The following is a 134,904-nucleotide window of genomic DNA, read 5'->3' as shown; positions in this document are numbered from 1 at the left end:
CAACCATCAACTTGGTGACAGTATTGCTTAATTAGCTGTTAAAAGTAACAATTACCATTAAGACCACCAGATGGCAGCTGTCTTTCACATAACCACCAACCCAACATGTCAATATTAACGTAATGTAAAGTATGAGTTATGGCTAACACACCCAGACAACAATATATCTACAAGATTGATCATAAATATGACATGTTTATAATGTATTTTCATGTTCATTCATCATGTTAATATAAATAGAATGGTTACTTTGACTCATAAAACAATACCTTCTAAGGTTGTACAAGTGAACACTATATCATAGGTTAGGTACAATATATACCTGTCCAGAATGTGACTCGGACCCAGGTCTGCAGCCAAATCCTCCATCAAAGTTCATACATGATACAACATAGTCCACAGCTTTGTCAACATTTATTGCTTCAAGTCTATCCTGACAAATACAGGTTTTAGTAATCAACAGCGTTATTTACATCAACTTTGGCTTAGATAAAATTGCACATACCACAAGACAAAGAGCAGCCGTAGCACAAAATGAAAATCTTGTATCAATTTCACCTATGTAAAACATTTTTAGCATTTTGACATGGTGTTGTTTACAGGTGGTTTGACACTAAGTAATTGACACAATAATTTTCTCTCAATACGTCCCTTACAACCACATAAATGCTAGTTTATGCTTACCCCATATGTCACCCGCAAATGACCCATCATCCATTTGAAGACTTGAAATATATTTCACCACTTTCTCAACATCAATGGCATCCAGGAAATCATAGGTAACTAGAATCTAATATGAAATAATCGTAGCAACAGACATACTTTATAAGTAACTCATTTATGAAGGTGTCAGAAAAGGGTTTCCTTAAACTAGTTGAAATTAACAAAAAGTATAAAAATCCAGAATACGGGCTCACAAAAAGCATCATTATGTATTATGTTTTGACGAGGTTTTCTACCTACAAATTGACTGCTGTCAATTTAAATTCATCTAAATTCAAGTATGTGAGACAACCTGTATGGCACTGAGGGTATACAGCAGGTTTGAATCATGGTTTTCACTTGCACCAAAACCTCCATCTTCATGCTGACATGACTTAACAAAGTCAATTATTTCCTCTTTGCTCATTAAATCCATTTTGCCCATGAGATCCATGGCAGTTACACCCCAGTAGATGCCACTCATGCGAAGATATTCTGTCATACAATATTCCTTACAAGAGAGAATTATTTGACAGTCAAGGCAATAAAATCATCATAAATTATTCATTTAAATGCATCGTTCTTACATAATCATCTTTCTTATTTCCATATGCAGAAATATATTCAGTATGTTTCTCCGAAAGTAAAGATTTTATTGCATCAGCTGATATTTTTACATCTTTTATCTGGGTACCCTAGAAATGTATAACCTCACATGTTAGCAAAGGTATAACATAACCCTTACCCAAACTGCCTTGCAAGTAAGTCTGTCAGGGTGAGAAATTTGAGATAGGAGTGGGGAATAACTATTCTCCTATAGCAAGCAGGTGAGATCATTACTCCAGTTTTATTAGAGTGCAGTGTGTAATAAACAAAGTCACAAAAAATACCCAACAGAATCGTCAAATTAGTAGCAAAGCATTCACAGGATATCCAGTAATCTTTGAATAAAATACCAGAACTTACCATGTCAAAGTTTCAAAAAAAATTCATTATTTACGTGTGGTTATTATTAGATTTACAGCATGCAAGTTGACCTTAGCGCTAGACCTTTGCGCTAAACCATCATCTGTTCTCTACGGTGAATAACCGCTGGATGCGTTTGTATATTGAGCCCACACAAGGCAAACAAGCAACATGGCGCCTGTTGTTTTTAATTCATCGCAAGTTTTTCAGTTAGTAATGCTGTCTATATATAAATTTCTTGTTTTTCCTCGGGAATAATTTTTGATAAAATTAATCGTAAGTGTTTTCATTTGATTTCTTCTCCTTTTTTTACAGGGAAGCCGAAGTGTTGAAATCTACTATCACAGGTATACAGAGTACTAAAAAAAATTTTTGCGAATTAAACAAAGCTTCCGTTTGAATTTCCTGTCATTAACGGGATGTATGAAAAATGGAGATTTTCTCAGCCGTATACCTTACTACATTATCTCTCTTAAATGCATGCTTTTAAAGTAATTCTTAAATACGAATTTTAAAGGAAAGCTTTGGAGTTTAATTTTATATACTTTGTAAACAGTGATTTTAATCTGTGCAAACGTCATCCAGACAACGACGAGCTTAAATGATTTGTACTTAAATGCGTTCTTTATATTTTTTGATTTTGGTGTGTATTCAAGGTTTGTACAGTCTAGGACACCTTTCAATTTTCATCGCTGTAATCGTAACGAAAACGCTTTAAATAAACGGATCAAAGGGAAAAATGTTTTCATTAAATGAACAACTGACTGACATATCTTAGGATTGTTATTGCGTTCTGCAGTGGCATTAAATATTTCATCAATTTATTTAATCATCAAGTTTTCTGTTAAATTCTGCAGCGAAGAAGAAAGATGATTTTTCTGTTGGTGGTGACTTGTGGGCATCCTGCCAAAGGTTGTGAATACACAATACCTACTTTCAAATTGAAATATACGCTCAAAAGACAAATTTTAATTTTTTCACTTTATGATTTCAGTTTGCAAGATCTTTATAAGTCAATCCTGCTGAGTGACTTAAGTTATGCTCTGGAAAGAAAAGTTGAACAGGAGTTGTAAGTAAAGTCTATACTAGTATCTGTTCATTTGAGGTTGAAAAGAAATTTCTGGTTGTTGATTTGAGGTTTAAAAAAAACTGTCAGCTATCTCAAATCCTTGTATAATGTTGTTTAAGTACTTTATAATTTTAGCTAAGGATTTATGATTTCTGTCTCCGAGGGACAAACTTTGTATCACATTTATGCTGTCAATAGTTGATACATGAAAATGAGTTTAGAATTGAATGTGGTTAAAGTTAATTTTACCGAAAATGAAAATGCATACATACTTAAATTGCAGCATGGTATGTTGTTTTACGTTGCTTGAAAAATCCTTTTTTCCTTATTAACAGAAACAATTTATCCTAATGATCATTCATTTTCATAGCTTTAATACTTTTACCCGCATGTTTTCTCCTTATTATCTTAACATAGATGGAACTGTGCTTTTAAAAGTCATATTGACAATATGAGACTGCAAATAAAAGAGAGAAAGGTATTTGTTGTGACTTTAATGTCACTTTGAAATATGTAGTTGATTTTGTACTGATATAGTACTGAGAATGAGAAAAGAAAGTTGAATGGGTAACAGCTATTTTTTTGTACCGCTTTTCATGGTTCATTATCATTGAATTTAGGAGGTTAAATAACTTTGTATTTGAAAGCGTAACAGTTATTTCTTCCTGATGCATTTGTTTTTGAAGTGTTAAAATATGATACATCTGACTCTAAAATGTAATTGAAATGTAGAATAACAAGAAGAGTGAGCTGCAAGCATTGCTTACATTGTTTCTGGAGACCGCCAGTGGATTTTATATTCAGGTAAATTTTTATTTTCTGTTGATTTATGTTCTTGATGAGTTCTTGTGGAAAACATTTTTTGTATTACAATAAATGTGTTTTTTTTAATTTAGCTTCTCAATGAATTATGTTTGAAATATGCTTTGGACGTGCCTGGTTATCTTCACCCTGCATCTCTGGGTATTTTATATGGTAACTATATGTATCTCTGGGTATTTTATATGGTAACTATATGTATCTCTGGGTATTTTATATGGTAACTATATGTATCTCTGGGTATTTTATATGGTAACTATATATATCTCTGGGTATTTTATATGGTAACTATATGTATCTCTGGGTATTTTATATGGTAACTATATGTATCTCTGGGTATTTTATATGGTAACTATATGTATCTCTGGGTATTTTATATGGTAACTATATGTATCTCTGGGTATTTTATATGGTAACTATATGTATCTCTGGATATTTTATATGGTAACTATATGTATCTCTGGGTATTTTATATGGTAACTATATATATCTCTGGGTATTTTATATGGTAACTATATGTATCTCTGGGTATTTTATATGGTAACTATATGTATCTCTGGGTATTTTATATGGTAACTATATGTATCTCTGGGTATTTTATATGGTAACTATATGTATCTCTGGGTATTTTATATGGTAACTATATGTATATATATATAAAAATGAAAGTTTCTCCGGATTGTTGTAAAAATTATTTTATTAAGCTTTCAACTTGGTACTTCAAGCCTTCATCAGAGAGATATAGGAAGTTATATACAGTTGTTTTTCATTTGTACACGCTTAGAGCGTCCAATTGGATTAGCGGGTAGATTAATGTGATTGGATGGGGTGGAATGTGTTGTCATGGGTTTTGGTGTATAGTGAATATGATTAGTGTTAATATTATTAGAGTGTAGTGTTGTAGTTTTGGTGTTGTTTGTAGTTTTTTTGTTCTTTTTCTTTAGTTGTGAGTATATGATGGGTATGTCAATTTGTCTGTTTATTGTATATATACGGGACGGGGCGGGTGGCTGAATGGTTAATTGCGTGAGCTGTAAGCCAGACGGCATGGGTTCAATCCCTGCTCGTGGCGCATCTGGCAATGTGTCTGTAAACCATTGCATGGAAACTATGTCCTCGGATGGACTGTATCTGCATCTGCAATGTTGCAGCCTTGTCACACTGTGTCACGCTGTTATCAGCGTTGTAGTTGCGTGAAGGGTGCGAGTGATTGTAGTCTGGTCAGCTGTCTTCACTATAAGTGACCAGGATGTTCCACTTTGTGGAACCCTCATACGTCGAAATCGACGGAGTCCATTATTTATATATATATATATAACTTGGTATTTTGTATTTTGTATAGTCACTGGGTATTTTATATGATAACTCTATATATCACTGGGTATTTTATATGGTAACTGTATACATGTCACTGGGTATTTTGTATAGTAACTGTATATATATCAATGGGTATTTTATATGGTAACTGTATATATCACTGGGTATATAATTCTATGATTATGTAAACAATTGTAAAGAGTAGAGGTTGTCATTGTACATCAATGTGTACAGTACTATTGATTTGTGTTCATTTTCCTCTCCATTTGTTACCTGCGAAAATCATTGATGATAATTTTGATATTTGATGACCATGTGAAATATTTATCGCATTGCCTTGCTGTATGTGGAATAATCTCGATAAACTTATTATGTTATTTATTTTTTCCTACGTATATTTTACGGTCAGAAACATTGAGACGACGTTGAAAACACGTCGCTTTTTCACCTAACATTAATGTTCATTGATTTATGGTAGATGTAAACAGTAACAGGAGAATGCGACACGACAAGAAACCGCCTGCCAGTGCGTCATATTATATTTGTCAAGACTGCTTGGTTCATCTGGGTGATCTTGGTAAATAATATTTTACTGTAACCATGATAACAATTCTTGCTCACGTACAGTAGTTCATTAACAAGGGAAGAAATGTGTTTTTATAACAGCGCGTTACCGTTATGACACCATCGAAGCTGAAGTCTACTACAGACAAGCCTTGCAGTTGGTTCCTACAAATGGTACGGAAAATTTATTTGATTTTGTACCCCGTGACGATATTTTGACATTTCGGTTTTTTTAAGGTCAACCTTACAATCAACTTGCGATTCTTGCCAGTTCACGTGGGGACACATTAGGAACTGTCTATTTTTATTGCAGAAGGTTTGTGTTGTGTGTAATATATATAAATATGACCAGCATTTTAGAAGGACGAATAGGACATTTGATATTGGGTATTCTTATCGTGCAGGATCTTATATAAACCCTGTAGGGTATCGTTTTATACTATATGTACCCCTAGGGTATCGTTGTGTCCTACATGTTGTACTTTAAGCCAGGCTCTCATTAGGCCGCCTGAGTCATCCGAGTAGTTCCGAGTTGTTCCGAGTCGTTCTGAGTTGTTTTGTTGTTTTTCAAAACGACAGGGACAACTCAAGCTATGGAATTCTCATATATTTCGTACTAGCGCTGCCGAGAGACTGCGTAATTAATTTTCGCGCGAAACATTTAAAAATGGCGGCTGCTGTTTATCAAAGACAAAGTCTTTTGGCTTGTTAATTTCTCCTTCAAATCGTTTTGCGCCATAAAAAGGTCGCTTGCATTTCTCAACGGTCGTTTTGATCGTCCGGATAGAGCAAAGTTCTAACCAAGCGACCCTGCTAGTTTCAGTCGTGTGAGTCATTTGAGGTCATCCTGGTCGCCTTTGAAATGTTCTCACACAGTCGCACGGGTCGTCTGTGAAATTTTGACACGACTGAAACGACTATGACGGCTATATGCGAACCAGGCTTTAAGGTATCGTTGTTTCTTGTATGTACCCAGGAGCGCAAAGTTATGTACTCTTTAAAATATCATTGTCCGAGCAGATTCCCATTTCTTCTGCTGAATAAACGACATACTTGATTTGTTGCTTATTTTCTTCAGTATCGCGGCTAAAAATCCATTCCCTGCTGCCAGTACCAATCTTAAGAAGACATTCAGTAAAACTTTAAATCAATCAGGAAAAAAAATCTTGACTTGGTAAGTTCTGTCATCACATCACACACATATATATGATGAAAAGAAAGCATTGTCATAACGACGTCAATTTGGATTAATTTGTTTGACTACTGCTTATTTTATTTTTTCCTTTCAGCGAGAATATCGATAAGGCAGAATTCGTCGAAGCATTCATTGAATGCCATGGATTGGTTTGTCTAGGACAAGGTAGGATTTGAAATTTGCTTCTACATAATTTCATCATAAAGCGTATATTTTTGTATTGTATTTATTAGACTTGAACAATGCTAAAACTTTGTGTGAAAAGTCATTGTCGAAATGAAGGTATGGCCTTTTAAATTGAAGTATTTAAAGATTAGAGTAAAGAAAATACAGAAAAGTTGAATACAAAGCGAAAAGTATTATATTGAAAATAATTCTAATATAAAACAAATTCCGAAGAAACAAGACATCTTGAGATTGCAAAATATGAATCAAAACAAGACGAGAAGTAAACTGTAAATTTTCGACTTTATTTCAAAGTCATCCTCAGACAGAAAGCATTGTCCGAGGATGACTTTGAAATAAAGTCGAAAATTTACAGTTTACTTCTCGTCTTGTTTTGATTCATATTTTGCAATCTCAAGATGTCTTGTTTCTTCGGAATTTGTTTTATATTATACTTTTTTAAATTGTCGGCTGGTCATGGTTTTTGAAAAGTAATTCATTCGTTGTGTTGAAATCTTTCTTGTTGCTCTTTGAACGTGATCCATATGTTATTGATCTCTATAGAATCAACTGGAACGTGATGAACTGACCGCAAGCGATCTACTCAAAATGACTTCTGTCAACATATTTCTGCTGTATCATGTCAGCACTTTTGACGATGCAGATGATCTTAGTGGTTTCGCCAAGGATCGTAACCATGTATGTTCCTTATTGTACCCTGGTGAACTTCATTATACAAAACAGCATTGTAGATCTAACGTGCTTTTCTTTTCACGTGATTTCATGCAGGAATCTTGGGCTATCATGTTGGATTTCATAAGTAAGTTAACCTTTGTAGAACTTACATAAAATGTAGATTAGCGATTATCCAGTACAATTAACAGCATGGGTTTTCTATCACATCAGGATTTGTGATAACTGACAAAATCTCAATATTCTCTACGTCAAAAAAATATATATTAACCATGGGAAATTTGCAATTGAAAAAAAAACAAACTTTTTTAATGTTTGAATGAAGAAGTAATGTACGTACTATGTTTTTTCAATTAGTGAATATGTTTCACTGCTTTCTGGAGTCCATTATTGGGAATCTTGGAGCGGATAAGAAGGATATGGACGAATCGTTTCTTGATGTTGTCTTGCCTGCCGTTAGCACTATTGTACTGTGGTTCAGGGCGAATTCTCCTCGAATTTTCAAAGATGAGACGTTCAATAAATTTCCGTAAGTATTTTTAAAGTACTATCTTTAATATAGTAGCGCTGAGTTTGCTCATGTAAAGATAGTGGGAAAATTCATTTCAATCAAACTATTGGTTAAGTGGACTGCGCTTGCGCAAATGATTTCATTCACGATTATTTCATAAGCAAACTATTTACTCTGAGGTCAGTTCAAGTAGACCTAGTTAGTGGTTGCCTTGATCATGAACCTGGAAAGTTGATCAAGTATATAGTAGCAATTTGCAACAAAGTGAGCCCAATTAGTTTCAAAGCAGAGCGAGTTGATTCGAACTGTCGTGATTATTAACGTAACTAATTAGTCAACTACGAATATTTAAACAGTAGGCAACAAGTTGCTATTTCGGTGTATCGCTTGTATTCATTACTGCTTTCGACTAATGAAAAGTAGATGATATTTTTATGGAAATTTTCGTATTTGCCGTAAAGTCATTACTGCATGTTCTTCTTGTGGTACGTGAGTCAAAATTAAATTTTTACCAAATTTTTCTTTAGAATTTAAGTACTTACATGTAGGTCTATTAAATCGTTTTTAGAATTTGGAATTCTTTCGTGCATATCGTAAATCAATTCTCCGTAGACATTTGCATGAAAAAGATTGGTAAGATTTGTTGGATATTTTTATCCATTTGGAAGACGAAACTTGTGCATCGTTTCGTTTCTTACCAGATTCAACTCTTCCCGAAGATCAAGAGTTGCAAGGATTTCTTCCACTCGTGAATGTTTTAAGGTACATTTTTTGTATCATGTTAGAGATTTTATTCGATGTGCCGTGCAAGTAAAATCATAGTTTACTCTGCATCATTTTCGTCATATTTTTTTCTTCATATTCTTGCTTCAGGAAATCGGATGTAAATATGAAACAAACGTCTAAAACGGCTGAATTAATGGAGAGGAAGAAAAGGCTTGTGGACTTTGGCGTTTACCTTTCTCGCCATTCGAGTGGGTATGTGTTGTTGATTTTACAATAGAATGAGCGTATTTGTCATTTAGAGGTTTAAATGGATATGTTCGTTGCTAATTATGTGTTTAATGAGTACGCTCGTTGCTAATTATGTGTTTAATGAGTACGCTCGTTGCTAATTATGTGTTTAATGCTTACATTTATCGCTAATTATAAATTAGATTGCCGTGTGTCTTACTATAGACCCATTCGAATAGGTATATGTGTTTCTAATGTTGTAAGAAAAAATAAATAACCACGCATGTTTGAACGTCGGGTGACAAAATTTGTGTGACTCCTCGATTTGTAGAATTATCGTTTGTGAAAAGAAAGAGGATGGCGGTTATCGATTCGAATGCGTAAGTAAAAAAACAGAACTTTTAACAGAAAAAAGAAACACAAAGAACATTGTGTTGATAGACGTATAAAAAGTCGTTATCTCTTATCTATAGATAAATGTTTCTGACAAAAGACTGGGCTCAAGCACACCATTCTCTGAGACCAGTTCATTATTTGGTCAAACAATAATCTCACCCTCTCAAGGTGTTCAAAATGAAACTCCTTCCTCGGTACACGATCAAGTTGGACAGTATTCTTTGTTTCAATCCAACTGGAACGTTCCTTTGACTTTGGGTAGTACAGGTAATGAGGGCCGTGAAGAAATGTTTCAGTCGAACTGGAACGTTCCTTTGACTTTGGGTAGTACAGGTAATGAGGGCCGTGAAGAAATGTTTCAGTCGAACTAGAACTTTCCTTTGACTTTGGGTAGTACAGGTAATGAGGGCCGTGAGGAAATGTTTCAGTCGAACTGGAACGTTCCTTTGACTTTGGGTAGTACAGGTAATGAGGGCCGTGAGGAAATGTTTCAGTCGAACTGGAACGTTCCTTTGACTTTGGGTAGTACAGGTAATGAGGGCCGTGAGGAAATGTTTCAGTCGAACTGGAACGTTCCTTTGATTTTGGGTAGTACAGGTAATGAGGGCCGTGAGGAAATGTTTCAGTCGAACTGGAACGTTCCTTTGACTTTGGGTTGTACAGGTAATGAGGGCCGTGAGGAAATGTTTCAGTCGAACTGGAACGTTCCTTTGATTTTGGGTAGTACAGGTAATGAGGGCCATGAGGAAAACGGAGCTTCGAAGTTGTGGAAAAGTGGATATCTATTTTGTTACGACATTTTTTTTTGTTTCGTACTACCCTATTTTATGTATGGGACATCTTCTACTACACCAATTTTATGCATTTATTTGTATGTTTAGTCGTTCCCAATTTTATGTATGTGTCCTCTTACACCCCACCAAATTTATTTATTTGTATGTTTAGTAGTACCCAATCTTATATCTTTGTCATCTTCTACAGCATCAACTTTATACATTTTTATGTTTAGTTGCGCCCAATCTTATATCTGCAACACCAACTTCATCAAACCACCCTATAAAGCCATCCACCGTTTCATCCGAAATTGAAGATTCGGCACCTCGTGTAACATCACGTGTCGTCGGAAGTCACCGCAGTCCCACAATCCCAAATGTGTCCCTTCCCATTCCCCCTACCTCTCTGGCAGTTGGAAGTAATCGACCCTTATCACCTGGCCATCGGGCCTCTCCATCACCCAGTGTTGAAAAATTTCAGCCACCTTCCAGTTTTGGCTTGAATTTCACTCTAGGTAGCTGGTCCCCCCTGGGAAATATGACTAGTAATGGTCATCATGATAATGGAGGTAACGGCACAGGGGGAGGGAAGTCTCTCTCTAATGGTAATGGAAATGTAAGTGTAGAAAATTATCTTTTACTATAAAGTAGCAAGTATTTATACATTTGGGAATTCACTAAATGTTTCGTACGTTTTTACTTAGTCCTTTTGGGGAAGTAGTTTCCATTCTGCTCAAAGTAGCATGTCCCCCCTGGAACAGCTTCTAAAAGAACAGAAAAGCCAGCAGACATCGTAGGTGTTCGGCGATACACGTCAAATCTTCGTTAGCTAATCGGCACACACAGTGATTCGACATCCAGTGTTATAATACATCCATCGTCGTTGAAGGCGTCACCGTAGTTACAACTTGGTTATCTTGCATTGCACCTTGTTATACCCGTATTATCCCCTTAGATACCAATTTAGCCCCCTGATCATTCTCGTCTGGCGATGGTTAATTTTAAAGCTTTAACAAGATCACAGGAGGATATTTTAATCATTTCAGTGGCATTTATGTATGACAAAACGCGAGTCAATCATTTGGCGTGTAGCTTAGTCTCTTAAAATAAGCTAAAGAATTTTGTTCTTTCTCTTTGCGAGTATTATTATCGTTTAGGCTCTATAATTGAAACAACTAGGAAAAATGATAAAAAGAGATAGCTTTGAGTTTTTTGCGACGTACCAAACTTCATGACCTCTAGTAATTTATGAGGAAGTTGGTGAGTAATTTCTTTTATCCTAATGATGGAGATGGAATGTTTAGTAGCATAAATTGTCTAGGTATGGTGTTTGTGCACTTAGTATTGTAACTGTCTACTTCATACTGTAAGTGTGCACTTTATTTGGTAACTGTGTACATCATATGATAACTATGTACTTTATATGGTAACTTTGTACATCATATGGTAACTGTGTACATCATATGGTAACTGCGTACATCATGGTAAATGTGTAAGTCATTTAGTAATTGTGTACATCATATGGCAACTGTGTACACCATATAGTAACTGTGTACATCATATTGTAACTGTGTACATCATATGGTAACTTTGTACATCATGTGGTAACTACCTATTGTAGTATTCTACAGTCTACACAATCATACATTAGACATTAAGAAAGAATAAACTTTATCTCGTACGTGTTGTGGTTTTTATTCTTCATACATTGCTCTAAAGTACTCTTAAATAAATTCAGTCAAATTTTGAATTAACGTATGCGCATCACTGTATCCATCCAAATAAATGAAAGTTTGACAACGCAAAAAATTTCTTCCAGAAGAAAAATCTTATGCGAATTGACGATAAATATATTTTCAACTATTCGTCGTAGAAACATCGTCTAACTCATAAAAGATTGCTCGAACATCCACCAAAGATGCCAACGTTAAGATACGCAACCGCAGTTCATCGTTTTCCATTAGTGTGGAGGGCAAATATGGCGAACAACTAGGATAATATTCCTCTCCCTATTTAGAAAAAGAAAACAAACAAGAAAACGTGACGTTTTTGAACATTTTCTTCCAACAGAGCACTTACTTTAAAAGCTTTGTGCTGTCTCATAACATAGTATGAAAAAGCAAATCTCCTAATCATCAGAGATAAAAATTCATCTTCAATAAGTTGATTGAAAGAGATATCTAAAATCAGCAGAATCGTGCATCAGTATAATATAAAAAAATTACAACTATAGCTGTTAGTTATAGAAACAAGTTTATTCTGAGCATGCAACCAATCAGCTCGTACCAATAGCTTTAGATAGTTTTTTGAACAGTTTCATCCACTCTCCTTCAAATACTTTGAATTTAAGACAACATTGATCCCATAAGTCGCCTTGAACAATGTTGATATTACACACATACAAGAACGCAACCATCGGGTTGTGTAAAAACAGTGTGAAAAGATTGCCATTACGACTTGTATCTGCAAAAAATGAAAATGCGTTATTTCATAGTATTACAAATGTCCTTCGTGATTTTATTTCGATTTATATATTGCTTCCGTATCTTAACGAAAAGTAACTGTTCGTTTAAATTTACGAAAAAAACTTCATTTCCTTACTGACAGAATACTTTTGTATGTGTGCTGACATGCGCGTTAGTGCCATAAGAATGGCATGGAAATAGACTGTTCTGCTTATCTCTTGTTTTCAGAAGTAACATACGTACCGTTTAATGTTACAGGTATTTTGCATGGTGACATAAGGGTTACAAATGGCTGACCAAACATACTCGATAATCTCTACATTGATAAAGAATGCATGTAGAGACAAAACCGCCACAAAGAAACGTTATCATACAGTCAGTAAGTTTCACATATTACCTTAAATGACGTGCTCGTTTCACTATCAACAATCAGTAGCATTGCTTTTCTTGTAAACGGCATCAAATCGTCTGGATACACACTATAAAATCAACCAGCATACATAATGAAAGATTGTTATATGCAGTGCGGTGTTTTGAAATTAAATGAAGATATGATCTTAAGACAGCATACTTTGTTAAGAACGCCCCTCTCGCTCACAAAGATGTTGAAGCACTTACGCATTGATCTCGTTTAAATTGTTTTTCTTGTTTAATACAGTATCATCATGTGCTGGTTTGTGTGTCGACATTTTAACACCACCATCCCTATACGGACCTAGAATGAAACAGGTATCTTAAAGAGAAATCGTCCACCATTATACAATACCCTTGTATCATATAAAGAATCCATAAAGATCTCTAACCATCATCTTTTTTCATCTTCTCTGGTCGACAACCGTCTGCAGATATGTAGATCAACATGACTGCATTATGAGGTAACTCCTGAAGATTTAAGAAGAAAATGTCTCTAATAGACTTTTTTGTTTTTATCTTAAAATACACATACTTATGTCAAATTTTAGGTTTTTCATACTACGCATAATCTTTTGAGTTCGTCAAAACAATCAAGTTCACTACAACAACTAGCTATGTCATGTCTAAAGAGGTAAAAAATTCCCAGCTATTTTGAACCCAACTTTCTCTATTTCTTTGTAAATCAACCATTGAAACGATAGTGAAGATGATACAGAATTGATTCAGCAACACTGGACGTTACCTTAAATCCTGAGGCTAAAAATGTATACAGTTGAGTAAATGTTGGTTTGTAAAACAAATATTTGTGAGGATTTGCTCTCTTCGAAGCTGCTGGCTCACTTTTCATCTGCGCAGAGAATTCAAAACAATTATAAAATCATCTCTCTAACAGACAGCAAAGCTCCTCTCTCTTTACCCGTTTATTAAAATCCGAGGAGTTTTCCAACGATGATCCTTGGATTTCTTCCGGTTCTCGTTCCAGTACTTGCAACATGCGAAACATATCGAGGGTCAATTCGTTAAATTTTATTTGTTTTTCTTTATTACTAACAATGATGATTTCTTGTAATGCATGTAAGCGCCACTCATTAAAGCAATACGTTTGATTTTCCTAGAGGTGAAAAAAAGCGAGGTTCTTATTGGTCAAGTGGCTCGTTTAGTTTCAAAGAAGCACGCAGTTGGCTAGAATCCACGAGATTCATCATGATACACTGTATGATAAAGAAAGGCCATACTTAAAGCAAACATTCAATGGCCTATCTAGTTTTTACCTACCTCAGAATGTAAACGATGACATAAAGTTCGTGCTGTCATATCTCCATTCATTACAGTCACGATAGATGCTGACTAAAAATCAAACAAACAGAAAAAGCGTTCAACAAATCTTCTAAAGAATACAACCCACGCAAAGTGCTCACATCAATGAATGACGTCACTTCACTCACTACCAGTCTCCAATCCTCTTCGTCCGTTGGATCGTAGATCGTGGTATACTCGTCTATATATTGCTTTAACTCCTGGTATAAAACATTCGAAACATTAACATCGAATGGCAATGATGACAAACTTCGGCGTTCACCTCTACTAATTCCTTGACAAAATTCATCTTGTTTAAAAGGAGGGAAACGACTACGAATCTTGCGTAATAACGCAGTTTTTTCACCATCAAATCCGACCTGAAAAGACACTACAAATATCACAATGAACTGTGGGTTACAGTTTTCATTCCATTACGCCCTGTAGAAATTCATGAAATCTCTTTAAAAGCAACAAAAAATGGATATCTTACGTTCCAAATTTACTTGCGTTAGTGTAATAAGCACGAGATCTTATGGCCATGTAGAACGAGAATGCTTCTTGCAAATAGCTTGATTCACTTGTTCGCAAACTACATGAAGAAGAAAAAAATCAGATGTCTTCACCTTGAATAGTTTACGCTCCATCGGCAATTGAACTCATGGCTTTTCACCCAGCGTGGGAAAATTTTTATCCGTAACGAGGTCGTGTACAGATTGAGAAAAGAAAAGAAAACAAAATGGGAGATCTGTAATGGTGAAAATTTACAAATGTTTGTATACAGCTTACTAGTAGTGATAATATAGTTGTCCTATTTTCGATGCAATTTCACCAATTTGCCATCTTTTCAAGTTGTATCTTTTATCCAAAACCGATCGATTTTCTTGCTGGAACTTCCAAAGCTATTCGAGAAAGATCAATGAAAAGAAAGTTTTCTACTTGGAAACAAGCAAAGTGAAAAAGTACCTTGGAGTAAGTGGCGAAAGTCTTTCCGAACTGTGCTTGCCAATTTTTGTGTCCAAATTGTGGAATATCCCTATTTAAGGTTTAATTGATTAATTAATTCTCAGTTCTAATTATTTAATTAAAGAATTAGTTAAGTGAGCGGTTCTTGGAAATGAAGATTTCTCCTAAACTACGACGTCGTGAAAAATATGACATGCTCATTGTCCAATCATAAAATAAAATTCTCGTTGGTTTCGCTCCTTTCCTCAAACAAGGTTCACCAGTCAATGAGTGGGCTTCAGCGGGCTCACATTGCTATGGAGATGATTATGTAAGAGTAAAGGTCAGCGGTTAGAAAAGATAAAACCGAATATCCGAAAGTAGCAAATTTTTTATATGCTGCATGCGAGTGCGACGGATATTTAAATTTTTTAATCGATAAATGAACTACAAATAATCAGATCTATTCGATTTACTCTAAAAAAGTGAATACGTTCGGGATACAAACTGCATTTTTGTTCAAAGGGTAATATGTTAAATAATCAAAATTTGTTTACCATTGCATCGCGTTTATCAGTGGAGATATTCCCAGACAGAGAAAGGTGCAATAAAAATAAGCTGTACTTCACATTTCGCACAACAAAGAGACGAATACAAGGGAAGTTTTGTTTAAATGTTAATTGTACGTAATTCAAAGTAAAACAAAATTGCAGCTCAATTAACAGTTGACCATTTATCATAAATATCTTAGTAATGTCTGTAACCTGTCTACTTTGAAATGTCACCTTAAACTCTGAAACAACTGTCTTGATTCTTCGAGAAGATTACAAAATTCCGTAACTACGTTCGATTCGTTCGTTGTCGAATCGCTTTCCATAAGTTTGCAGTCCCTAATTTCGTCATGTTTTTTAGTAGACTCGCTGAGTTTCGCTTGTATTTCGGTAGTAGCCATTAATCATGCGATTTTCAAATTGTTAATATGTAGGCGGGGCTTGAAGTATTCATGATGTAGATATTGTATTTCATGAATGTCTGGCATGACAGATCACATTTTTCTTGCTCATCATTTATGCGCAAGAAGACAACGTGCAAAAGTAATGTTAATTACTCTAGATTTTGTTCTAGAATGCTTAAAATTGTTGTATTGTTATTTAGCGAATTCTTTCGAATATTTAGAATAAAATTTCTCGTTACAATATCACAAATGATAAATTATGTTCCTCTAACCGCACAAAAAAAACCGACTAAAAAGGTTTTTTGTCCAAAATCCGCTACTTAAATTCTCAATCACCGAAGTAACTAATTGTTTCATGGTGTTAGCTAGCATGGCACCTACCTCAGTGCAAATGTACCCTATGGATTTAGCCAACTGGGTCGTGTGCCAGATGTACATAAAATTATTCATTTCGTGCTGAGTCATAATACTAAGTATGGAACTTTTAGAGCAAATGTATCGGCTACTTTGGTCAAATGCGATCAACTTCGACCGTATTTCTTCCATTATGACGTCATTAATGTTGGTTGTATATCATGTGATAGAGGGAATCGGGCATTTTCAAGCAATCAATGGAATTTTTCATGTTAAATGTTTTCATTTTTACCTCCACCTTAATTTGCTTTTCCGTTCTTTGTTTTGTGAAAATGCTATAAACATGACGTGCCAAGGATGTTTGGTACGAGATTAATGGCGTGCTGTTGAGCATAATCAAATAAAGATATCATATTTTCCCGAAGATTGTATGTTCTTTACGTTTCAATAATTTTCTTAAGTTTGTTTCCTTTTCACAAGCTATCAAACGCTCTTGTGGGATACTTTGATATGCAAAAATTTTACAACTATGGTGGCCTTCGACACAAGCGAACGACTTTGCACCTTCTTTTCCGTTTTTTACAAGTTGAGTAAAGAATGTGCAATTAGTGGGTTGGACCCGTAATGTTTGTTTGTTTAACCTTAATGAATGCAATTGCTGTGAATCCTTGTGATGAAACTGGCTTCAGCAAGAGCAATCATTTTTGGCAACCGTTACTTTATGTTGCAATTTATGTTAGTTATAATCCTCTTCAAGTCGATGGGAAAGTTCAATGATAATAAAAGTTCAATTCTATTTTTAGATGTTTGCGTTGGTGTTTTCCAAACAAGGAACATTGCATTTTGAAAAAACCTCTCTTTTTCTTTAAACTCTTAAAGTCAACTGTAATACGTTGTGCTGTGAGCTGATCAATCTTCTTTTATCGTAAACTTTCTCCATTGTTTGAAAAACAATGAAAAGTCGATGACAGTGAAACGGAAAACGAAGATTAATTGTGAACTTCGTTATTTCATTATATTAACAAAAGAGCTTGCTGAGGTCATAAATGTTTAGAATAGTCTTCTTGTAAATAAACATTATATTGCATTCATCCTAAGCGGAAATATACACGTCATTTTACAGCATTTATAAACAGCGGTTTAGCTAGCCTAGATAATTCGAAAACACATATTCATATGTGCAAGTTAAAATGTATAGCAAAGCAGCTCGAAAGAGCATCATGTATTGACACTGCGGTCGTCACTGTTTACAAATAATATTTCTCAATGTTTAGTTTCTTAAAGTCTTTATTATCATCCAAGCGTTCCTTTTCACTGTGAAGCACGAAAAAAATTCCCACTATGTCCACTCCAGGACTACAGATGACACACTCCGGGCTAAGCCATTTCACATATCAACTTCGCCCCTATAATTGACTTTAATCTGTTATCACCGGAAATTGGCGTTGAATCTACCTCCATGTTTCTGCTGCGCACGTAATGCAAATTGGTTATAAAGCACCCTACAATCTCCGGCTGAGCCATTAGTTCACTGCTCTGCCTTGCAGCAACGGTATCTTCTTAGCTCGAATAAATGACTTGTACGTTTGATAAACGTTTTGTCCTCTTCATCACATTTGTGCTGCTACCAAGCTATGTTTCAGCAAAATGCGAAAAAGTGCAGATTCCATTTTGTGAAGGGATTGGCTACAACATGACCATCATGCCAAATCATCTGGGCGACGAAACTCAAGCTGAAGCAAAGTCGAATTCTGCTTTGTTCAACAGTTTGGTTGGGACAAAGTGTTCGTCAGATTTAACTTTATTTCTTTGCACAATGTACGCACCAGTGTGTACTGAAACACGTTTACCGCCATGTCGATCTCTGTGTGAGAACTCTCGTAAAGGTTGCGAAGAGATTATGAACATGTTTGGCTATAAATGGCCGGATCGTTTTCAGTGCAACAAGTTCCCAGTAGCCGGCATGTGTGTGGCACGAAACACGCGCAACTCGAACAAAGCTGCCAGCAAGAAGAAGAAAGGTATTAAATAGAATGAAGTAGTTATAGATGACTAGTAAGACCCAAAGGTCATACGTGTTTGCTCATTCTAATCACACATCCTATAGAGAGTTTTCTTTATACAATACCCTTCGCGTTGCTATATTTCATCATGACTGTGCATTTCTTTCATCAAAAGCTTCCTCGGTCTCTCAATTTAGATTAAGTTTATCCAATTGTAGGAAAGTGCGTAATCCAGCTAATGATCGCTTTCCTCTTATGTCGGTCTGTGCTCAATCACACGCACAAAAGTTATTTCTACATTGGAACTTGTGGTTTTAAATAGACCAGCATTATTGACAAAGAACACAAACGATGAAACATTTAAATTTAGTTATCGTTTCATTGGAAAAAAAGGATAGCTGAAGATGAAACATATGTGATGAAATTCATAAACAACATGTTGACTTGATATTTGGACAATTATTTCAAGAAGATTATAATCACAAAATCAAACCAAATGTAGGCTTATTAATTATTATCCACTAATTTCTTGTAACGTTAAGAACTTCAATGAAGGGAAGCGATGAGATACTATTTCCAGAAATGCTTTTTTGTGGAGAGCGAGTTCGACTCATCCATCTTCACAAAATTCCACGTAATATCAATGCTGTTACATTTTATGTCAAACTCTTTCTCTTTAGCAACGGAGAAACTTTGTAAGTGAAATTGCTGTGTAACCTTAGGCTTTAGTATAAAACCAATACATACACTTAGTTTAAGCCGCTCAAGTTGACAAATAAATATACTAGGTATATACTAGCTTTAATGCATTAACATATATATTATTTGTGTCTTCAGAAATCTTTGCAACAAAGCAATGCTTTGGGACAATTTTTCATTGACGTAATTACCACAGAAGTGTATGTAATGAAATTATACGATTTACAGCTTCTTCGCGTTACGCCCTAAATATTTTTCAAATGACCAAGGTCATTGTTTAATTAGTGAAATGGAACATGAACAACGAAATGGGATTATCAACAAAAAATGACTAACGCTCGCTTCATAAAGTTTTGTTTTAAAACATCTTCATGCATACATTGCTCAGATTCTTGACCGTATTGCATCCTCGAATTTATAAAAAGTAGTTTATATTTTTGCCATCCCTTAGACAGCATATCGTAACATTTACATCAGATACTCACAAAAACATTCATAGTGATGTGTTGTCAGTTATGATAAGCCTGTTGAAGATGATTATAACGAAAATCTTGTTAAAACTATTGGTTTAAAATGTCGATCTAGTTGAATGGCTATTATTCTGTATTGTACTTTAGTAATTTCATAGAGAGGTTGCTATTAAATTGCTAAATGCTTCGCTGTTTGATTGAGGTAATATATATAGGAAATGTGGAATTCTACGAAGATAAACGCACTTTATTCCAAAGCAATTATAACAGAATCAGAGTATGAATTAAATTATTGTTCTACGTAAGACATACCACAAATCTTCAACAAAGACAAAAAATGCTTACCCGCCAAAACCCCATGAATATTTTGGGTGTTGTCAAATTGTTTATTTAGCTCTACCAAAGCATTCACATTCAAACTTGAATTGTTGTCGGCTTGTCTGTTTGTGGTTTTCCTTCAAATTTTTTTTTCACCATAATTATTTAATGCGATAAAAATATTCAAGCTTTTCCTTTTTCGGCTGCAAAACATAAGCCGTGTGGTAGGACTCAGCCAATAAACGCGTTAAATCTTTGTGAAGATTAAACAACTATTTCGAGAGACATTGACTGTTATTCGTTATATTCATCACGCCATTGTTACACCTATCTTTATGCTAGGTAAACTAATACATAGTCTTAAACACTTCTTATATTGCACCAAAAATTATCAGTTTGGTTCGTTTAGTGGGAAAAAAAGGTTCAAGACGCAAGTCTCGACGCAGACGTTGTGCTAAACAAAATGCAGGAGAAAAAGTTTGTTGTAGGCTTGGAAGAAGAGCTGCCAAGAAAGGATACTATTGCAACTGGCTGAAAAAGAACACTGAAAACAAATCAGAAAAGGCCATTCGATTTCGAAAGAACGTCATCAAAAAATGCTCCTTGTATACGTCATGTTTCCGATCGTGCTGCGACACCTACCGACGAAAACGACGAAATAGCAAACGAAAGGCAAAACGTCTAAACAGGAAAAATTAAAAGAACGCAATAAAATCACTTGTATACTAATATACTATGATTAAATTCATTATATTACGATTTTTGGGGAATAAATGTACAGCTTAAAACTTAATACTGACGTAATTATGATGGACTGAGATGAAAATAAATATATTTGTAAACTTGACTGCATTTTGATGAGAATTCCACAATTCATTTTCATTTTCATTTGTGAGTATGTTCTCCAGGGTATATTGTCCCCGGTATATTCTCTAGGGTATTATCTCCACGGTATATTTTCCAGGGTATATTCTCCTCCAGATATATTCTAAAGGGCATATTCTCCAGGGTACTAATTTAAGAGCATGCTGCTTGAATACGCAGAGAGTGCACGCGAGAACAAAGATGGTATGTATGAGTACATGAAAGTATGAATAAGAACATAGGTAATACACTGCATATGAGTAAATGGAATTTTGAATGAGAATAGATATCTTTCTTGCTTAGAAAGAGCACGTCCAAAGAAACAATTGAAACCTTTGTCTCTAACTTGATGTCTTTCTTTGTGTCTACCTTTGTGTCTACCTTAATATGTTATATGTTATTCAGAATTGCAGCATAAAGCAGACAGCGATCAGTAATCAACATGATTTATTTTCGCAGTCAATGCTGCTTTGAAACTGACGAATTTATAGAAATGTTATTTTTGTATCATGTTGTACTTCTATCATCCCTTCATAATCATATAGAAATGTTATTTTTGTATCATGTTGTACTTCTATCATCCTTCATAATCATAAAAATCTCATGCTGTACTTCTATCATCCTTCATAATCATAAAAATCTCATGCTGTACTTCTATCATCCCTTCATAATCATAAAAATCTTTATCTTGCCTTCATATCATAAACGATTTTCCCTTAATGAAAAATCAATCATCATTCCACGCCTAGCACCCAAATGACAATTTATCATGACGAAACACTTGTTGATGTTGTTTTATCTATGACATTAGTTTACGAAATGAGAAACTTGTACAAATAAGAGATGAGAGGAATTTGTTGTTTCAATTTAAGATGTATCTTGTGTCATATAAATATATTTGGGGGGAAATATATAAAATATGATGTTAAATATTATTTCTTTTACATAACTGAAGATTTCTCCCCATTGGTCGCGTGTATTTCTGCTTGGTCACAAACAAAAGAGAAACAGAGACTGGCAAAATATAAAGAAATACCAAAGTACAGGAATTTATATTTAACTTTTTCAAAGCATTTAAATGACTACATGAACAGAATTAAGTGAAATGCCATGTTGACTTATGACCATTATAAATGGCCATAAAACGACTTGCACCCATTAACCCCTCATTTCTCAAAGGGTCGAGAGTGAAGAATTTTTAAAAGTTACCACACAACAAACGTTTATGTTATTAATAATTATTGACAGAAAGTAAATCTGAATGACAAACACCAAATCTGCGAACATCTGTAAAGCAGGTTTTTACGTAATTGACTGGTTTCAATTTCTTATCTCTCTGTACGCACGTCTAATTATATGTCTGTTTAAAAGCCTCGAACGGAGAAATGTCTAAGTATCGTGTGGTGACCATAAAAATGATATACATCACACTATAATTTCTCCATACATTAATTGAATTTTTAAAGTCGTCCCAAAAAATTACACTGTAGGATTTAAGTTTCCACGATTCTATTTATTGTATGGCTATTTTTTAAATGCTTTTCTTTGTAAAATATTCCAGAAGATTGCCTTAAAATTTGAGTGATCATTATCTGGCCAAGATTATGAGGTAAAAGCATTATAGTGATCTGCTGTCCTTCCTTATCTTTTGCTTTTAAATTAGTTTAAGCCTTGTATTTTTCGTCTGGAAAAAATGAAGATTAGATAAATACCTTTTTCACGTGTCTTTAATTTGCAGCTGCAGAAAAATAAAAAATATTTTAACAAAGTCCGCTATGCTATTACAGTGAAAAATAGTATGTGTGTTTTATATAAAAATAAAAACCTTTAACCTCATACAATCATGAGGGAAACAAAACGTCATTTATATAAATTCCTGTACTCAGTGTGTGCCGAGGTTGTCTAAAACCATCAATCGTCAACCAAGTAAAATGAACACACGCCGCAAATAAGCAAAAATTAATTCTGATTAATCTCAAGTAATTTACACATTGTCGGAATTGTATTTTGCCTTATCAAATTATCCAATTTGGCAAAATGCGTCATGAAAGTCTTTCAAGTTGATTGAAAATGCGAGTTCTAGCAAACATGCTCAAGAGTCATGTTGTAGTGTTTGTGTATTCAGTTATTAACACGACCTACATGGAATGCTATTAAAGAGCCGGCCACCCGTCGACCTGTATTTTTGCAATCGCTGTAGCGTATTTACAGAAAGCACCATGAGCAAAGGTAAACATATTTTGGACATTTGATGAAACATCGGAAAATCGCAAACTCGGCGTTCTCAATGCATATAGAAACTTTTCCCTTGAATAAATAAACTCAAAACGTAAAATCTTTAATGCTATAGGATCGACCATGTTTCAATATTATTGTACTCTGTCCTCTGCATGTCTTATTTAAAACTCTGCGCGGTTTACTTTATCATCTATAGTAAGTGATACATGAAAGGGAATAAATTTCTTTTTTGTATGTTTTGTTTAAAAACAAATGCGTGCAGTTTAAACGATAGCTTGTGATAAAATTTTGTAACATCTTTTTGATTTCTTTACAATAAGAGCGAAGTTTTATCATTTAACTCTCCTCATATTTACTAACTTCCCGACGTAAAGACATAATTATAGAACTAGACAGACATCATATTCTTCAAATTATGAACATATGGTAAAAAAATCAGCAGAGATGCTGTTTTAGAATCTCCATAACAAAACGGAAACTGAATCTGTTAACGTTAGCTACCTTAGAAAGATATTTTCTAAGATAATCATGATGACATTTACAGGGATTTAACAGACTACGTAAACACAAATAACAGAAAGGAGAAATTATTCGGCAAAAGGAATTAGCGAACGCTTCGTTATACGCAATCTTTTTTAGCTTTCCTCTCAATATTTTATACAGTTCTTAAAGTGCAGTCGGGTTTACAAACAGTTATGATTGACCCACTACAATAATCGGACTAATCTTTACCAAATTGTGAAATTTAAGAAATCATTTTATTGTCAAGAGGAAAAGATATACAAAGTTGGAAATAGTCCATGACTTAACAAGCAGGAAATTCAACTTATTCAAATGGATATACAAGTTATGCTATAATTGGCGGTTAAACAACACGCATGCAACTGATAGAAAACACATTATCGTTTTGATGGAGCGGTATTTATTTCAGCGTGCCGCCATCGCGACTGATAAACACTGTGTCATTATAAATACCAGTCTGAGCACCATCTGGCCTTGATTAGTTTGTGATCGTCGTCGTCAAGATAGTTTGAGGCAGATACACTAAAGGCAAAAAAAATGGTGATGGAACAAGCATTACTGAAATCTTTCTTTGTACTATTCACTTTGCAATCGTGCGTCAGTGCTTATAACCATTTCTCGGAGAAAAAGGATAAATGTGAACCACTGAAATACAAACCTTGTCTTCGAATGAACTATAATCGAACCTTATTTCCTAACTACATGGGAAATCGAAAGCAATCCGAAGCAGAAATGGACGCAAACGCTTTACTACCGCTTACCGAAATGGGATGTTCATCCGATGTTTTGTATTTTATGTGCTCCATCTATTATCCTGTGTGTAACTCTCTAGGACGAATAATCCCACCCTGTCGGCAATTGTGTGAGAACGTTCACTCTGGTTGTTCAAAAATCATAAAACGGCTTGGTTTCCAATGGCCAGATAAATTGAAATGTGATCAATTTCCCAGAATAAAAACTGACATTTGCGTTTTTCCTAACGAAACTGCCATTTTAGAACCAACGACGTCCATTTTATCAACTACGTCATTGGTTGTGCCTTCGATCAAAAGCAGGTCGAAACCACTCAAGAAAGGTATGTTGCTGAAATTCCACATCATAGCTGGAGATTAATGGCTACACATGCTCAATGCAGTTTCCTTCCTTTCATACATGGCTTTTTAATTGGCAATATTATCGTAAATAACGCGAGTAAAGAAGTTCTTAATTAATGAAATTTCCACAGGGATTTTCGGGTATTACAATCATTCTGTCTGTTAATTTACACTACACCCAAAAAGTCGTTAAAACTTTATTTAAAGCTGAGATTTGAACTTGGCTACATAACTTGTTCGTTTAAAGTGTTTACATCTTCACACCAAAATTCGCAATTAATTTTACGATGCGATGAAGACAAAATTCATAAATGTATGATGATGTAATCATCGATACTTACAGAAATGCTTATATCCCTTAAAGAGTATTTTTTCCCTTGTAGCTATCAAAAGATTTTGCCCAAAAAAGGCAAACGCGAAAAAATCAAAATCAAAAACAATAAAAGATTGTTGCAAATGTTGTCGACGTGGACTTCGGGCATTGAAGAATGGCGTTGAAAAATGTACCCTTCGTCGATTGTATGGCAAAGGCAAAAGTTTCTTTCGAAAACACTGAGAGAATGCACGTCGAGAAGGAGCAAACGCTGTTACTTGAGCTGCTGCAATGTGAAAAGAAAACACGTATCGAAAAAAGGAAAGAAGAAAAACAGAAAAAGCCAGAGTAGAAGAGAAAAGAAGAAAAATGGCAAAAAGAGACTCGTTGGTTAGATGAAATTAAACATTTTTTTTATTCACTTTTACTCCATCTGTTATGAACTGCACGGAAAACATATCCAAGAAATTTAAAGAGATCTCTGAATACTGCATGAATAAAGTTTCTTTCGTTGCTGTTTTATATATGTGTAGAATGCTTCAAAGAAGGTAGCTACTACAAGTGTTTTTCCATATTTTAGAGATTGACAACTATTATCATTCAAATTACATGTAGACAAACCTTTAATCTTTTAGTTTTCAGAGATATTTGACCTTGTACAGTTGGTTTCACTAGACACTAGGCTCTAATATTACAATCTTTCCCTTGCCGTAAATTTATCTAACTGTCTCGTTCATTACTCTACCTAGAAGAAATGGCTAGAATCTTAGATCATCTGAACTTCATAAAACTAACAATCTTCACAGTTTGCTATATGAAAGAAAACGAAGAAGTTTCTTTCAATTATATTCGCTTTCCAACTCTGTGAATTGATTTCATTTCACTGACTTCAGTTTTATTGTATAACTGACAGATATTCTAAATTCTTGTCTGTGTTTGCATTTTGCAGTGCTTGAAAAGTTCTTGTTTAACTCGATACATTTAATTATTAATTTATGCACATACATGCGAAGCAACAGCGATTATTCACATCTTATTTATAGTGTTGTTTATTTCATTAACTGACATGGTTGGTTGCTGAGCATCATAATCAACTTTCTACAAGTGTTGACTGTGTTGCTTAAACTGGTAGAGTTCTAAGATTATCCTCTAGGTCGTGTGTACAGTATATTTAATGAATTGTGTAGTTAAACACAAACTTAAAACGGTTTTTTGATTGTTGGAAATAGCCAAAGTATCTTGGCCTTGATCTCTTTGATGTTTTACGAACAGCCGTGATAAAGGCGGTCACAAGTCATTTGCTTTGAACAAAACTCAGGCAACGAACTGTTTATATGCTTATTAAAAATAGAAACGCATCAGTCACAAGTCGTTGAAATCCTGCTCTTAGGGTGTCAAGTGTCTAATTGTACATACACTGAGTATTGCTGGTTTTTCAAAAGAAACTGCGTTTCTGGAGACTTACGTTGCGAAGATCGAGAATTTGAATAATGGCTAAGCGTCTGGGAATTATCGTATTAGCTGTAATTGTTGTCGCTCTTTCTGTCCATGCAAAGTCGACCATGAAAGGTTAGAATTCGTAAAAGTTATTATAATCTTGTTTATCTTCGAATAATAAGCTAACTGTTCATTATTATTTCCATACATTGCGATTTGTCCATTAAGGATTTGTTCATATGATGATAAGTTATGGTTGTGCTTTATATGTAAGCATACAATTGTTCTTTGATTCACTTGTAGTTATTGATGCTGACTGTAACGACAGTGTTTACATCTACAGAAACAATATCGAAGTTATAATTTTGAATCAGAATCTGTGTTTGTTGTACGTTTGCTAAATGGCCTACTTTTTTCATTTTCATTCATTGCAACGTGCTTAAAATTTACGCGAGATCTTTGAAGCAAGCGTCACAGCTGTTACAAAAACTTTGATTTAATTATTGTCGTGTGTAAAAAGAGTAGCTGGTCGTCAACTTATCAATCTCGAAAAATTGTCTTGCGTTGTTCAGCTATTCATTGCTCTTTATGGTGATGATCAATTCAAATCCCGACAATTCTCGTATACCATTTGCAAATATGTTTGATTTTGATGAATGTCTGGAACTTAATCGTGGTTTTAGTGTTAACATGTTTTGTCTAAGAGATGTCTCATTATGATTTAGTTATCAACAGAAAATTCGTTATGATGATTTCAATTCATTCAATAAGGGTTACGCATTAGTAAAGATGAATAGTTGCATCAGCTGAAAGATACTTGTTTTATACCATTTCTACGATTGAGATGTTGAGCTTATCTGAAAACATCAAAACGTTAAATAATTCAAGACAATTTGAACAGAATCCTTAAAATGGAAAGGTTGCAGTATTATTTTTTGAAATTCAATTTGACTTGCTAAATGATCAGAACGCAGTTGTGTTTCATCGCATTAATGAATTTAAGCGATGAAAATATTTTTCAAGAGATATGATCAGTTACAATTATATGTTTCAGAAAGAAATATTTTCCAATCACATGAACAACAAAATTATCTTTCGGCCAATAATAACCGCTTGTCGTCAGATCGGGAGACAGAAGAGTCTTAATGCAAATTCAAATAACATCAACTTATTTGACTTTGTCTCATGGATACGCTAATTATTTCAGTCTTGCGGTTTGTCAAGCAGACATGCGTGACTGAAAAAAACAGCTTTGAACTCTAGCTAATATCCTCGTCATCCTTGGTTATTCGGTGGAAGACATGAAGAAATGTGATACGACATCAAATTTACAATAAAAGCGATTTAAAGCAAAATGGAGTTTTTTTCATGTTTATTGACCAAACCACCACAAGCTGTACACGTCTATGCTCTCTTTAAAATGAAATTCGGTGAAGAAAATGTTTCGTATCACAGAAAGCAACGGAAAAGGCTTTTGTCTTCTGACATCGTCCTTTACATAAATACCAAGTGGCTTTCGGAAATATTCTACGAAAGTACACACAGACACAGGAAAGATACACACGCTGTCTTTATTACAAAGAACAAGATGTTTTTATAAGTTAAGATACTTGTGCGTAAGAGCGAATGACTAAATATATCAACATAATCATCCGGTCGGTAATATTGCTTTTCATTGCTCAAACACTCTTTCTCTCTTTGTTATTTTGCTTCCTGAGCTGCTGTGTTGTTGCTTTAAAATTAGAAAGAATTTGAGAGTAACTTCATCTCTCACAACTTAAAAGGCCTTATATGTTTCGGTTTTACAAAACGTTTTATATGCCAATTGCGCTTACGACAAAAGATGATAAAAATAATCTTCTTGTGAATATAGCTATAAAACGTTCAGGATATGAAAACTTTGACGTTTGAAACGAGCCTTAGTTACATTCGTTCAATACAAACACAATGAGAAACAACAATATTCTTTGCCCTTTTCAAATATCACCATATTAATATACTGTTAACTTTTTTTTCTAGCAAACAAGAAATGCTTCCGATCCAAATGCCAAGCAAATGTTGAAAATCGCAAATGTTGTCATATTGGTGAAAAACTGGCAAAACGAAATTATTTATGCTCTGTCGATGGTGTTTTGGCAGCGCAAAAATATCTTCTGAAATTGAAACACAAGATTTACTCCAAAACCAGTTTGCCGAAGAATCGTTTGTTTCGGAAGACCAAGGCCTGTAAGCGTTATGAAGACTGTTTACAGTGCTGTTGTCTTGAACGTAAACTGCGCCAGGCGAGAAAAACTAAGTTTAATGGTTACTTAGGTTAGTTTTCGAAATCATTGTTATACTTGGCAAAGATGTATTCTCGGAAGCTTTTAACTGTGTTTTATTTGTATACCTAACTATCCTCGATTAGACGCAAGTGGAAAATAAGTAACAGTTTTGAATGCCAACAAACTCTGACGGCATATAGCGAACAGCAAACCAGATTCTAATCACATAGTATAAAAATTCCTTTTATCATTCATTTGTGTTTGTTATTCAGTAGTTTCAAAATACATCAGATGTATTCATTGTGTTCAACATCACTGTATTCAATGTGCTCATTCAATTACGGAAACAATTCACTTTTCTTTTCCCATGTTTATATTTTGATCATAATACATATGTAGTTTCAGATTGAGTTTTTATGCACATAATGAAATGAAACTTTAGTCGTTCATCAGTTATTACAATTTAGAATAAATAGAAGTAGGTATAAAGTTGTTTTGGTGGCTAACATGAAGATTTTTGAAGGCTTTCCTCCACAAAGTCGTTCTTGAGTACTGAAGACATCCACAATTCCGGAAAATCTCCAATTGCCCAACTTTGCTTAGATTCAAGATCGGTATGCTAACTAGAGAAACTTCCATCGTTTCTTCCGTCACCACTGGAACGACCAAAATATGGTGACATCGGATCAAGACAGTCACAGTTTTCCTCACAAGTACTTATATCCCTGTGTGGTCCACAGCAGTCACCCTTGTCATAATTACAATCTTCATTATTATTGCCACCATCACAAATATTATCACCAAGGCTATCCTGGTTGCATGTGCATCTTATCTCGCTTATATTTGGATGCCATCTTAACAAAGGCGAACATTCCATCGACTCGATTACATCATTTGAAAGCTAACCATAAGACAAGAGAAAAGAAAAAAATGTATGATTTCTTGTATGGTATTATTGGTTTTCCAGTGGAATACAGTATACTAACCCCCACCACTGGTGTTTTTCCATTTTTACACCTAACGCTACATTTGTCTCCAGGCCTCGCTTTGTCGCAAATTTTCCTTGGTACGACATTTACGACATTAGCAGTCTTCACTAAAGGTGGGCAAAATCCTTTTGTTGCGCATGTCTGAAATGTATCATTCCATCGACCATCTCTTCCACATTTCACAACATAAACCTTTGTTTGTCAATGAAAAAGCAATTAAATGGCAAATCGTTCAAATAGTTATCGTTCATTGTACATAAAATAATAAATTAAGAAATAATCGCTCTTTTTTACCTTTTCGTGACACGGAAGTCTGCAAGTACTACCGTCTACGTTACCATGGGTACATTGGTACCATCGGAACAATTTTTTGTTCGGGACATTACACGTGATTTTCTCGCAACGCCAGCGCGACCATTTTCCATCTTTTAAACAGCGTTGAACAAAATCGCCCTTGGCATTCTTTTCATTGTGGTAAAGGGTTGACGGCCTGTAGCCTGGCTTACAACGGTATTTACACGATTCTCCAGCCATAAACCGCTTTCCTTTGGTACATGTCTTCGCTTGAGGTAGAAGTTTTGAATGCAATGGTGGTTTTTTAAGCAGGCACGTCTTTCGGCAAAATGATGTTACTGGTGACCAACTGCCGTCAGCTTCACAAGTAACGGAGAGCTCAGTTGCACTTCCACTTGGTTTTGAATCCTTTTCACAAGTGTACGTGCATTTTTTTGTAAATGTTTGGCCACTAGGACAATCTGAAAGCAACAAATGAATTTGTGATGTCAATTATAAACAGTGCAAACAAAGAATACAAAGACCACAGCTGCAAAGCTCATCATACATTTTTTTAAAGGAGGAGAAGCAGAACCTGAAATGAAATGAAAGTGTGTGTCCAATATACTTACTTATCTGTGCATTTTCTATTTTTGGCAGACCACAATCTACCGGCATGCATTTCGGTGTTTTGCCATTGACAAGCCACTTCCCACCAAGGCAAATGATCTCAAATGGTATATCTGGATTGAAACCTTCATTACACTCTACCGTGCACTTGTCCCCGTCCACGCCGCCCTTTTTGCATTTGCCTTTGATTTGTATTACGTTTTTCATCATCAGTTTTGGACACCTGGGCAATTTGCAGTCATATTCATGGCATTGTTGCGTGCTAGGATTAAAGAGTTGTGAACCTGAATGGAAAACATTGTGTAAGAATAATGAAATTTCTTTCAAGGTGTAAGATTTGCTCGTATACTGCTAATTGATATTTACTTTTGCAAAGCTGCAATTCCACAGGATCAAAATATTTCGGCGATCGAAGTGCAACCCCTGCAATCTTCAATGAGTCTTTAAATTTCATTTGCATAAAATGCGTCTTGAAAAAGGGTTTCGTCATATCGTGATGAATTGGAACAATAACTGGATTCTCTTTGCAGTATTTAGTAATTGGATGTTCAAGAGAAATCTTTTCACCAGGATTCTCACCGTATAGATGGAAATTGATCAATGGGAAATCACCGAGATAATAGTTCTGAATGCTTTCGATGTAGACAACGACAGCTGAGGCAACGGCTGGTGTTTTGAAATAAACCGTGAGAAACGACTTTTCATTAGACTCCGACTTTGTCAACTGGGCCCAATCTTTGCTACAGGGCACGTTGAGATGATATGTGTCATCAGGTGATTCACATTTCTGAAAATATTTGCATTGTAACTTTGATCAGATTGAGAAACAATGTGAGGTATTAGGATTTCAGACACCTGATCATTGATCTTACCAGGTCGGATTTAGGTGAACCAGAAATATCGCAGTTGTGTTTGTATTCCAAAGTTCCTTGAGCACGATGAGCCCACTGATCTTCAAACCCTTCTGGTACAAAAAACCCGCAGTCCTTAAAGCTTGTTCTTTTCTCAAAATCTTCACAAACGCCATCACCATCGTGTCGATAGCAAAGACTGGGGCGACCATCACACATAAACACGTCTTCCATTTGACATTTTATGTTACAGCCATCTCCGTCACGAATATTTCCATCGTCACAATTTTCACCTACAACACCATGGGCATTTGTGAAGGTTAGGTTAGGCTAAGGTCTGTTAACAAGTTTATTGCCAGTAAATCTTTTCCTTACCGTCGTCAATTTTTCCATCCCCGCAAAATCCACGTTTTGATTCGTAGATGAGGGGTGGAGAAAAAGGTCCCGACTCATTTTCGTGGGAAACCGCTTTCACTCTGTATTCGTAGCGTACCATGGGGTTAATCGTTCTATAACGTAGTTGAGAGATAAACCATCCAGATATTTATATCAGTCATAAGTTACTAAACAGGTTAGCACTATTTTCCACCCAGCAAACCGCCCTTTACTTTGAAATATAATATTTTACATAATATAATATTTTACACAATCTAATATTTTACACAATATAATATTTTATATAATATTTTACACAATCGTCGAAAAACGACATATTTTCCAGCCTGGATTATAAGTTTATAACTTAAGGTGGTTGCATGAAAATTTATACTGCAGCATTTATGTGTAAATATTTTCATATGTTGATATTAAAAACTGTATTATAAAAATATAAATTACTCGCCATCTCAAAACGACCTAGCACCAGTGCATGCATGGTTTCCTTTTAGCTTTTGGTTCTTTCCCATTAGCCGCCATCTTTAATTTATTTCCGATTGTGTAAAGTAAAGGGCGGTTTGCTGGGTGGAAAATAGTGCTAACCTACTAAACACAAATTTGATTTAAAATGGCTGACAAACACTAGGATGTAAAGTGCTGAAAAGAGACAGAACCATCGCAGTTAAGGTAAGTTGAAAGTATCCAACATAGGAATGTGTGTTTTGAATATCGTAGCCAGGTGTTATACACAAAAATTGGGCGGGAAATTTGGAATTTGAAGGTTTATACTTTTGCATATTTTATTGTACATAAACAAACATGTTTAAAAGGAAGGAATGTGGAAGGGTTTTTCCATCAATTTACTTCAGAAATGCGTACTAAAACTATATCAATGGTTAATATAAACAACCTAGCTTCTCACTACCACTTACTTATCTTCAAAATGTGCTGTTGGGACAACTATTTCGCTATCAAACGGTGGATTTCTTTCTACAACATATCGCAGTGGTAAACATTTTGAGCAATTTGGATGACCGATTCCAGACGTCAGTTTTACTGCATCAATACAAACTGACATATCTGAAACATAAATACGAACGCTTGCGACTTTCTTCTCGACATAAATTGGTTTAGTATATGGTGAATCACACTGTGCAGTACCGCCACCAATGGACTTTTCAGTACCATCAACATGAAGAAGGACAATGTTCTTAAAAGTCTCACGATCGTTAGACGAACAGGGCGTCCATATTGTAATAAGTTGTGGCACTACAGCTTGTTTGAATCCAACTTCCAGATAAATTTCACAATCCATACATTCATACGCTGTAACCTCATCAGCTAGCCACGCTAATGGCGATGGACTACATTGCTCGGCGTCAGGTGGACCGATTGCTTCGTGTGGTTCTCTGTAGCTTTTGAGAGAGCTTAAAGCTGTTACTGCATACTGCTGTAAAACCTTATCATCATCGCATTCGTTACAGAGATTCTTTGCATTTTCACCTGCGTTTCAAGACATAAATTAAAGTAAATGGTTTAAACCCGGGAATATCGTTACATGTTTGTGGATGTAGATCTTCCAGGTTGGTAAAGTCATGAGAAGGACTGTTTTTGTTGTTGTTGACTAACGTTTTGACAACCTTAGCGGTAGTCATCTTCAGAGTCAAAAAAAGACTACCGCTAAGGTTGTCGAAACGTCAGTTAACATCAACAAAAACAGTCCTTCTCAGGACTATACTAACTTGGACGATCTACATTTACAAACATGTAAAGACATAAATTACTTGTTAAAAACTTACCCAAAATATTTTTTTTGGCTACGGCAGTGTTATTAAAACTCTGATTTTAATATAACAAAAGCATTATGGTTATGGCATAGATACAGCAATATTTTTATTGCTTTTTGAAAAATCGTAAAATCTTACAAAAATACACAGCCGACATCAACTGCGCGCTCATGTTTAAATTATGACTCATAAGCGGATGAAACATGATGGTGTTGCTTTGAATTGAATTTTACCAAGAAGTGTGTTTTCTATAGAAACGCTTTGAAAAACATAAATTGTTAAAAAAACCGTTAAAAACTTTTCCGGGATGATTTTAAAATTTTCCCGCATCAAAACCGATAAAATCAATATCAACAAACTATGTTTAAAATCCTCGACAGTTCGACATGCACAACTGTCCGGTTTTCGTTGTATTTTCTTAAACTCTTTGAACTTTTTTGGTTGATTTGCGTCTCTCTCCTCAAACACATTATATTACATTACCTCCTGCTCCGAGAGGAGGTAACCATGACAACTTGACTATGTTGTTCTCCGCCTGAATGATCCAAGGTGGCAGGGAGATAAAGGAGGGTTTTGGTTCGGCTTGCCAAGACTGGAAATCCAAATCAATATAGCAATGCATCCTCGCGACCTGCTGGGGCGTGAAATGATTTGTACACGAATCATCTGCATAGCTCATGTAGTTTGTGTAGGACGTATTTGTATATATGGAAAATCCACAGGAGTTCTCTTTGGTGACCACAGGATCACTACATGAAGTATGCTGAATGGTAGGTTTCGTATCCGAACACAGGTCTCCTAATTCTAGAGATGGAAACGTCTCGAAGCAATCATTTGAACAAGCCATCTCAGACACACTTCCATGATGTATATGCCATAAGCCAAGAACGTGACCTATTTCATGAATCAAAACCTGCAAAATTAAAGAATGGATGAAATTATTAAATTCATTAAAAAAAAACACCGCAGAAATGATAAAATTGAGTGTTGCTCTTTTTTATACAGCTATGTTTTTATGAGCGCAACTAATGTTAATCTACAATGGCTGACCCGTTTTTTTTACAGTAAATGATTTGAACCCGGGAGTATCGTTACATTGTAGATGTAGATCGTCCAGGTTAATAGAGTCCTGTGAAGGACTGTTGTTGTTGATGTTGACTGACGTTTCGTAGTCATCTTCAGACTACCCAACTTGACTCTGAAGATGACTACCGCTAAGGTTGTCGAAACGTCAGTCAACATCAACACCAACAGTCCTTCTCAGTACTCTACTATCGCTAAGGTTGTCGAAACGTCAGTCACCATCAACACCAACAGTCCTTCTCAGTACTCTACTATCGCTAAGGTTGTCGAAACGTCAGTCACCATCAACACCAACAGTCCTTCTCAGTACTCTACTACCGCTAAGGTTGTCGAAACGTCAGTCACCATCAACACCAACAGTCCTTCTCAGTACTCTACTATCGCTAAGGTTGTCGAAACGTCAGTCACCATCAACACCAACAGTCCTTCTCAGTACTCTACTATCGCTAAGGTTGTCGAAACGTCAGTCACCATCAACACCAACAGTCCTTCTCAGTACTCTACTATCGCTAAGGTTGTCGAAACGTCAGTCAACATCAACACCAACAGTCCTTCTCAGTACTCTACTATCGCTAAGGTTGTCGAAACGTCAGTCAACATCAACACCAACAGTCCTTCTCAGTACTCTACTATCGCTAAGGTTGTCGAAACGTCAGTCAACATCAACACCAACAGTCCTTCTCAGTACTCTACTATCGCTAAGGTTGTCGAAACGTCAGTCAACATCAACACCAACAGTCCTTCTCAGTACTCTACTATCGCTAAGGTTGTCGAAACGTCAGTCACCATCAACACCAACAGTCCTTCTCAGTACTCTACTATCGCTAAGGTTATCGAAACGTCAGTCACCATCAACACCAACAGTCCTTCTCAGTACTCTACTATCGCTAAGGTTGTCGAAACGTCAGTCACCATCAACACCAACAGTCCTTCTCAGTACTCTACTATCGCTAAGGTTGTCGAAACGTCAGTCACCATCAACACCAACAGTCCTTCTCAGTACTCTACTATCGCTAAGGTTATCGAAACGTCAGTCAACATCAACACCAACAGTCCTTCTCAGTACTCTACTATCGCTAAGGTTGTCGAAACGTCAGTCAACATCAACACCAACAGTCCTTCTCAGTACTCTACTATCGCTAAGGTTGTCGAAACGTCAGTCAACATCAACACCAACAGTCCTTCTCAGTACTCTACTATCGCTAAGGTTGTCGAAACGTCAGTCAACATCAACAGCAACAGTCCTTCTCAGTACTCTACTATCGCTAAGGTTATCGAAACGTCAGTCAACATCAACACCAACAGTCCTTCTCAGTACTCTACTATCGCTAAGGTTGTCGAAACGTCAGTCAACATCAACACCAACAGTCCTTCTCAGTACTCTACTATCGCTAAGGTTGTCGAAACGTCAGTCAACATCAACACCAACAGTCCTTCTCAGTACTCTACTATCGCTAAGGTTATCGAAACGTCAGTCAACATCAACACCAACAGTCCTTCTCAGTACTCTACTATCGCTAAGGTTATCGAAACGTCAGTCAACATCAACACCAACAGTCCTTCTCAGTACTCTACTATCGCTAAGGTTATCGAAACGTCAGTCAACATCAACACCAACAGTCCTTCTCAGTACTCTACTATCGCTAAGGTTGTCGAAACGTCAGTCAACATCAACACCAACAGTCCTTCTCAGTACTCTACTACCGCTAAGGTTATCGAAACGTCAGTCAACATCAACACCAACAGTCCTTCTCAGTACTCTACTATCGCTAAGGTTGTCGAAACGTCAGTCAACATCAACACCAACAGTCCTTCTCAGTACTCTACTATCGCTAAGGTTGTCGAAACGTCAGTCAACATCAACACCAACAGTCCTTCTCAGTACTCTACTATCGCTAAGGTTATCGAAACGTCAGTCAACATCAACACCAACAGTCCTTCTCAGTACTCTACTATCGCTAAGGTTATCGAAACGTCAGTCAACATCAACACCAACAGTCCTTCTCAGTACTCTACTATCGCTAAGGTTATCAAAACGTCAGTCAACATCAACACCAACAGTCCTTCTCAGTACTCTACTATCGCTAAGGTTGTCGAAACGTCAGTCAACATCAACACCAACAGTCCTTCTCAGGACTCTACTACCGCTAAGGTTATCGAAACGTCAGTCAACATCAACACCAACAGTCCTTCTCAGTACTCTACTATCGCTAAGGTTATCGAAACGTCAGTCAACATCAACACCAACAGTCCTTCTCAGTACTCTACTATCGCTAAGGTTGTCGAAACGTCAGTCAACATCAACACCAACAGTCCTTCTCAGTACTCTACTATCGCTAAGGTTATCGAAACGTCAGTCACCATCAACACCAACAGTCCTTCTCAGTACTATACTATCGCTAAGGTTGTCGAAACGTCAGTCAACATCAACACCAACAGTCCTTCTCAGTACTCTACTATCGCTAAGGTTGTCGAAACGTCAGTCACCATCAACACCAACAGTCCTTCTCAGTACTCTACTATCGCTAAGGTTGTCGAAACGTCAGTCAACATCAACACCAACAGTCCTTCTCAGTACTCTACTACCGCTAAGGTTGTCGAAACGTCAGTCACCATCAACACCAACAGTCCTTCTCAGTACTCTACTATCGCTAAGTTTGTCGAAACGTCAGTCACCATCAACACCAACAGTCCTTCTCAGTACTCTACTATCGCTAAGGTTGTCGAAACGTCAGTCAACATCAACACCAACAGTCCTTCTCAGTACTCTACTACCGCTAAGGTTGTCGAAACGTCAGTCAACATCAACACCAACAGTCCTTCTCAGTACTATACTACCGCTAAGGTTGTCGAAACGTCAGTCAACATCAACACCAACAGTCCTTCTCAGTACTCTACTACCGCTAAGGTTGTCGAAACGTCAGTCACCATCAACACCAACAGTCCTTCTCAGTACTCTACTATCGCTAAGGTTGTCGAAACGTCAGTCACCATCAACACCAACAGTCCTTCTCAGTACTCTACTATCGCTAAGGTTGTCGAAACGTCAGTCAACATCAACACCAACAGTCCTTCTCAGTACTCTAATCACCTGAACGACCATTGTGGTACTTCTCTTACCTCAGTTTTTCCAAAGTTCTTAAGTGGAAGTGTTATTCCTCCCAATTCTGTGTGAATTGATTTATCCCATGGCATGGTTGCAACACCTTCTAACTTCTCGTCGATAAAGCGAACCACGTAAACATTGAGCGCATCCTTGTTAGTGATGCCAATTTTACGTTTATATTCTTCTACTGTCAGATATCGTCTGTGCTCTGAAGTTGGGTCTGCACAGTGATGGTTAGAGGTAGGTGTACAACAATCACCGCCATCGTAACGGTATTTTCTGCCGTTACATTCGGGATGGCATACCCCATCACCTATTTTTGTACGCCTTGAACATTCCAAAGGTATACAATCACCACCATCCCATGCAGTTGACTTGTGACGGCACTTCCGATCGCAAAATTTATTTCCAATATCTGTCAATTCGCAATTGTGGAGGACAAATGTATTTAGCAACCGTGTGCTTCGCACTTCCTTTATCTCCATACTCCAAGAAATGTTGTAAATCTCGAAAGCCTCCCGCGTTAGATTGAACTGAGATGCAATTTTCGACGTTTGTAGCATCGCTTTTTTTCCATGATCGTCCATGACATTAATGAACCTCATGCGAAGATGCTTAATGGTTTTACCCTCAACTTGACGATCGTAGCTTTTTATCACCTCTGGATTATCGCATATTGTCTTACCACAAGGCGGTTTCTTGATCGATAAATCATTTTCACTATCTGGTACCGTAGAACGAACGAAATGCAGCAATTTCTTTGTCGCTCTTTTTCGAATTGGGTCATTTTCATCATCGAAATCGTCATTAATTGTAATTATTTGGTTGATACTATTAACTGAACTCTCAGGCAATCTTTCCGTTACTTTTCTATGCGAGATTGCCTCGTTCCACACACGTAAATTATCAATCTGCCCACGATAATACCAGCCACGCCGTACGTCACCTCCAACCTCCAGGAGATCGCATTCATGACCTTGTGAGCTTGTATCAAATATCATTCCTTTTTGACCGTGTCCAACAGCAATCTTGGCCTGGTTTACATACAGCTTCATACGTGTGCCATCGTATGTAGCTGCAATATGGTACCAACGTAGTGCTTGCACTTTTGAATGCGATATGATCGTTGTCTTGCTATGGGAACTTGCTACGTGCAAGCTAAAAGCCACTCGTAAATCGCTCTTGACCGCTGCCTCGCGTAGATCTATTGACCATCCTCGAGATTCGTGTTCCGCGGAGCACTTATCGTACGCATGTATAATTATAGCGCGATTGCTCTGTCCACCTTCGGGTTTCATCCAAAAATCTACAGAGAATTGTCGTAATGGGTTTCTAAATCTAGGATAAACTATTGCAGCACCGTTCTCAAACTCTATAGCCCTTCCATGCTTGCTTCCAACGTTCACTCGTCTAGGAAATATTTCATGATCATATCTTCGTGTTCTTTGACCACGAATCGTGTCGCATTTATGCCGTTCATTCGGTTCAATTGTCGTAAATATTTTCGCGATGAAGGAAAAACACATTGTCACAAACAGCGCTCCTTTCATGATGTATCCCTAACAAAATAACTAAAATTCGTAAGACTTATCTTTCGACTTAAAGATATTTACATGCTAGAAGAGCGGTACTCCAGGATTCTCATATCAACTTGAAAGGTGTTTGTAATAATAGACGATCCATACGCAACACGATATCCATGTAATTGTATATATGGATGGCTCAGTTTTTGACGTGGTTAGATGAGAACTACGTATGATCTACGGAGTACGTCTGTAGCAATATCTCTACTTGAGCTTATTAAGTAGACTATTATTATACAAAGCAAACGCTTACAAGTCTTACGAAAATTGCTGTTATCTGAAACGGATACCTAAATGTGTTAGTTCTTAGCGGCTAATGCAATTTCCTGTATTAATTTTAGTCACTTTAATGTTTTGTTCGATTTTCGTCACGAGTACGCTGTACTTTGATGAGCGAGCAATGATTGCTACGATCTTCTGAAAATGCGGGAAATACAAACGTTTTCCTAGCCGTTGTAATGGTTATTGCTTGTTGCAGAAAAAAATGCTCAAACGCTGAGAGGAAGAATCTTATAAATTTTCAAAAAATCTTTGTCTTGTTTTGAGAATGTTTCTCATTGCCAAAATAAAGTATCAAAATGTCTTATTGTAGACACTTACACGTTGTAATTGTTCGCCATTTTTCTAGAGTATTTTTACCCACCAATATGACTGTTTATAGCTCTTACTCACAAGTCTTTTGTAAACAAATTAGCGTGTGCTTTTATTTGAGAATTAGTGTTATTGCATGACCGACTTATAACTGATCCAATTTAAGATATTTTTGTTGACAGAGTTCAAGAAAAAAAGCTGAAAAAATTGCACACATTTTATTTGTTTGTGGACGATAATCGATGATAATCTGTACCCAACACTCTTGCGAAGACATAAAACCCAATGAAGTTTTTGACACGATACTTAAGCTTTTGTAGTTATAAACATTATCTTCATCCAAGACTTTTTTATTATTTTTATTGAAGAAATCAGAGTACTGAATAATTCTTAGCAATTTGCGGGTGATGAAATTGCGGTTAGCGTTTTGCAGTTGTAGAAAATTGTTTCAGTCGACAAAGTTTAATCCAATTTGATCACGCAAGTCTGAATGAACTTAACGCGGCATATAACATTTATTTGAGCAATTTCTTTTGTTTATTGCAGACCAATGATATTTGATACCGCCAGAAAATGCTGTAAAATCTGTCAATAACAAGGCAAAGAGAAAGTGTTTCATGAATTTAGCGCCTTTGGCTATGTACATAATTTATCATAAGTATCTAATTATCATAAACTGCGCTCCAACAAATGTGGCGCCGCGTTCGTAATATTGGTTAAAAAACGGTTTATCATTTCGACGTTGCATATGATAATACATTCCGTCATAAAAATATATCCTTCTATACCTGATTTTGGTTTCTTGTCTGTAGCGCTCGAAACGACAACTGTGCAACTGACGATCGTTTCTCAAATTTTATTACGATGACACACTTGAACGTGTTGTGTATTATGCACAATATCCTACTTATTGCGGAAGGGTTGGTGCTTTATTTTAAGAGCCAATCATTTGACTTTTGACTTCTTAACTCCTAAGTTGAACAGTGACATCGTAAATGCGCACGTAGAGGAATAGTCTTATGGATGTAAGTGTGTATGTTGTACAATATATGTAAACCGACATTACTACTTCACGGATAAAAGCATCTAGGTCGTAAAGAAATTTGTCGAATCCATGTGCATATGTACATTTTATATCGTTGTAAAGTTCTGCTATGGTCGATGAAGTGTTAAAATCGTGACGGGAGATTTTATCGCAGAGTTTTTTTATTGCATTGGAAAGATTTCTTTTAAATAACTTCTTCATTTTAATTGTCTTAATTTGCTTCTTTCTAGATATTTTTTAGTTTGTTCATTTTAACAACATCATCATTATGATATAACAATTTGTAGTACCATTTTATAAAGCATCGTTTTTTCAGGGTGCTTAAAACATTTTATGCGACAAGCACAACAGTTGAATGAATGCTTATGTCGACAAATATATGTATAAGGGTGAAAAAGTAAAATATTTTACTATCACCTATCGACGAGTTCCTTTATAACAAATGAACAAGGTATATATGTCTAAAAAGAAGCCAACTTTTACTTGCACAATTCAACTGAAAGAGACATAAAATTATCTCAAATGGTCTTTGTAAAATAATTAGAAAAATGTGTGACAAAATTTCCCAAGAAAAAGCTTCTCTAGTTTTCAAATAAGTCATCCCTAAATTATGCTCAACATATAGCTTTTATGATAAATGTCCATTTTACTTTCCCACCTAGCTAAATATTCCTTCTTTGCATGTATGCTTCCTGTTTTCACCCGAAGAAACGTGATGTCTTGCATATTCACGTTCGTTCTTGTGAGCTGTTATGTGGGAAGAAGTGATTTATGGTTTTTGACCCTTAAGCGATTATTGCACAGACGTATCCGGTAATACCAGGGTATTTGATATTACCTATCCTTTGAGCGTGGGTAAAGCTGTCGAAATCTTGATTATTTATAATGTTTGAAATCAAATGATAAGTTTGTTGGCAAATTGTTGTTGCAACAACGAAAAAGAAAGCTGAATTTTGACGACTGTGTTGTATAAATATATTTTTTGTGCACAAGTTGATTTTCAGTTACGAAATAAAAAAATAAAGCGAAAAAGTGTACAAACATACGGGCAGATATGATTTTTTCTTAAAACGACATTGACATTTCAACTAGTTTAAATTTATGCATTGCATAAGGAATAATTGTTTGATTCTGAAAATACCTATAATTAAAATGAGTTTGAACAGATTAGGGAAGAGGAAGATTAAATTTGTCATACCAAAGCACTGGTGAACAATTTGAAGAGGTTAACTTATATTAACGTATTTTCATTTTGATTGAGATGCACTTTTTCTGCCATCTTATATTTGTGTTCCCACATCGGGAAATTTGTTTAGTTTTTTCCCATATTTGGTACATTCAAACACTGTACAATTAATCATACTCTCGAGGTAATTGTCACATGTTGAGATTCGTCCCAACTATTTTTATAAAACGAAAAATCTAGTTAAACCTAAAAATCCCAGAGCATGGCATTGTCGAAGAAGAAATTGGATATAGCATGATTGTAACATGCGAAAACCGAACGAAGCCGTAAAATATACGCTTAGAGAAAATATCTGTCTAGCAGAACGAGTATTTATGATTTTCTATGTTTGATGTTTCATATATGACGCAGAGCGCACATTTAAAACGGTCGACTTATGATAAAGTAAAACAGTATTGTATTTAGACAATTTTACGATGCTAAATCATCTCGAGGTCAGTTTTAAAGCAGCGCAGATTTTATGGGTTTATCTTTAGCGGTTATCTTCTCACGTTATTGCGTCATAAGCAAATTTACAATATCTCAATAGTGGAATAGGAAGTTTTTTTTTGAGAAGCAATAACTTGATTTCTCTAAGATATAGTTTACTTTGGAAAATGACAAAGTTTAAGAAACATTTCCTGTACACCCCGTGCTTCTAAGTTTAAAGTCGTTTGATTTGAGAAAGACTACAAACCTGGTGGAAATACTATCACAATCCTTGAAGCACCTAGAAGACCTTGATGAATTTAACCTGTGTTGATTCGTGTGCGCTGAAGTTGAATGTTTGCAATCTTGACTGCTAATGACGACTTGCCTCCCGGGTGGCCATAACGAAAGGAAATGGGATCGCAAAAACAAGATAACTTATCTAAATCCATCAAGTCGCGCGCGGACAGAGGCAGTAAAATTAGCATAATCTGCGCGCATCCCAACCGTATATCAGACAAATATCTTAAAATAATTTCCAGAGTCGGCGGCGTCTGTGTAATCTGGAGCATTGTACAACAAAATTGGAACGAAGGTCTATAGTTTGAAATAGACATTGTCCTTTTTTTCTGCGTACATTATGGAAAACACAGATGGAAGATGTACGTACTATCGCCTTTCTGTTTATAATATGCGAGATGTTATGTAAACTAAGGAACATGAATGTAGATTTAAATCAATTATACAACGGAAGAGATGATTTTTACACAGTATGTTATTATTTCAGAGTGCCAAGGTCTTGCCAAACGAGACAAGCTGTTGACGTGCATGCTGTGCGCATGGTCGAGATTTCCTGCAATTTGATTGGCTCATGGAGTGGCCCTTGAGATAGAGTCTGGTTTTATCGGTAAAAAACGTGATTTCAAGTTGAATTTTTAAAATTCCCTACCGACACCAACCACGTGATCAACATACCGAATTTTCAATCTAATCTAGACAAAGGGTAACGTTTCTTTCGCAATTTTTCCCTGTTTTTTTTCAACTTCAAATTGGTTTCCTTTTCAAATGTCAATTGTGATAGTCCAGTGATAATTGCGTAGTTTGGCCTTTAACCTTCTTTTAATGTTTGGTATTTAACGGGAACATGTATGAAGCATAATACAGGAAGACAATAAAGTTCCAATAATAATAAAATTCGTAATTAAGATGTGCTAACATCAATGCTGTGACTGCGAATGGCACAAAGCAAAACTTTCTTCAAGTTTTTATAAACAATGCCAATTTTGTTTTAAATCGTCAAAGAACTTTTTGAGATATTAAGCTCTATACTTGAAACATAAGAATTTAGCAATTAATATAAGTTCTAGCAGACGTGAGAACGCACTTTTCATCTGCCACTCATTTTTATCACCAGTAGCATTAATACTGGTCGTTCATTTATTTCATGTTTGATCGATTTGTCCACTCCGTGTTGTCCTTCACTTTGGTTTTGTTTCTGTGTCGGAAACGCTACGAATGTAGATGGCGTCTTCTGGAGGGCTATTGCAAAACAATTGTTAATAAGTTAGGCGATGTCGAGCTTAATACAGTTATGCGATATAAACTATACAACTTACTTTGCATTTTCTTCCTCGTGCAGAAAGGATGAAGCTATAGCAAGCGAGCTACCATCATGACTAAACGATAAAGAGCTGATACTTGATGGATAACGATGGAACTAAAAGGATAGAAAAGCAAAAGCTTGATGGATGAATCGAGAGCTCTACTGTACTATATACATTCTTTCCTTAGCAAGAGCTAACCATTTACTCTACAAGTATAGCATGTTGCAGGTAGGATTTATTTCATGTGAAGATACTCCCAACAAAGAACTCAATGAAAAAACTAAACGACTTCAGGTTTAATTTAAAACACGCAAATGACGAGTGTTAATGACTGTAGATCATTAGACCTTGTTAAACGGCAAAAAGGTGAAACACATTCTAACCATCTTAAATGTCCGTTTTATAATGAACTGCACATTTTCTGTTGTTTTTTTTTCATCAATTACCTGGCAAAGACGTTTCTTATTGAAACCATCCCATACGTTCACGAAACCATCTGAACCACCAGTTGCAAATGTATTATGGCTGAAAAGAAATACGCTGTATTTGAACCAAAGTGACTTGAAAGTTGCAATTGCAATGAAAGTTGACAGTATAGCAAAAATTAAAGCATGGGTTTTGAGCTCATTTGAAAACAATATTTTCAAATAAATAGACACATACACACTATGAAAAGAAATGGCGTTCACAGGATATATATTCTCCATTCCAGACTCTTTAATACGATGACATTTGAAGGCATATTTTGTTTTTTGAACTTCAGGACTAGGGTCAAAATATTCAACAGCAACACGACCTTCGATGGAGCTTAAAACATAACCTGTAACAACGACAAAATACTGAGAAATTTCCAAAATCATAGAATGTTTTAAAAACACAATTTACCTTGTTTATTTGGGAAGGCTTTTATACAACGTGTCTGGTATTTGAGACTTGACTCTCTCTTTTGTTGAACATAGCTCTGAATGTTAAAATTTTAAAATGTAATTTTGAAGAATAATCAACGAAGATGTGGAAAAAGCAAGTGTCTTAGGAGCAAAAGAAGAATGGTGTGAGGATGCCTGGAAATCATGCAAAATGGAGAGTTAGGATTAGAGTGGGGATGAAACCAAGTCAAAATTGGATTTATTGAAGAAGACAACTTTCATAGTAAGTAGTCGACAAAAAAAAACATAACATAAAATGTTTACCATATTTCGAAGATCCCAAACCATAACTCTCGACCTGCCTACATGGGAAAAGAACCACATTCATTAAAGTTTTAAGAAAATGTAAGCGTGCAATGTTTAATTGAAATGAAACATACCGTCCCAACAACAAGTCTTTCATCTGCTAAAGCCATTGTGTAGACCTCAAAATCAAAAACAGATAAAATAAGCCAATTTTAAATAAATTGCATTGGTTGAATATAATTGAAATAATTTGAGACACGAGAGACACTGGATTTGTAGCATGGCTTATAAAATTTGCAAATACCTTGTCCGGTTGTGAGTAAGTTCCTGTTGGTTGAGGTTGACGTGGATCCCATAATTTCACAGTTTTATCCCAACTACCCGTGACCACAACACCTGAAAATAAAACTTGTTACATAGAGAATGTTTAAGGATACATAAATGACAACTTCCATACCCATTTGATTACAAAATTCAACACATTTTATCGCAGCTTCGTGTCGGCCTAGTTCTTGCTCGGCTGACGCATTGAAATCATAACTATTTAAAATATATAACATTTAGGTAAATTTTGTTTATCTTGGGAAGCGAACGTTAAACCGTCTATAAACCGTACGTTTTCAATGCGCAATCTAGTCCTCCACTAAAACAATGTACACCGTCAGAGAAACAGCAATCCAATACTGGTCCTTTATGATTGTAGGTTAATCTTTGCTTGTTACCAACAACATCATAAAGACGCACAGACTATAAACACAAAATGAAAACAAAGTTTGTGAGCACACACGCTGAGCTACCAACTCATAATCGATTGAAATGAAAAATCAAAATATTTCAAAGAATACTCACATCATCCCATGACGAAACTAACAAAAAGTTAGCAGATTTCGGACTAAAATTTACTGAAGATATCGTGTCAAGTGGAGGCGAATCGATAGTAAATTCGTTAGCTGTTTGTCCAATTTCAGGTTCGGGTGCCATTTTGTATTTGTTTAGGCGGGAAATGCTTTGTGGAGTACTTCATGTAATATATCTACACACGAAACTACCGTCATTTTTCACTCCTTTTTTTTTACAGAGTTTTATTCCGTAAAAATCTTTTCAAATGTTACTCTACCAACGAAATAATTAATAAAAACGATTCCTTTACCACTCCACTGTAAAATAAAATTGATATATTTCACGCCTTTCTTCTAATAAGACTAATTTAAACAAATTAAAAGGGACTTTAAGGTCGCGCGTTCGGAAGTGTTTGCACTGGCATGTTTACATTTGAATTTGCAAATTTTACATAAACAAACGCTGACTTCTCTGGCTATAATTAGCCTTAGCTTAGAAAATATTTGATTCTTCGCCTTGAGATTCATTGTCTTCATAGAAGTAGACAAGAATTTAATAAAATAATAACGTATTTTAAAAGTTTGTCGTGTGAGCGTGAATATGCCGTTGTTCTTTGCTACGTGCGGTCCAAATCAAATAATGGCCATATCTGGTAGGTTCATAAAATGATTGGAGAACGATAACATGCACACAATCATAAAAACTGCATAAAGGGACTGATTGCGAAATGCTTTCTGTTCGATGGACGTTCTACAATCCATCTTGGTCAGTCACATTCACGACATTTCATTTTAAAATAAATGGTTTGAACCCGGGCTATATAATGTATATAATTATATATAATGATATATAATGATATATAATGTTGTTGCTCTTTAATTTTTTAAAGTCTCAATTGACATGAAGTTAATCATATGATAACGCTTTCAAATTATTTGCATTCACGTAGCTTATTCGTTTTAACAAATCAATCCAAAAAAATTTGCAGTAAAAACTGAACTCTTCCTAGCATAGTTTCTTCAACTTTATCAGGAATATTTCAATCTTGAAATATATATTCATATATAGTTTAGTCTAACATCCTTACTTCAATACTTTAAAGTGATTGGGCAATTGTTGCACATCAACCTTGATGTATATGCCAGTGATCTGATGTTCCAATACATTTTACTTGTTACTTTTTTGATTATTGAGAACTAACTCTATGCAAGATTTTATGTATTTAACAATTCATTTCAGGGTGTGGTATAAATCCCTACAGATTGATTCGAGGTGGAAGAGCCATTATCATTCCATGTTTTCAGAAAGTTCAGAAGTAATTTAATTACTCATCCACATTAATGAATTTATGTGTGACCTATATGACATAAGTTGTGTTTGTAATGTATTTTTAACTAAAGATAATGTCATATTGTTTTCATGTAGAATGCCACTTAATGTTTTAACATTAAACATTCAATCTCCTAAAGCCTATACTCACCATGGTGTTCCTATTGTAGTGAGTGGAGTGGCACAAGTATGAACTTTAACTCAGTCTTTAAGATGAAAGCTACAATCACTTATTGTGGGTTGTATTTTATCACAGGTGAAAATCAATTCTCAAAATGAGGACATGTTACGTCAAGCATGTGAGCTCTTCATGGGGAAGAAAGTCGACGAGATTAAAAACATTGCTTTGGAGACGATGGTATTATTGTTATTTTGAGTTACCTATTTTTATGTGTTGTTTCTGTGAATGGATATTGTAAAAAAACACCAACATGAAAATCATTTATTTGCCATTTGTTTTATTCATCTTTATATGAGATTTTCAGATTTTTGGAGACATCCAGGACACTGGTTGCATGCTGACAAGGAGTTTCGGGGAGGCATGCCCCCTTTCAGTTGTTGATATTTTTTGGGTGCAAAAATATGGGATGTTGAATTTTGAATTTCTCATGTAAAAGTGCATTTAAGATAATATTTTAGTACAATATTATTTTAATCCCAAAGACCAAGAAATGGCATTTTGGAGCTTCTTAATTTAAAGGTACCCCTTGTTGAAAAATTGTGCTCAGCACAATACTGTTGGACACGTGACATGCAAAACGATGTCAAATTGTAAAGTCCTGGATTTTAAGGTCAAATTTGTGCGTAATTTCCATTGAGCATAAAAACAAGTATAATTACTAGATCAGATTTTCTGAAACTCATGATTTTGCTGTAGTAGGTATTTTTATGAATAAATTGAATATATTAGATGTGAAAAAAAAGTAGTTTAGACGACCCTGAGTTCTCAAAAAACTATTGTTTGTCAACGAGAGAGAACTCGTAAAAATTTGCATAGCGGGACTCAATATGATTAGATTTAGTATTTGGGCGATTACGTTACTGGCTAAAAAATATGTTTATTGTGAATTCCACAAATTTAACCACCATACCTATATATGATATCATTTATTAAAAAGTTATTATTCAAATACTCCTTTTGGCCCGTGGCATACTTTGAAGCTATATCGAAAAAATCTCTGGCAATTATTTATTTGTTTTTCAGGAAGCTCATCAACGATCGATTTTGGCAACGATGACGGTCGAGGTAATCCTTCCCACACTTTGGCAGCCATGATGTTTTAAACATGGATGTCATCAAGTCATTGAAAACGTCTATCGTTCTTATTTTCAGGAAATTTATCAAGATCGAAAAAAATTTGCTAAAAGTTTGTTTGAGGTGATAATTGACGAAGACTTTGCCAAATGAATCGTTTTACTCGTTTTTTTTGTATTATTTTATGCTTTTACATGATTTCATTAAATTGATTTACGTAGGTTGCGTCTGCTGATCTTATAACAATGGGAATATCAGTGATTAGTTACACTTTGACTGATATCAGGGATGATTTGGTACCATATACAATTATAATCCTTTATCTTTTTACTCGTATTGTATGTCATGTATATATATATATATAAACTTTGATGCATTATCTCAGGATTATTTAAAGTCGTTGGGCAAACGTCGAACGGCCGAGGTGAAGAAGGATGCCCGTATTGGTGAAGCAGAGGCAAGCAGAGATTCTGGAATTAAGGTAGTTGTTTAAACATCTATCGCATAATGCTGTATAGAACATGTTTAGAAATTGTCTACCATAGAGCAGACAAAAAAGGTTGGTATGCACGTAGAGGTAACTCGTTGGTGACGCATTTGTAACTTCTTGGTAACTCATTTGTAACTTATTTGTAACTCGTTGGTAACTCATTTGTAACTCGTTGGTAACTCATTTGTAACTCCTTGCAAACTCATTTGTAACTCATTTGCAACTCCTTGGTAACTCATTTTTAATTCGTTGACGAATTCTTGATTAAAGAATCTGTTGTATTCAACATGCAAAACTTTGTTATGCGATTACTAATATAAGGTTGGACACAAGAATAGACACAAAGTTTATACAATAGTTGGTAGTTAAAGATAACTTGTTGATCACGTCGAAAACATGTTCATCTGATACTCTACTGTCTACTGTCGTACAATTACTAGCATAGAGTTGACACGAAAATAGACGTAAAAGAAAACACAATAAAAAGGAAGGTTGCAAATGTAACTCATTGATAACACGTCGTTAACATATTGATCTGACATTCTGTTGCATTGAAAATGCAAGAACTTGTTGGGAAAATACTGACACGAAGGTAAACACATAGAACACTTAAAATTAGACACATTACTAATGTAGAGTTGACACTAACCCCCTCAGAAAAGTAAGCAATTTACCAACAGAAAGTTGACAAAAATTTGATACATTACTAAATACGTTATGTAAAACATGCAACCACAGTTATCACCCTTTTTTATCCCTAGTTCCATTGTAGCCCTTTATTTGAGAATGTAAATGAGTAGGAGAAGCTCATCATGAATGGGCCTGAGTACTATTATGATTATTCTTTACCTACCAGACCGCGCTTGCAGATCTTGCAAGACTGGAGGCGAAATACGAAAACGACATAGAAATATCACGTCAAGAACGCGACTTTAAGATTAAAGATGAGACTTATAATCGTGAGATCAAAACGAAGGTTGCCACGTCCGAGCTCGCTTACGATCTTCAAGTTGCCGTAACGAAGCAGTCTATTAAAGAGGAAGAAATGGCGATTAAGATTAAGGAACGTTCTCAAGAGATCAAATTGGAACAAGAGGTGAAAACGTGTTCTTGTAACTGTGTGACCAGATGTTTGTGAGTTGTTAATACCAAACCTTTCCTTAAATTTACTAAATGGCTCAAAATTTTACTGCATTTTGATTTCCATTGCTTCCCTCCCAATTTCTTGAAGCACCTAATGACGTTTCAGCTCTATAAGAATCACGTGAGTGGCTTTAGAGCTGAGGAAGGCAACGATGCAACCCACAAACAAGCTTCAATTCACAGGAGACGTACCTTATCCATTGGGAGTCTTGTCCCCGTCTATTGCCTACGTTGGTTGTAACATTTTTGAATGCTTTCATAAACTTTAACACAGATTTTACCAATAATTACCAAACTTTTATATTTGAATTGTCGAAATTTTACTGAAAGTAAAAAATATGTGATCACACCGTTTGGTAATTTCTGATTGGCTGACAGTCCATAGACGATATTTATGATAAAACTTTAACGTTTTCTAACGTCATAGTTAGTGATTGTGTTCGCAGGGAGTGGATAATCAAACACTTTTCCTCGCCTCGTTTGCATTTGTGGAAGGTTTTTGAACGGGAGAAAGTGGTTAAATTTTCGTGGAGAGTAACAATTTCTGCTTGCATTATGTCGATTTTAGGAAATTCTCAGACAGGAAAAGGAATTGGAATCTAAAGTAAAGCTTCCTGCTGAAGCAACTAAATATGAGATGGAAAAACTCGCTGAAGCAAATCAACAGAAAGTTATTTTACAGGCAGAGGCAGCGGCAGAAGCAATTAAGGTTGGTAGTTAGCTTTGGGTTGATGGGCCAACTTTCCATCCAATGGCGTCGCCAGCTCCATAAGTGAGGGGGACAATACTCATAGATGCATGTTTTGATTCCTAAGAAACAGTTCATTTCAAAGGAATTAAAGTCAAAAAAGCGTGCATATATGAATAAAATCACCCTCACTTATCGAGGCTGCAACGCCACTGTATCAATCGAATTTTTCAATATTTTTTTTAATTTGATATACGTAATGACTCGTAACAGCTAAAAGGCGAGGCCGAAGCGTTTGCCATTGAAGCAAAAGCGAAAGCAGAGGCGGAACAGATGGTAAAGAAAGCTGATGCTTGGAAGGAATACCAAGATGCTGCTGTCGTCGACATGTTTCTGGAAACTTTACCCAAGGTTTGAAACTCTTAAAGTAAATGGTTTGAACCCGGGAGTATCGTTACATGTTTGTAGATGTAGATCGTCCAGGTTGGTATAGTCCTGAGAAGGACTGTTTTTGTTGTTGTTGACTACAACAACAACAAAAACAAGTCAAAACAAGTCAACAACAACAAAAAGAGTCTTTCTTAGGACTGTACCAACCTGGACGATCTACATTTACAAATATTTTTGAAACTCTTCTTCTTTTGAATGTAATCGACAACTATAACGTGAAATTTCATTCTTCTTCTGGAAATTTGTTGTCGGGATAAAGTTTGCAAAATAGAAGTTTTCCTTTGAAGAATATATCATCTATATTTATTAAAATGTAATTGCCACAAAAAATTGTTCTTTACTTTGGGTCTTTCCTCCTTGGACTTTGCCCAAGAATATTATCCCGGGAGTCTTTCGTCAAGGCTCTTTTTAATGAAACTTAGCATTGTAATATCCACGTTTAATAAACGTCAGCTGTCATGATATTTTCATCAGGTTGTTGCCGAGGTGACTCGACCTGTGGCATCATCTGCTAAGATCACCATGGTTTCGACGGGAGATGGTCCAATCGGCATTCAGAAAATGACGCAAGAGATTTTAGGGGTTGTGAAAGATTTGCCTGAAACTATGACTGATTTGACAGGCGTCGATATTACCAAGGTAGATCTTTTTATTGTTGCATTAATGAAACTATGGTGCTAATGAAGTGGCAGTTATTTTAAGTAGAGATGTCGTGATTAATTGTCACTTAATTGAAGTAGAATACACCGTTATAATGCACCATTCACAAATCAAACTAGATTTGAAATTACACCAATTCATCTTATGGCCAGATGAAAATATAGAAGTGTAAATGCAAAGTTGCAAATGTTCTTTGCATTTTTGTTATGACTAGTGTTGGTGAGCATAGACTCGTATCACTAAGATGTTGTTACCTTTGAACAAAGTTATTTTGATAAAGGATTAGATTTTGTATTTAGACGGTGAAAAATCAAAGACAATGAACGATTGGAATGTTTAATGGGAAGTACAAATGAATCAACATGTGTTTGTATCATCGCTGGAAGGTGATTGCATTTATAATCTATAAAATATATTTACAGTACGCGAGAGATTTCAAAAGAAATGTTTAACTCAGTAGCCAATATACGGGTTTTCATGTGATATAACTAAAATGTAAAGGACACTGTTGATAGGTAGCGTACAGTGTGATGAATGTAATAATTGTATAAGTTTTTCTGCTTGGAAATAACAAAATTGAATGATTTTTGAACAGCCAGATCACCGAAGCCTTTTGAGCTGGGAAGTAGTGTTGTGAAGTCATCTGTCCTGAAAATGAAAAATTCGAAAAAAATCCAAACTTTTCTTATAATTTATAAAAGCAAAACACGAAATTTGCCATTTCATTTGTTAATTACTTCTCAGTTCTACATAGTCGTAGGGTAGCTAAGGTGGTCTAGTATAGCTAAGGTTGTCTTAAGAGGACTACTGATAAGGCAACACGCCGAGTATGAGTTGTTCCACGAAAGGAAAGTTTTGGTCCACGACAATAGGCAGGAGAAATAAGGTGAACTTTCTTCACCACAAGTAGATCTCTAACAAGGAATCCCTTATCAGCCATGACACCATCACCTTTTTCTAGCAAGTTTATGAGACCAGAGTTGGTGACTTATAGCTGCTCCATGATAATTTCAGGCTACCAGGTATCTTAGGTATCTGGCAAATAGTTTGTTCAATAAATAAGTTTCTTTTCAATGTTTTAACATCGCCCTGGCAATAACAGTCAATGAGGTCATGTTTATCACTTTCAAAGCTGTTGCTATCATCAGAATCATAACTTGTAACATCCAAGTCTGTTGTACAATTTATCTGTGGACTGTCTTGGTGCACAGACTCTGGCTCAGTACACTGCTCAGGAGCAGTGATTTCAGCAGCAAAAAATGCCTTATCCTCATGCTCAAAGCGTTTTTCAGTACTGCCTTCACACAGAATTTTTCGTCTCTTTCTTTTCGGAATATTTGATCTGCTTCTATCTTTTGGCGGTAATCGTTTACTGGTTTCTTTTGATTGGTATCCTTTTAGATAAAAAGTTGGATTGGGATAGCCTTCGGATCGATAACCAGCAAGAAAATGATTAGAACAAACCTTCGTATTAGTAGTGACTTTGAAGATTTTCCTGTTGATCAGCTTTTGCCAAGCACTCTTGTCTTTCGTTTTTCGGAGAAAAAAAGCGAAGAATATCAACGTGATCGGAAACGATATATTTTTCAGGACATCTCCTATCGTTATCACAGCCATAAACAGCACAGTGACCCCTTTTCCATTATAATTTGAATATAAACGTTGTACGAAAAAATATCTATACAAAGATGCACAATGTTTTCCCCCTGGCGATCCCAGAATGCATTGAAAAAAGCGCGCAAATTTAATACCTAATTCCTCCGCGAGGGAAATTTGAAACACTTGCCACTTCAAAAACAGTGTCTTTGATCAAGATATTGCGAGTGTCTTAATTTCTTTCACCATGGGTGGTTTTTTTTCGCATTGGCTTAATGAAGCAAATGTTGCTTCAGGTAAGTGCCTTGTTAAAGTTAAAGTACAGATTTTATACTACGACAATTTGTGTGGCTTGAGCTTTCTCGCTGAGCTGGACGATCTGTGAAAAATATCTCAAGTATTTTTGTCAGTTTTCGATTGCAATAATTCACGAGATTACTTTCTTCGAAACGACTCGGTCTTTTAATCTGCTGTAATTTTTGCCGAAATCATGGACAAAGTACTACCGTAAAAGTCAAGAAATTGAAGAAAACACTAAGCTTTAGCTTACAGTGTACATTTCATTTCTCTTAATTAGCGTATAATTTAAAAACTACACGGTAGAATTTTTTTAAACTTGGCCAGAATATAGATAATTATATTGTCTAAATTATATCCAAAATCTGGAGAGTGCACAAACAACACAATCAATTTGTTCTTCAACGCTTTCTTCTGTTTTATTTAAGGAAATACGTCTGATGGACAAGAGTTTAATCGAGTGGCGATATCCAACAGTGGAAACATAATAAATATGGTGGACCGCCCAAAGTGTCAAAGCTCTCGCTGTAAATAAAAATATCCTTTGAAGTCAATCTAATGAGCTTTATAAAATAGTTATATTTTATAATTTTACAGTATTTGAAGAAAATATGCGTAAAAATGGAGAGGTTCCGCCGACCGAACAACAAGTTCAACGTACCCAAGGTGCAGTTTTATATTGAAAATAAATGTTCAAAAAACCTCATTTTTCTTAGACGATAAAAAATTCTCTTCCATTTTAATTCTAGCTCCATCTATTGAGCATCAGGAGCCAACAGATAAACCCATGGAGCAGGCCTCGACGCAGCCCCAATGTTTAAAAGGTAATTCATCTTTTATAGAAAGTAACGCTAGAACTATTCAAATAAAATGAGTGCGAACACTTTTTACAGGTGTGAGATGCTTTAGTTGTGGGCAGCTTGGGCACAAAAAGTGGAGATGCCCACAAAATAACAAAAGAAAGCCACGGGGAAGAAGAGGGGGGCGAAAAAAAGTCTTTGATATAAATGTACTTGTATCAATTCAAAATGAATAAAAACTAACAATGCTGTTGTCATTAAAATACGCATGTCGTTTGATTTACAAGTTAGACGCCTTTGTTTGCAATAGAACCGGAACCGCTACTTATTTACATATTACGGACATCTGTAACCATATATCAACGATGATTTTCGATAATGCTATACACAGATTTTGGATATGTTATAGAAATAAGAATATCTACAAAATGGCCAAGTTTAAAACAATTCTACAGTGTAGTTTTTTATTTACAGGACTTTGTTTAGTAATGATTTGGAATTCTCAACTTAATTATATAAGATCATATTACGCGTATTCGTGTCACCTAACTTTGTCGATGATTTTCTACAACTTATTTTTTTGTTCACTCTCAAGGTTTTGGATATGTTATTGACAATAAAAATATCTACGACATTCAAAAGTTTAAAAAAATTCTACCATGTAGTTTTTTATTTATAGGCCTTTGTTTGCAAAATTACCTGGATATAGGAAGTTAATAATATAAGATTATATTACGCGCATTCCTGTCATCTAACTTTGTCGATGATTTTCTACAACTTATTTTTTTGTGCACTCTCCAGATTTTGGATATATTTTAGACAATATAATTATCTATATTCTGGCCAAGTTTAAAAAATTCTACTGTGTAGTTTTTAAATTATACGCTAATTAAGAGAAATGAAAAGTACACTGTAAGCTAAAGCTTAGCGTTTTCTTCAATTTCTTGACTTTTATACTTTGTTTGTGATGTTTAAGGACAGTAAAATATTAATAAGTAGTTAAGAGTTGTTTTTTACTGTTGTATTTGATAGAAAAAGTGTTTTAATGACGATTTTTCAATTTATCATTTTGAATGATAAATTTTAGTTGAATGTGGTGATGAGTGTTGTGATGAATGTTGTGTTGATTGTGGTGCCTAATGTGGTGCCAATTTCACGGTAGTCTATAGGGCCTTTTGAAATTCCAAGTTAAGATTTGGTAAGATTCTATAAGATCCTATCAGGATTCTATAAAAATCTGGATGAGATAAACGTCTAAGACATTACAGAATCGTAGATGAGATTATGTTAGGATACTAAGCCGGATCCTGTATAGGATTTACACCCAGGATTGTGTAAACTATCTAGTATTTGACTAGCCTTTATGATTCACTCAAAACTTGGTGGAACATTGTTCTTTGTACCTAGTCAATTTACAATGTTCTTTATGACATTTTAGGGCTATCTCCTTGCTCTCGGTATGTCACAAACTGCTTAGGTGAAAAAAGATGCCAGAATTGGTGAAGCAAAGGCTGGCAGAGATTCTGGGATTAAGGTAGTATCCATATTCAATAATTACAAATAAGATTCACTCTTGTAATATTTTGTATGTGCAATAACACTTAAATCATATTTATGTGTCTAATTTAGATAAAGGATTGGATTTTGTATTTAGACGGTGAAAAATCAAAGACAATAAACGATGGGAATGTTTAATGGGAAGTACAAATGAATCAACATGTGTTTGTATCATCGCTGGAAGGTGATTGCATTTATAATCTATAAAATATAGTCACAGTACGCGAGAAATTTTAAAAGAAATGTTTAACTCAGTAACCAATATACAGGCTTTCATGTGGAATGACTAAAATGTAAAGGACTCTGTTGATAGGTAGGTAGCGTACAGTGTGATGAATGTAATAATTGTATAAGTTTTTCTGCTTGGAAATAACAAATTTGAATGATTTTTGACCAGCCAGATCACCGAAGCCTTTTGAGCTGGAAAGTAATGTTGTGAAGTCATCTGTCCTGAAAATGAAAAATTCAAAAAAAATCCAAACTTTTCTTATAATTTATAAAAGCAAAACACGAAGTTTGCCATTTCATTTGTTAATTACTTCTCAGTTCTACATAGCCGTAGTGTAGCTAAGGTGGTCTAATTATAGCTAGGGTTGTTTAAAGAGGACTACGTATGGCTAAGTATGGTTAGGATTGCGTGGGTGAAGGTATACGTGTGTGTTTCTTTTTCACAACATATTAATACACTTCAGGAAGGATCACATAAAGTACATCCCCTGGTGTTTGTAGTTTGCAGGCTCAAGGGTGTATATGCAAATTTATGGACATTTATATATTTGAAATACTTTGCCAATTGTCATAATTATTATTACGCAAGGGATTTTTCAAACACTTGCCGCTTCTAAAACAGTGTACTTGATCAAGATATTGCGAGTGTCTTAATTTCTCTTTCACCATGGTTGGCTTCGAAACGTGTGGACCTAATGAAGCAATTGTTGTTTCTGGTAAGTGCCTTGTTAAGTTAAAGTGCAGAATTTATACTACGACAATTTGTGTGGCTTGAGCTTTCTCGCTTAACCGGACGATCTGTGGAAAATATCTCAAGTATTTTTGTCAGCTTTTGATTGCAATAATTCACGAGATTACTTTCTTCGAAACGACTCGCTCTTTTAATCTGCTGTAATTTTGGACTTTTATAAATAAAAAACATCTTCATTGCACACGACAATATAATATTTATCAAAACATGATCGATTTCAACAGCTGTTTGTCAGGCTTCGTATTGAATTAACGGGAGGACGAAAAAGTGCTTTGAGAATAACAATGATTAAGTAAAGTTTCAGCTGTTGGTAAATAGTAAATTACAGCGAAGAGGGATGAAAAAATATTCGAGAGCCTCTCAAGAAATTTTTTCCGTTAGAAAAGTCTGATTAGATACCAAAACAAATGAAATAAATTGTGTCTGTCTCTATACAATTGAACTTGCTGCTTTAGCGTTTTAATGGACTTTTAATTCCGCAAAAATTTATTATGACAAAGAACCTTTTCATTCATTTTGATTTTAATATATGCTAAGGCTGAAGAGCTTCAGCGTAATTACTGGAGTTACAGGAATGTTGACTTATTCACTATATCCGATTTAATTCACTCTCAGGAATGTGTACTGGATCTGCACCAAAATACGTCAGTGGCGGAAGGCTGTTTGTACTTCCTTTTGTGCAAAAAGCTCAGAGGTACAATAAACCATTTTGAGTCTATTTTATTATGTTGTAGATTTTGATTTGGTATGTGATGTCTACTGTTCTTCTTACAGGTTGAATCTGAACACAATGACCCTAAATGTAGAATCTGCAAGGGTTTATACTGTGGAAGGGGTCCCTATTTCAGTGTCTGGTATTGCACAGGTGACAAAATGGCTGAAGCCATGTCAATATTTGTTACGCAAACCTTTTTTTCAAAATCTTACATTTCCAGGCTTGGTAAAATTTAAAAATGATTTTTTACTGTCATGATTTTTCCATATAGGTTAAGATCCATGGAGAAAGTATGGACATGTTGAAGTCTGCAGCAGAACAATTTCTTGGCAAATCAATTGCTCAAGTACAAAAAATTGCATTGGAAACTCTGGTGAGTATGATGTAGTTGTTGATTTTTGTCAAGGACAGATTAGGATTTCATTCATATGGGAGTGCACCCCTTTGATCCACCCCAATTAAATAAGTTGCTTTATTGGTTTCTTATTTGAATATTTCATCCTAGGAAGGACACCAACGTGCCATGATGGGTACAATGAGTGTTGAGGTAGAAAATTACATTTGCCTTGAACTATTTTGTTATCCTAGATGTAGAATTGTTTATGATAATAAATTTTACTTTTTTCAATTCAAGGAAATCTATAAGGATCGTAAGAAGTTTTCCAAAAGTGTGTTTGAGGTGCATTTTTTAAGATTTATCTAATCATTAATGTATTTTTACACATATAAATATTGAACATGCATACTTTGTGCTTACTGTCCAATGTATTCTTTAAATAAATTATATGGCTACAGACACTAGCATAGCCGGCACACTTATTTAGTCCTGTTATGTTCATTTTTCTCTGTTCACTGAATATGAAAACAATGGATTTCTAAAGAAACAAATAATGATAATGATTTCAAATTTACATAGCACGACCAAAACTTGTGGGCTCTTTTAACCTGGCTACATGGTCTAAAATGTAAAAGCAATGCAAGCTTTAGCTATTGCCAATTATAGAAAGTCAGAAAGCCTAATATGGCTGCTGACTTGCTTCTTTATTTGTGGAAACCAATACTCTCTTTAGGTTGCATCAACAGACCTTTATAAAATGGGTATTGCAGTTGTCAGTTACACACTGAAGGACATCCGTGATGATGAGGTAAACTATTTTATTATGGATTAATTGTAATCAAAAAAGTTAAACATTTGAAGATTTATCTATAGGGCCTTTTTGAAATTGCTAATTAAGATTTGGTAAGATTCTATAAGATCCTATCAGGATTCTATAAGAACCTGGATGAGATAAACGTAAGACATTAGAGAATTGTAGATGAGATTATGTTAGGATACTAAGCCGGATCTTATATAGGATTTGCACCCAAGATTGTGTAAACTGTGTAGTATTTGACTAGCCTTTATAATTCACTCAAAACTTGGTGGAACATTAATTGCTCTTTGTACCTAGTCAATTTACAATGTTCTTTATAACATTTTAGGGCTATCTCCTTGCTCTCGGTATGTCACGAACTGCTCAGGTGAAAAAAGATGCCAGAATTGGTGAAGCAGAGGCTGGCAGAGATTCTGGGATTAAGGTAGTATCCATATTCAATAATTACAAATACAATTAACTCTAGTAATATTTTGTATTTGCAATAACACTTAAATCATATTTATGTGTTTAAGATAAACTAGTTAAACAGTCTCTCAATTTTGTTAAATTGTGTAACATTATTTTAGGAAGCACTTGCTGAAGAGGCAAGGATGAAAGCAAAGTATGAGAATGACACTGAGGTGGCCAAGTCTCAACGTGATTTTGAGATCAGGCAAGCTGGATATGATCTAGAAGTGCAAACAAAAAATGCCCAGTCAAAACTTGCTTATGATCTACAAGCAGCCATTACAAAACAAAAGATTAAGGAAGAAGAAATGCAGATTCTTGTTGTAGAGAGAACACAGCAGATCAAAGTTCAAGAACAGGTCTTTCATCTCATATTTTATGTTATGAAGTAGTGCAATATTAATGATATGATGATGATATAATTTAATGCATTTGTAAACATTAGTGTAATGTTTGTGCTTAGGTCTTGGTGTTGTGTCATCATCCATTGGTTCACTTCTAACTTATGTTTAGGAAATGGCAAGAATTGAGAAAGAGTTAGAAGCAACCATACGGCAACCTGCAGATGCTGAGAAATACCGTATTGAACAACTTGCAGAAGCAAGGAGAAGGAAAGTGATTCTTGAAGCGGAAGCACAGGCTGAAGCAATACGTGTGAAAGGAGAAGCTGAAGCTTTTGCTATAGAAGCTAAAGCAAAAGCTGAAGCTGAACAGATGGCAAAAAAAGCAGATGCTTGGAAAGATTATCAAGAAGCTGCCATGGTTGATATGGTCTTAGAGACATTGCCAAAGGTTTGTATTTTTACTTATGTATATATTTACCTTAAGTATGGTATATAGAGTAGAATACATCCAACCAGTGGACAGTGTTTATTTTAAAACCTGTCAAACAAGGTGAAGATCACATGCAAGAAATTACGTCTACATCCAATCAGTGGACAGTGTTGATTTTAAAATCTGTCTAATAAGTTGAGGATCACATGCAAGAAATTTCATCTCATTGTAATTTATTTACTGGCATTTTGCAGATTGCTGCTGAGGTTGCAGCACCATTGAGCAGTTGTGATAAAATTGTGATGGTGTCCAATGGCGATGGTGATGTGGGTGCCGGTAAAATAACCAATGAAATCTTAGATATTGTTGCTAAGTTACCAAAGGCTGTGGAGTCATTGACTGGTGTAGATATTAGCAAGGTACATTTGGGATCTTTCATTTTCCCTGTCATGTAATGATTTTGCTACATCAACTCTTGCAAAGAAAGTTGAAATACCAAAAAAATTAAACAAAACCTTATTGCCGCAACTAATAAATCATTTTTTAATGTTCAGGCTCTTCAAAGAACTGTTGGTACTGCTCGTTAATACTCCACTGGAACGGTAAATTGTATCATTGATGGTTTTAGCTTATAATCTTCTCAAACCATACAATAAGGATAATGCATATGAATTATACATATATAGATCATTACCAAAGGATTGCATAATTAAGTTAACAAATTTATTTCAAACTTGGGCTGTTCTTGCATTTTTTCTAATTTTGCAAACATGCACTTGAAAATGAGTCATATATTTATTCACAAATTGATCACATTTGTACTACCAATGCACTTATGTAACCATTGAAAGTGATTTAACTATTGACAAATATATATAATGGGAATAACAAGCCATGCATGACTTTGAATGTAGGATTTGCTTTTTTTGTAAATTCACTTCAGCCATTGATATGTATTGATGTATAAGTTCATGTTTTTAAACATATATGGTTTTAAAGTGGCATAGACTCACGGCATGACAATGTAAAATTTCTGGTCACTGTGAAAGATTTCTGTTTATCAAGTTTGAGATTGAGATGATAAGTCTGTTTTTTAGCTATTAAGTACGCTGGTTTTTTTTCTTTTTTCTTCTATCCAGTGGTTTTCTTGTCTTTGACATTGTGTCTAATTTCACTCGCTTCTTGCTGATGACATCTGGTTTTGTTCTGACCTTATGCTTCCTTTTATTCGACTTTATAGCGTGAGCTTTACCAGAAAAAAGATCTAGAAAGAACCAAACAACAAACATCTATCTATTCATTACCTGTACCATATTGCCAAATCACATTTACTCCCCTTGTATCAACAAGTGTCCTACCTTCATCTGGTTCTTCTCCCACTTCTTCCATATACCACTTTATTTCTTCATTACAACTTTCCACACTAATATCACTTTTTTCATCATCTTCATTGTCTTCATCTAAATAAATGGGCCAAAGTAATTGTGCATTTCAGTCATACTGGACTGTCATGTTGGGTAAAGATCATTTTGATAAAAAGGTACCTTGTTTTACTTCACCATCATGTTCCTTGTTCTCTTTTTCCATTTTTATCTTTTTCATCTGTCCAGCAATGCTACGTTTTCTGTCAGGTGCAATAATTACAAACTTCAAAGTAATGACAAAACTTTTACGAGTATTATAACATATCCTCATACTTATTTAGCTCTTTTTCTTTTTGTTTTCTTTTCACATTTTCTTCTTGCTCCTTCCTTCGTTGTTCTTTTAGTTTTCTATGACAATTGAGACGAAAATATGACTTAGGTATTCTGCTTACTTGGCTTATTCCCACTTTAAGCATGAAGAATTAGGAATTAGTGCTTATTCCCACCGTTTGGCAACACGCTGCTTTTTCAAAGACTCCACTTCTTCTTTGGTTTTTTGAACTGAATAAAGCAGACAGAAGATACTTCATTATTGCAATTGTTTTCATGAATTGACACATGATTTCACATTTTTTGTACCAAATTCATGAAACAAAACTTCTCCAGTACAAAGACCATCTTCAATCTTCATAAGTTGAAGGGACATTTGTGGACCAAGCTGGGGTAAATGGGTACATATAAATACACATAAAGCATGAAAACAGGATATGGCCAAATTTTGTAGGTACCTCAGTCAGTTTCACAGAACTTTTTTCTGACTTGATGTTTCCTCGTCCCGGAAGGTCTTGTGGTAGTGTCACATGATTGTCTATAGGGTCTTCTGCTTCACTTTCCGACCCATACCCTCCTGCCGCTCTACCAAGAAATCATTTTGTCAAGTGTCATGTTGTAAAATATTCAACTATCAATTTATAGATATTTAGTAAGTGCCGCACCTTTCAATATATTCACTAACGTCGGAAAGCTTGCCCATGTTTGGAACTTTGGATTGCAACAATTTTCTTACTCCTTTGCTCATGCCAATGGGGGAAATATCAATCTGACTACAAAATCCCAAAAATGTAAGTGAAAACAAAAATGACCACAATGTAATTTTGATTATTTTTGGCACGTACTAGTGTCGAAAATCAATCATGCCATTTTCTTTGTCATAGTTAATTAACACACAGCGTCGAATTTCAGCCAATTTTATCTACAAAGACAAAAATATGGCGATGCTTTGCATTGTGTAATACAAAAAAGTTTTCACAAAACATAAGCTAACCTTTTCAATGTTTATTGATGGGAAAAGATTTTGAAACATTGATGTCATCAGCTTCCCAGGCAATGCTGACTGATCAAAGTTGTTTAAGACCATCTTTAGAAAAGTGAAAAATTAAAAAATCATTTGATATTTCCACAATAAGGGAAGAGTAGTTTATAACTAACCAAAGGAGAATGCTTGTATTGAGTTCCATATGTTTTTGGTCGCTTCAAAATTGAGACAACATCCTTCGCAAGTGAAAACTATAAATGTTCATTTTGAAAATCATATGAAATGGAAATTTTGCATTAATCTTTGCTAATCGGATCAATAGATAACCTTGTGAATTTTGAAATGTAACGTTGGACCTCTGGGAAGCCTTGTGATGCGCTGTGGAAGAAATAGAACATTTTTATATGGTAACCATTGCTGTACGTGTTGTAATTTAGATCATAATGTATACATACCACATATGAGCCAATTTTTGTTTGTGAAAAGATTATAAAATGGGTGATTCCTAGTGGTCCAGCAATGTTCACAAAATCTTTCAATACATTGTTCTTTCGCACCTGAGATATTATAATCAAGAGGTATGAAACTTGATTTGAAAGAAGAATTATCTAATGGTCATAAATATTTTACCCTGAGATTAAGAGCAGTGTTTGGTTCCATAACATGCCTCAAATCCATTTCCAATTGAAGAATGGATTTGCCAACTTCTCCACGATGCATGACAAATGTCTTTGGAGCATTTTTGCAGCCTCTTCTTGCTTTTCGTTTTGACCTTTCGGCCTGCTTTTCTATAAGGCGACTTTAAACATTCAAATGTGCTAAAAAATTCCACTCAAGATCGTGGTTAAAGCTAGCAAAATATGCATTTTCAATACGAAGATAAAATACAACAAAATTGTCTGATCTGATATATAAAGAAGAAATGGATTATATCTTTTACATGATGATATTTTAAAACGAAGTTAAAAAACAAATACGAGAACAAATCACAATTTGAAATTCCATCACACCTTTTTCCGTTTAGCCATTGTCGTTGTCCTGTTTACAATAAACCAACAACTTTTTGATCAGTTAAATTCTGAAAAATGGTACAACCACACATGTATTACCATTCTGTGTTCTTGCACATGGTACACTGTTGTTTGTGTTTACGTCAAGGGGCCTGGAAACTTTTGTCACTTTCAATTCTTTTCCGGTTTTACATCCCTTCCCGCCGGACGGCGGGAGAATTATGAATTATTCCATTCATTTACCATGTTTCAATTTTTCATGCCACACTCGCTATTCATAAACATCAGGTTAATAATAAGAAAAATATGATTTTGGTGTTTCACCAAAAACATTACTCGCAATAAGCTTGGTCAACTTATTATTAACCTGACCTGATACTATGTTTCAATGCTTCAATGGTCTGGAGTAACTCATATGTTCAGTTAATCATGACCATTGACTATCTTTGTCTTTGATAGAAATAAATCTGATAGACTTTTCACCTTTCAATTCATAGGCGGCCCAATAAATCACTTAGCTACCTAAATTGTATAAACAAACGATAACTCGCCCTTTAGCTAGCAAAGTGATTTATTGGGCCGCTTATGTTCAATTTTGACAATTTCAATTTTCAAATTTTCAATGCATGTTGATATCCAATGGCGTAGCCATCCCTTTGAATTTGAATTACGTTCTGCTATCCAAATTTTAATGTGTTCACTCACTTTGAAAACAATAGATTTCTAAGAAAATGAATTATGATAATGCACTGAAATTTGCTGCTGCTCTAGCAGGACCAAAACTTGCTGGCTGGCAACACTACTGCGAATTGTTGTTAATATCCAGTTATGTCTTCTGGATTTGTCATTGACGATGCAAGTACACGCGCTCGCATAATTTGGTTTAATTTTTTTGTTTTACATAAACTATATTATTGACAATTAACGAAGTTTCCATCGACATGTCCAGGAATAAATTACTAGATTCTCTTACATTGTAGGAACTAGAAATTGAATACTCTCCCAGTAAATGGGTGACCAGAGAAATTCCACATGAGGATGTTGTATCCTTGTTTTTTAAGAGAGGGTTTGATGGTAATATTTTATAATTGTTTTTATGCAATGAGAATTGCATGTTTATCACTGGTTAGGTCAGTGTGTGATAAGGTTTTTTTTGAGAAATTACTGTTGTACTTCCTGCTGAAGTATTGCAATGTTTTATATTTTTACATCAACAATGGATTGTTTTAGTGCGAGAACGATTATTACAAAAATATGATTGTGAGCTAAATGTGGTGTATGGCGGCGGCAAAAGTACCAAATTGGACATTTATTTTCCTGATAATTGTGATCGAAAATGTTCAGGTTAAATGGCAATGTAATTTCTGTACGTACATCCTATGTTTGTGTTTAATTGGATAAAAAATTACTCTTACCTAGACTTATTGATTTTTGTTCATGGTGGTTATTGGCAGGAAGGAAGGTATGGTGTGTATTTGCTGTAGTGGTGAAAAATGTGGTATTTTTTTGTTTTTCAGGAGATATTCCCCTTGATAATGTGTAAATTACCATGTATCTGTGATCACGTACATTGTAACAGTTGTTTTTATTTTCCAGACATGTATAATTGTCTATATTTGTCTTTATTTATTTGTATACACATATGCATTTGCAAACATGTTTATTTGTTTGAACATATTTGTCTGGAGACATATATTTGTCGACAGACATAATTATTTGTCTGGACATATGTATGCACTTTTACGTTTGTTTTTGATTGATTTCACCAGCAAAGAAATGTATGCATTTCTTGGAGAACATTTTAACACACTTGGGTGTATTTTGGTTATGCTTGGATATGATTTTGCTCCACATGGTAAATATGCTCAAAGCTTGCATGCTAATATAATTGACTTGAATCTGTTACAACTTATTTGGACATGCCGTTTTTAGCATCCATGGATGAAATGGTGAAACAGATTGAAAATGGGTTTATGTTTACAGCAAGCATGTTTCCTTCTTCCAGGTAACTTAATATTGTGTTGCACGTTATAATGTAGGAAGATGTCAGTTTAGCAAGTTTCCCATTTTATTATAGGCTTAATATCAGCCAAAACTTTGACATACACATAAAATTTCTTGTGTCAATGTTGTGTAACCAAGAAAAAGGTATCTAGTTTGTTAAAAATTTAGTGTTTTTCTTTAGGATATTTCTGACTGGTCATTCAGCTGGGGCACATTTGGTATCAATGTTGATGACGGCAAACTTTAACAATGGCAATTCATTATTAGAAAGGATTAAAGGTATTGTTTGAGAGCATGTTTTTAAGACAGGTATTGTTCTAGATCATGACACTGTAAAACATTAGATGCAAGACTATAATAATGATATACAATGGGATTAAAAGAGTTCAAACTGTAATCAATTTCAAACTGTGGTAGAGGCACCTATTTTGCTCTAGATTGAGAGGAGCAGCACATAGCAAATTAGCAATCCTCATTTTGTCCTTACTCTTTTATAGTAAATGATTTGAATGTTGGAATGTTTTTCAAAGTTGATTGCACAGATTAGTAAAGTCCTTTGAACCAGACTATAGGTGATGTGTAGTGACATGTACTTTTAACGCCTTAGAGGTTGACATCTTTATAGAGAATGACAGCTATCAAAACCATCACCAAGGCTTCTTTGCAAGATATCAGTAACCCAGACAACCTACATTATTAAACTTTAGCCATGGGGAAAGAGCTTTTTCCTTGTTGTATTTTCAGGTCTTTGTTTAGTAAGTGGAATTTTTGATTTGCAACCAATTTTGTCAACTTCTGTGAACCTGGTCATAGGAATGGACAGGTAAAAATATTTGTTGCGTGTCTTCCTAGTCATGTTTGACATGAAAAGACATCCAAGATAAATTAATTTACTTCGGTCAACTATACAATATTCTTGTTAAAATTTGGTTGAATTTATGTGTTATTTTTCAGGGAAACTGCTTTGAGAAATAGTCCAATTAATAAGATCAAACCAGGAAGTTTAAAAATACGATGCAATGTTCTTGTTGTTGTTGGAGAACAAGACTCACCTTCGTTTCAAGAACAATCGAAGGTTTTTCATGATTTATTGAAAGAAGAGCTTCCTCACTATGATGTTAAATATTTGAAAATTCCTGATGTGGACCACTTTAGTATTATGGAAAAATGTGCAGAAGAGGATTTTCTGCTAAACAAGGTAGCAATGAATTTTGGTGAGTTAAGTGACATCTCCTATAACTTCAAAGGAAATCTGATTTTATTCCAGGCACTTCGATCGTTAGTCAAGGGAGAATTACTTATAATTTAAAGCAAAAGGTATAAATGGAAAAAAGTATATTTTCGATACGATTGGAGTCTTATAGCTTAAATTTCTACAATTTGTGTGCGTCTATTTCGATATCACTTTGCAGTAGGAATTATAGTATTCCTTTTCGAGTTCATACAAGGAACCTGCTAAGTCTTCTTTCACACTGTTCAATGTGTTCTGACAATCCTTCTGTAAGATATACAACTGCTTACATCTTTGACTTATGGATTCATTTACTCCTGGAAAGTCATTCAAAATGAGAAACTCTTTGATGTCTGAAACCAGCTTGAGCAGGGACTCTCCAGCGCGTACCTAAGCAAAGAATAAAACAATATTTTGAATTGTACTTTGTGCATCATTGAAAACTGTTACCAACATCAAATCAACCAGCTTCAGAATTTGTACTAAGTAGTGGCGATTTGAATTATTTAACGTACGTTTACAAATTAAAACATCAATTTATTGACTTACTATATTGGCTGCCCTCGTTTTGCATTCATTTTCATCTTGTTCACACTGCGTCAGTCTCGAAACTTGCGTCTCCTCCTCAAGCTGAAATGAAAAATTTCTATCTTTAGTTTTCTGTGTTAAATCTTTATTTCGCGAAGTATTCTCCGAATCCTTCTCTCAGGCTCAATGTATACTTTTAAATCACCTCAGAAGATTTGATAATTTCAGTGAAATTGTCCAAAATAGATTTTACATCATCTTTCAAGCGCTTGTTGTATGACTTGAGCTGGGCTTGTTTTGATTGGGATAAACCTCTAGATTGTGCCATTAGATATGTTTTTCTTTCAAAAAAGTTACGCTAACATTTCATAAACAACCCGCCATCTTGACGTCCGTGCTCCTAGGAGGTCTGGAACGAGCAAGTGGATTTCTCTTTGGAAGTGACTTGGTTTCAAAATGGTGAGTGAATTACTGTGAACTACAATCCGCCCTATATGTCCTCAATCCCAGAATGTATTTAGTTATAAATTTTATTTGGTATAATCATAATGCTACGTCCTAAAAAAATTTTATTTTTTTGGGGACTCATGTTCTCAAATGATTAAAAAACATGATTTTGCGTTAACAACCTCATTTAAAATGAACTTTAAAATATACCAGCGAGTTTTTGTTCTGATTGTCAGAAATGCGCGAGACTACTATTCAAAGTCTGACTTTAACTATTTTCTAGTAAGAAATTGACGTTTGGATGTGTTCTAATCAAAATAACCATTGTAGTATTTGATAATGCAACCCAGATAATCTTTGTGTTGTATTTGATAATTGCTGAAGTCTTTATGTAATCTAGAAAAATTTCTAAAATTAGTTACCAATCCTACAAAGCACCATACTTGTGCACATATATGCCTGCACTAAAATATGAAGACTCCCTTGCATTTTGAAAACTTTAATGTTTAATTTCTTATGCAGCCACTACTTAGTCTAAATTCAAGCTTAATCTCCATCTTATTCTCAATGAGCTGCATTTAATGCATGCACTTTCTCGTCATTTATCTAGCCAAAAGTCAAAAAGGTTCTGAAATCAAAAAAGGTGGCACCTGCCCCTTACACAACATCAAAGCCTCCACCAAAAAAGGTAGCCAACCCTCTGTATGAGAAGCGACCCAAAAATTTTGGAATTGGTATGTACCTGAATGAGTAGCATAAAATGAGATTCAGCATAATTGTTTTTGGGGGGAACTTTGTAACATTGTGTTTATTGTGATGTTAGGTGCGGACATTCAGCCCAAGAGGGACTTGAGTCGTTTTGTGAGATGGCCAAAGTACATTAGATTGCAGAGACAGAAGGCCGTGCTGTATCAGCGCTTAAAGGTTCCACCTGCCATTAACCAATTCACCCAAACTCTTGATAAACAAACAGGTTTTTGCAATTACTATTTGTTTTGAAATTATAATGCATTGTTGGCGTTACGTTCAATGTGAAATATGTACCTGATTGACTTGATTTATTTACAGCTACACAGCTTTTTAAACTCCTTCACAAAATTCGTCCGGAGACTAAGGAAGAAAAAAAGGCTCGTTTGACTGCAAAGGCAGAAAAAAAAGCTCAAGGGAAAGAGGACACTCCATCTAAAAAACCTGTGACTGTTAAATATGGGATAAATCATGTCACTCAACTGGTTGAACAAAAGAAAGCTCAACTTGTTGTAATAGCTCATGATGTTGATCCTGTTGAGGTAAGTTGACTACTCCAAAGACCCAGCCATGTGCATGGGGAAAAGAAAAATAGAGGGATACATTTTTAAATTTATCTGCATTTTAATAAAGTGCCATTGTATAGTTGCAATGACATCATCCAAAATGCTACAAAATGAACTTCTTTGAGAAAACAGTTATAGTTTTTTAATCCATAACTGTTGGTTTGAGTAAGTAACATATGTATACCCTATTCACACGACATAAATTAACCTGATTTAACCTTGGTTAGTAGTGCTTACTAGCAAAAAATAAACCTGTGTTTTACCTGGTTTAATTTATGTGGTGTGATAAGGCCATATTTTCTGCCTTATTAATGTGGGTTTAGTTCCGCATTCAAAGTTTTTCACTTTTCTAGAAAGCTAAGTTTTATTGACATATGACTCTATTGTCTTCATCTTCATTAGATTGTTGTTTGGTTGCCTGCCCTTTGCAGAAAAATGAATGTGCCTTATTGCATTGTCAAGGGTAAAGCAAGGTAGGTTATGTGCAAAAGATTCAATCTTACAGGAATACATTTCGAATTGAAAAATTTGTTGTTAATGTGGTTGACATTTGGAGCTCATCCTGTTGTGGACTTATCTTGTAATACAGCTTATTTCTGTAGTGCAGCTTATTTTTTTGTGGTTTTTCATCTCCTGCTCCGGCCTCTTGTCAAATCTGAACTCTGGCTCTGGCTATTTTATATTTCAAATCACTGGTTGTGGCTGGTTAATTTTGCAAGTCATTGCTAAACAGTCATATGTAAAGTTATGTAAAGTTAAATTTCCGCACTCCGACTTTGAATCATAAAATAGCATGTGCAATCTAGTGTCATGTTAGGTCACGCATAAAATGTTTTATTTTCATGCAAGTTTTTCAATTTTAGCCGATAGTTATCCTTCATTGATACAAAACTGTTTTGATCAGACATGTTTGACAGTATTTTGCAGCACTAACAACTGCTGCTGGAATTTTGTTGGAGATGAACAAACTCTGGCAGGCAAAAATAGCCGGAGCTCCGGCCTAACTCGGTACTCCAGTGCACAGCATTATGTGCAGTCTTCTCTTGTTGTATGGCTTATCCTGTTGCAGACTTGCCATTGTTGCATGATGTAGGAGGTAGAAGAGCCTACACATGCCATAGGACTTTCCCTGATTTTAAACCCATTGTTTTGTATAGCTTGCGTTTATAAACCCTTAAGATTTTCAAAAATTACCCTCTCGTTATTCAAGTTAACTGTTTTGCTTTAGATTGGGCAAAGTTGTTCATAAGAAGACTGCAACTGCTCTGTGCATTACAACAGTAAAGTCTGAAGATAAGCACACCCTTAATACCCTTGTTGAGGCTGTAAAGACGAATTACAATGATCGTTATGATGAGATCAGACGTCATTGGGGCGGTGGAATTATGGGAGTTAAATCTCAGGCTGTCACAGATCGACTGGAGCGGGAAAAGTTAAAGGAAGTTAAAATAATTTAACTTCTTATATTCGCTTAATTTGTGAAAATAAATCTGATGAAAGAAACTGGCTTTGTGTTTCACGGTTTTTTTCGAGGGGAGTGGCCAGAATGTTGATAAAATTTACTGAAATTTCGAATGCATAGCCTCCAAAAGTGAAATTAATTTCACACGTTAAAAACTTCCGCAAGCGTGCCCATTTTTACAATGGGCAAATTGCTGTTTTAATTAGGATTTTCGTCTTGTTGCGATTCAAGAGCATTATGGATTTCTTGGAATATTAGTCTCGTTTCAATGAGATATAGGTTTCCATTGTTAGAACATACAGCTATTTGAGTTAGGTTAGGTGAAATGTGACATGAGTGAAGTTGAGCTTCGGATTCAACATCTTCGGTCATTTTTCTCATCGTTTTTAACTCCTTTTCGCTTGTAATGTCCCAAAACCTACAAAAACGTCAGAAAATGCTGCTTATTGTTCCGGTCATCAATGAAACGAGGATGCAAATATATTCACTGCAATGTATACCGTAATGTTTTGTCACTCGAGCAAGATATGACAATCATCGCATCATTTAACATAAATCCATCACATCCCCACACAATGTTTTGATGACCCACTAAAGTGTGTGTGTTTATTAATTTATTCCTATCCCATACTTTGACGGTTTTGTCATCAGAGCAAGACAATACGAGTTCATCATACTGTCCAGAAAAACAACAATGGTTCACTCTCATTTCGTGCGTTATTAACAGTTTCACTTTACGATTTAAAGCATTCGCGTAATTCTCGAAAATCTGAACGGTTCTGTCGCGTCCACAAGTCACTAGAGTTTCACCATTTCTCGTAAATGCCACGTTCTCTACGATGTTTTTGTGGTTTTCAATGTTTTGCTCAACACTGAGCGTTTTCCAATTCCAAATCTTAACACTCATGTCCGATGATGCAGATGCTACAGAAAAGGACGTTGCATCTGGATGAAATGCGCATGACCAAACGGTTTTTGTATGGCCTTGAAATGCTGCAATATGACCATGTGTTCGTTCGTCCCAAATGCGAACGGTCTTGTCGCTAGAGGCGGAGCAAATGTACGTACCACAGGCGCTGAAGTCACATGACCATGTTTCAGCGTCGTGTCTACCGATTCTATTCAATATTTGACCTCTTTCCGTTTCCCAAAGAAATACCTTACCATCGCCTCCGCATGAGACTATCTTTGAGCCATCTGCTGAAAATCGGCAGTCTTCGACAAACTTTGAGTGACCTGTCAGCTGTAATATCCCATGATCCATGCACTTGGCACCTGCGCTACGTACATCAATCACACTGAGTTGATTTACATAATTTGCGTGATGACGTATGTTGCCATGGTCACTCAACGCTTCTGTGCCGCTGACCGCGCGTGACTTCACAAAATGAAACACAAGAAACCAAAGAGAAATGTCAACAAACTTTTGAATTTTACGTTTTATTTATTTATCTTTCGCCCAATTCAATCGAAAATATGGACTGAAAATATTCAAAAGCTAGAGTCTGTTTTTACATGATGATGTGATTCATATAACTGTAAAACTTCAAATGGGTCCTGTAAAGTCGAAACCAAAGCGAGTAGCTGCATACAAGCACAATGAGACATCGATGTTTACAAATGCACTTGAAACTAAGGAGTTTTCCCTAGTACACGACGATAGAGTATCTTGCGTGGCTGCATACAAACCTGGATGGTGTGTTTCTGGTAGTACAGATTGTGTAAGTCTCATAAAGTTTCTGCTTCAACGTAATTATAACTTATCTGCTTGGAGTAAATGGTTTGAACCCGGGAGTATCGTTACATGTTTGTAAATGTAGATCGTCCAGGTTGGTATAGTCCTGAGAAGGACTGTTTTTGTTTTTGTTGACTGACGTTTCGACAACCTTAGCGATAGTCATCTTTTGACTCTGAAGATGACTACCGCTAAGGTTGTCGAAACGTCAGTCAACAACAACAAAACAGTCCTTCTCAGGACTACCAACCTGGACGATCTACATTTACAAACATATCTGCTTGGGTTACACCGAAAGTGAAGCTGTATTTTATGATTTATGATTTAGACCGTTGGTGTTTTCAACTTTGATGATGGAAAACTTTGTACCAGATGGAAAGCACATGAAAAAGATATAACCAAGGTTTTTGGTTATTTTATCATTGACATTGGGGCAGTTAGCATTCAGTTTGTAAATTTATTTCCATAGGTACATTGTGGTTGTAATCATGGCCAGAATACCATCTTCACTTCATCTAGAGATAAAACTATCAAATCCTGGTTAATTGATGAAAACAATTCTCCACAATTACAATGTGTTTATCATGGTCATGAACTAGTCACCACCACCATACATACAAACTCAGGTGTGTTTTCATTTTGTTGTTGGTCATTCATTTCATATGGTTTGCAATTAGCTTGCTTCATTTAGTGATCCAAAATCATTACAAATAACCAATAATAATAATTTTATTATACGTTTGTAAATGTAGATCGTCCACAAGTCACTAGAGTTTCACCATTTCTCGTAAATGCCACGTTCTCCACAATGTTTTTGTGGTTTTCAATGTTTTGCTCAACGCTGAGCGTTTTCCAATTCCAAATCTTAACACTTGTGTCCGATGATGCAGATGCTACAGAAAAGGATGTTGCATCTGGATGAAATGGGCATGACCAAATGGTTTTTGTATGGTACAATCTACATTTACTATTGGTATAGTCCTAACAATCTATTACCAGGTTGGTATAGTTCTGAGAAGGACTAGTACCAACCTGGACGATCTATATTTACAAACATGTAACGATACTCCCGGGTTCAAACCATTTACTTAATTTTATTATAATTATAGATTGTTCACTGTTGTGTTCTGGATCACGAGATAATAGTTTGAGAATTTGGGATGTGGAAAGAGCACAATGTTTGAAAATGAGCATGATCACTAGAAATTTAATAACAAGCTTAAAATGGTTTCCAAAAGATGATCTAATAGCACAAACTGGAGAAGATAAAATGCTAAGGTTTGTACTTTGTCATCTTAAGGGGGAGGGATTTTTTTGGGAGCCGAGTTTAATCATTGGGGAAAAGACATGCTTGGCAATGCAAAGAAAAATCTTTGAGGAGAAGAAATAGAAAATATGTTTCAGAATATAATTTGCACAATATTTGCTTATGATGGAATTTCTTGTTTAGGATTTGGGACAGTCGTTCTGTCGATGTCGCTTACACATTTCCACCTAAGCAGTATTTCGGGGTAAATTTTATAAAATGATTGTTTGAGTCTTTTTTTCACATTAAAGTGAGGAAATCATTTTATTGGTCTCTGTCTAAAAATATTTTAAATGTCATGATAGACTTGTTGTGATGTTTCAACTGATGGTTTCTATATTTTGACGTCGTCCATTGGTTTCAACGGAAGTGGCTGTGAAGTTATAGTAAGCATATGAATTTTAAAGTAAATGGTTTGAAGCTGGGAGTATTGTTACATGTTTGTGGATGTAGATCATCCAGGTTAGTTGAGTCCCGAGAATTACTGTTGTTGTTGATGTTGACTGACATTTTGACAACCTTAGCGGTAGTCATCTTCAGAGTCAAGTGAGAAGTAAACAACCAGATGTATGAACCAGACAACAAACATCGTGTTTTACTCGTCATTTGACTCTGAAGATGACTACGGCTAAGGTTGTTGAAACATCAGTCAACATCAACTACAACAGTCATTCTCAGGACTCGACTAACTTGGGTGATCTACACCCACAAACATGTAGCATATAAATTTTATTCATAGATATCAAACCCTAAACTAGACAGAAGAAAGTGCCGACTCATATCCAAAAAGAATCTTGTGCTAGCTATGAAATTTAGATTTGCAAATTTTAGGATAGTTATTCTTTGCAGAACATATTTCTTTGTTTTAGCTGTGGGATGTTAGAGGGAAACGACAGCTGTATTCATATCTTGGTCACCAACAAACTGTTTCTAGTTGTTGCTTTTTACCAAGAAATACAGACATAACATCATTACCTTTGTATGTATCTGTATATGGCATTATACAACCTCTTGTCTGTGTTATTTCTAAAATGTTTATGTCTTTAAAATCTTTCTCTAGACTTGTGAGTGTGTCACATGATTCAATATTAAGAGTATGGAACCAGGAAAGTCAGAGTATGTTGCCAAATTTATTTTTTCAAAGAACTTTGTTTATGAAAATATCCCTCCCCCCTGAACTAGAGATTGTCTAATTATGCAACCTTGTCCATTACTGAAAAAACAAACAGTTGCAACTTTAGTAAAACTTTTTGATAATGATATGTTTATTTGGACTATTGTAATATATCCATAGAATGCTTAGTGGAAGAAAATTTAGTCGCAGGACCTCTTACTGATATTGCCCTGTGGAATGATGGAAGGTACATATTATAACATCTTATATTTGATGTTGAAAGTTTTATATGCCATCACTGGTTTTTAACGTAGGTCATTTCTGATGTTTTAGGTTCTGCATTTCCAGTTATGACTGTGGTATATATCAATTGAACCTTTCCTACGACAACAAAATAGGAATAAAGATTTCTTGTCAGACGCATTTCTGAACACGTGACATTACCGTTAAATTATTTTAGCACTAGACTAGTTAGGTGGTTTATAAATGTGTTTAAATCATATGAACAAATTAATCGTACATGAAATTTATACATATATCTGAACATACTTGTGTCATTCTAACCAAATTCTCGTGGACAGAGATTAAAATGTGTGTGAAAATGAAGGCTAGTATTTCCAACGGGAAAATTAAAACTGACCATACTCTCCAATTCACATATCTGTGCTGTGATGGTTACGCCACAGAATGTACAATTAACCCCCAATATATTTCTTACATGAAGTAATCAATGTAACCGAGTATGTTTGGTCTTCAAAACAATATGGCGGACGATCAAAGCAGTAATTTTATCACAAACGGATCACAGCATTCAACAAATGAAGAGATAGAAGGTGACATAACCAAAATATTGCGTTAGAGATTATTCTTGGTGTTTTTATTCACTTACGCGCTCATTTTCATGTAGAATTTATGGCTTTGGATACTGAATTAGATCGATTAAATTCGTGTCTCAGCGTTCTTGAAGGATGGAACGAGAATTTACATTCACAGTGCCTTAGTTTTCTTGAGAAAATAAAAGAAGCGAGGAAAAGAAAGGAGGGAAATTAATAACGTCAAAGACAAGCATATAGACGAGTCTTTTTGATGAGTGAAATTAACTTCTTTGCAAATGAGAATATGAACTGTAAATTTGTAATTAAATAAAATATGTCTCATGTTTGCTGGCCATCAACTACATCATTCACAAATATCGATCATTAAAAATTTACCAATATACAATATAATGTGTGTGTTTTGTGAACGAATATTAAACCATCCAAAGGGTTGCTCTATTTATAGCATTAAATATCCCGTAACAATCCATCTTTGTCGTTATGAAACATTCCTCCATCATTCATAGTTCATCATTCTTTGGGTTTGTTTTAGGTGATGTTCTTGGATCAAAATTCCAAAACCCGGATACTTTACCTTCTGAGTCACGTGTTCGTTTGACAAATGAGGAGAAAGAAGATACACAGTTTCCCAGAAATAGTGTGGATTTTGTTAAAATGGCTAAGTCAATGATAGGCGCATCACGGCTTTGGAGGTTGGATTGTTGGTGAACTGTCACCTAAAAAGAAAAATAAAAATTCCTCAAAACACAAAGTAAGGCCAATTTGTGTATCATGATACAGGGCTTTCTTAGAACAGGCTGAAAATGGGGTTCAGGTTTAACCATTAGTACTTAAATGTAAATTCTACCAAGCAATTTGGTTTAGCACAGAGCTCAAGTCAGAAAATGAAGCAACTTCCTTTAACTCACAATTCTTTTTAGTTTCTTGAGTTCTTTTTCAATGACTGTAGTGTATGCATCATCATCTGTTGCGATGAAAACGGAACTGGCATTATATTGCTTTACCATCTTTCTGGTTTTTATGGCAATGTCTTTCTTCGAAGGCCAGCACATGTCTTTTGTCAGCTTGTATTCATGATTATAGCCTGTGCATTGCTCTGATGCGAACAACTTCTTTGTACTTCCAATGTGGTTGCAAGCATTTTTCTGCATTTTAGGATTAGAAAAAAGGCATGAGCAAATTATTGCAATTTCTGGTCTATTCTCTAGCAGTAAAAAGTTATGTCATTTTTTGGGTACTCTAAGATCTTACATAAAATAAACAAGTGAAGATGACAATATATGTTGTTGCTCTAATGTTTTCACACCAGAAAGACACAACACCCACAAAAGAATATAATTTGCTCTGATGAGAAAAGCTAATTGTTTTACCCAGTCTGATCCTGTTCGCAAATGTATACCAACAAATGACCCCGGAGGCAAGACATTTTGTATAAACTTGTCCGATAATTTATTGATATGATCAGACCATTGCAAGTATTTCTGCAGTCTTCTGTTTCTCTCCAGTTCTGGGAAATCACCTGGTGCTCCCATTAGGGCAATCACAGGGTATTCAAAACTTGGAAATCTAAGGGTTGTCCAAAAGTAAAACCATAAGGATGCATGAAAATTCCCAAGTAATTGGCAATTCCAAACTACCTCAAAATCCAATCATTTTTAACTGGTTCAAAATCAGTTTCATACAAGAGGCCTTTGTGTTCAACATAATTGTCGAAATCCACATTAAAATGGTCCCAAAATGGTCCAAATGGGTTACCCTCCTTCATGGCACACTGGTTACCATTCCTAAACAAGTAACAAAAACCTAAAAAACACAGGAATTGTTGTTTGTTGAAATGTTACGAAAAATGTTTTGTAGCTTTCCCCTTTGCATGATGCCATCACTTGATTGAACTTGAATTGTCACAGAATCGACAAACCTGTCCGTGTTCCTTTTGGCCAAATGGAAGGAGCAATATTTACCATAAATTTCTCCATTGTTACAACACGATGATAAACCTGTAGAGGCTTCACTTTGAACCACCTATCAAATGGAGTTCGTTCCTAAATATGAAAAAATATCCATATAATCTTCAATACGCGGAAATGCATTCTCAGCTAGTTTAGATAAAAAAATATTACTTACTGAGCCTGCCACTGCATCTTCGTACGTGATCCATGGTGGAAGAACCAAAGTGCGGTTGAGGCCTTTTGCAAATGCCAATGCACCAAGAAATTGACTAGCTTGGTTGCCAAAGCGACCTGAAACATTGTTACAATATGTAGCATAGATATGTCACTTATTTTTGCTAACATTACAACATGCAAGAAACATTTTAGCTGTCCTACCCATGCATGGACAATAGACAATGAAACCATTTTTGTCCCATTTGTTTTTGTCTTGAATAGGAATATCACGATTTTTCTTTTCAGCACTACAAGCGAAATTAGCTAAACATATAGCAAGTATGAACGTTTTCATCGCAATGTACAAAATTGTGCTTTAAAATTTGAAAGCGCTTTTAATGATTAACTTTGAAGGATGATGTTCAATTTCCCTTTGTCAATTAATTATTAATATTTGTACAGTTTTGAAAGAAGCGGAGGTTTCTATTTTTTAACATTTATGTTTTACAATATCAACATGGCTGATGTTTTTAGGTAGAAAGGAAAAGAGAAGTGTTGACTGGCCAATGAGGAGACAGTATCAATATCGACTGTTAGGTTATGCTAGATAACATCTTTCAAAATTTTACAGGGGGGAGAAGGGAAAATAATTTATCGGGAAGGAGTGGTTGACCGGAAATTGACTTCGAATTTCAAAACATTTATTCTAAACATTCAACGTTTATGTAGAATGTGAGAAAGTAAACTTAAGCTTTTCATTTTTTGACTTGTAAACGTGTTAAAAAAGCAGAAATATGTCTTTAAAGGAAGCAGTGGGAAGACGTGAGTAAAGAGAGCGATTAAATTGCTTTTATTTAATACGTTGAAGTTGAACTTTTCTTGGCCATATTGAAATTTGTACATAAATACATGAAACATATTTTTGTTGTATTTTCTTTTTATGTAGGTATCATAGATGACGTAATTAAACCATTATACGATGCCAAAAAGTGGAAGGTCCGATAGATTTTGTTTAATCCTCAAAATACTAACTTTATAGTAAATCACTTTTGAAAATTTTGCATTTTTGTTGACGTGTTGTTCGCGGATAATGTTTGAAATATTTTTCTCGACTAACAATGAAATATACGTAGCCTCTTTGCATGTGCACGACCTTCAAATGACATTACTCTCTCAGCATGCGTGTTTAGAAGTTTGAAAAGAGTCATAGGCTCTAAATCATTTTGTTTTTTCTGGGATTCACTCGATTTATGTTGAAAATTTACCCAAATTTTGCCAACTTTCTCCTTGCCCCATTCCATCCCATGTCCCTTTGTTTGTTGACCATTTTATTTATTCAACAACATCTTTAGTCATTAATTTTTGTATCAGGGGTTGGGAGTTAAGTATACTGTATGTTGAGTTTTTTTTAGTCATGTAGATATGAAATATTCAAATAAGTTGTCCTTTGAGTACCTTGTTTCAAAATAAGAAATTATCATTTGACTCAATTTGCAAAAAAGTCTCAAGTACCCCCCCCCCCTTTCCCTTGCCTTGGTTCTTATGAAAATATTGATTCACTTTAGGTATTGATTCTGGACAAAGATTCCCTGAAAATTGTATCATCGTGTTGTAAGATGAATGAAGTCATGAATGAAGGGATAACTAGTATGTATTTCATCAACAAAGGCCTGTTTGGTGCGTCAAATCAGCTTTAAATCCCCTGATAACATCTTATGCAATATTTGCTACTTTGGTTTCACATTTTTTTTAGTATAAGGGCTGACTAGGCCAAATAAAATATGTAGGACTTCAATAAAAAATCATTTCAGATCATGTGCCCTATATTAAACATTTTCTAAAATTTTCATGCTCAATCTTTATGAATGCCTTTATCTTTGTGAAAAGACCTTGTGTTTTGTTGGGATATAACAAGTATTTTAATTATTCTCTTTTTGTTATTTTTAAGTGGTTGAAGGTCTTGAGAAAAAGAGGGAGCCATTACCTTCATTGGAGGCCATATACATTATTTCTCCAACAGAAAATGTAAAAGATCTGTTTTGTTATGCTACATAAGATGTTTCTTATGAGTTGTGTCCATATTTCTATATTTGCAGAGTGTTGACCAACTTTTATCTGATTTTGACAAAGATGCACCAACAACAATGTACATGCGAGCTCATGTTTTCTTTACCAAAGGTAAGTGTCATTTTAACATGTTCAGTGTGACAATTTTTTATTTTGATTATTGGTGCAAGATTTTCTCACCACAAAATACCTACTTGCGACCAAAGCTTTTGCAGCAGAATGCTTTTAGAATTAATCTTTTTCTGCAAACATTTTATGCATCATTTTATAAAAATTATAATATCGCCAAAGACTTGAAAAATGCTTCTGTAGTTTGTTTTTTTTCTGTTGAATTATTTTGTTTTTATTCAGTATGCAATGATGAACTGTTCAACAAGCTAGCAAACTCTTCTGCTGCTAAATGTAAGTTATAAAATATGTATATTCTATATCCATGTTGATGTGTTGATTCTAAATTTTATGTTTCATTTATTATGATGAATATTTTTTTCCAGTTATAAAGACATTGAAGGAAATCAACATGGCTTTTATCCCTTATGAGTCACAGGTAGCAACTTTTACCCCTTATGATACATAGTTAGCAACTTATATCCCTTATTAGTCACAGGTCTTTATCCCTTTTGTATCACAGGTAGCAGTTTTATCCCTTACGAGTCACAGTTAGTAACTTTTATCCCTTATGAGTCACAAGTAGCAATTTTTATCCCTTTTGTATCACAGATAGCATTTTTTATCCCTTACGAGTCACATGTAGCAACTTTTATCCCTAATGACCCATAGGTAGCAACTTTTATACCTCAAAGCCAAATGCAACTTCTCCATTCACATCACTTATTGTCACATTAAACTAGATTAAAGAACGTTTGCATCTTTAAGTCAATCAATGTTCTCTTGATGACATACGAGTCAGAATTAAATTGTAGTTAATGAAGAAATCAAATAAATGTGTAAAAAATGATCCCTTATACTGTCAGTGATTGTATATTTTAGGTGTATTCTTTGAACATGGAGAAGGTGGTGAACACTTTCTATATGGAGTCACAAAATCATTCCTCTGACATTGAGGTGATGAAAATAGTTCACAACATGAATATTTTATTTGTTGGAGAGGGACATTTTTAAAGTTTGTGGTTAGATTTATAATGAAGTTGTGGTAATTCACACTAATACGTAATTAGAACTTTACGAAAACTTGTGACATTTTTAAAGTTTGTGGTTAGATTTACAACGAAATTGTGGTAATTCACACTAATACGTAATTAGAACTTTACGAAAACTTGTGACATTTTTCTCGTGGATTATTCTGAGTTCGTGCAACTTTTGATGAAACGGATGTATACTGTTGATTTTTCAATAGAAAGTGGCTGAACAATTGGCGACGTTGTGTTCAACTCTTGGAGAATATCCTTCAATTCGTTTCCGAGCGTAAGAAATCATTTATAATCTCTGTACTAGGAACTTTCTCTAGTGACATTTTTATGGGTTTCTAAATCCTCAACATAACTTTGAATTGTAAAACCATAAATCCAGATAAAACGATCATCTCTCTTCCACCATTCAGTATTATAAAGCTGACAGGAAAGGCAAATTTTGATTTCGACTACAAAATCTGCTTTTTTAATGGAAATAAACTCCATTTTCTATAGTTGATGGATGAATTGAACAAACATTTTTGTTGTTTAACATTCAAACATCAAATGCTATCGTGTCAGATCATGGCTGTGAACACGAATAAAATTGCTTATTTTCTAATTTCTTAGTATAAATTTTAATTTAGAACATGTCCTGGTCTCAGGGTCTGGCACAAGCATTACAGAGCACGTTGACCGCGTATAAAGCAGATGATCCTTCCATGGGAGAGGTATGTAACATGGTCAGAAATGTCTGTCTCAATAAACAGTGCGACGATAAAAACAGTCGAACATCATGTTACCACTGGATAAGGTAACATCTAGTGCATGAGGTAACATCCATTGTGACTTGACTTAAGTATTAAGTTTATATGCATATGGTTCTGAGAAACATCGCTTGCAACTTTACAGCCATTTGCAATTGACCTTGCGGCGTGCATAAATTAAACATTTGTTATAGTTTCAAAACTTGACGTTACTAACGTCTAACTCATTGTTGCTAAGGCGTACACGTTCAGTTATGGAAAATGTTGTTTTTATTTAATAAACAACCGTGACAAGTTGAAATTATGTAAGTATGGAAAGACGTTTGAAAACGTTAAACTCTATCGTTAGATGTAAGGTTTTAAATTGGTATTAGTAAGACACAGAGTGTCTTTGTCGTAGACTCGTAGAGCAACACTTTGTTTTTAACCAATGCTATGTCAGGGTTACGCCTTAGAAACAATCAGATAGCTGTATGGTAACGTCAAGTTAGCTGTATAGTAACGTCAAGTTAGCTGTATGGTAACGTCAAGTTAGCTGTATGGTAACGTCAAGTTAGCTGTATAGTAACGTCAAGTTAGCTGTATGGTAACGTCAAGTTAGCTGTATGGTAACGTCAAGTTAGCTGTATGGTAACGTCAAGTTTTGAAACTATAACAAACGTTTAATTTATGCACGCCTCAAGGTCAATTGCAAAATGGCTGTAATTACGTGACTAAAATCTTCAATTTCTATGCACAGGGTTCTCAGAAACATCGTTCGCAATTTTTGCTACTTGACAGGTTTGTGAATGTTGTTTTAGAGTAGAATTGTGTACTGTCTTGTACTTGTCGTGTACTGTCGTGTACTGTCGTGTACTTGTCGTGTACTGTCGTGTACTTGTCGTGTACTTGTCGTGTACTGTCGTGTACTTGTCGTGTGTCGTGTACTTGTCGTGTGTCGTGTACTTGTCGTGTACTGTCGTGTACTTGTCGTGCGTCGTACTTGTCGTGTGTCGTGTACTGTCGTGTACTTGTCGTGTCGTGTACTTGTCGTACTGTCGTGTACTTGTCGTACTGTCGTGTACTTGTCGTGTACTGTCGTGTACTGTCGTACTGTCGTGTACTGTCGTACTTGTCGTACTTGTCGTGTCGTGTACTGTCGTGTACTTGTCGTGTACTGTCGTGTACTTGTCGTGTGTCGTGTACTTGTCGTGTACTGTCGTGTACTTGTCGTGTACATGTCGTGTGTCGTGTACTTGTCGTGTACATGTCGTTTGCTTTATGAACGTGCATTCTTAGTTATTTTTTCTAAATATTTTTAGAGGTTTTGATCCAATCGCTCCACTTCTACATGAACTTACGTATCAAGTGAGCAATGATTAAAGTTGTATTTGTACCTGAACCGTTGTTATTATCGCAACCCGCTTTGATGCTTTAAAACACGCTTTTTCACACGTTAAAGCCCCGCGATTACCATCAAAAGTGCCTGGATACGAAACTGTGTTGCAACTACTTAACGTCAAGGGTGTAAATCCTCGTGGGTAGGGGGGGCATGTCCCCTCCACTTTTTGATTTCTCTGAGATATCCTGTCCACCATCCCCCCGAACGTTTCTAAACAGATTTGCGCCCTTGCTTTTTGTTATACAACTGCCATGTCGAATCTTTGGAAACAAGCTTGTTTGAATAAACAAAAAGGGATATCTCTCTTTTTTTAAGTTATTTTATGTAAAGGCATCGTCTGTCAAAATCACTTATGTATTAGTGGTCAACATTGATTGGCGTACATTAAAATGGATGAATTTCTTTACAGGCAATGGCTTACGATCTTCTGAATATCAAAAACGATGTTTACACGTAGGTTTTATGTGGATAGACGATGTAGTGGTGGCCATATGGATGATGTTAAATAGGACCTTAACATAGGACATTATACTAGACGTGAACTCAACCCTGCAGTTTACGTCTTGTCCAGTCAACTAAAATTAAACTTGTTTGTTATTTAGATACACCGCTGGTGATGATGAAAAATCTGTTGTTCTTGATGGTATGTCCACTCTATGTCCTTGTTAAAATGATTTAATGAAATAGACCCTACTTGTGTCAGTTAAAAATACAAAAAAAAACTTTATGTTGATGCGAACTTGGCTAATACGATAAATGTCCATATTGATAACTATTGATTTTTTAAATAAAATGCCAATAAGTTGAGTGTCTTTAGAGAACGAAAAAGTGATATTTATAACATGTACATCAACAGCGAGTTAAAGAGGCTGTAGATAAAAGGATTTCATAACATAAGGGTTGAAAGTTAGGTTCAATTGGGCTTAAAGTCTTTGGCTCAACGTTTGCCATAAAGCCAATGGATGGTTTTTCTATGATACATGAAACAGTAAATGGGAGAGTTAAATCTTGAAAGATATAAACCAATCAAAAATGTATAAGACATGTTTGAGGTTGGCTTACTTTATAAGACAAAAAAGTTGCAGTGTCCTTGGATATTATGTGAAAAGAAAAATGTTGAAAACAAAAAATCCAGTTTTAGCTGCATGCTTTCCGACACCCCGATATAGTTGAGCATTAGAGCGTCACCACTTCAATTTGTCATTTCATATTATTTTAAGAATCCAACGAAATTTGGAACGAGTTTAGACACAACCATATTGCCGAAGTTACAAAGTAAGTTCTGCACTGTTTTTTAATCACTATGGGAGGGTGAAGGGGGGCTTCATGACCTCTGTCTAACATGTGGATAACACTTTATAATTTTTTTATCGTTTTCACCTCTATGCGTTTACATCTGCTGTTGAAGTAAAGAGCTCATCATAATACACATAGCTATATAACAATGTTTCCTATTCTATACCAGCATCATTTCCTCCAAAACCAAGGAATTCGTTACTTCATGTAAACTAACTAAAGGAGGCGAGAAGGTACTTCACGACCTGTAGGCTAATGTTGTTGTATCAAATGGTATGAAAAGTTAAGAATCTATGGCTCAATTCATTTTTCACTCTACAGACAGATCTTCGGGATTTGAAACAAGTATTGAAAAAAGTGCCGCAATATCAGAAAGAACTGAGCGCAGTAAGTAATGTAGAAATACTTCATGTTAATATTTGTACACAGATGTTTATTGCTACAATATCATCGTATTCGAGAGATGAGCAGTTTAATCGTGTTTCAGCAAAAATTTTGGCCGAAAGCGACTGTTCATTATTGCCATGAATGAAATATGACCACCGTGTTACTACAATCACAATCGACATCCGTTTTTGAGTGTTTTTATAATAATTAAACAGACTTATACGTATTTTGATGATATTGAAAAAAAAGCAAGGGATCGAAGTTTTTTGGAATTGACGTTAATCTTACTGCAACAGCTGCTTCTGCATTTAAAATTTTGCTTAAATGAAGTAATTGGATGACACGAAATTTTACTGCGATTTTAAAGCTTCTTTCTATTTTTGGGGTGTTTATATTTTTACATCGCATTGGAAGTTACTTCCTTTAAGTCCACCGTTATATCTAAAATAATCATTTTGTAATATGTCAAAAATGCCCATTTTTTTATTTTTTTTCCTCAGCTCAACATGCATTTCTTACTGGCGGAGGAGTGTATGAAAAAATTCAGAGAAACTACTCAAAAAATATGTCCCGTTGAACAGGTGCACTTTATTTAGTTTTTGATGCAACTGCCGAACTTTTTTATCACATTATCTTACAACTGAATAGTAAATAAACGAAACGAAGTTTATCATGTGTTTTGGTCACATTGTAGTTGAAATTTTTGCAGTTTTTTACAATGTTTATGTAAAGGTATATTGAATGATATGCTATTTAACAATACATTGTACGTTTTACAAGGATATGGCGACAGGCGCCGATCACGAGGGGGAAAAAATCAAAGATCCACTAAAGAATATTAATCCACTGTTACTTGACAGCAGTGTAAGGTTAGTGCCACTGTTCATCGATGGTTTGTTAACTTTCCAATGTGACTGTATAGTTCAGGGATATTCTCTTGTAACTCCAACTGTATTTGAATTAAGAAAATAGCAAACTTTAAGTGAAAGCAATGAAATTAACGTAAACTGTTATTTTTTTGTTTCACATCATACATTAAAACAGCGGACATTGCGTTACGTCATCAATCTGAGAGTAATGACGTATTGAAAGTGTTATTACGTCATCAATACGATAGACAATGATGTAGTATTTCGTTTCCAGTGTCCAAGACAAGATCCGCATTATTCTCCTTTACATCATTTCGAAGGATGGTATGTAGTACTGAGGTCTGGCTGTAGGTAACTATGTCTTATATTGCCCTCTAGATTTGATTGAAAAATGCATGTCCATTCTGTTGTCTTTCCACCTATCTTTAAGAAAAACATTACGCTGAAAAGCATAGGCTTTCTACATTCAAATTAACCGTGTGTTAGATCCTCCATGACAGATCCTCCATGACACAGGTGACCCCATATGTTAGATCCTCCATGACACAGGTGACCCCATATGTTAGATCCTCCATGACACGACCGACCCCGTATGTTAGATCCTCCATGACACTTATGTAATATACGTACAGTTCGTAATTCATTTTATATTTAGGTATCAGCGAGGAGAATTTACTCAAGTTGTGTCAACATGCTCAGATACCTAAAGATAAGCAGTATGTAATGTTGATTGTTTTTTTTTCTATGTCAATTCATTCATTTCAACTTCCTGTTAATGACGACATAGTGATGTGTTTAATAGCGGTTGTATTCATCATCTGTCAACTTGCTGTTTTACGTACTTATGATAATTTTAAATTGGTTTGCTTAGTTTTAAACAATCTGACATTTATACATTTATATTTTAGAACGATCATCACTAACTGGTTTGCTTAGTTTTAAACAATCTGACATTTATACATTTATATTTTAGAACGATCATCACTAACTGGTTTGCTTAGTTTTAAACAATCTGACATTTATACATTTATATTTTAGAACGATCATCACTAACTGGTTTGCTAAGTTTTAAACAATCTGACATTTATACATTTATATTTTAGAACGATCATCACTAACATGGCCTACATTGGTGTTCCCTTAAAAGAAGGGGTTAGATTTTACATTTATTAAAGTTGTGAACTTGACGGATTCTGTTGAATGGCACGATGGTGTAGGGTGTACAATATAGAACATTGATGTTCTGTGGTATACAGTATGGGGTATTGATGGTGTGAGTGTACAGTATAGGTTATTGATGGTGTAAAGTGTACAATATTCGAGATTGATGATGTGGTGGGGTGTACAACATAGAACATTGATGGTGTGGGGTGTACAGTATAGGTTATTGATGGTCTAAGGTGTACAATATTCGAGATTGGTTATGTGGGGTGTACAACATAGAACATTGATGGTGTGGGGTGTACATTATGGGGCATGCAACAGACTGCGGGGGAGTATGTCAGTACAAGATGGGATTTTATACCGTTAATTATTATCTACATGCAGAATGTAAAGAAAAAGTCAAAACCAGAACGTAAGGAAAGACCGCAACAAAAATACCAACTTTCAAGATACGTGCCATATGTGAAAGATTTAATGGAGGTAGAGAACCGGAACATTCAAATGTTTCGAAACAAGATCGTAGTTTGTGTCAACGAGTACGAGACGATAACCATTACAGTAGCTTGCTTTACCTTCAATTTTATTTTTACAGGATTCTCTGAAGGAAAAACTCGACGAGAAAATGTTTAATTACATACCTGTGTCAAGAAACAGCGCCTCTGGCTACGGTAAATGACGAAACTTTGTTATGAGCATTCGTTCTTTGTAAAGTCAACCAAACCACTTTTATTTTCATTCGTAGGTGGTGTTGGTCAAAGGTAATTACTGAATATTGAAAGTTATACGTCTGAAAGGGCTGAATATGTTAAACCATACACTTCTCTATTACTGAAAACCATGCACTTCTCGATGGTTGATTTTGGGATTTCAGTCACTTCTCTTGAGTAGATTAAAATATAGCATGACGTCGCTATGGCTGTACCATAACATTTTTCTGATAACATTTTAACATCCACTTCCTTTTAGTGGATTACTGTAGGCGTACATTAATTACATATGATTGATTTGAGAATTGCCGCGTATCTATCTTAGACGAAGGTTGATTTTCTTATACATTGACATAGTGCTTTTATTGACTGTTTTTAATTAATATGGGTGGCCTTTCATTGAAATTGTTTATTTTTTATCTTAGTGCTCGTTATGGCCAATGGCACAAGGTTTGTAAAATATGTTATTTAGTGTCTTCCACATCATTATTGTGCTGGCAGTTTTTAGATTTATTGCACAGATATAACGTGACATATATTCCTATCAACAGGGTCAAACAAACACAAAGAGTTGCCCAAGATTGATTGTCTTTATTATGGGTGGTTTAACGTATTCTGAAATGCGAGCTGCGTATGAGGTATTACGCATGGCAGAATTGTTTGCTGATTAATTTTATCTGATGTATTAAAGCGACTGATTTATGTCTGTGTATAAAAACTTTGTAGGTGAAGAAGGCAAACCAGGAGTGGGATGTTGTTATTGGTGCGGAAACAAGTTTTTTCTAAATTTTTTTCCGCGAATTTGGTTTTGGGATGCATCCTTCCCCAGTCCCATAACCCATCTCCATCCTTCATACTTCACCTTCCTAATACAGTAGAACTTTCTTATATTTTATTTTTCCATCTTGAAAACCGAAAACAACATGTGCAATGTTTTGATATTTCGTTTTAGGTTCAACTCATATCATCAAACCGGTTGATTTCCTGTCGATGTTGCACAAACTTGAGGAGTACTAGTAAATATATGTTTTCTGTAGCTGACTCTCACGACACAGATCGTGGATTTATAGTTGCCCTCAATGTACTCGAAGTTATTGAAATTGTATTAAACATATGTACTATGTTTGTCGACTATCATAATGCAAGATTGTCAGAGGTTTGTTTTGAAATTAAACGAATTGTTTTGTTAGCCCTCAAATTTGGCCAAAGAATGAATGATTTTAATGCTTTAAAATTCACACAGCACGACCAAACTTATGGGCTAATGACGTTACTGTTTCGTATTTATAAGTTGTATGGGCGAATGGTGAAATTTTTTTGTTCTCTTTTAAGAGACTCTCTTTAGGTGGGGTCTTTCTAAATCATTCGGAAGATCTCTTTGCATATTTGTATTTCTAGGAGAGTTTATCGCAGTAAATTATTAGCAGTCGAAGTTGTCCCTAACCCGCCCCATTCCCCTGTATCTCTAAATAATGAAATGCTCAGACTGTCACAGTAAATATTTAGTGTCTAGAGGGTCATACATTTGTCGAATTCTTTGAGGCCAAGCACAGGTATTTCATGAGGTTTGTGACTATTCCGACAATCTGTTTTCGTGTCATAAATGGTACATGTACGGTACGGCTTGGTACCATTTGTCACCATGGGGACTGTGGGAGGGAGGTTCATTGCATCGTATGGTGCACAAATTTTGTTACATAATTTCCAAATGTTACTATTTACTAATGGCCGACAAGTTACAAAGCGGATTTCATCATAAACTGTTACGTGAATGGCAGTCTATGAACACAAGAATTGACCGTTCATGTTTGATTTACCCAATTTTTATAAGGTATCTTTCAGATGTTATGTAAAACTGTGTTTTTGATTGATGGTTATTAGAAATGTCAAATGTCCGTTAAGTAATTTGACGCTTATATTTGATTTTTCTTTAAAAGCGATATCGAAAATACACTGGAACCTATTAAAACTTTGCCAGGTCAATTTAGGTGAGATTCTGTTGAAGATTTTTGCTGTAAATGCGTTTGACTGTTCGTTTAGGTCATCCTATCAATGAGGCCTAGTTACGTAACGTTTAAAGTTTAACAATATAATACTGTACCAGTGTCATGATTTCATCTTGGGCAACTTTGATGAAAGCTGTTAGGGAAAGTTAAGAGTATTTTATGTTCAATTCCATATTTAGGATTGGTACTAATAAACTGAAAGAATTCTTGCAACCTCTGGTCCAAAAAGGACTTTGCAGTGTTCTACTTTTTGGTGTTCCCACAAAACTGGTCAAGGTATTGAAAATGTGATCAATCAAACTTTTTAGTTGGTAGTTTCATTTGCATTGGCCAGTTTAATGATGGTCTACATTACATTTTTTTAGGACTTCAGGGGTTCCTGTGCTACAGATCCAAGAAATCCAGTTATTGTTGGCATTAAAACAATACGAAATGTATTTCCGGACTTGCTTGTTCTTTGTGATGTTTGCCTGTGTGCATATGCAGATCATGGGCATTGTGGTTTGTGGATATTACAATGTTCTGTATTGAATTAAAATGTATTAAAATCAATGTGATAATATGCATGACTGGTCTTCTTCATTTAGGAATACTAACTGATGATGGTTCCTTGGATAGCGTGAAAAGTAACCAAAGATTAGCAGAAATATCAGTCGAATATGCTAAGGCAGGTAAAATATTTAAATTAGTTGTGAACATCCATTTTCACTATGAACAAATTGATTCTGAAATGGTTTGAAGCAAAACCAGGAATTTATTCATCATGACTTTTTAGTGGGTAGTCTATCGTTATGCTTTTTTGTTGGTAGGGGGGGTCGAACCCTCACTTTGATTGCTAGGTTTGTAGATATTTGTACCTTTTTGTTGGTAGGGGGGTCGAACCCTCACTTTGATTGCTAGGTTTGTAGATATTTGTACCTTTTTGTAACCTCACTTTGATTGCTAGGTTTGTAGATATTTGTACCTTTTACAAATGTATGAGGTAAACCTGTTTGCTCCCCCCATTACCACCACCTTACCCCAGTTACCACAACCTCAACCCCATTACTGGCACATCACCCCATTACCACCTCACCACTTGAGCCACCGAAGTGAAACTGAGATTACAATGGGATTACAATGGGATTACATTTAAATTTTAATGTTTTAATAATTAGAAAAATCTCAACCTTTTGTGAATAGTATTAAAAGTACTACTTTGATGTTTAAATGGTCTTTGCTAAAATTTGTATATTTCAGGGTGTCATGTTATTGCACCATCAGATATGAACGATGGTAGGATTAGAGAAATCAAGCAACAATTGACGAAAAATTCTTTCAGCGCAACGGTTTGTCAGTTCATGTTTTATGAGAATTTTTCCTGTGTAGAAAGTTCATGTTCTATGAGAATTTTTCCAGTGTAGAAAGTTCATCTTCTGTGAGAATTTTTTCTGTGTAGAGAGTTCATTTTCTGTGAGAATATTTTCTTTGTGGAATCATTTTGATTTTTTAAACAAGTACACATTTGGTGGCAATGATTGGAAAATAATTTTTTGAAAAATGTTCCTTACTCAGTGTTAATTGTCAAATGCTTAAAGAGTGTCCAATATCACCTGCTGGTTGTTATGGCTTGTGTTTTATCTTATTACAGGTATCCGTTATGAGCTATAGTGCCAAGTTTTGTTCAAAATTTTATGGTCCTTTTAGGTAACAGATAGAAAATATTTGTGCATTTGAATTTCTCAAATTCTTTGCAATTTTGAACCCTTGAGCCAAAGCATTGTGTTTTTACAGAGATGCTGCCAAAAGTGCACCATCCTTTGGTGATCGTAGCCGCTATCAACTGCCTCCTGGATCAATTGGGTTGGCAATGAGAGCTGTGGTAAGACTTTTAGTTTAACTTTTATTTGTTTTGCATCCTGTTATTCAATCCTGATTATGGTCCAGTGTCTTCATCAAGAGTGATGTATTTTTTAAACTTGTCTTAAATTTGACCTGTTATATCATAATGCATTGTATTCATCAGGATTGGTATTCATCAACAATATAGCAACATTGTTTGTCAAAACTATCTATTTAGGAAAGAGATGTAAATGAAGGTGCTGATATGCTGATGGTTAAACCAGGTCTTCCTTATTTAGACGTTGTCTGTAAAACAAAAATAAAGTAAGAAGGGCAAAATAATCATTCAACCAAGTCTGTGAACATTTTTTGAACTGATGCATTTTCAATCTTTTCCAGTTTCCCAATCTGCCATTAGCCATTTATCAAGTATGTTCCAATGGTGTTTGGCTGACATGAATTAATTTTGCCATAATTCATGTAACATTTCACTGACATTATTTCAGGTGTCTGGTGAGTATGCAATGATATATCATGGAAGTATGGCTGGTGCCTTCAGCTTAAAGGATAGTGTCTTGGAAACATTGCAATGTATGAGAAGGGCAGGTGAGTCATATTTCTCTTCAAAGGGACATCTACATTCTGAGATGTAAAATCTCACTTCAACACTTAACATCCTCAGACAGAATGACCAAACATTGTAAGTGTTTGTTTAAGGTTACATCTAGTGTAGTATTTAGTGTTATATAATTTGTGTTGCTTATTTTATGTGTATATAGAATTAATTGTTTTTGTAAACCAATATTAATAATAATATGTATAGTAGGCACAAGTAAAGTAAAGGTATTCTCACATTGACATGAGTTGGAATCACATCAAATATTACACCTACTCACAATTTTATATTTACATTTTGTCATGATGTTTCTATTGTATTATTTCCATTTTCTCTTACCATGATTCAACTTATGCATCTCTTCTGATCTAGGAGCTGACCTGATTATTACATATTTTGTACCCATGCTTCTTGAGTGGATGGAAGCTGATGAAAAATAATGTAAAGTTGGCAAACCATGAAATAGTCGATTACATTTCAAGAAATTTCGTAATTCACCCAAATACACTGTACTCTTAAAGGTAATTCAATTCTTTTGAATATCTTTTGAATGACATTCATAAACATTCACAACAATGAAAATATTTATAAATATTTTTACAATTTTCACATCTTTTTACAATATAAGAAAAGCTGTATCGTTTATTTTATTTTTTCTTTAATGTAATATTAATGAGACAATGTCAGCAGTTGTTGCAAATTTGTTTTTGAAGTAAGTTGAAATGGCGTGTTGCCTTCCTTGTCTGCCAAAGTAGCATTAGCCCCAGCACGGATCAGAGTTTCCACAATCTTTTCAAATTCACATATGGTTGCTGAAATGAATTGAAAATAAAACCATGTTAATGAGGTTACTTAATGATTAAATATACTAGAAAGTCTTAGTAAAACACTTTTACTAAACTTCCCAAGATTTCCGTGTACATTTTATTACAAAGCAACCAAACTACCATGGTTTTACTTTGTAATACTATGATTGCTGAAATGTTTTAGTCATTGCATCACACACTGTCAACAATGGTGCAAATCATATGTTTTTGGAAATACTTTATGGTAATTTTATTATTTTAAGTTTGAAATTGGTGGATTGTTAATAAAACCAATACAGTTTCTAGTACTATACAACTTTGAATTTGAATGGGTGAATTCTAATAAGGGAAATATGAATTCTAATCAGGTAAATGTGAATTCTAATCAGGTAAATGTGAATTCTAATCAGGTAAATGTGAATTCTAATCAGGTAAATGTGTATTCTAATCAGGTAAATCTGAATTCTAATCAGGTAAATGTGAATTCTAATCAGGTAAATGTGTATTCTAATCAGGTAAATGTTAATTCTAATCAGGTAAATGTTAATTCTAATCAGGTAAATGTTAATTCTAATCAGGTAAGTGTGTTATTAATTTGTCATACTTAGAACAAAAGAAAATGAGGCAACCATGGTATAGAAGAAAATATAGCATGTCATGGTATTTAATATTGCATGTTGATGAAACTTTCATGATGATTGCACAGGGCATTGTTCTTTTTAAAGTTATTCTCTTGCTGCACATTTTATGCTGAAGATATATGATATGTTCCTTGGGTAAAAGCACAATTATTTCTTTATTACTGTTAAATTTTAATGGTTGTAATAAACATACCGTAGTGTAAAGCAGTTTGACCATCATTGTCCTAAAAGGAATTTGATAGCATTTGGTCATCAAATGACTCCGAAAGAAGGTTATAAAGAATGATTTGCCACTTGCAAAAGTTATATGCACTACTGAGTTTAAAAATTATAGCAACTGCTATTAATTATGTTGGGATGTTAGTTAATTTACGACTATATACTTACTTGGGAGTCAATATCACAATTTGCATCAATAAGATATTGGACAATATTTTCATAGCCTCTATCGCATGCCCAATGTAGCAATGTCATACCCTACATGGGGTTACAGCAATTCAAGAACTTAAGAATACATTTTTAGCTAAATTGCCATTGGATTTGAAACATACATAATCATCTTTCTCCATTACACCATTTTTTCTTTGTTTCAGTATCTTTTTCAATTTGTTGGCATTTCCCTCTTTACACCAATCAAATAGTGTTTTGTCTTCATCATTTACATTTAACTCTTTCTCAATTTCGGCATTGTAGAGAGTACTCACTGATAAACCCATACCACCATTATTATCCACTGATGACCCTTGACTCACCTTTACCTAACAAGGTACATGTGAATGAGATCATCAGTCATTCATACAAAAATACTTGTTTCCCATAACTATTTTTCAATGTTTAAAAGTAACCTGCTCAATGGTATGTAATGTTTCCTTGCTATCCTCCCAGTTCTCACATATCCTTGTCAATTCACCAATGTACCTTTTCATTGCTTCTTCCGAAGACATTTCACCAAGACCGTTCCATGCCTCCCTGAAGAAAAATGTTACTCATTTATCTTCCTAGTTTGAGTGGTTACACTCTGTCGTATTGATTCTCCGAGATCAATAAAGTTCAGAAAAATATTCTTTTAAAAATACACTAGCCATTTTGCACTTGCTTTCATATCCCACATGACAGGTTTGCGAGTGTTACATCGCCCTTCTGTTGCCTTAAAAGAGAATACTTTTTAATATAGTCTATGAAAACATCGTCTTATAAAGTTCGCATTTAATATTTAAGTTCGCAATACAATATGCTGGGAGAGTTTACTTCAAACCTGTTTGTAAAGACTGTAGAATATTAATTTTTCTGCATTTTTTAAGTCAGGAAGATCCCTCACAAATTCCGCAGCAAGTTTAAACAGACTAAACAATTCGTTATTTTCGTCTTGTTCATCATAATTATCTTTTGCCGCCATGTCTACGAAGATGAAGATTACAAAGAAGAACTATAGGCAGACGAAGTTTTTACGTAAGGATTGTAGAAACCTATCTTTAGAATTGAAACTGTGCTACACGCACGCTTGACTGCTGGAGGTAATGTCCTGCAAATTTTGGCTTCATTAAGTGAACAAAATTCAGAGATTTGTTAACTTTCCTCTCTACGAATTTTTGATATAATTTAAATAGTTGTGAATTTTTTTGAACTCTTTAATTTTGTATGTAAAGAAGCACAAACAAATTTTAAATAAAAAGTTCAATCACTTCTATGCTTCTGTGCCAGTGACGTGCATTATTTTCTGTAAGGGGGGGGGCAGTCAAAAGGAAAGGGGGGCATACATCTAATGATACGTCATTTAAACAAATATATATTAGCGAGAGACGTACCAATAGAGCCTAACAAAATGCATCACTGCACGAATCAATGATACTAGGAAGGCTTACAACATCCCAAACTCTGTTTGAACACAGCTATTGCATCACTAGTCAGTCTAAAATTCTTTTGTATTTTTCGAGTGCAACTCCTTTGACGACAACCAATGGCAAGGTACACAACTAGAATGCTAAGCTGAAAACACACAAAAAAATTGGAAAGACGACGTGCACTGTTGGGTCAAATGTGTGAACTTTTGCATGAAAATGTGTGAAAATGCATGCACTATATTCTTTCAAATAAAAATTCCTTTTATTATAGTCTTTAGCATGAAAATTGGTGAAAATGCATGAACTATAGTCTTTGGCATGAAGATGTGTCTTTGCATTTTCGTACATTTTCAAGCCAAAGACTATAGTCTTTGCATTTTCACACACTTTCATGGCAAAGACTATAGTCTTTACATTTTTACACATTTTCATGCCAAAGACTCTAGTCTTTGCATTTTCACACAATTTCATGCCAAAGACTATAGTCTTTACATTTTTGCACATTTTCATGCCAAAGACTATAGTCTTTGCATTTTCACACAATTTCATGGCAAACACTATAGTCTTTGCAGTTTCAAACAGTTTCATCGCAAAGACTATAGTCTTTGCATTTTCACACAATTTCATGGCAAAGACTATAGTCTTTGTATTTTCACACACTTTCATGGCAAAGGCTACAGACTTTGCATTTTCACACATTTTCATGCCAAAGACTATAATCTTTGGATTTTTACACATTTTCATGCCAAAGACCATAGTCTTTGCATTATCACACACTTTCATAACAAAGACTATAGTCCTTGCATTTTCACACAATTTCATGCCAAAGACCATAGTCCTTACATTTTTACACATTTTCATGCCAAAGACTCTAGTCTTTGCATTTTCACACACTTTCATGGCAAAGACTATAGTCTTTACATTTTACATTCATGCCAAAGACCTAGTCTTTAGATTAATAATATTTCATGCCAAAGACTATAGTCTTTGCATTTTCCATCAATTTCATGGCAAACACTATAGTCTTTGTAGTTTCAAACACTTTCATTCAAGAAAGACTATAGTCTTGCATTTTCATATTAATTTCATGCAAAGACTATAGTCTTGTATTTTCACATCTTTTCATGGTAGTATTCAGACTTCATTTTCATGCCAAAGACTATAATCTTTGATTTTATTATTTTCATGCCAAAGACTATAGTCTTTGTATTATCACACACTTTCTTTTATAATAAAGACTATAGTCCTGCATTTTCAATAATACCTTTCATGCCAAAGACTATAGTCCTTACATTTTTTAATATTTCATGCCAAAGACTATAGTCTTGCATTTTCAATATCACCCTTAATGCCAAAACTATAGTCTTTGTATTTTCACACTGCTATAAAAGTCTATAGTCTTGCATTTGACAATTTCATGCAAAACTATAGTCTTTACATTTTTACACATTTTCATGCCAAAGACTATAGTCTTGTGCATTTTACACATTTTTCATGATTAAAGACTATAGTCTTTAGATTTCTTTACAAACTTTATGCTAAAGACTATAGTCTTTGAATTTTTACACACTTTACACCAAAGACTATAGTCTTTGAATTTTTTAGACTTTTACACCAAACACTATAGTCTTTGCATATTTACACACTTTCCCACCAAAGAGCATAATCTTTGAATTTTTACACACTTTCACACCAAAGAATATAGTCTTTGCATTTTTACAAACTTTTATGTAAAACTATAGTCTTTAGATTTTCATCACTTGTACACCAAAGACTATAGTCTTTTGCATTTTACACACTTTCACAACAAAAGACTATAGTTTTGCATTTTTACATCTTTTATGCAAAGACTATAGTCTTTGCATTTTTTATACTTTTACACCAAACACCATAGTCTTTGAATTTTTACACACTTTCACACCAAAGAGTATAATCTTTGAATTTTTACACACTTTCACACCAAAGAATATAGTCTTTGCATTTTTACAAACTTTTATGCAAAGACTATAGTCTTTAGATTTTTACACACTTTTACACCAAAGACTATAGTCTTTGCATTTTTACAACACTTTCACACCAAATACTATAGTTTTTGCATTTTTACACACTTTCATGCAAAAGACTATAGTCTTTGCATTTTTACACACTTTTACGCAAAAGACTATAGTCTTTTCATTTTTACACACTTTTATGAAAAGACTATAGTCTTTGCATTTTTTATACTTTTACACCAAACACTATAGTCTTTGAACTTTTACACTTTCACAATAAAGAAGTCCTTTGAATTTTTACATTCATTAATTAAAGACTATAGTCTTTGCATTTTTATGTAACTTTTATGCAAAAGACTATAGTCTTTAGATTTTTACACACTTTTTACAAAAAGACTATAGTCTTTGCATTTACAACTTTCACATCAAATACTATAGTTTTGCATTTTACACTTTTGCTTAAAGACTATAGTCTTTGCATTTTTACATTACTACGCAAAAGACTATATTCTTTACATTTTTACACATTTTCATTCCAAAGAGTCTAGTATTTGCATTTTCACACAATTTCATGACAAAAACTATAGTCTTTGTATTTTTACACATTTTCATGACAAAAACTATAGTATTTGTATTTTCACACACTTTCATGGAAAAGGCTATAGACTTTGCATTTTCACACATTTTCATTGCAAAAACTATAATCTTTGCATTTTTACACATTTTCATGGCAAAGACTAGAGTCTTTGAATTTTTACACACTTTCACACAAAAAACTATAGTCTTTGCATTTTTACAAACTTTTACGCAAAGACTATAGAGTTTGAATTTTTACACACTTTACACCAAAGACTATAGTCTTTGAATTTTTTACACTTTTACACCAAACACTATAGTCTTTGCATATTTACACACTTTCCCACCAAAGAGTATAATCTTTGAATTTTTACACACTTTCACACCAAAGAATATAGTCTTTGCATTTTTACAAACTTTTATGCAAAAACTATAGTCTTTAGATTTTTACTCACTTGTACACCAAAGACTATAGTCTTTGCATTTTTACACACTTTCACAACAAAGACTATAGTTTTTGCATTTTTACACACTTTTATGCAAAAGACTATAGTCTTTGCATTTTTTATACTTTTACACCAAACACCATAGTCTTTGAATTTTTACACACTTTCACACCAAAGAGTATAATCTTTGAATTTTTACACACTTTCACACCAAAGAATATAGTCTTTGCATTTTTACAAACTTTTATGCAAAGACTATAGTCTTTAGATTTTTACACACTTTTACACCAAAGACTATAGTCTTGCATTTTAAACATCTTAAATCAAATACTATAGTCTTTGCATTTTAACATCTTTTCATGCAAAGACTATAGTCTTTGCATTTTTACACACTTTTACGCAAAAGACTATAGTCTTTTCATTTTTACACACTTTTATGAAAAGACTATAGTCTTTGCATTTTTTATACTTTTACACCAAAGACTATAGTCTTTGAACTTTTACACACTTTCACACCAAAGAGTATAATCTTTGAATTTTTACACATCTTTAAAATGAAGAATATAGTCTTGCATTTTAAAACTTTTTATGCAAAGACTATAGTCTTCTAAATTTTACTAAAATCTTTGCACCAAAGACTATAGTCTTTGCATTTTTACACACTTTCACACCAAATACTATAGTTTTTGCATTTTTACACACTTTCAAGCGAAAGACTATAGTCTTTACATTTTTACACATTTTCATGCCAAAGACTATATTCTTTACATTTTTACACATTTTCATTCCAAAGAGTCTAGTATTTGCATTTTCACATATTTCATGCAAAACTATAGTCTTGTATTTTACATTTTCATGACAAAACTATAGTCTTTGTATTTTACACACTTTCATGAAAAGACTATAGTCTTTGCATTTTCACACATTTCTCATTGCAAAAACTATAATCTCTTTTGCATTTTTAATATTTTATGCAAAGACTATAGTCTTGAATTTTTACACACTTTTCAAAAACAAAACTATAGTCTTTGCATTTTTACAAACTTTTACGCAAAGACTATAGAGTTTGAATTTTTACACACTTTACACCAAAGACTATAGTCTTTGAATTTTTTACTTTTACACCAAACACTATAGTCTTTGCATATTTACACACTTTCCCACCAAAGAGTATAATCTTTGAATTTTACACATCTTTTCACAATTAAAGAATATAGTCTTTTGCATTTTTACAAATTTTACAAAACTATAGTCTTTAGATTTTATCATTTGTAAACCAAAGACTATAGTCTCTTTGCATTTTTATTAGACACTTTCACAACAAAGACTATAGTTTTGCATTTTATTACACTTTTATGCAAAAAGACTATAGTCTTTGCATTTTAAAATTTTTAAAATCAAAGACTATAGTCTTTGAATTTTACACACTTTCAAACCAAAGACTATAATCTTGAATTTTTTTACAAATTTTCATTAATTAAAGAATATAGTCTTTGTAGATTTTACAAACTTTTTTATGCAAAGACTATAGTCTTTGGATTTTTACAATATCTTTTTAAACCAAAGACTATAGTCTTTGCATTTTAAAACTTTGAAAATCAAAGACTATAGTCTTTTGCATTTTTATTATCTCTTTCATGCAAAAGACTATAGTCTTTGCATTTTTAATTGTTTGAAAAAGACTATAGTCTTTTCATTTTTATTAATATGTCTTTATGAAAAGACTATAGTCTTGTATTTTTTATAATTTCTTAAATCAAAGAATATAGTCTTTGCATTTTTAGTCTTTTTATGTGAAAAGAATAGTCTTGAATTTTGAGAGCTTTTACACCAAAGACTATAGTCTTGTGCATTTTTACAACTTTGGCACCAAAGAGTATAATCTTGAATTTTTAACATTTTCACATGAAAGAATAGGTCTTTGCATTTTTACACTTTTGCAAAGACTATAGTCTTTAGATTTTTAAACTTTTACAAAAGACTATAGTCTTTTGCATTTTTACAACTTTAAAACAAAGACTATAGTCTTTGCATTTACAATTTATGCAAAAGACTATAGTCTTTGCATTTTTATACTTAAACCAAAGACTATAGTCTCTTTGAATTTTTAACACTTTGACACCAAAGACTATAGTCTTTTGAATTTTTACACAACTTCACAATTAAAGACTATAGTCTTTGCATTTTTGGCTAAAATTTTATGCAAAGACTATAGTCTTTGATTTTTAACACTTGTTGAAAAAGACTATAGTCTTGATTTTACACATTTTATGACAAAAACTATAGTATTTGATTTTGAAATATACCTTTCATGAAAAAGACTGATAGTCTTGCATTTTCAAATTTTCATTGCAAAACTATAATCTTTATGACTTTCACAAATTTTCATGTCAAAGACTAAAGTCTTGAGCTAATATCAAAACTATAGTCTTTGTATTTTGCTAAATCCATGTAAAGACTATAGAGTTTTAGACTTTAGGAATATTTACACCAAAGACTATAGTCTTTGATCTTTAAAATTTTACATCAAAGACTATAGTCTCTTTGTATTATTTAAAATTTGACATGAAAGACTATAATCTGACTTTTACATCAACTTTAACTAAAGAATTGTCTTTACATTTTAAAAATTTTATGCAAAGACTATAGTCTTTGATTTCCATTAAACCTGTAAATCAAAAGACTATAGTCTTTGATTTGAAAACTGTTGCAAAAAGACTATATTTTTGGAATGAATTTTTATGAAAAGACTATAGTCTTTATTTTTTTTATTAATTTTATATAAAGACTATAGAGTTTTTAAAAAATCGAAGACTATAGTCTTTTCATGAGTGCAAAAGACTATAGTCTTGGATGAAAATTTTAAATTCAAAGACTATAGTCTTTTGTATATTATCAATTTGAAACCAAAGACTATAATCTTTGAACTTATTATTTTTTAGCATAAAAGACTATAGTCTTTGGCATGATAAAGACTATAGTCTTTGCATTTTAAAATGCAGCAAAAGACTGAAGTCTTGTATTATCATTTTTAGCAAAAGACTGAGGTCTTATTTAATATCATGTGAACAAAGACTATAGTCTTTGCATTAAAATTGGTCAATTTTGAAAGACTGTCTTTAGAACAAAACTCAAAGATTCTTTTGAGTCTTTGATGTTAAAGATTATAAGTTCGGCTCTTTTACACTTTACGCAAAAGATCATAGTCTCTTTGGCATGAAAGTGTGTAAAATGCACTATAGTCTTTTCGTAAAAGTAAAAATGCAAAGATCTATAGTCTTTTGCGTAAAATTGTAAAATGCAGACTATAGTCTTTCAAAAGTGAAAATGCAAAGATTATAGTCTTTTTTTCTGAAAAGTGTAAAATGCAAAGATCTATAGTCTTTGCATTAAAAGTGTGGTGAAAAATGCAAGACTATAGTCTTTTGCGTAAAGTGAAAATGCAAAGATTATAGTCTTTTTGGCATGTAAAATGCAAGACTATAGTCTTTTTGCATGGGTGGCAGTGAAAATGCAAAGATCTGATAGTCTTTGCATTGCAGGAGTAACCAAAGACTTAGTCTTTGGATATGAAATGAATGTGAAAAGATCTGAGTCTTTGTAAATGAAAGACTGATAGTCTTAGGTGAATGGAAGATTAGGAATGGAATGGAATGCAAGAATAGTCTTTTCATGGAATGGAATGAAATGAAGATCTGAGGAAAATGAAAGAATGGATCTGAGGTCTTGACTAAGTCTTTATGAAAGATCTATAGTCTTGCATTAAACGTGAAGATCTGATAGGTCTTTGATTGGTTGCATGAAAAAACTGAGTCTTTAGACAATGGAATGGATCTGAGTCTTGATTGAATGGAAAATGGAAGACTTATCTTAGGAATGGAATAGTCTTAGGAATGAACGAATGGTCTTGAAAATCCAGATCTATCACCTGTGCATGAAAAGCGTTGATCTATAGTCTTTTGTGAAAAATAGTGCCGCAAGATCATAGTCTTGATATGAATGTGTAAAACGCAAAGACTATAGTCTTTTATAAAGTGGAAAATGCAAAGATTCTATAGTCTTTCAAAGCATGTAAAAATGCAAAGATCTGATATCTCTTTTCTGTAGTGTGAAAACGCAAGATCTATAGTCTTTGCAGCAGTAAAATGCAAAGATCCTATAGTCTTTGCGTATAAAATGCAAGACTATAGTCTTGATGAAAAAAAGTGGGTAAAATGAAAAATATCTTTGGCATGTAAAAATAAAAGATCCTATAGTCGTCTATGCATGCAGAAAACGTGAAAGATCTATAGTCTTTTGCATTAAAATATTGTGAAATGCAAAGACTATAACTTTGATATGAAAGTGAATGAAGATTATAGTCTTGATATGTAAAGTGGAATGAAAGATAGTCTTGTGGAATGAAAACTGGAAAGGAATGGAATGAAATGGAAAATGAATCTATCTTGTGAAATGGAATATTCATAGTCTTAGAAAATGCAAAAAGATCTATAGTCTTTTATAAAGTAAAACGAAAGACTATAGTCTCTTTATGCGTGGCAGAGAACAAAAAAGATTCGAGGTCATCTTTGTAGGAAATAAAGACTATAGTCTTTAGGAAATGGAAAACCTGAGGTCTTAGGTAATGGAAATCTGAGTAATGGAATGGAGGAATGGAAGACTTAGTCTTAGTGGAATGGAAAGGAATGGAAGGAATGGAAGATCTTATAGTCTTTTATGTGAAATGAAGATCTGTGAAGGAAGGAGGAATGGTCTGAGTTCAGGAATGGAATGGAATGGAGAAATGAAATCTGAGGAAGGAATGAAAATCTGAGAATGGAAATGTGAATGGAATCAAGATCTTGGAATCAATGGGTCTTGATGAAAAATGCAAGACTAGTCTTCTTTTGAAAAGTGTGAAATGCAAAGACTATAGTCTTTGATATGAGTGTAAAATGTTTATAGTCTTTATAAAAAGTGTGTAAAAATGCAAACACTAAAGTCTTTGAAGATAAGGACTTTGAAGATAAGGACTTTAAAGACTATAGTCTTTGCATTTTTACACACTTTTACGTCAAAGACTATAGTTTCTGGCATGATTATGCATGAAAATTCATGAGCTATAGTCTTTGCTATGAACATGCTTGATCTATTGTCTTTTGCATGAGTATGCGTGAGAATTCATGAACTATAGTCTTTGATATGAATATGCATGAACTATAGTCTTTGTCCTGAATATATCTGAAAATTCATGAACTATAATCTTTGGCATGGAAATGTGTGAAAATCATGAACTATAATCTTTTGCATGAAAATGTGTGAAAATCATGAACTATAGTCTTTGTCATGAAAACGCATGAACTATAGTCTTTGTCCTGAAAATTGATGAAAATCATGAACTATAGTCTGTCATGAAAATGTGTGAAAATCATGATCTATAGTCTTTGTCATGAAAATGTGTGAAAATCATGAAATATAGTCTTTGTCATGAAAATGTGTGAAATTCATGAACTATCGTCTTTGGCATTAAATTGCTTTAACTATAGTCTTTGCCATGGAAATGTGTGAAAATCATGAACTATAGTCTTTGTCACGAATATATCTGAAAATTTATGAACTATAGTCTTTGACATGAATATGCATGAACTATTATTGTCTTTGGCATGAAAATGTGTGAAAGTTCATGAACTATAGTCTTTGGCATGAATATTCGTGAAAATGCAGGAACTATAGTGTTTGGCATGAATATACGTGAACTATAGTCCTTGGCATGAAAATGTGTGAAAATCATGAACTATAGTGTTTGGCATGAATATGCGTGAATTATAGTCTTTTGCATGAAAATGTGTAAAAATCATTAACTTTAGTCTTTGGTATAAATATGTGGGAAATTTTATGAACTATAGTCTTTGGCATGAAAATGTGTGAGAATCATTAACTATAGCCTTTTTCATGAAATTGCGTGAAAATGTGTGAATATTAAAATTTGTGAAAATACGTGAATTATAGTTTTTGTATGAAAAAATGTAAAAATTTTTGAAAATTCATGAATTATAATCTTTGTATGAAAAAAAGTTAAAATTTGTGAAAATACGTGAATTGTATAAAATCACTTGTTTTACGACTCTTTCAGTTGCAAAGTGACGAGGTATTTCCTGGACAAATAATGTTAATAAAAATCACAATTTTCCGTCGATGGGAATAGCACTTTTTTGCTTTTAAGTTTAGTCCCACAACCCTCTCAAATGCTAATGATCCCTTCACGCTAAATGCATATTCAACTTCTTATTGTATCGTATGCTTTACAAACACGATGGTTTCAATTAAACATATCAGAATTTGCAGCACATTTCTTGTGAAAACGTTTTTAGAAATTGGTAGCTTACAAAAAACACGCAATCAGTTCAGACAAAGATTTCCAACACGACAAACTTTGGCATTCAGTATTATCTGGTTGACTGGTACAACGTGCAAAATTTAAGCAGAATGAAACAAGCCTAAATCGTAACAAAATTGTGTAAATTTTATTAAAAAACGACTTCTTAAATTTTTGATTCACACTATAGTTCAGGCATTTTCATGCAAAAGAGTGTAAGATTAAAAGCACTAAATCTATTTCCATCATTATTACAAAATAACTAACACTCTCACGAAGACTAAATAAAATCACTAAAAGACTAACACCATCACTAAAACAAGCACTAAGACCAACACTGTTTTAAGACTAACACTAGCACCAAGACAAACACTAACTATAAGACTGTATCAATAATTCATCACATCAAATTCAACACTAACACTGTGCAGCAAGACTAATGCTAACACTAACACTAGCACAACCAAAAATCTAACTATTTAATAACTCTACTCTTTATTTGACAGCCTTATTGCTAACCAAAACAGTGACAACACCTACTCCAATATAAAGTGCGCCCTATTCAAAATGTTAAAGACATAACGCAGACAGTGTTGCTAATCACATCAGGGTTTGGTTTTAACGGTAGTATCAGGATTGGTTTTAAAGGTAGTCAATCACAATTGTAATCAATACTCGGTAATTTGCTATTCAATTAAGTGGTATTTTTAAAAACAATCTCAAATTAGCAGAGTTTAAAATTTCCCAAATCTGTTTCGACGCACCAAAGCAAACCGGTTAATTTTGTTGACAAGTATAACAATATGAATATGAAAGACCTTATGAGACAAAGCTATCAGCTTTGTACGTACAGATTTGCTGAATTTAATAAGAAATCAATAAAGAATCACTTTCATATCTGACATTATGTAATTTATACTGTCTGATGATATTTGATATATTTTTCACATTGCTCATGTTGAAACATGAAAATTTGCAGTTCACATTGGATACTTAGAACGAACACTAACACCACGCCACCTAAGAAACGCGACAAAACTTAATGCAAAAAAGAAATTGATGAAGGGTGAAGACAAGAATTTGCAGGAGATATTTCTTGTGGAAGCACTTACATGAAAGTATACATTGATATACATAAGTTTTCCAAACCAATATTTACGTCACATGTAGTACATTACAACCTATTAGAAGATAGATTAAGCACTAAACCTGGAATGTATCTATTTAAAGGTGGACTTTAAATAGATACCTTTGCTCATAATCATAAATAAGGCGAGTCATTAATACAATTCTGTAGATTCTTTTAAATCCAAAAATTTAATGAAGCATACCTGGATATTTATATGTCATATTTACAAAAAAATATATATAGATTGTAATTCACTTCATATACTAAGGCTACGTCCATGAGATACTTTCAGCATATTTATTAAAGAAAGAAATTCATGAGACATTTGCAAAGAATATAAATTTTCTCACTTCTTAAAAACTTCTTCTGAGCAAACGAATGTCAAAAATATTAGTGTTCTAAGCGGATCTCGCGTATTTGTCAAGAAAATTACATCTTTAAAATAAAATTATTTCATATATTACACAAGTGTACATATTGAGATGTTTAGCTATTTGACATAGCAAAGAATAAAAATGTTATTTATTTCGATAAAAACCAATCAATCTCTTGTATTTATAAAAATGGGAAATTGCTAATTATTATTTATACTAATAACAGTGTATTGGGAATCGAACCCAAAGACTAAATTGTACCGTTGTTTTAAAGAAACCCAAATTGGGCTGTTTTTGGCTATTGAACATATTTTGGAATATTTCATAATTCCAAAGTTTGATACTTGTAGAAATTTTGAAGCTCAAAGTTAGTAAGTTATTGCATGCATGATCGTAATAGGAAAAAACAATTCAAGATCTTTATCTTTCACAATTTAACGTCACAAACAATAAACAAATTACCAGTTTTTTAACACTACCGGTTCAGCATTAGAATGCTTAAATGTACAACTTTTAGCTCCTAAATACACGCAAATAAAACTTTCACATTAACATTATGTGTTAAGTAAATAAACATGCAAGATAATTGAACAAAAATCACTCAAACTGTTATAAAAGAGAATTGTTTAGACATGACTCAGAATGTTTAACGAAAGCGAAGGCAGCCGTAAATTTATTTGACAGACCTTCGTTCATCTAAGCATTCATAACTTTCAAAAAATATTTCTTTTAGTTCCATGGTTGTACATGACAAGTAGTACAAGTTTAGTCCCACACCAAGGTCACTGTTTTTTTTGAAGACTTAACCGAAATAAAAAATCCCTAATGGAAAAACCTGAGCGGTATTAACCAAAACCGAACACAAAGGCAGACGAAGTTGGAGAATACTGAACAGGAAAAAACCACCAGGGATTTTAGCCGAAGTTCCGCGCCCTGGGGACCCTTGTATAAACAATAACGTTTACATACCTTTGAAGCGATGCAAATAGCAAAAGAATAGAAAAACCGTCAACTTTTTTTAAAACACGCTTTCAAGTCCAAAAATTTTTTGGTCTTTTTGAAGATACACTGTAGTTTTGGAAGTAATTCGCCATTTTTACGTACAAGTATTCGCCATTTTTACGTAAATGTATATATCGCCATTTTTACGTAAATGTATATATCGCCATTTTTACGTAAATGTATATATCGCCAAATTAAACCGATCACCGAACTGGACAATTTCCTTCTTTGCTTGAGAAAATTGTATATTTGATGGGAATTTCTTGTAACGTGTGTTTTTCTTATCTAATCCATAACCAAAACAGTCACACCTAGCGCCGCCTAAGCGTCCCTATTTTGCACTGTTAATTTTCTTCAGTGCTTTGCGCGCCCGGTGCCACTAAAGCTTAAAACTGGAGCAAGCGCTGACTGTATGACAAGGATTAGATTATAGTACTTCAAGATAGTTTGTACGGAAAGACGAAAGTTAATGTTCTTTGAAAATATCAAGTTATTTTCAAGACAAAATTTTAACATCAACTACTTGAAGAAACACATGTTAAGTTTGGTTAACGAGGAAGTGGCGATAGTTTAACCAAACAATCCGCAGCGCTTCATTTAAATTATGTTTTAGTTTGACAATTATCACATAGTTCACTTTTATAGAAACGCAAATGGCGAACATGGAAACCTTCGTGTAACTTTTAAGTAAAATATGTGACAACGTCTACGGTTTGTCTTCATAGTAACCATTAGAAATAAACAAAACAATGCACTTTTAATAAAACCGTGTTTTCTTGCAGATTATTATGAAGGCATACCGCATACTTAGACCTGGTGTACTAATTTACTTTTGTGCTTTTTACGCTGTGGCTTGCAGCATTGAAATTCCCAGGAATAAAGTTTTCTTTAACAGAAAACAACATGTCCTTTTTACACATTTACAGTAATTGCCACGCCGCTCCTAAACTGTAAATGTCTTAACAAATTAAATACTTTTTTAAGTATCTATTTGTCGATTTAATAATGAGTGACAAGATTGAAAGTTTTCTTCCAAACATTTAAAATTCACTCATTTCTCTTGATAGTGGGGTTCATCCTTTAAAGGTACAAACCCCACGTTCGTTACCTGAGCGTAGCAACTACCCGCCGCAACTACAGCGCATGCCTAAGCTATCTAAACTTCCTACCTGCGCATGACACCGGAATTCCGCCCTGAAAAGGAATGCCCCTTGAAGGAGGTAACCCATCATGCCCTTAACTTAACCTAACCTAGTGCATGTAGCACCTACGGGTGACCTCCAACCGAGGTGGGTTGAACTACTCATGCATTATAGGGGATCCATGCAGGAGTGCCTTAATAGTCACTGTAGAAAGCCGTTCATGAAATTGGCCAACTGCAAGACTGCATGCTTTTACCGTACTAGGGGAGAGATATTTTGTCTTTCCAGCAAAACCACCATCTTTCCTTTGTCTTCAATAGGTCTTGCTCGCTAGATCCAGTCTTCAAAGGTCTTCTTACAGATGCTATTTGCATCCTCTACGCTAAGGTACCATTTGTACCCACTGACCCCAAGTTGAAGTTGCCTTCCTTGGGCCAAACTTCACTTGCATTTCCGATTCTAAGCTATGGTCCTGTCTATCCTTCTGCGAGGCAACAACCGCTGCGATCATGCGTAGCTCCTTAAATCAGTATATTCACACAGAGGTTTTTCGAAGGTAAATTATATAGAACAAACACAATTGCATGTCAGTCACTGACTTAACACAGTTGATACAACTACATGATTACAAATATATAAATTTTTAATATAATTAAAGCAGCACCAAAAAACACAATTGGATTATTTCAACCGAAAGAACATTTTTATTACCTCTTAATCAAGACTATTTTGAAAATGCAGATGTTAATTTCTTTAAATATATTTATTTGCATTCCTGCATTAAAAAATAGCCTCATGTGGAATATACTGAGCACCAGGATTTGTTGTGGCTACTGTCCAAAATATATTAGAGATTTGACCTGTTAGCAGGTCTAAATAATTAAAAGGTTTATTATTATTACACTCACGGTTTTCGACGAATCCTTGGCAGATTGACGAGAGAATCTTTGGCAGTTCAATGACAGACTACGATAAACGACAAATCATTTGCCAACTATGAAGATGAAACGATCGGATATTGAGCAAGGACAGCCACAAAAAAGCCCAAAACAATTTTTTGAAAAATTAAAAACATTGATGGTGAAACCATCGTATCCAATTCTCAGGCTACCTGACAAACATTCCCGCTTTAATGTCGACGACGGCAAGCACAGAAGCAAGATTGGCCATTTCTTGCAACTGTGCATGTCGCCTACGGCATTAAATCGGAAATATCGACAGCCAGTCGGAAAATTAGGATTTTTAGGTTTTTTATTTTCAAGTCAAAGAAATTCCATGTTTTTATTACGAAAAATTTTGAATTAAATAATGTTGAAATTTGGGCGTTGATAGTGGCGTGGTTTTATTCATCATTGCGATTGATCGACCAGTCATGATCTTAGCAGGAAAATGTCCACGAAAAATGTTTTAGAAAAGGTTATAATATGAATCCATGGAAACAGGCGTTGGGTTGATGGTGCGTTGCTCATCAATAGTGTTTGCATTCTTGCTAGAGATGGTCTTTAGGACAATAGAAGTCACGTGTTTTTCAGCTTCATGAAAGCATATTGTTCATTCTTGATCATTGTTCAGAGGACTCATGAAAGTATATTGTTCATTCTTGATCATTGTTCAGAGGACTCATGAGAGTATATTGTCCATTCTTGATAATTGTTCAGAGGACTCATGAGAGTATATTGTCCATTCTTGATCATTGTTCAGAGGACTCATGAGAGTATATTGTCCAATCTTGATCATTGTTCAGAGGACTCATGAGTGTATATTGTCCATTCTTGATCATTGTTCAGAGGACTCATGAGTGTATGTTGTCCATTCTTGATCATTGTTCAGAGGACTTCATCATTCTTGATCATTGTTCTAACTTGATCATTGCTCAGAGGATTTCATTAAAGGTTTCTACATAAGATAAATGAATCCAATTAATGTCAGTTCACACTATATTTTCATAAATAAAAAAACATTGATAACATACTTACATTGAACATTTTATTCACTAGTAATGTAGTTCAAGGGAAGAAGAATTTCAACCAAATTACAGAATTGTATTTTGTTCTTATGCTTCGATGAGCGTCGAGGAACTGGTCGACAACAGCCACAATTCTCTTCAACCGCTGTGAACAAGCGATTTTTTTAATTGTAGAGTCCACCATCATGGTAAATACACCAACGTTTGTTTGCTGTTTTTCAAACTCATTTGATGACTACATGTCGTTTAAGAGAATGTTCATGTCTAAAATAAAGCATAGAAGAAACAAAAGTTACTAAGACGAAAACTTTATGGTAAGGCCACACCGCATTCTGCATAGATAAACATCCCATGCAGCGTCCCAATTTAATTCAGACTCAGTGCAAAAGAACATGAAACAACACATTTACCTGAACATTTTTTTCAGAGCACATCAGGAGATATTTCACCGAGGAATAATTTCGACTTCAGCTAACTATTCGTCGTGCATCTGCCGACTTTCACGTTCAAATGGCACGTTCTTAGGTTTTGCCTTAAACTATGGCCTAAGTCTCACGAACGTGTTGGGTTCTGATTGGTCAGTGACTAGGTGTGGCGTAAACGTGGTGTGTTCTGATTGGTCATTTACTAGGTGTGTCGTCAGTTGTACATTGTGCCTATCTCAAAAAACTGATGTCTTTGAAATCAGCCGAGATTTAAAATTTGCATGATTCATCACTAAGAAGTAATTAATCCCCACAGAGCGGTAAATGCAATTGAATACAATATAAACACAGATATAAGTAAATACGTATATGTCAGCTACAGAAACTAGCAAACTCCAAACATTTAAGCCTCCTTGGTGAACAACTACAACTGATCATGAAAATTCTAAATGTCGACTGATGTCAAAAGATTTGATGAACGATCTAGACTATAGTTCATGATTTTTACACATTTTCATGACAAAGAATATAGTTCATGATTTTCATACACTTTAATGCCAAAGACTATAGTTCATGATTTTCACACATTTTCATGACAAAGAATATAGTTCATGAATTTCACACATTTTCATGCCAAAGACTACAGTTAACGCATTTTCATGTTAAAGACTATAGTTCATGATTTTCACACATTTTCATGCCAAAGACTATAGTTCATGATTTTCATACACTTTAATGACAAAGACTATAGTTCATGATTTTCATACATTTTCATGCAAAAGATTATAGTTCATGATTTTCACACATTTTCATGACAAAGACTATAGTTCATGATTTTCATCAATTTTCATGACAAATACTATAGATCATGATTTTCACACATTTTCACGCCGAAACTATAGCCTTCGTATTTTCACACATTTTCATGCCAAAGACTATGGTCTTTGCATTTTCACATACTTTCATGCCAAAGGCTATAGTCTTTGCATTTTCACACATTTTTATGCCAAAGACTATAGTCTTTGTAAAATTCAAAATTTGTAAAATTCAAAAAATTATAGTTTCGCCATAAATTGTGTGAAAATGCTAGACTAGTCTTTGGCATGAAAGTGTGTCAAAAAAGAAAGACTATAGTCTTTGACATGAAAGTCTGTGAAAATGCAAAGACCATAGTCTTTGGCATGAAAATGTGTGAAAATACAAAGACTATAGTCTTTGGCATAAAATGTGAGAAAATGCAAAGACTATAGTCTTTGGCATGAAAGTGTGTGAAAATGCAAAGACTATAACTTTGGCATGAAAGTGTGTCAAAAAAAGAAGACTATAGTCTTGGACATGAAAGTCTGTGAAAATGCAAAGACTATAGTCTTTGGCATGAAAATGTGTGAAAATACAAAGACTATAGTCTTTGGTATGAAAATGTGTGACCTAATTCTTAAAGACTATAGTTCATGCACCTAACTCCCAAGGACTATAATTCATGCACCTTACTCTCAAAGACTATAGTTCTTGTACATAACTCCCAAAGATTAGAGTTGATGCACCTAACTACCAAAGACTAGAGTTCATGCACCTAACTACCAAAGACTATATAGTTCACGGACCTAACTCTCAAAGACTATAGTTCGTACACCTAACTCCCAAAGAGTATAGTTCATACACCTAACTCTCAAAGACTATAGTCCATACACCTAACTCCCAAAGACTAGAATTCATACACCTAACTCCCAAAGACTATAGTTCATACACCTAACTCTCAAAGGCTATAGTTCATGTACCTAACTCTGGAAGACTATAATTCATTCACCTTTATTCGAAAATATAAAAATATCACTTTAAACTACTTTAAAGTGTAAACAACTAATACATTGCAAACTTTATGGATTGTAAATGCGAGATTTTTCCACAACCTTCAACAATTTCAAAAAAAAAATTGCTGCATTGCCTCTCCACCTTTATTAAGAGCTCCGAACATTGGCTTAACAAAACAAAAAAAAGCGCCAAAATTCCGGGAGTTAAAAATTCTTTGAGAAAATTAAAAACTCCTCGAGAAAACCTTGCAAGGCCACTGTACCATTTTACGAAAGAAACATATTCTTGCGCTACCAAACAAACAACTGTTTTATGGCTAATCATTAAAATTCCATACCTGGTTGACGCTGTTGAGGGACTATGTGAATGATCAAGTGAGGTAGGATTTGTGAAATGATGTGAAAAATCCACAAAAAAACCAGGAGATTGTGCTTTAAACGCGACCTTCATAGATTAATACGACTTGACTTGCAGCAACTACTGTTACAAGTGTTGCCGATGTTACAAGGTCTAAAGTTGTACATGCTGATGTTTTGTTTTAACCGCAAGACTTTCATAATATCAATATACCAAAGGTATAATTATTATAATGTTGGATGCAGATTAATGAATACTACAACTTGAAACGTAAAATAAGCATATGTTGTCAAATTTATATACAAATATGTGACGAACTTATGCATTGAAGCGTCTCATCAAACGTTCACACAAAGTCAAACATTGTCTTTCTTGTTTGAACTATTTTCTTGCAGATTGAAACACAATTTCGTTTCTTGAACCTACAGCCTTTCTCTTGTAATTGTGAATTAGGTTTTCGTCGTCATAGAACTCATTCTACATGAGGAAAAAATGCGCAGAAAATTATTCCAGAACATGGAAAAATTCATTTATGAGTAAAGATAGAGGAGTTTATACCACAATGTTGCAGAACAAACTACGCCAAGGGGAGTTCACAGAATAATTTAGAAATAAGTACACCGAGGGGTAGAGGGAAGTTACTCCATTCAAACACACTTTTACTAAGGGGAAGTTACTCAATTCAAACACACTTTCACTAAGGCGGATCCATTCAAACACACTTTCACTAAGGGGAGGGGAAGTTACTCCACTCAAACACACTTTCACTAAGGGGAGGGGAGGTTACTCCACTCAAACACACTTTCACTAAGGGGAAGAGAGAAGTTACTCCACTCAAACACACTTTCACTAAGGCGGAGGGGGAAGTTACTCCATTCAAACACACTTTCACTAAGGGGAGGGGAAGTTACTCCACTCAAACAGACTTTCACTAAGGGGAGGGAGGTTACTCCACTCAAACACACTTTCACTAAGGGGGAGAGGGAAGTTACTCCACTCAAACACACTTTCACTAAGGGGGAGAGGGATGTTACTCCACTCAAACACACTTTCACTAAGAGGGAGGGGGAGGTTACTTCTCTCAAACACACATTCACTAAGGGGAGGGAGCTCACCCACTCAAACACACTTTTCCTAAGGGGAGGGGGAGGTTACTCCACTCAAACACACTTTCACTAAGGGGTAGGGAGAGGTTACTCCACTCAAACACACTTTCACTAAGGGGGAGGGGGAGGTTACTCCACTCAAACACACTTTCACTAAGGGGGAGGGAGAGATTACTACAATCAAAATATTGTAGAGACAACAGAACAAGTTTAATAACTTTTGTTTCTTCACCAAGACTAAAAGAAAAGAAAGAATATTTATTATTTTACCGCTGCTCGACGTTTGCTTTTTCAAGCGGGCCCTGGAGTTTTGAAACCACACTTGGGTAACGCGTTTCGTCAGTCCTGTTCGTTTTGCAATCCGTTCAAGATCGTGACCGTCGGGATTTGGATCAACAATGAAGCTTGCGTTTAACACTTGTAATTGATCGTCTGAGAATGTCGTTCGAACTCGCTTCCGTTTGAGTGAGTTAGTTTCTGTAAACAAATTACAACTAAACATCATGATGATTCGAAACATGCACACAAACAATTCATACATCATATTTAGACTGTCTCAAAAAAAGATACCGTCGATTGAAATCAGATATTTTGTTGTGTAGCGTGTTGTTACACACCTCTAGGAAGTTTACTAACTCTGAGAATTGAGGAATAGTTGGAGTAGCAGCGTGTTGTTACACACCTCTAGGAAGTTTACTAACTCTGAGAATTGAGGAATACTTGGAGATAACAAAATGACTATAGATAAGGATTTTGAAACGTCAGTCAACAACACAAACACCCCTTCTCAGGATCGTACTTAACCATTCACTTTATGTATAAAACATTCACCAAGAATCGCCATAAGTAGAAACATAACAGTACAATAGTACCCAGCACTCTTACATTTTAGTTGTTATAGAGAAGAACTTTTCATAGTCGTCCTAATTTTGGTTTTCAAACAGTCCTTCCTAACTGCCGATATTCGTCCTTCCTTGTGGTAAATGCGAAATTCAAAACAGTATGAAAGTTTATCGCCTCAAAAAAGTCTTTGCTTCACAATTATTTAATAATTAATTTATTAACTATTATATTCATCTAATTAAAGTAGTTGATGTACAATCTACACAAAATTTTACCATCGCCTCCTCGAGGAAAACTGCCCACTTGCAGGAATTCAGCGCAGTGAAGTTGACAGTAAAGTTTTTTATCGTCCAATATAAATCTTTCACCTGTTGCCAGTTGTCTTCCGCAGACGGAGCAGGAAAAACAATCCAAATGATAAACTAAGGTTTTGGCTTTACGAACATAGTCCTTGCATTCGATACTTCGTAAACAAGCGGAACATTTTTTGCCAAATTTTCTAAAAAAAAGTTCATATAAGTTAAAGAGGAATGTTATGGCCGGGTTCCACAGGCGCGTTAATCACTGTTTCACTTTACTTTTTTCACTTTTTTCACTTTTTTATTTGAATTCATGAAGAACGAAATATTTGTAAAATTTACGAGTTATTAACATCGATTTTTCAACATGTGATAAGTCATACCTGGCATAATCCTCTTTACAATAGATCTGTCCTTGTTGGGAATAACATATTGTATCCAGACCCAACTCACATTGACACACACAACACTTAAGACAACATACATGCCAAACCACATCGTCTACTTTCAGCACGTGACGATCCAACACAACTTCGTTACATCCGGGACACCTGTTCAATTGAGACTGCGATAGAAACAGAACATTTGTTAGCAAAATGCATAGTAACAAGAGTTGACGTTTAATAAAGCAAAACATCGTTATATTTTAACATGCTTTCGGCAACAACAATGTGTGTTGTCAACAGTTTTGTACTTGTTGAAGACAACAGTCCAGTGGCCGAGATATTTTGGCAGTCGTCTATTACTATGTCAACAATATTCATTTTTCTTTACAGCATTGTGAACAAGGCAACATTCTTTAATGAAAAAAAAAAACTTTCCCTACATCATGCTCAAAACAGGAGAGCACAACCCAAAAAAACTGGGGAAGAGTCTATGTTCAAGGACCGACTTCTGTCCAAAAAAACTGGGAAGAGTCTATGTTCAAGGACCGACTTCTGTCCAAAAAAACTGGGAAGAGTCTATGTTCAAGGACCGACTTCTGTCCAATAAACAACTGGAAAGAGCCTATGTTCAAGGACCGACTTCTGTCCAAAAAAAACTGGGAAGAGTCTATGTTCAAGGACCGACTTCTGTCCAAAAAACTGGGAAGAGTCTATGTTCAAGGACCGACTTCTGTCCAAAAAACTGGGAAGAGTCTATGTTCAAGGACCGACTTCTGTCCAAAAAAACTGGAAAGAGTCTATGTTCAAGGACCGACTTCTGTCCAAAAAAAACTGGGGAGAGTCTATGTTCAAGGACTGACTTCAGTCCAAAAAAAAACTGGAAAGAGTCTATGTTCAAGGACCGACTTCTGTCCAAAAAACTGGGAGAGTCTATGTTTTAGGACCGACTTCTGTCCAAAAACTGGAGAGTCTATGTTTTAGGACCGACTTCTGTCCAAAAAAAACTGGGGAGAGTCTATGTTTTAGGACCGACTTCTGTCCAAAAAAAAATGGGGAGAGTCTATGTTTTAGGACCGACTTCTGCAGTGTTTTTACTTACTGAGAAAATAGAAATAAAAATAACGAAATCTGCTTTAATTTCTCATGCAGAATCACGTTGAAAAAAGTCAGCATCACAATTGCTTTAAACGAGCAGCGTTTTCAAATATTTCCAGTATTTTTGTTCCACATTGAAAATTGCCTAGTTCATCTGCCAAAAATCTGTGTGATTTTGACATCTGCGGGCAAAATACGATGTCCTTTATTATATCGAAGAAATCTTCACAATGACGAGTGTTGTTTTTGCAAGAAAATATTAAAAATAGAACTGGGACGTGGTGTAAGATAAAGCATAACTATAAAAAATATATTTTTCTTCGAGAGGTTCAGACGAGTTTTCAACATGAAATAAATATTTAACAGCAAGCGTTTCTTTAAGACCAAATAACTACTGTCGAAAACAAATCATTGTTTATGAATGTTATCCGTTATTGAATAAAAACATAATCTCACAATAATTTCGTTAACGCCTTTAATTGGGGAATATCATGAGCGAATAAAAGATAGGTTTCTCGTTCAGCCAATAGAACATGATTACCAGCCAGAAAGTTATCACAAACGAACATAAACGTTCATCAAAGTGTAACATCAAAACGTGTTTCCCTTCGTCGCACAGGTGACAATGTTCAATAAAAATAAATATCTCTCACCGCAGCTTGTTCAGAAACAGATTGTGAAAGAACAGCGGCTGAAATTCCCACTTCTTCCGTAACGCTTTCGTCCATGTCTAAAAGAAGATTAGAAAAGAGAGAAATATACATTCAAAGTTTTTAGCGCGGTAATTAAGGCAAACCTGGATTTTTTGATAAATCTCCGTATGCACAGGTGGAAATGTAGACTGCGTCGCATGCAATATTCACAAATCTTATTGGTTGAACATAAGACAGCGTGTGTCAAATTTTTTTTTAAGTCGTTCTGTAATATTGATGGGGACAATTGGAAACGCTACTAAAAAGCTATTTAGACCGTTAACGACTTTTTGTCTTTTGTTGTGCAAATGCAGCTATACCTAATCCAAAATAGAATGAAAAACACTTGTGATGTAAAACAGCATACGTTGATTCTTGTGAGAAAAAAGTGTGATTGTAGGAAATGGAATGAATGAAAGAAAATTCACCTTTAAAACGGAAATTATTGTTTGGTAGAAACAATTCCTGAATGAAATGGTTAAAGCAGACAGTTTTGCCTATTGAGAATGATTTTTAAAATTCAACAGTATCATATTGGTCATATTAATTAATCGTTCACATTTGATTTTATAAACAAAAACAAAGTCTTCTATGGATTACCTATCTTTACAAAACATAAATAATACAATCAATTTGGAAATTGCAACAAACTATTAAAATGTTCAAATAAAATTTCACAAATCACCATTGAAGGTGTTATAGAGCAATGCTACATGGCAGTTCTTTTATCACATGTGTGACATTCACACAGGAATTTTGTCGCTGTTCCTGATCCCAAGCTTATTATAAAGTATAGGATGCTTATCTTGTTTTATGGTAACTTTATTGCATAAGATATGCTGTTAAAGTTTTTTGTAATTCTTCTCTCAGAGATGAAAATTCAGTTAAAATGCACTCAGTGGCATAACCAGCCAGTAAATTCTTCATTATCAGAACTATTCATTTCTTTAAGATTTTGTTTTTACAGTGAGTGAACCATTAAAAATTTTACACGACAAAAAAAACGACTGGCTTTGCCACTGAATGCACAAAATGTGATTCACAAAAATTGAAGTTTTGTAATGCGTTTAGAATAAATACTAAGCTCTGTAAATTTCCATACAGAAAAATATCAAACAGAAGTCAATCATTTCTCTGCCAGAATATTTCTCCAAATATCACGCAAAAAGTTATTAATAAAGATGTATACATGGAATAAACAAGAACAATGCTAGAGGCTGTGCATACAAACATTGAAATACAGTGAGTGTATACAGTTACCATAAGAAAATAACATGACAGTCTTGGCACATTTTGACATACAAACAAAGAGAGTTATAAATGTTCAAGTTAGAATTTTGGGAGACGACGCGAAGCTACAAATGATAGCATGATGTAATTATGAGCAATATTGGACATTAAGAGGAAGAAATGAATGATGTAGTATCGGAGGAAATAGTAAAATACGCACTTTAAATTAATCTCGACATTGGAACGAAGTGAATACAACTATTAATACAACCGTGCTGTAGTCGATACAGCCGCCATTTAAATACAACAAACAATATTTCATATTAGAAAGAATACCAGGCAGACAGTAATTTGTTTGATGAATGCGTGTAAACAATTGATAAAAAACATCGACGTATGGAAACGACGTGAAAGCCTTACATTGATGTCATAATTGTTGAACTCAACCTCAAAACATTGGAGAAAATAACATCAATTTTAAAGTAAAATATAAATGTAGCTGTTTAAATTACATACCTGTAAGGTTCATGACGCCCATCATAAACTATATAGTCGAATAGCTTCAAAACCAGATACACAACGAAGAGGATTTCTCCACAAACACGTACGTAAACACGGACATTTTTAACAACATAATTATTTATGATAATTCACTCATTAATCGTTCACGTACCGTCATCCAATGCTATCAACTGTTATACATCATTGTACACCCTTTATACATACTTGATACCATTGGTACGTTAAAGTTTCAAAAATTGAAATTCACAAGTACCTGTGTTCATCGTTGTTTTATCAACGTTAGCAAATGATGTTCATTTATCATTCAATAATTGTTAATATCAATTAAGCAAAAGCCAGATAAAGATATATTCTTACATGAACCATGATATTGGTGTATTAAAAAAAGTTCACAATTTTCTGTTACAATGACAGTTCTAAAATTTCATTGATTCATCAACCCATTTACAAGCATTTTCTTGTCATCTCCAACCCTTTGGCTTCATGTATTTGTACAACATCAAAGCAGTTGCTAAGGAAAGTCCGTACCTAGCAAAAATTAAAGTATTTAGAATACATGCTATACAAAATAAAGCATAGTCCGAAAAAGGGCATCTTGTAAACTTAGATTCAAGTTATCAAAACACGATGCTTTACAAAGTTTCAAGGATCCTTTACAAAGTATCGAGGCCAAATAGATACCAGTGCATCCACAGGAAACAGATGTTAAAAACATAATAAAACTACTAGCCAGTATTCACAAAAATTCTTACCAAGTGATGATGTACTGCATATGTTCGTTCCTTAAGTAAACTCTTGTCTGTCCTCCAATGGGTCCCCCAGCTACAGTGCTTGCTTATTTTTAAAAATAAATTCAAAACAACTCTTACTTGACCATCATTCGTTACAGGTCAAATATAAAAGTAGACATATAATTTCCAAACCTGCATCAGCATCCACCATTATTGGTAAAGTTTGAGCAACCTCGGACATTTGTTGGAGATCACAATAATGCCAATGGTTCTTTTCAATGTCATTCTTCGGAACAAACTGTGGACGTTTTTGTCCTTGTCGAATAAAAGCAACAAACTCGACTTCTCCATCAATCTAGAACATTTACATGAATTCTGTGAATTTGCGTTGCAGCCAGAGTACAATATGCATAAACTTACTTGACCTTGTTGTCTAGTATTAGGGTTCATCTTTGTTCTATCAACCCAACCTCTGTTTACCAAGATTTTTTCACTTGTAAAACATAAGATCAACTGTAAACCATGCATTTTATATGAAACTGCAGGAAACAAATCCAACATACCCAGATGTCAATTGCAATGGAGTAACTATTTGAGCTCCAGATGCATTAGGCATACCTAAACCTGTTGATGCTCTCTCGTCATTATTACGCGATCTTGGAAATATGTGCAATTCTTTTGAATGATCAAATCTCCCTTTTACTTTAACACGTCTGTATTGCATATTTTCATCTTGTAAAAAATCTAGACTTTTCGAACAAACGTTGCCTTATAATTGTAGAATCCACAATCAGACAAATTTGTTGTACTAAAATGAATGAAATACAAACCCATCTTTTGTATCCAATGGTTCCTTCATTGTTCTATCTTCAAGTTGTTTTATAAGCGTTTTTTCCACTGAAGACGATAAACCTGCCAAGTTCCAAGACCAAATGAAATAACAGGCATGGCACCAAGCAAAAGAGGAGCTCTGCTATTTGCTGACTTTGCCCCATTTGTTGTAGATAGCTGCCTTCGATGGAGTTTACAGCAAAAAATACCATATAAACGTGTCCTTAATGAATACGACATGATCATTCAGTCGAAAATTATATATTTTTTATGTACTTTAAGTTGCGAGCCCTGTTCATACAAGATACAAACAATAAAAAACAAATTACAAATTACAAATGAATACTCCAAGTGGAAGCACTAAACCTTCGATTCAAAATGGCGGCTGCAGTGGAATCGCTTCAAAATCATATGCAACAAGAACTTGGAAATTTTCAGGAAATACAGAAAAGTACTTGGCTTTTTTAACATTTTTACGTTTATATACTCCTTCATACCAACACTGCTGAGTTATTTTAATAATCTTTCCCCGTTCTGTGGACTGTTGCAAAAGCAAAATAATGGCTATTTTTTAGGTATACAAAAAGCAATTAACAATCGCCAAAAACTGGATGCACAGCTTAACGAGAATAAAATAGTCTTAGAGGTAATGTATATCTTGAAAACCTCTGAAAAACGTATGTTGCACAACTTTATACGCTTCTTATTATTGATTCTACCCAGGAACTAAATCACATCGAAGAAGGTTCCATATACAAATTAATTGGTCCTGTTCTGGTCAAACAAGATCCAGTGGAAGCTAAAGATACAGTCACAAAACGGATCGCTTATATCTCTAAAGAAATGTAAGATTGTGATCACATGACTCATGGGATTTTTTATTGTTTGAAGTTTGTTTCCTCATTTTTAGAGAAAGAATTGATTTAACAGTGAAAGATTTGGAAAGTAAATTTCAAAAACACAAGCAAACACTTGGTGGTCTACAACAACAGTTTCAAAAACTTACCACACATTCAAAGCAAACTCCTACTAGCTAAGAATTTATCGTAACTATAAAATGAAATGTTAAAATAAAGTGAAGATTATTTGTTATAAGTATGCTAAATAGATAACTCATTGAAGCAATTTTGGTTCATAGAAAACATCAGTTGGAGGAAACCACCTTTTGATATTGTACTTGTATTATTTTTTTCCACAGTTGCTTAGCAACTTTGATGACTGTGATTTCCTCCACAAGTTTTCATAACTGCTGTCTTCTCTAACAATTGTTTTTGTTGTCTTTCAAGTTCATATTTTTCATGGTTGATTAGGATAGGATTCTTTCTCTTTTCTCTCTTTATAAACACTTTCTTCACTATAGCAATCGTAGCGTATGAAGGATGCATCGGCTTTTCTTTACTCAAAATCTTTTGAAAAAGGGATGAAAATTGCTTTAAATAAAGAAAATCCAGGTATCCATAAATGATCTAAACGAACAAAAGCTGTTTCTTTATAAGTGAAGAAAACGGAGTTGAGTTTTTCTTTGTTATTAGTAAGATATTTCTGTGCTGTCATTTTTTGAACAAACTACAACTGTGGCTACCTCACTGATGAAGGATTAAAATCAAGGATTAAGATCAAGGATTAAAATCAAGGATTAAGATCAAGGATTAAGATCAAGGATTAAAATCAAGGATTAAGATCAAGGATTTAGATAAGTACAAACTAATCACGTGTTGATGCCTTTTTTACCCGCGTGCTTACGTCCGTGATGTTCCGTAACCTTGGTCTTACGAGGAGCTAAAAATGCCTTATTGTTGAAATTAGTTGAACATACTCCGCAGGTCTTCTGTGTCAATTCAAAATTCACTATCACTACAGGTGGTTGTCTGAGAAGCGGCTTCACTGCTTCGGCGTCAGTACATTAAACATATGCAATATCCATTTTGTTTTCGCTCTTTAAAAAGAAACACCGCAACGCAAAGCGCAGACGAAATTTCGTAAACGATCGTTAACCTTCTATGCAATATCATTTACTATTTATAGACAAAAAAAAACAGCATTGTTTATGCTAAATACAGCAAAAGTAACGCCCAACTTCAGCGTGAGTGAGAAGCACACGGAAGCGGTGACGTCTTTCTGCTTGATGCGCAAAGCGCGCTTTATGCTAATTTACCTATCAAGTAATTTTTATTAGTTCGGCCTCCTTTTGCCTGGACACTTCGAATTATGAAATGATTATTCAATTAATTAAATAACATAACTCAATACCTTATCGACTTAAAAACCCATTATTATAACGATGTTGCGGTAGGGAGATAATGGATGAAAGTCATCGAACCATAGGCAGTAAATACCCAGGAATCGCGACACAGTGCCGTAGATGTTTCACGATTGTTGAACTGAAACCATTTGTCAAGTTCATCTTTGGAAGCAACCTTTCACTTAGCTGAAATAAATGGTAAAAGAAATAATATTTGATATAAAAGTCCCTTAGACACGCTATGTCATATTTTAGTATGGAATCTCTTCTTTCATCCATTCCGACGAGAGGAAAAACATATGAAAAAATGCAAGAAACTACGGCAGACTACACGTCTATGGATAGTATTCAATCGAATTCTTCAATACACAATAATGGTACAGTATAAATTTATAATGTTCTCAGTTTAACAAATAAAACAAACCTGCAAACGAGGAATTTGAAAAACCCAAGCATATGCTAGATAGAGAAACAGCATTTTGAAATTAGAAAATCAGCTTTGTACAGAGAATATAGTTATACAAAGCACCTTAAGTTTTAAAGCTAACAATCAGTAATCTCCAGAATACGACATCACCTTTTATTTCATACCACTCGCGTTTAAAAAACTTAGGAATATTCGTATTATTTAACACTCTTGAACATGCTCCGGAAACAAACAAGGAAAAACAGCAAATGTAAGAAGAAAAATAATTATTTTTTCCCTTATTAGATATAAAAGATGGTTTCAAGCTCAGTGACTACATAACTGAAGACGGTTTTCTGAAGATGAATCAATGTTCATCATCAAAATGGCGTCGGAACAGAACAATTTTTACATCCGTTCAGTTGAAGAAACTAGAAGAGACATTTCGCAAACGGAAATATCTATGTGTGGAGACGCGAGAAAAACTTGCCAAATCACTTAGTCTGACAGAAGACCAAGTAAAAACCTGGTTCCAAAACAGACGAACTAAATTTAAAAAAAACATTTGTGTTCTGCCTAGATCCATAACAGTTCCCGAGTTAGACATTCGATCAACAATTACTCCGCATCTATACGGCAACAATTTGCTAAATACGGCACAGCACCATTTCATAATGTACACAAGTGTACCCAAATATCCCACTCAATTTGTAACATCAAAGAATACGATCCCTAAATGTTTGAAATCTGGTGCAAACATTAACAATTCCTAATTTGATATAAAAATATTGAGTAAATTCATTGTAGAAACCAAGCAAACATACTGTAGAAAAAACGAGTTAAATTATTGTAGAAACCGTGTAGTATTTGAAAAAATTAAAGTTTCACAGAAGCGAAGACATGCATAATGTTAATATTGAAGATTGCCTTTGTTTTCATGGTTGAAAATCAAGGGACACAATAGGTTAACTATGGTTTGATATTAGCCTTCTGTCGTCACTTACATGTCTCAAATTTGAGATGAAAATATACTTCATATGATACATACATTCTTAATCCATCATTAAAAAAATTCATTTCAATACAACCGCATATGTAATTGGTGAAGATGCAGCACATTACAAATAAACAAAAGATATTAAAATGTGTTAAAATATCTTGAAGAAATTTTTTATTGAGGTTGCGCAAGTTGTCGCATTAGTACTTGCACGCACTTAATGCTAATTTTCAATACGGCAGATGGCATATATGTCAACAAAATGAAAAATAGCAAAATAGTTGGAGGCCGGATTGAATGACCGAAATCATCTGAACAATTAATTACATTAAACAGCAATATAACAAACAATTTAATACTAGACATTTTGACATATGGAGAACACATGACGAATGATAAGCACTTGTGTATATTCATCAGCCTGTACAATAAAGTCGTAATTGGTTTTCCTCTTTCAAGGACAACAGTGATGTTTTGCTTTGAATTTAGAACATTCGCTAACCAAAAAATCATCATAAACAACGCAAGCACGATCTTTTCCTTTATAGACATTACAATTGTCTTTTACGTTATATTGTCGAGAGCATTATGTTTTGAATATTTGTGAATCAAAATGGTTTTTTTTCTTGCCTTAATTTTTCGGTCAAACAAGGCACGTTTCTTAAATAGTCCGGTTTAACTAAAATGAGAACTCTTAGGTATAATATACAAGTAAAAAAGGTGAAATATTTATATGACGAGAAAATGCTATAAAAAACCACAGCTAACCAAAGTCCAAATTGATGAGCTGATTGAAATACTGATGATCATGCAACTGGCCAATGTTAATGGCAAAACAAATAACCTATCTGATATCAGCAAGGTATAAACAGAAAAGCTAATGTTTTTTAAACCATTTTCAAACGACAGGTACGCATCATCGTGCTGATATTATAAATTGATCCCAATTCTATTCCGTGATGATATGGCCAAAACATCTGTTTTATATCATGATCGTAATTTACCTCAATCGCCATTAAGAAGTGAATAGTACGATAAAAACTGGACGAGATGCAGTTTTATAATCGACGGCTCGGTTACCATTTCATTAATCTACTTTAATCGTTTACAAGTTGACGCACGCTGTAAGCTACGATTGAAAGGAGCTAGTTACAAATTCGCTTACCAAGATATTGAAAAACACAGCTGTATAGATTTTTGGTAGCACCGTGCACTAACAATATTTATAGGAGATAGCACAAGCATTAACCAATGTTATATTTGAGAAAACGTGAATTGTTTTCAATACAGGAAAGCATCTTTCAAACGTTAAAAAAACTTGGGAAAAAGGCATGAAGTCTTCGATAAAATAAAGCATCTTCTGACCTGATTTGACCTAATAAAATTCATATACTTACGAGAAATTAAAATATAGCGTGCTCTATGCAAATTAATTTTCATTGCTTTTAATTAAAATAAAATACTAATTTCCTTATAATTCTATTATTATTCATCCATTGTTATCATGTATATGATTTCCTCCGCTTCAAATACAAGTAAAAAAACACCAGCGCTTCCTGATCAAACATACTATTGAGTTTAAAGAAATTTAAAAATAGTTGATTGAAAATTGGCCACAAAATCTCCATTGCTAATAGGCATTGTTGATGACCTACGCAAATTTACACGACACACATTGATGTAATAGATTGTTTTTTAAAGCCGAAGTATCCATCCTGTATATAAATTCGTATAATAACAATAAAAACAATAACACAAAACCTGCTTGTAAACTTTTAAGTATAATTTCCTTTTAATCAAACAGGACATGTCTAAAAAACGAAGATAGTTGGAGAATAACGTCACGAAGCACGATATCGCATCTAAAAAAGCAACCAATAAATTCATACAATGTACTTTGGCTATTGACTCTTCATAAAATAACTACGTAGTCACCTTTTGAGGGAAATTAATCAAAAATTGAAGTTTCAATTGCAGTAATTTAAGACTGTGTAGTCGTGCTGTTATAGGTCGAACTCGGCTGCTTTTATGGTGTTTTGGTCTGTTTGTAAAAATTTCTTATAGTGTATAGAAAAATCTACAGCATCAACTAATAAAATAAAGAATGTTCAGAAAAACGGGAGCTCAAATTTTTTTGCTTAACACTTCTTTTGGACCTTCGTGAGGAAGTACAACATATCAAGTAATCAAGAAACCATAAATATATCAAAATATTCGGTTAAAAAGGAGGAAATACGCATTACATCATAGAATGCTAACGACTCCGTCTTAATATGTATCGCTGGTGAAAATATTCAATATAATTCAGTGTGAAACGGTCTGAGGAGATACATCGTTTATTAATCATTGTCGCGAGCAAATTGAATCAATTTCCTTTTTTAAACACTTGTGAATAACCATATGCTTACAGAATTTCTACTCCTTCGTCGATCTTAAGCAACGGGTGCGTCAAAATGCTGAACCGAAATGGTAATTGATTTCGCGCGTGGGGGCAATAACTTTATTTAACCGTGGGTTAGATCTGAAATGAATGATTTTTTGTTATGAAAACAATTTAACACTTAAGAAACAATTAAAGCACTTGGTCACGGCCTTAGCGCTACACAGCAGGGTGCGTCATATCAAATAGGAAAACCGACCTGAGCAGTTCTTTAGTTTAGTATGCCTTTAGTTGATCAGGGGCCTCGCCTGGACACAACCTTGCAGACAGCCGAGAACAACATTCGCATCGCGAACAGCATAAATTTTTCTTTTGCTTTCTACATCGATTCACGAAGAAATGAATTCGTTCAGCATCAATGCCATACTAGGCACACATTCGTATGAAAACCACGAGACGTTCAACCACGGGAAACATAAGAATATCGAGTACAAAGTGGATAATAAGAAACGTAAACTTACCGAAACAGAAGAGGAAGAAGGTTTGTGAGATACGACAATAATAGCTTATGGATAAATTTCAAGTGACATGCAACCGAGTCGATGGAATCGAAAATAATAGAGTCATGGTGATAGTGTTTGAACGCATTTTATACATAAGTGTGTTTGTATCGCTTAAGTTGAAGATCAAACCATTTAACGCATCAATTACTTGCATTATCTTGACTTCATATCTTGAACTATTACGTTTTGTAAGCATGGTTTGGACGATTATGATAAAAATTTAGTATCTTTAATAGCGGCAACGAACGCACAATATACATAAGGAATAAAAATATGGTAAATGCGCAATATTTTTGTCGAATCATCATCAAAAGCAGATTTTTCATTGCCAGATATTTAAAGCATAAGTTATGCGTGCCCAAACAAGATGTTAGTTTTACTTCTAAGCTAACATCATCCTGACTATAAACCAACATCTACAAAGTCGGCTATTGTTGCACGGAAAAGTATATCTCAAATAATACAAGCGAGATCTTTGATTCTCTGATCCTATGAATACAATCGCACGGCCAAAGTATTCATTCAATTAAATATTTTGACATTGGTTCAAAAATCAATAAAAATTTGTCAACGGCCAGCTATAATTACACAAATCTCTTCACTGCAATTTGTGAAACACACAGATATTGTCAAAAATATCCTTTTGAATACTTAACTTACTCGAAGAAAAGCCAAGAAGAATATACAAACATACAATAGCCTGCAACGCAAACTAGAATATTTCCGATAAGTATAATGTCTTAAATTGACAATATATTTTCTTTTACATGTGTAGATGACGAGTGTGGGAGCGAACTCGAAGAAGCCCGTTCACCCTACACAGAGGACTTGGACAGAGACTCGGTAAATTTGCATAAAATGCGTCGCAGACGTACGGCGTTTACGAGCTCACAACTTAAATCACTGGAAGAGAAATTCGACGACAAAAAATATTTGACAATTTCGGAACGAAACAAACTCGCAAAATCGCTGAGTCTTAGCGACACGCAAGTGAAAACATGGTTTCAAAATCGACGCACGAAATGGAAGAAGCAAAATATTTCGACCCAAAACATGACGGCACAAAATTACGGATTCATGGAACAGGCTTTTCCAGGAGACTATGGAACTTTACTTCGCATACCTCGAGATCCCATTTATCCATACCGCACGGACTGTTTATTACCTCCGTTTAGTAGCCTGGCGGGAAATTATGGACTGTTTAGACCGACACCAAATTTACAAGTGACTTATTCAAACATGCCCCTTTATCCGTACACACAAAGTCGGTATTATTATGGATAATCTAGTATCAATAGGAACTTGGGAGACAAAAGAACTGTCAAAGATGCTAATGCCAGTGCGATCTAATAATGCGCTAACAAATTTTCTTAATCGATAACTCCCTCTTTCCATGATTTATATATGATAACATTTCAGTATGTCATGGAATTCGACATTAAAATATCATAATCACTATATCATTGAAATCAGAGCACTTGAGGTACGGGTAATGCCTGTTTATATGAATGCAATCAGAAGGAATGGAATACCATTGATCCATTTAGTAATTTTAATGCCTTCAAAAAAAAAGGAGTTGATGGATTTTCTCGGATATTGAAACTTCATAAATTAAAAAGAAAGCATTGTCGAACGCTACAGAAAAAACTTATTGATGTTAACATTTCTATTAGTATGACAGGAAATAACGGTTTCCTAAGCTCCAAAAATATTTATATTATTATCTTTTGTAAAAGTATGTACAAAAACGACACACACATGCGAGAGTCGCTGTTTTTCGTGCTAGCCAAAACAACAAAGGATAAGTAATTATAATAGCTTTGATCGCTATACATCACAGCATGTATTTTATGGCATGGAAACCCATTAAAATATCGATGTTATTACTGCAAATTTGTTTAAAGTCCTGCAACGATTTATGAATGGGCACCAGACCGCTTCCTGCAGCGATTATCAATCTCGAACCGCTCTCTAGTATATTCTTTTAATTATTTTGCATTAGATTAAAACATTCATTTCTCACCGAGAGTGCAAAATCAGATTGTGTTTAAGTAAAACTACTAAAAGTTACTGACTTACAGAAGGGTTGTGTTCAAACGAAAACACGTTATTATCGCGCTTAGATTTTGGTGTCAGCAAAATAGTGTCATTCAGTTGTTGAACTTGAATTTGGCCAACACCTCACAAGTTTATAGTTGTGTTATGTGTGGTTGTAAAAATAAAACATTTCACGTGGCCACAAAATAACTCAAAAACACTAACGTTACTGCTAGAGAAATTCACAGCATTTTCTTTCTCGAATCTATAATTAACCGAGTCACAAGAAAAAAATGCCAAGTCGTAATGAGTGTCACACTTTCGATACGATAGCAACTTCTGTTTACGACAAAGTCGTGTAATGACATGTTTATAAGCCTCAGGGATGTATATGAAAGTCACGAAAAAAAATGTGCAAAGTTTATTCAAAATTCACCGACAAAATTAATTTTAATACAATAAATTGCTGGATAAAGCACCAGGAATATTTGCTTCATTAAAAATCTAAAGACTCGTGGACAGAAAAAGCGTTTTTGACATCATGGCCTTCAGGAAAAACTTGAAGTGGTCTGTATAATGTTTACATTAAGGCAGTGGAAAACAAACTCATTATTACAGTTTGTTCTGGGAAGTGAAAGTCTTAAATTATAACATACTATTATTGATAAATCTTAATGTAAACGCGTGCTTGCGGTAAACGGCTCATAGTTATTAAAGTCATCATATTTCAACAAACAAGCGTCTTTACCGGAAGAATTAAGCAACTACAGTAAGATTGAAAACCGGAAATGCAAATGGATTAAATCCAATTGCGCATTTAGTTTACGCCAATCGTGGCGCGGTAAACACTCTGAACCACGGACAGATATAATAAAGTGATGAACAATGTTCAATAGAGATATTCAAAAAGTTCAAGCCTTGCTTTACAAACTATTTGCCCAATTAAAACGAGTAATTGCGAACATGCGTTGCATGCTGAATATCTCTAAAACATTTCTTGAATACATTACGTTTCACGAAAAATATTTCTCCATAAAGCAGACAAAATTTACATAAATACGCGTCAGTTGATTTGGGAACTTTGTCAAAAGGCTTATTTCGTGCTACATATACACAGCCGCACATATATGTTTGCCGAAAATTGATGTTTTAAGTAGATATTTCAACAATGCTGGAAACATTGTCACGAACAAAATATGCAGAGTATCTTAATTGTCTGCTAGAGATCGCAATTCGTAATTATCATCAATCGTTAGATTAGAAGTTAAGTCCATTTAGAAGAATAATAGACTGATAACATAAACAGTTCAATATAGGCAACAAGGAAACACTAGAATAATCAACTTGGAAGATATTACACCTTCAATGGCGACATCGTTTCCTATTTATCTGCGCTTTGAGATTAAATGGAGATTGTAACACCCAGCCGGGCATGATCTCAAATTTTAACTCTAAAAATAATTTTTCTTTAATGACTATGTACGTCTAAAAGGTGATAATGTTGAATCAAAGGTTAAAGGGAAAAAAATATGTATTAAGTTTGAATAGACTATTGGGAGTGATGCAAATATAGAATATTCTAGTGATGGAGAAAATCTCTTTCACGGTAAGAATTTTCAATGAAAAAATTAGAAAGACGGAAATAAAATAGTAAAATAATCTAGTTACTTAGAAAAGAGCGAACCGTCTAGTCTCACAAACTTCACACATATAAATTTTACCGCAACTCCCACTATGAAGGTGTTAAAGTCGTTCAATGATAGCAACGCTACGAAACCTGATAATGATTGCGTCTCAATATTTCCCCTCTCTCTCTCTTTCTTATGTCACATACTCCATCACTTCCTTATTTATCTCTCCATAGCATATATTGTCTCCTTAAACGTGATAATTGTGGTAAAAAGCTTATGTCAAATCATCTCCCATTATTTCAAGAGTCGCGCGGTGTTTCTAACAAAAGCTAATTCATTTTGCACCTCAGCAAAAAGGTGAAAGAATCTCAATAAACATCTACTGCGTTCTATTGCCTATGTACATCTAAAACAATACAATAATACATATATTTGTTGAATCGTTAAAGTTTGATCTGAATGGATCATGAACTAGTGTGTATAGATAAAAATACATCAAGATGTTGTAAATAGCGTTGTTATTTGCTCAAATAAATTTTTTCCTGGTATATGACACTGTCGTTCCCACAGATGAAACATTAGATGTATACAATAAATATTTCTGATAAATAATATATTTAAACAATATTATAATGCAATGTTATTCGCAAGTAAGGTTTTGTGAGAACGGCATATTACAACGAGTGGAGTACTCCATCACTACAGTGACACTTCATGATATATTTTACGAGTGACATGCGCATCACTGGTGAACGAAAAAACGAATTAAATACAGGCAAATGATTAATTTGATCAATATTAACTATGTTGCCCAACATTAGTTTCTCCATTGATGTGAATAACTCCATTCACTTATACTACTTTCATTCAATGAATTCTAAAGTATGATATGGTAATAACGATTCAAGCCAAATTCCTCCCTTTACTTTATCCATCTCAAGACGTCTGGAAATGCCTGTCATACCAAGATTGAAAAAATTGGTGGTATTACTTAATATTTTTTTATCTGAATCGAGAATAATGTAGTATTATTTGAAGGAAACTCATACGGACTAATTTAACATGTAAACATCATTTTCACAAACTTTGTTAACACTGATACTGCAGACATTAAATTTAGATTAAATGAAACCTATTGTGTCTTTTTATCAATGACGTACATGATGTTTTAAATGTTTTTCGTGCATCACAAAAAGTAGGAAAGTATCAAATTGAAAATCACCGAGATTTATAATGTTGAAAAATGTTTGGCTCGTAAAATAATTGAATTAAACGCAGGAGTAATCACTAGAGGCCATTGGATTAATCTTTCAAAAACGATTGCTTGACCTCTTCTTTAGCAATTAAGAAGCTTGACTGCCTACTTGAGTATTATGTAAAATGAAATTGCAAATATTCAATTCAAAATTTATAGATTGGGCGACTAACTTATCATTTGAAATGAAAGAAGCTATTCAGCATTTCGATCCAGCATTCTTTACTTTCCAGACAGATTCTCATAAACTTTTCAACGAATTTTAATATCAGCGAGCATTTAAGGAATCTATCATTTTTTACACTTTGTTGAAGATTTAAGACGGTTAATATGCAATTTCCTGTCTTTAAATAATATAAATGACGCACTAAAATGGACGTCAAAAACATCATCGATGATAAAGAAGAAGCAGAGTTTCACAGCTCCATGTGTATATATATAGTTAATTTTGAGTCAAACTTTATTTTAATCACAGTCTGTTAATGTTGTGTTGGACGTACATAACTTACCCCTGAAGTAATACTCAGCACCACAATTGCAACATAGCGCTATTTTATAACCTTCATTCGAGATGTAAAACATGCCAGTAGAAAAAATTCGAAAAATTCTTCGAATATACGTCACACTTAAAAATTTCCAAACTTAAACATGCATCGTATTATCGAAAATCTGTCAACTTTTGACCTCGTGACAATCTGCTGATATTATTCTTAGCAAAACAATAATTCCAGCCATTAATTTCCCTAAACAGCTAATTAAACAAGCACGCAATACAGGTATATTGATTAAAAAAAAAAACGAGGGAGGTTGAAACCTCCAGTGAATAACATCAGTTTTCGTTTATTTTGCCAGTCACAGCAGTACATTTGAAAGAAAGTAAATATAAGCTATCGCGTTTATTGACAGTTCGCATTCGTGAGAAACGTAGATTGAAATCTTGTTTATTTGAAAATTATATCTCATTAATATGTGAATCCAATAAGCAAATCTTTACTCTTCACCTTTATATTTAACGCAGATTACACAAGCTTTGCAACGTCATTCCATTCATTGACAATTAACGTTCTCTTCTACCCTGCACAATACTAATAACCCCCATTCCATCACTGATAACATATGTACAAAAATAGACCGTTTCCGTTACGATGAAAAATGTTGAAGGTCTCGCCATGTGATCACGTGATGTGCACAACATTCTAAAACTTGAGTAAACAATAATTTCCTGATAGATGATAAAATGAAAGAATGTTTTGTTCAGAAGATTACGACAATTGCAACAGTAGACTTTTACAGAGAAATTATATTTTTCTTCATAATCAGATCAACATCTACCTCACCAATCTTTCTCCTTATGCTATATAAGATCAACATCTACCTCACCTATCTTCCTCCTTATGCTATATAAGATCAACATCTACCTCACCTATCTTCCTCCTTATGCTATATAAGATCAACATCTACCTCACCTATCTTCCTCCTTATACTATATAAGATCAACATCTACCTCACCAATCTTTCTCCTTATGCTATATAAGATCAACATCTACCTCACCAATCTTTCTCCTTATGCTATATAAGATCAACATCTGCCTCACCTATCTTCCTCCTTATACTATATAAGATCAACATCTACCTCACCTATCTTCCTCCTTATACTATATAAGATAAACATCTACCTCACCTATTGTCCTCCTTATGCTATTTAAGATCAACATCTACCTCACCTATCTTCCTCATACTATATAAGATCATCTACCTACCTATCGTCCTCCTTATGCTATTTAAGATCAACATCTACCCCACCTATCTTCCTCCTCATACTATATAAGATCAACATCTACCTCACCTATCTTCCTCCTCATACTTTATAAGATCAATAACTACCTCACCTATCTTTCTCTATGCTATATAAGATCAATAACTACCTCTTTCTCCTTATGCTATATAAGATCAACTACCCCACCTATCTTTCTCCTCATACTACATAATGTCAACATCTACCTCACCTATCTTCCTCCTCATACTATATAAGATCAATAACTACCTCACCTATCTTTCTCCTTATGCTATATAAGATCAATAACTACCTCACCTATCTTCCTCCTCATGGTATATAAGA

The 134,904-nt window shown here is 34.5% G+C and overlaps 25 protein-coding genes and 3 long non-coding RNA genes across 34 annotated transcripts in view; 14 read left to right on the top strand and 14 right to left on the bottom strand.

Annotated features, from left to right (window-relative positions):
• Positions 1-1,779, bottom strand: part of LOC124438137 (geranylgeranyl transferase type-2 subunit beta-like) — a 3,158-nt gene extending 1,379 nt beyond the window's left edge. The window contains exons 1-7 of the mRNA XM_046988130.1: positions 1,669-1,779; positions 1,290-1,397; positions 1,016-1,213; positions 685-790; positions 506-558; positions 323-433; positions 56-167 (exon numbers count right to left, since the gene is read on the bottom strand). Of these exons, the coding sequence (XP_046844086.1) occupies positions 56-167; positions 323-433; positions 506-558; positions 685-790; positions 1,016-1,213; positions 1,290-1,397; positions 1,669-1,671 (691 nt within the window). The 5' untranslated portion in view covers positions 1,672-1,779. The remainder of the gene's footprint in view (positions 1-55; positions 168-322; positions 434-505; positions 559-684; positions 791-1,015; positions 1,214-1,289; positions 1,398-1,668) is intronic.
• Positions 1,780-1,806: 27 nt separating this feature from the next.
• LOC124439313 (protein SMG7-like) lies at positions 1,807-11,805 on the top strand. Its single transcript, XM_046989537.1, has 23 exons — positions 1,807-1,877; positions 1,984-2,015; positions 2,526-2,580; positions 2,663-2,737; positions 3,155-3,215; positions 3,470-3,541; positions 3,634-3,712; positions 5,352-5,450; positions 5,540-5,611; positions 5,675-5,753; positions 6,516-6,611; positions 6,727-6,797; positions 6,866-6,909; positions 7,362-7,496; positions 7,587-7,617; positions 7,848-8,019; positions 8,570-8,634; positions 8,703-8,763; positions 8,875-8,979; positions 9,287-9,335; positions 9,429-9,618; positions 10,361-10,740; positions 10,829-11,805. The coding sequence occupies exons 1-23, from the start codon at positions 1,840-1,842 to the stop codon at positions 10,919-10,921; spliced, it is 2,154 nt and encodes a 717-aa protein (XP_046845493.1). The 5' UTR covers positions 1,807-1,839; the 3' UTR covers positions 10,922-11,805.
• Positions 11,801-16,209, bottom strand: LOC124438118 (protein SCAI-like). Its single transcript, XM_046988109.1, has 16 exons — positions 16,030-16,209; positions 15,266-15,335; positions 15,089-15,201; positions 14,793-14,891; positions 14,583-14,679; positions 14,422-14,520; positions 14,279-14,350; positions 13,920-14,114; positions 13,746-13,850; positions 13,393-13,471; positions 13,208-13,304; positions 12,987-13,068; positions 12,833-12,905; positions 12,411-12,587; positions 12,204-12,304; positions 11,801-12,133 (listed from the first exon to the last, which is right to left on the bottom strand). Exons 1-16 carry the CDS (start codon positions 16,194-16,196, stop codon positions 11,981-11,983), a joined length of 1,779 nt encoding a protein of 592 aa, XP_046844065.1. The 5' UTR covers positions 16,197-16,209; the 3' UTR covers positions 11,801-11,980.
• Positions 16,210-18,068: 1,859 nt separating this feature from the next.
• LOC124438993 (frizzled-1-like) lies at positions 18,069-20,890 on the top strand. Its single transcript, XM_046989187.1, has 2 exons — positions 18,069-18,574; positions 20,453-20,890. Exons 1-2 carry the CDS (start codon positions 18,127-18,129, stop codon positions 20,740-20,742), a joined length of 738 nt encoding a protein of 245 aa, XP_046845143.1. The 5' UTR covers positions 18,069-18,126; the 3' UTR covers positions 20,743-20,890.
• A 2,982-nt stretch (positions 20,891-23,872) lies between these two features.
• On the bottom strand, positions 23,873-24,514 carry LOC124438343. Its single transcript, XR_006946057.1, has 2 exons — positions 24,429-24,514; positions 23,873-24,189 (listed from the first exon to the last, which is right to left on the bottom strand). It is a non-coding gene; the product is annotated as an uncharacterized LOC124438343 (long non-coding RNA).
• LOC124438342 (protein mom-5-like) lies at positions 24,188-29,095 on the top strand. Its single transcript, XM_046988403.1, has 3 exons — positions 24,188-24,742; positions 25,145-26,643; positions 28,531-29,095. Exons 1-2 carry the CDS (start codon positions 24,205-24,207, stop codon positions 25,315-25,317), a joined length of 711 nt encoding a protein of 236 aa, XP_046844359.1. The 5' UTR covers positions 24,188-24,204; the 3' UTR covers positions 25,318-26,643; positions 28,531-29,095.
• Positions 29,096-29,130: 35 nt separating this feature from the next.
• On the bottom strand, positions 29,131-43,161 carry LOC124438340 (pappalysin-1-like). 2 transcript variants are annotated; one of them, XM_046988401.1, is made up of 11 exons: positions 43,011-43,161; positions 37,884-39,428; positions 34,164-34,593; positions 32,826-33,396; positions 31,894-32,027; positions 31,540-31,811; positions 31,034-31,454; positions 30,670-30,951; positions 30,059-30,519; positions 29,762-29,956; positions 29,131-29,676 (listed from the first exon to the last, which is right to left on the bottom strand). In XM_046988401.1, exons 2-11 carry the CDS (start codon positions 39,417-39,419, stop codon positions 29,395-29,397), a joined length of 4,584 nt encoding a protein of 1,527 aa, XP_046844357.1. In that variant the 5' UTR covers positions 39,420-39,428; positions 43,011-43,161; the 3' UTR covers positions 29,131-29,394. The 2 variants fall into 2 exon arrangements, with proteins under 2 accessions (XP_046844357.1, XP_046844358.1); XM_046988402.1 differs by lacking the exon at positions 43,011-43,161 and adding an exon at positions 40,832-40,957.
• Positions 43,162-43,842: 681 nt separating this feature from the next.
• LOC124438265 (mitotic checkpoint protein BUB3-like) lies at positions 43,843-46,540 on the bottom strand. Its single transcript, XM_046988300.1, has 11 exons — positions 46,368-46,540; positions 46,135-46,265; positions 45,976-46,058; positions 45,823-45,914; positions 45,649-45,697; positions 45,537-45,574; positions 45,232-45,307; positions 45,010-45,166; positions 44,793-44,871; positions 44,359-44,459; positions 43,843-44,281 (listed from the first exon to the last, which is right to left on the bottom strand). Exons 1-11 carry the CDS (start codon positions 46,497-46,499, stop codon positions 44,221-44,223), a joined length of 999 nt encoding a protein of 332 aa, XP_046844256.1. The 5' UTR covers positions 46,500-46,540; the 3' UTR covers positions 43,843-44,220.
• Positions 44,454-57,104, top strand: LOC124438261 (flotillin-1-like). 3 transcript variants are annotated; one of them, XM_046988295.1, is made up of 14 exons: positions 44,454-44,574; positions 45,342-45,495; positions 47,598-47,673; positions 47,784-47,874; positions 47,944-48,045; positions 48,892-48,933; positions 49,021-49,065; positions 49,164-49,238; positions 49,328-49,423; positions 50,289-50,528; positions 51,144-51,284; positions 51,537-51,674; positions 52,188-52,352; positions 56,721-57,104. In XM_046988295.1, exons 4-14 carry the CDS (start codon positions 47,785-47,787, stop codon positions 56,742-56,744), a joined length of 1,158 nt encoding a protein of 385 aa, XP_046844251.1. In that variant the 5' UTR covers positions 44,454-44,574; positions 45,342-45,495; positions 47,598-47,673; position 47,784; the 3' UTR covers positions 56,745-57,104. The 3 variants fall into 3 exon arrangements, with proteins under 3 accessions (XP_046844251.1, XP_046844249.1, XP_046844250.1); XM_046988293.1 differs by lacking the exons at positions 44,454-44,574; positions 45,342-45,495 and adding an exon at positions 46,775-47,010; XM_046988294.1 differs by lacking the exons at positions 44,454-44,574; positions 45,342-45,495; positions 56,721-57,104 and adding exons at positions 46,775-47,010; positions 52,673-52,971.
• On the top strand, positions 54,147-55,329 carry LOC124438264. Its single transcript, XM_046988298.1, has 5 exons — positions 54,147-54,265; positions 54,695-54,793; positions 54,864-54,932; positions 55,016-55,090; positions 55,160-55,329. The coding sequence occupies exons 1-5, from the start codon at positions 54,217-54,219 to the stop codon at positions 55,300-55,302; spliced, it is 435 nt and encodes a 144-aa protein (XP_046844254.1). The 5' UTR covers positions 54,147-54,216; the 3' UTR covers positions 55,303-55,329.
• On the top strand, positions 56,746-61,586 carry LOC124438260 (flotillin-1-like). The gene is made up of 13 exons (XM_046988292.1): positions 56,746-56,807; positions 57,474-57,567; positions 58,218-58,296; positions 58,377-58,467; positions 58,589-58,690; positions 58,823-58,864; positions 58,952-58,996; positions 59,388-59,462; positions 59,800-59,895; positions 60,041-60,280; positions 60,435-60,713; positions 60,950-61,114; positions 61,250-61,586. The coding sequence occupies exons 2-13, from the start codon at positions 57,519-57,521 to the stop codon at positions 61,280-61,282; spliced, it is 1,296 nt and encodes a 431-aa protein (XP_046844248.1). The 5' UTR covers positions 56,746-56,807; positions 57,474-57,518; the 3' UTR covers positions 61,283-61,586.
• On the bottom strand, positions 61,306-64,668 carry LOC124438263 (suppressor of SWI4 1 homolog). Of its 2 annotated transcripts, XM_046988296.1 has the most exons (15): positions 64,385-64,668; positions 64,005-64,162; positions 63,830-63,931; positions 63,702-63,752; positions 63,548-63,625; positions 63,384-63,476; positions 63,235-63,311; positions 63,055-63,162; positions 62,848-62,974; positions 62,699-62,777; positions 62,566-62,620; positions 62,393-62,467; positions 62,240-62,319; positions 62,054-62,155; positions 61,306-61,959 (listed from the first exon to the last, which is right to left on the bottom strand). In XM_046988296.1, exons 2-15 carry the CDS (start codon positions 64,092-64,094, stop codon positions 61,796-61,798), a joined length of 1,281 nt encoding a protein of 426 aa, XP_046844252.1. In that variant the 5' UTR covers positions 64,095-64,162; positions 64,385-64,668; the 3' UTR covers positions 61,306-61,795. The 2 variants fall into 2 exon arrangements, with proteins under 2 accessions (XP_046844252.1, XP_046844253.1); XM_046988297.1 differs by lacking the exon at positions 64,385-64,668 and having other exon boundaries at positions 64,005-64,171.
• Positions 64,669-65,144: 476 nt separating this feature from the next.
• LOC124438624 (kynurenine formamidase-like) lies at positions 65,145-67,758 on the top strand. The gene is made up of 10 exons (XM_046988799.1): positions 65,145-65,239; positions 65,365-65,458; positions 65,615-65,728; positions 65,804-65,846; positions 66,154-66,239; positions 66,317-66,389; positions 66,570-66,667; positions 67,133-67,211; positions 67,343-67,586; positions 67,656-67,758. The coding sequence occupies exons 1-10, from the start codon at positions 65,213-65,215 to the stop codon at positions 67,695-67,697; spliced, it is 900 nt and encodes a 299-aa protein (XP_046844755.1). The 5' UTR covers positions 65,145-65,212; the 3' UTR covers positions 67,698-67,758.
• LOC124438626 (mediator of RNA polymerase II transcription subunit 22-like) lies at positions 67,709-68,543 on the bottom strand. The gene is made up of 3 exons (XM_046988802.1): positions 68,353-68,543; positions 68,169-68,249; positions 67,709-68,009 (listed from the first exon to the last, which is right to left on the bottom strand). Exons 1-3 carry the CDS (start codon positions 68,473-68,475, stop codon positions 67,779-67,781), a joined length of 435 nt encoding a protein of 144 aa, XP_046844758.1. The 5' UTR covers positions 68,476-68,543; the 3' UTR covers positions 67,709-67,778.
• Positions 68,544-68,545: 2 nt separating this feature from the next.
• Positions 68,546-71,415, top strand: LOC124438625 (60S ribosomal protein L7a-like). Its single transcript, XM_046988801.1, has 6 exons — positions 68,546-68,606; positions 69,205-69,328; positions 69,418-69,567; positions 69,663-69,883; positions 70,310-70,380; positions 71,136-71,415. Exons 1-6 carry the CDS (start codon positions 68,604-68,606, stop codon positions 71,362-71,364), a joined length of 798 nt encoding a protein of 265 aa, XP_046844757.1. The 5' UTR covers positions 68,546-68,603; the 3' UTR covers positions 71,365-71,415.
• Positions 71,416-71,525: 110 nt separating this feature from the next.
• Positions 71,526-72,633, bottom strand: LOC124439312 (lissencephaly-1 homolog). The gene is made up of 2 exons (XM_046989535.1): positions 71,870-72,633; positions 71,526-71,787 (listed from the first exon to the last, which is right to left on the bottom strand). Exons 1-2 carry the CDS (start codon positions 72,631-72,633, stop codon positions 71,568-71,570), a joined length of 984 nt encoding a protein of 327 aa, XP_046845491.1. The 3' UTR covers positions 71,526-71,567.
• Positions 72,634-72,770: 137 nt separating this feature from the next.
• Positions 72,771-76,068, top strand: LOC124438435 (WD repeat-containing protein 31-like). The gene is made up of 10 exons (XM_046988568.1): positions 72,771-73,090; positions 73,433-73,507; positions 73,574-73,730; positions 74,214-74,382; positions 74,555-74,615; positions 74,716-74,796; positions 75,280-75,389; positions 75,471-75,526; positions 75,705-75,771; positions 75,858-76,068. Exons 1-10 carry the CDS (start codon positions 72,920-72,922, stop codon positions 75,952-75,954), a joined length of 1,044 nt encoding a protein of 347 aa, XP_046844524.1. The 5' UTR covers positions 72,771-72,919; the 3' UTR covers positions 75,955-76,068.
• LOC124439207 lies at positions 75,522-76,160 on the bottom strand. Its single transcript, XR_006946313.1, has 2 exons — positions 76,074-76,160; positions 75,522-75,905 (listed from the first exon to the last, which is right to left on the bottom strand). It is a non-coding gene; the product is annotated as an uncharacterized LOC124439207 (long non-coding RNA).
• Positions 76,161-76,642: 482 nt separating this feature from the next.
• LOC124438313 (GDP-fucose protein O-fucosyltransferase 1-like) lies at positions 76,643-78,908 on the bottom strand. Its single transcript, XM_046988373.1, has 7 exons — positions 78,688-78,908; positions 78,485-78,600; positions 78,279-78,402; positions 77,998-78,163; positions 77,731-77,926; positions 77,269-77,505; positions 76,643-77,076 (listed from the first exon to the last, which is right to left on the bottom strand). The coding sequence occupies exons 1-7, from the start codon at positions 78,818-78,820 to the stop codon at positions 76,861-76,863; spliced, it is 1,188 nt and encodes a 395-aa protein (XP_046844329.1). The 5' UTR covers positions 78,821-78,908; the 3' UTR covers positions 76,643-76,860.
• A 222-nt stretch (positions 78,909-79,130) lies between these two features.
• LOC124438317 (syntaxin-binding protein 1-like) lies at positions 79,131-89,431 on the top strand. Its single transcript, XM_046988377.1, has 29 exons — positions 79,131-79,287; positions 79,412-79,461; positions 80,031-80,112; positions 80,414-80,490; positions 80,562-80,643; positions 80,884-80,934; positions 81,027-81,079; positions 81,523-81,597; positions 81,890-81,955; positions 82,310-82,393; positions 83,169-83,209; positions 83,731-83,776; positions 84,220-84,263; positions 84,413-84,453; positions 85,031-85,085; positions 85,276-85,339; positions 85,428-85,493; positions 85,994-86,074; positions 86,274-86,362; positions 86,637-86,686; positions 87,018-87,078; positions 87,466-87,514; positions 87,911-88,006; positions 88,119-88,194; positions 88,269-88,284; positions 88,659-88,683; positions 88,785-88,871; positions 88,960-88,996; positions 89,186-89,431. Exons 1-29 carry the CDS (start codon positions 79,260-79,262, stop codon positions 89,248-89,250), a joined length of 1,737 nt encoding a protein of 578 aa, XP_046844333.1. The 5' UTR covers positions 79,131-79,259; the 3' UTR covers positions 89,251-89,431.
• Positions 89,432-89,573: 142 nt separating this feature from the next.
• LOC124438314 (delta-aminolevulinic acid dehydratase-like) lies at positions 89,574-93,362 on the top strand. Of its 2 annotated transcripts, none has more exons than XR_006946051.1 (12): positions 89,574-90,064; positions 90,171-90,221; positions 90,419-90,515; positions 90,605-90,740; positions 90,827-90,910; positions 91,479-91,567; positions 91,870-91,925; positions 92,013-92,100; positions 92,299-92,384; positions 92,460-92,489; positions 92,567-92,666; positions 93,049-93,362. XR_006946051.1 is itself a non-coding variant. In XM_046988374.1 (12 exons), exons 1-12 carry the CDS (start codon positions 89,844-89,846, stop codon positions 93,114-93,116), a joined length of 1,107 nt encoding a protein of 368 aa, XP_046844330.1. In that variant the 5' UTR covers positions 89,574-89,843; the 3' UTR covers positions 93,117-93,362. The 2 variants fall into 2 exon arrangements, 1 of the variants encoding a protein (XP_046844330.1); XM_046988374.1 differs by having other exon boundaries at positions 92,299-92,387; positions 92,462-92,489.
• LOC124438316 (acyl-CoA-binding domain-containing protein 6-like) lies at positions 93,192-95,800 on the bottom strand. Of its 2 annotated transcripts, XM_046988376.1 has the most exons (8): positions 95,590-95,800; positions 95,379-95,521; positions 95,206-95,270; positions 94,969-95,092; positions 94,675-94,881; positions 94,511-94,600; positions 94,317-94,347; positions 93,192-93,488 (listed from the first exon to the last, which is right to left on the bottom strand). In XM_046988376.1, exons 2-8 carry the CDS (start codon positions 95,517-95,519, stop codon positions 93,346-93,348), a joined length of 801 nt encoding a protein of 266 aa, XP_046844332.1. In that variant the 5' UTR covers positions 95,520-95,521; positions 95,590-95,800; the 3' UTR covers positions 93,192-93,345. The 2 variants fall into 2 exon arrangements, with proteins under 2 accessions (XP_046844332.1, XP_046844331.1); XM_046988375.1 differs by having other exon boundaries at positions 95,379-95,788.
• A 15,024-nt stretch (positions 95,801-110,824) lies between these two features.
• LOC124439282 lies at positions 110,825-111,495 on the bottom strand. The gene is made up of 3 exons (XR_006946338.1): positions 111,356-111,495; positions 110,956-111,209; positions 110,825-110,875 (listed from the first exon to the last, which is right to left on the bottom strand). It is a non-coding gene; the product is annotated as an uncharacterized LOC124439282 (long non-coding RNA).
• A 2,243-nt stretch (positions 111,496-113,738) lies between these two features.
• LOC124438841 (LIM/homeobox protein Awh-like) lies at positions 113,739-120,154 on the bottom strand. Its single transcript, XM_046989052.1, has 6 exons — positions 119,707-120,154; positions 117,922-117,998; positions 116,171-116,352; positions 115,764-115,987; positions 114,916-115,122; positions 113,739-114,016 (listed from the first exon to the last, which is right to left on the bottom strand). The coding sequence occupies exons 1-6, from the start codon at positions 119,729-119,731 to the stop codon at positions 114,012-114,014; spliced, it is 720 nt and encodes a 239-aa protein (XP_046845008.1). The 5' UTR covers positions 119,732-120,154; the 3' UTR covers positions 113,739-114,011.
• Positions 119,967-121,588, bottom strand: LOC124438840 (surfeit locus protein 1-like). Its single transcript, XM_046989051.1, is given in 7 exon segments — positions 119,967-120,240; positions 120,465-120,546; positions 120,636-120,798; positions 120,864-120,936; positions 121,007-121,192; positions 121,274-121,331; positions 121,334-121,588. Coding segments are annotated over 7 exon segments (816 nt in total). The 5' UTR covers positions 121,521-121,588; the 3' UTR covers positions 119,967-120,173.
• Positions 121,589-121,651: 63 nt separating this feature from the next.
• Positions 121,652-122,436, top strand: LOC124438989 (prefoldin subunit 6-like). The gene is made up of 4 exons (XM_046989181.1): positions 121,652-121,725; positions 121,850-121,920; positions 121,998-122,119; positions 122,185-122,436. Exons 1-4 carry the CDS (start codon positions 121,653-121,655, stop codon positions 122,309-122,311), a joined length of 393 nt encoding a protein of 130 aa, XP_046845137.1. The 5' UTR covers position 121,652; the 3' UTR covers positions 122,312-122,436.
• Positions 122,437-123,635: 1,199 nt separating this feature from the next.
• LOC124438988 (homeobox protein DLX-2-like) lies at positions 123,636-124,816 on the top strand. The gene is made up of 2 exons (XM_046989180.1): positions 123,636-123,893; positions 124,229-124,816. Exons 1-2 carry the CDS (start codon positions 123,758-123,760, stop codon positions 124,693-124,695), a joined length of 603 nt encoding a protein of 200 aa, XP_046845136.1. The 5' UTR covers positions 123,636-123,757; the 3' UTR covers positions 124,696-124,816.
• A 2,737-nt stretch (positions 124,817-127,553) lies between these two features.
• LOC124438987 (barH-like 2 homeobox protein) lies at positions 127,554-129,755 on the top strand. The gene is made up of 2 exons (XM_046989179.1): positions 127,554-127,840; positions 128,638-129,755. Exons 1-2 carry the CDS (start codon positions 127,699-127,701, stop codon positions 129,144-129,146), a joined length of 651 nt encoding a protein of 216 aa, XP_046845135.1. The 5' UTR covers positions 127,554-127,698; the 3' UTR covers positions 129,147-129,755.
• The last annotated feature ends 5,149 nt before the right edge of the window (positions 129,756-134,904 follow it).

This window comes from Xenia sp. Carnegie-2017, unplaced genomic scaffold, assembly GCF_021976095.1.
Source record: "Xenia sp. Carnegie-2017 unplaced genomic scaffold, XeniaSp_v1 HiC_scaffold_19, whole genome shotgun sequence".
Classification (NCBI taxonomy): Eukaryota; Metazoa; Cnidaria; class Anthozoa; order Malacalcyonacea; family Xeniidae; genus Xenia; species Xenia sp. Carnegie-2017.
This window is presented reverse-complemented; position numbering and strand designations above follow the sequence as displayed.

Bases quoted from the DNA above. Each gene is read 5' to 3' on its own strand.
- LOC124439313 (XM_046989537.1), top strand. From the start codon at position 1,840: ATGGCGCCTGTTGTTTTTAATTCATCGCAAGTTTTTCA. The intron at 1,878-1,983 runs GTTAGTAATGCT...CTTTTTTTACAG, and splicing joins AATTCATCGCAAGTTTTTCA to GGAAGCCGAAGTGTTGAAAT. The intron at 2,581-2,662 runs GTTGTGAATACA...TTATGATTTCAG, and splicing joins TTGTGGGCATCCTGCCAAAG to TTTGCAAGATCTTTATAAGT.
- LOC124438118 (XM_046988109.1), bottom strand. From the start codon at position 16,196: ATGGCTACTACCGAAATACAAGCGAAACTCAGCGAGTCTACTAAAAAA. The intron at 14,351-14,421 runs GTGAGCACTTTG...TTTGATTTTTAG, and splicing joins AAGTGACGTCATTCATTGAT to TCAGCATCTATCGTGACTGT. The intron at 12,588-12,832 runs GTACGTATGTTA...CATTTTTTGCAG, and splicing joins AATACCTGTAACATTAAACG to ATACAAGTCGTAATGGCAAT.
- LOC124438993 (XM_046989187.1), top strand. From the start codon at position 18,127: ATGACTTGTACGTTTGATAAACGTTTTGTCCTCTTCATCACATTTGTG. The intron at 18,575-20,452 runs GTATTAAATAGA...TGGTTCGTTTAG, and splicing joins TGCCAGCAAGAAGAAGAAAG to TGGGAAAAAAAGGTTCAAGA.
- LOC124438342 (XM_046988403.1), top strand. From the start codon at position 24,205: ATGGTGATGGAACAAGCATTACTGAAATCTTTCTTTGTACTATTCACT. The intron at 24,743-25,144 runs GTATGTTGCTGA...TTTCCCTTGTAG, and splicing joins GTCGAAACCACTCAAGAAAG to CTATCAAAAGATTTTGCCCA.
- LOC124438340 (XM_046988401.1), bottom strand. From the start codon at position 39,419: ATGAAAGGAGCGCTGTTTGTGACAATGTGTTTTTCCTTCATCGCGAAA. The intron at 32,028-32,825 runs GTAAGTGGTAGT...ACTACGTTATAG, and splicing joins ACAGCACATTTTGAAGATAA to AACGATTAACCCCATGGTAC. The intron at 31,812-31,893 runs GTAAGGAAAAGA...ATGGTGTTGTAG, and splicing joins GGATGGAAAAATTGACGACG to GTGAAAATTGTGACGATGGA.
- LOC124438265 (XM_046988300.1), bottom strand. From the start codon at position 46,499: ATGGCACCCGAACCTGAAATTGGACAAACAGCTAACGAATTTACTATC. The intron at 45,575-45,648 runs GTTTCATTTCAA...TTTCCCATGTAG, and splicing joins ACTTGTTGTTGGGACGGTAT to GCAGGTCGAGAGTTATGGTT. The intron at 44,460-44,792 runs GTAATTGATGAA...CTATCCTTTTAG, and splicing joins ATAAGAAACGTCTTTGCCAG to TTCCATCGTTATCCATCAAG.
- LOC124438261 (XM_046988293.1), top strand. From the start codon at position 46,959: ATGCCGTTGTTCTTTGCTACGTGCGGTCCAAATCAAATAATGGCCATA. The intron at 47,875-47,943 runs GTATGAACTTTA...ATTTTATCACAG, and splicing joins TAGTGAGTGGAGTGGCACAA to GTGAAAATCAATTCTCAAAA. The intron at 51,285-51,536 runs GTTGGTAGTTAG...GACTCGTAACAG, and splicing joins CAGCGGCAGAAGCAATTAAG to CTAAAAGGCGAGGCCGAAGC.
- LOC124438264 (XM_046988298.1), top strand. From the start codon at position 54,217: ATGGGTGGTTTTTTTTCGCATTGGCTTAATGAAGCAAATGTTGCTTCA. The intron at 54,933-55,015 runs GTGCAGTTTTAT...TTTTAATTCTAG, and splicing joins ACAAGTTCAACGTACCCAAG to CTCCATCTATTGAGCATCAG. The intron at 55,091-55,159 runs GTAATTCATCTT...CACTTTTTACAG, and splicing joins GCAGCCCCAATGTTTAAAAG to GTGTGAGATGCTTTAGTTGT.
- LOC124438260 (XM_046988292.1), top strand. From the start codon at position 57,519: ATGGTTGGCTTCGAAACGTGTGGACCTAATGAAGCAATTGTTGTTTCT. The intron at 58,691-58,822 runs GTGAGTATGATG...ATTTCATCCTAG, and splicing joins AAATTGCATTGGAAACTCTG to GAAGGACACCAACGTGCCAT. The intron at 60,714-60,949 runs GTTTGTATTTTT...GGCATTTTGCAG, and splicing joins TCTTAGAGACATTGCCAAAG to ATTGCTGCTGAGGTTGCAGC.
- LOC124438263 (XM_046988296.1), bottom strand. From the start codon at position 64,094: ATGCATCGTGGAGAAGTTGGCAAATCCATTCTTCAATTGGAAATGGAT. The intron at 62,778-62,847 runs GTACCTACAAAA...CATTTACCCCAG, and splicing joins GTTCTGTGAAACTGACTGAG to CTTGGTCCACAAATGTCCCT. The intron at 61,960-62,053 runs GTAGGACACTTG...GGTTCTTTCTAG, and splicing joins GGGAGAAGAACCAGATGAAG to ATCTTTTTTCTGGTAAAGCT.
- LOC124438624 (XM_046988799.1), top strand. From the start codon at position 65,213: ATGTCTTCTGGATTTGTCATTGACGAT. The intron at 67,212-67,342 runs GTAAAAATATTT...GTTATTTTTCAG, and splicing joins CTGGTCATAGGAATGGACAG to GGAAACTGCTTTGAGAAATA. The intron at 67,587-67,655 runs GTAGCAATGAAT...ATTTTATTCCAG, and splicing joins AGGATTTTCTGCTAAACAAG to GCACTTCGATCGTTAGTCAA.
- LOC124438626 (XM_046988802.1), bottom strand. From the start codon at position 68,475: ATGGCACAATCTAGAGGTTTATCCCAATCAAAACAAGCCCAGCTCAAG. The intron at 68,250-68,352 runs GTGATTTAAAAG...TTTTCATTTCAG, and splicing joins AAATTATCAAATCTTCTGAG to CTTGAGGAGGAGACGCAAGT. The intron at 68,010-68,168 runs GTAAGTCAATAA...TTCTTTGCTTAG, and splicing joins AAACGAGGGCAGCCAATATA to GTACGCGCTGGAGAGTCCCT.
- LOC124438625 (XM_046988801.1), top strand. The intron at 69,329-69,417 runs GTATGTACCTGA...TTGTGATGTTAG, and splicing joins ACCCAAAAATTTTGGAATTG to GTGCGGACATTCAGCCCAAG. The intron at 69,568-69,662 runs GTTTTTGCAATT...ATTTATTTACAG, and splicing joins AACTCTTGATAAACAAACAG to CTACACAGCTTTTTAAACTC.
- LOC124439312 (XM_046989535.1), bottom strand. From the start codon at position 72,633: ATGGATCATGGGATATTACAGCTGACAGGTCACTCAAAGTTTGTCGAA. The intron at 71,788-71,869 runs GTATACATTGCA...ACGTTTTTGTAG, and splicing joins TCGAGTGACAAAACATTACG to GTTTTGGGACATTACAAGCG.
- LOC124438435 (XM_046988568.1), top strand. From the start codon at position 72,920: ATGGGTCCTGTAAAGTCGAAACCAAAGCGAGTAGCTGCATACAAGCAC. The intron at 73,508-73,573 runs GTTTTTGGTTAT...TTATTTCCATAG, and splicing joins ATGAAAAAGATATAACCAAG to GTACATTGTGGTTGTAATCA. The intron at 75,772-75,857 runs GTACATATTATA...CTGATGTTTTAG, and splicing joins GCCCTGTGGAATGATGGAAG to GTTCTGCATTTCCAGTTATG.
- LOC124438313 (XM_046988373.1), bottom strand. From the start codon at position 78,820: ATGAAAACGTTCATACTTGCTATATGTTTAGCTAATTTCGCTTGTAGT. The intron at 78,164-78,278 runs GTTTGTCGATTC...TGTGTTTTTTAG, and splicing joins GCCAAAAGGAACACGGACAG to GTTTTTGTTACTTGTTTAGG. The intron at 77,077-77,268 runs GTGAGTTAAAGG...TTTTCTTTTTAG, and splicing joins TCAAGAAACTAAAAAGAATT to GTGACAGTTCACCAACAATC.
- LOC124438317 (XM_046988377.1), top strand. From the start codon at position 79,260: ATGTCTTTAAAGGAAGCAGTGGGAAGAC. The intron at 84,454-85,030 runs GTATGTCCACTC...TATTATTTTAAG, and splicing joins AAAATCTGTTGTTCTTGATG to AATCCAACGAAATTTGGAAC. The intron at 87,515-87,910 runs GTTAGATTTTAC...ATCTACATGCAG, and splicing joins GTGTTCCCTTAAAAGAAGGG to AATGTAAAGAAAAAGTCAAA.
- LOC124438314 (XM_046988374.1), top strand. From the start codon at position 89,844: ATGTACGGTACGGCTTGGTACCATTTGTCACCATGGGGACTGTGGGAG. The intron at 92,490-92,566 runs GTATGTTCCAAT...ACATTATTTCAG, and splicing joins TGCCATTAGCCATTTATCAA to GTGTCTGGTGAGTATGCAAT. The intron at 92,667-93,048 runs GTGAGTCATATT...CTTCTGATCTAG, and splicing joins GCAATGTATGAGAAGGGCAG to GAGCTGACCTGATTATTACA.
- LOC124438316 (XM_046988376.1), bottom strand. From the start codon at position 95,519: ATGGCGGCAAAAGATAATTATGATGAACAAGACGAAAATAACGAATTG. The intron at 94,882-94,968 runs GTTACTTTTAAA...GTACCTTGTTAG, and splicing joins CATTACATACCATTGAGCAG to GTAAAGGTGAGTCAAGGGTC. The intron at 94,348-94,510 runs GTAAGTATATAG...AATTCCTTTTAG, and splicing joins ATTGTGATATTGACTCCCAA to GACAATGATGGTCAAACTGC.
- LOC124438841 (XM_046989052.1), bottom strand. From the start codon at position 119,731: ATGATGGGCGTCATGAACCTTACAG. The intron at 115,988-116,170 runs GTATGACTTATC...ACTTTTTTTTAG, and splicing joins TGTAAAGAGGATTATGCCAG to AAAATTTGGCAAAAAATGTT. The intron at 115,123-115,763 runs GTAAAATTTTGT...ATTTGTTTACAG, and splicing joins TTTTCCTCGAGGAGGCGATG to AAACTAACTCACTCAAACGG.
- LOC124438989 (XM_046989181.1), top strand. From the start codon at position 121,653: ATGGCGGCTGCAGTGGAATCGCTTCAAAATCATATGCAACAAGAACTT. The intron at 121,726-121,849 runs GTACTTGGCTTT...GCTATTTTTTAG, and splicing joins TTTTCAGGAAATACAGAAAA to GTATACAAAAAGCAATTAAC. The intron at 122,120-122,184 runs GTAAGATTGTGA...CCTCATTTTTAG, and splicing joins GCTTATATCTCTAAAGAAAT to AGAAAGAATTGATTTAACAG.
- LOC124438988 (XM_046989180.1), top strand. From the start codon at position 123,758: ATGTCATATTTTAGTATGGAATCTCTTCTTTCATCCATTCCGACGAGA. The intron at 123,894-124,228 runs GTACAGTATAAA...TTCCCTTATTAG, and splicing joins TTCTTCAATACACAATAATG to ATATAAAAGATGGTTTCAAG.
- LOC124438987 (XM_046989179.1), top strand. From the start codon at position 127,699: ATGAATTCGTTCAGCATCAATGCCATACTAGGCACACATTCGTATGAA. The intron at 127,841-128,637 runs GTTTGTGAGATA...TTACATGTGTAG, and splicing joins CGAAACAGAAGAGGAAGAAG to ATGACGAGTGTGGGAGCGAA.